We start from the raw sequence: 144179 nt of genomic DNA, 5'->3' as shown, positions 1-144179 counted from the left end.
GCCAGGACCTACATAGACACCGGCATCTGAACGGGACCCAACCCAATCCAAGACCAAAAAAAGGACGTGGCCGGAGAATGGCCGCCAGCAGTTGGAGGGCTGCTGGCGCCTTTCCTGGTGCAGACCTAGATAGACAGCGGCATCTGACCGGGACCCAACCCTATCCAAGACCAAGAACAGGAAGTGGCTGGAGAATGGCCGCCAGCAGTTGGGGGGCTGCTGTCTCCTTCCCTGGCCCTGACCTACATAGACACCAGCACCTGACTGGGCAAGACACAACGCAATCCAACACCAAGAACAGGACGTGGCCGGAGAACGGCCGCCAGCAGTTGTGGGGTTGCTGGCTCCTTCCCTTGCCCAGCCTAGATAGACACCAGGACAGGGCACGGCTGGAGAACGCCCACCAGCAGTTAGGGGGTTGCTAGCTCATTCCATGGCCCTAACCTAGATAAACACCGGCACCTGACCAGGGACCAGACCCTACCCAATCCAAGACCAAAAACAGGACATGGCTGGAGAACGGCCTCCAGCAGTTGGGGGGCTGCTGGCTCCTTCCCTGGCCTGGACCTAGATAGACACCGGCACCTGACCAGACCTGACACAACCCAATCCAAGACCAAGAACAGGACGCGGCTGGAGAACTGCAGCCTACAATTAGGGGGTTGCTTACTCATTCCCTGTCCCTGACCTAGATAGACACCGGAACCTGACCGGACCTGACCCAACACAATCCAAGACCAAGAACAGGATGCGGCTGGAGAACGGCCACCAGCAGTTGGGGGCTGCTAGCTCTTTCCCTGGCCCAGACCTAGATAGACACCAGAACTTAACCTGACCTGACCCAACCCAATCCAAGACCAAGAACAGGACGCAGCTTGAGAACGGCCACCAGCAGTTGGGGGTTTGCTGGCTCCTTCCCTGGCCCAGACCTAGATTGAAACCGGCACCTAACTCGACCCAACCCAATACAAGACCAAAAACAGGACGCGGCAGGAGAACGGACGCCAGTAGCTAAGGGGCTGCTGGCTCCTTCCCGGGCCCAGACCTAGATAGACACCAGAACCTAACCTGACCAAACCTAATCCAATACCAAGAACATGCGGCGGGATAGCGGCCGCCAGCAATTAGGGGGCTGCTGGCTCCTTCCCTGGCAAGGACCTAGATAGAGACACCAGCACATGACCTGACCCAACCCAATCCAAGACCAAGAAGAGGACGCGGCTGGAGAACGGGGCCGCCAGCAGTTGAGGGGCTGCTAGCTACTTCCCTGGCACAGACCTAGATTGCCACCGGCACCTGACCAGACCCAACCCAATCTGAGACCAAGAACAAGATACAGCTGGAGAACGGCCCCCATCAGTTTGGGGTCTGCTGGCGCCTTCCCTACCCTGGACCTAAATACACACCGGCACCTGACCGGGACCCAACCCAATCCAAGTCCAAGAAGAGGACTTGGCTGGAGAATGTCCGCCAGCAGTTGGGGGGCTGCTGGCGCCTTCCCTAGCCCGGACCTGGAGAGACACCGGCACCTGACCGGGACCCAACCCAATCCAAGACCAAGAAGAGGACGTGGCTGGAGAACGGCCACCAGCAGTTGGGGGGCTGATGGCCCCTTCCCATGCCCGGAACTAGATAGACACCGGCACCTGAATGGACCCAACCCAATCCAATACAAAGAAGAGGATGCGGCTGGAGAACGGCCGCCAGCAGTTGGGTGGCTACTGGCGCCTTCTCTGGCCTGTTCCTAGATAGGCACCGGCACCTGACAGGGACCCAACCCAATCCTAGATCAAGAAGAGGACACAGCTGGAGAACGGCCGCCAGCAGTTGGGTGGCTACTGGCGCCTTCCCTGGCCTGGACCTAGATAGACACCGGCACCTGACAGGGACCCAACCCCAATCCAAGACAAAGAAGAGGACGCAGCTGGAGAACGGCCGCCATCAGTTAAGGGGCTGCTGGCTCCTTTCCTGCCCCGGACCTAGATAGACATCGGCACCTGACCGGATGTAACCCAATCCAAGACAAACAAGAGGACGCCGCCGGAGAACGGCCGCCAGCAGTTGGGGGGCTGCTGGCGCCTTCCCTGGCCCGGACATAGATAGACACCGGCACCTGACCGGACCCGACTCAACCCAATCCAAGACCAAGCACAGGATGTGGCTGGAGAACGGCCGCCAGCAGTTGGGGGGCTGCTGGCTTCTTCCCTGGCACGGACCTAGATAGACACGGGCACCTGACCGGGAGAGAAACAACCCAATCCAAGTCCAAGAACAGGACATGGCTAGAGAACGGCCGCCAGCAGTTGGGGGGCTGCTGGCTCCTTCCATTGCCCAGCCTAGATAGACACCAGGACCCAACCCAATCCAAGACCAAGAACAGGACGTAGCTGGAGAACAGCTGCCAGCAGTTGGGAGGCTGCTGGCTCCTACCTGGCCAGGACCTAGATAGCCACCAGCACCTGACCGGACCCGACTCAACCCAATCCAAGACCAAGCACAGGATGTGGCTGGAGAACGGCCGCCAGCAGTTGGGGGGCTGCTGGCTTCTTCCCTGGCACGGACCTAGATAGACACCGGCACTGACCTTACAGACCTTACAGACCTTACAGTTTGTTCAGGTTGCCCCAGGTCCCTCAGTGTGAGGCACCTCTAATGTCTACCAGAGAGTTGCTAGTACATCTTCCGGTATATTTTGCATCTTCCAATCTTGGATGGTCTGGGATGCAGTTTAGATATTTGTCGAGCTTATTCTTAAACACATCTACGCTCACTCCTGATATATTCCTCAGATGAGCTGGCAACGCATTGAATAGACGCTGCATTATCGATGCTGGTGCGTACTGGATTAATGTCCTGTGTGCTTTCCTTATTTTTCCTGGTATAGTTTTGGGCACTATTAATCTACCTCAGCTTGCTCTTTCTGATATTTTTAGTTCCATGATGTTTTCTGCTATTCCTTCTATCTGTTTCCATGCCTGAATTATCATGTAGCGTTCTCTTCTCCTTTCTAGACTATATAATTTTAAGGATTGTAGTCTTTCCCAGTAGTCAAGGTCCTTAACTTCTTCTATTCTAGCTGAAGGACCTTTGTACACTCTCTATTTGTGCAATATCCTTTTGATAGTGTGGGTACCATATCATATTGCAATATTCAAGTGGACTACGGACATATGTTTTATAAAGCATAATCATGTGTTCAGCTTTTCTTGTTTTGAAGTGCTGTAACAACATTCCCATTTTTGCTTTACATTTTGCCAATAGAATTGCTATTTGATCATTGCATAACATGTTCCTATTTATCATCACACCAAGGTCTTTAACTGCTTCCTTATTTGTGATTGTCTCATTATTAGGTCCCCTATATGCATATAGCTTTCCTTCTCTGTCTCCATAATTTATTGATTCAAATTTATCAGAGTTAAATACCATCCTATTTACCTCTGCCCAATCATATACTTTGTTAAGGCCTCTTTGTAGAGCATTCCTATCTTCATCACAAGTAATTTCTCTACTTATTCTTGTGTCATCAGCGAAACTACTCACTACCGAATCCTTAACATTACTGTCTATGTCTTCAATCATAATAACAAACAGTATTGCAGCTAACACCATACCTTGTGGCACACCGGATAATACCTTGGCTTCATCCGATTTCTCATCGTTTGCAATAACTATCTGTTTTCTGTTGTGTAAAAATTATTTTAACCATCTTCCTACTTTATCCACGATATTGTGTTTTCTAATTTTCTTCGCTAATATATTATGGTCTACCTTGTCAAAAGCTTTTGCAAAGTCTAGATAAACCACATCTGTTTCATTTCCGCTTTTCATATTTTTGAATATGTTCTCACGGTGGACTAACAGTTGGGTTTGTGTACTTTTTTCGGGTACGAAACCATGTTGTCCTATAATAAACAAATTATTTTTTATTAAATGTTTCATAATATTTTTCTTCATTACCCTTTCATACACTTTCATAATATGTGATGTTAGACTCACAGGCCTATAATTACTTGCCTCTAGTCTTGATCCACTTTTGAAAGTAGGGGTAATATATGCTAATTTGTGCTCATCATAAATCTTGCCTGTATCTGCACTTTGTCTTAATAATATTGCAAGTGGCTTTGCGATAGAATGAACTACTTTCTTTAACAAAATAGCAGGAACTCCATCAGGCCCTGCTGCAGCTCCATTTTTAATTTCATTAATAGCCTGCACAATATCAGCTTCATTAATATCTATGTCAGCTAAATATTCACTATTTTCGTCCCTTACTTCTATATCATTATCGTCATTATCTATTCTAGGGGTGAATTCTCTCTTATATCATTCTGCCAATATGTTGCAAATTTCCTTTTTTTCATTCGTTAATCTCCCTTCAATTCTTAGAGGGCCTATTTCTATTCTTCTTTTATTCATCTTTTTCGCGTATGAGTATAATAGTTTGGGGTTTTGCTTGATACTTATTAGGGTTTTTTCTTCCAAGTCCCGTTTTTCATTTTCTTTTGATTGTATAATCTTTTGTTCTGCATTTTCTATCTTACTTTTTAGTTCTATAACTTTCCATGCATTTTTTTCTTTTGCAAGACCTTTTTTCCACTTTATGATTTTCTGGAACAAGATCCTTCTGTCTCTTGGTAAGCATGACTGAGTTTAGTTTACTTTTCTTCTTCGGTATCATTTATCCACTATTTTCTCTAATATTTTATATAATATCTCCGTATTTACCCTTATGTCATCACTTATGAAAATGTTATCTCAATCTTTGTTTAATTCTTCATTTATTTCTGACCATTTTATATTTTTACTGTAGAAGTTGTATTTTCCATATCCTTCCCACTTTTTCATTTCTTGCTTATCTCTGTTTTCACTTGCTTTGGAATGGACTGTTAATTCTATGACATTATGGTCTGAAATACTCGCATTGTAAACTATTATTTCTTTAACATATTTCATCTCATTCACAAATACTAGGTCTAAAGTATTTTCCTTTCTTGTTGGCAGGTGATTTATTTGTTGAATGTTGTATTCTAGTAGCATATCTAATAGCTTTTAGATTTGCCTCTTATCTTCTGCACTACTATTACTCTCTTTTTTATATGTATAAGTACAACCACAATCTCCTATTCGTTCTTTCCAGTCTACGAAAGGAAAGTTGAAGTCTCCAGATAGGAGAATAGTCCAGTCCTTGTGATTTCTACATATATCATCCAATTTTTCTATTATTAAGTCAAACTCTTTAGTATTAGGAGGTCTATATATTACTATGTTCATTAATTTTTCAGATTCAAATTCTACCGCTATTAGTTCACATTCTGAGTTATTATATTTCTCATATATTTTTCCTTGTTTTTTGTCTTTCCCATATATTGCGGTTCCCCCTTGATTCCTATTTTTTTGTTTCTATCTGATCTATAATTTGGAACCCTTTTATTTGATCACCATTCCCAGTCTCTTGGGACTACCAGGTTTCACTTTTTTTATTATATCTATTTTCTTTTCAATTTGGGTTAGTTCTTCTAAGTACTCTATTTTTCTTTTTGAGTTACTCGTAACTAAACCCTGCGCATTCATAACTATGATGGTTTGCGTGTTTTCTCCTTTATTTAATATAGGTAATAATAAGGATTTTCCCATGTCTCTTCCCTGTTCTGGTATGTTGTTCTTTTTTTTATTTCCAGAAATTCTGACATTAAAAAATCCAACTTTTCCATAATATTTGATCTTCCTTCTTCATAATTATTCATTTTGTGTCTGAATCTGCAATTTTCTCCGTATCTGCAATATCCTCTTGCATAATAAATACAGTTATTATCTCTTGAGTAGAATCTTGGAGCTGATGCTTTGAAATTTTTTGCTGACATCTCTGCATATCTCGTTGATGGCTTGCTTTTTTCTTTTACCTGATATTCTTTATTTCTCTCTCTATTTGTTTCTTTCTTATTTTGGATTTTATTACTTGAATGATTATTTATTTGATTATGATTCATGGCTACAGGGTGCATATATTTACATTTTTTGTCGAACTTACATCCTTTTCCTTCTTTTAGGTTTTTGCATATTTTTGGATGCAGATCTCTGCAATCATCCTCATAGCCTCTAGGTATGCACATTTACCAGATATTTCATAGTTGTGACATACCTTAGGATGTTTGTAGTAACATCTTTCTCCAAATCTGCAATTCCCTCTTTTCAAAAGGTTGCAGACTTTGTCTTTTTTGTCTATTTTTTCCTTTTCCCGTCATTGTGTAGATCTGGGTAGAGCCTCTTTGGGATTTTCTTTTGTGTTGTCATATTGTAATTTATTTCTTCGTAAGTATGCTGCTTTATTGCCTCATATGTAGTATCAATGAGTATCTCTGCATCCATACTTTTATCTTGTTCTTTGTTTTCCTTATTTTTTCTGTCATTTCAGTTTTGTTTACTTCTCTTCTGTTTTCCTCTTCTTCTTCTTCCTCTTCCTCTTCTTCTTCATCCTCAACTATTTGTACATTCAATCTTGATTTAATAACATTGTCTATCCATGATAGACATGTTGAGCAAAATATTCTTGTATCTTTTCTCATATCTTGCATTACCTCAGCACATTGTGGATGGGTTGGAATGTTGCATGCAGCACATTTTCTGATTAGGTTTTGTGGATTAACTATGCTATACCACACCTTACACAGTTTGCATGCTTTTGGCACTCTTTTTCCTAATGCATCAGTTAGGATATTCACAAGGTTCACCTTATTCATTTTCTTTGTCGGAATATGTTGGTTTATGTATATTTTCTTTATGAGTCTCTTGACCACTTGGATTTTATTTGGAACTTCTTCAATTATTTTCAAGATGTTTTCAGTTGATTTGTTCCAGTTTGAAGGATTATATCCTTCTAATATATCTATGAATGCTTTTGTATCTTTTTGGTTAGGACTGTTGCTGATCTCATAGATGAGAAATGCCAGTTCCCTTCCTGCTACCTCATTGTATTGCGAATCTGCCAAGCAAGCTAAATCTCGCCATTTCTTCCCGCAGTTGGAACTTACTGCCATCTTGTTCTGATTTACAGTATTTCACTTGATAAACTAACTTAGAAGACGCTTTATCCTACTATTTTCACAACCCAATCCAAGACCAAGAACAGGACATGGCTAGAGAACGGCCGCCAGCAGTTGGGGGGCTGCTGGCTCCTTCCATTGCCCAGCCTAGATAGACACCAGGACCCAACCCAATCCGAGACCAACAACAGGCCTGGGCTCGAGAACGGCCGCCAGCAATTGTGGGGCTGTTGGCTCCATCCCTGGCCCTGACCTAGATAGACACCGGCACCTGACCGGACCCGACTCAACACAATCCAAGACCAAGAACAGGACACAGCTGGAGAATGGCCACCAGCAGTTGCAGGACTACTAGCTCTTTCCCTTTCCCCAGACCTAGATAGACACTAGAACCTGACCTGACCTGACCTGACCTGACCCAACCCAATCCGAGACCAATAACAGGAAACGGCTTGAGAACGTCCGCCAGCAGTTTGGGGTTGCTGGCTCCTTCCCTGGCACGGACCTAGATAGACACCGATACTTGACCTGACCCAACCCAATCTAAGACAAAGAACAGGACGCGGCTGGAGAACGGCCGCCAGCAGTTGAGGGGCTGCTGGCTCCTTTCCTTTGGCCTGGCCCAGACCTAGTAGGGTACAACTAACCTGAACCTGACTGACCCATAAGTAACTCGTTGGGAATACCACAAGGTTTCACTTATATTCATTATATCTATTTTCTCTTTTCAATTTGGGTTGGGTTCTAGTTCTTCTAGTACTCTATTTTTTCTTTTTGAGTTACTCGTAACTAAACCCTGCGCATTCATCACTATGATAGGTTTGCGTGTTTTCCTCCTTCATTTAAATATAGGTAATACTAAGGAATTTTATTCCCACGTCTCTTTCCTGTCTGGTATTTTGTTGTTCCTTTTCTTCATTTCCAGAAATTCTGACATTAAAAAATCCAACTTTTCCATAATATTTGATCTTCCTTCATCATAATTATTCATTTTGTGTCTGAATCTGCAATTTTCTCCGTATCTGCAATATCCTCTTGCTTCGTAAATACATTATTTATCTCTTGAGCTGTATCTTGGAGCTGATGCTTGGAAATTCTTTGCTGACACTCCATATCATGGTGATGGCTTGCTTTTTTCATTCACCTCATATTCTTTGTTCCTCTCTTTATTTGTTTTTTTTCTTATTTTGGATTTTATTATTTGATTGATTAATTGATTTTGATTCATAGCTACAGATAGACACAGGAGCCTGACCTGACCTGACCCAACCTAATCCATGACCAAGAACAGGAGGCGGCTAGAGAACGGCTGCCAGCAGTTGGAGGCTGCTGGCTCCTTCCCTGGCCCGTACCTAGATAGACACAGGAACCTGACCTGACCTGACACAACCTAATCCATGACCAAGAACAGGATGCGGCTGGAGAACGGCTGCCAACAGTTGGGGGCTGCTGGTTCCTTCCCTGGCCTGGACCTAGATAGACACCAGATCCTAACCTGACCCAACCCAATCCAAGACCAAGAACAGGACGCGGCTGGAGAACGGCCGCCAGCAGTTGGGGGCCTGCTGGTTCCTTCCCTGGCCTGGACCTAGATAGACACCAGATCCTAACCTGACCCAACCCAATCCAAGACCAAGACCAGCACACGGCTGGAGAACGGCCGCCAGCAGTTTGGGGGCTGTTGGTTCCTTCCCTGGCCTGGACCTAGATAGACACCGGCACCTGACCTGACCCAACCCAATCCAAGACCAAGACCAGCACACGGCTGGAGAACGGCCGCCAGCAGTTGGGGGCCTGCTGGTTCCTTCCCTGGCCTGGACCTAGATAGGCACCGGCACCTGACCTGACCCAACCCAATCCAAGACCAAGAACAGGACGGGGCTGGAGAACGGCCGCCAGCAGTTTGGGGGCTGCTGGTTCCTTCACTGGCCCGGACCTAGATAGACACTGGCACCTGACCTGACCAGACCCAATCCAAGACCAAGAACAGGACGCAGCTGGAGAATGGCCGCCAGCAGTTTGGGGGCTGTTGGTTCCTTCCCTGGCCCGGACCTAGGTAGACACCAGCACCTGACCTGACCCAACCCAATCCAAGACCAAGAACAGGACGCGGCTGGAGAACGGCCACCAGCAGTTGGGGGACTGCTGGTTCCTTCCCTGGCCCGGACCTAGATAGACACCGGCACCTGACCTGACCCAACCCAATCCAAGACCAAGAACAGGAAGCGGCTGGAGAACAGCCGCCAGCAGTTGGGGGGCTGCTGGCTCCTTCCCTGGCCTGGACCTAGATAGACACCGGAACCTGACCTGACCTGACCTAACACAATCCAAGACCAAGAACAGGACGCGGCTAGAGAATGGCCGGCAGCTGTTTGGGGGGCTGCTGGTTTCTTCCCTGGCCCACACCTAGATAGACACAGGAACCTGAACTGACCTGATCCAACCCAATCCAAGACCAAGAACAGGACGCGGCTGGAGAATGGCCACCAGCAGTTTTGGGGGCTGCTGGCTCCATCCCTGGCCTGGACCTAGATCGATACCGGCACCTGAGCTGACCTGATCCAACCCAATCCAAGACCAAGAACAGGACGTGGCTAGAGAACAGCCGCCAGCAGTTGGGGGGCTGCTGGATCCTTCCCTGGCCTGGACCTAGATGGACACAGGAACCTGACCTTACCTGACCTGACCCAACCCAATCTAAGACCAAGAACAGGATGCGGCTGGATAACGGCCGCCAGCAGTTGGGGGGCTGCTGGATCCTTCCCTGGCCCAGACCTAGATAGACACCGGCACCTGACCTGACCCAACCCAATCCAAGACCAAGAACACGACGCTGCTGGAGAACGGCTGCCAGCAGTTGGGGGGCTGCTGGTTCCTTCCCTGGCCCGGACCTAGATAGACACAGTGGGCCACAACAGTCTTTTTTGGATGAAATTACTGTTCTTTGCTTTCACATCCAATCATTTTTTATCATTTTTCATTAATAAGCGTTTAGATTATTATATTCAAAAGAATACAGTACACTTTCATTTTTTGTGTGTGCATTATGTAAAGTATATTGTTAGAACTCCAAAACCATTTGATACCTTTGCTCAGTGCAGAAAAGACCTGAATAAAAATATAAATATATACGAGTAATTCTATCAAATGCTTTGTCTTTCAAGTTTTCTCCCTTTTTTTATAATATAATTAATTTTAATGAATGAAAATAAAACTTTAAGTATTTAATCTATTTCCAAAAAAATCTAGAATAACAAGGTCTGTCTTCTGCTTCTCTTGGGGAACTTCATAAGGGATTAGACGAACAAAGTCATACTCTCATTAAATTATCTTCATTTGTCTTTAATTTGATTTTTTTCTTGTGGGAGATTCACAGAATTTTGGAAAAATAGAAATTTTAAAAAATTCTTAGCAGTGGAAAGATGGAAAAAGAGACCAGTTGCAGAATGATTTTTGTGTTTTTTTCGGATATTTTCTGCCTCCTCCCAACAAACTGGATTTCTCACCGATAAAAATGAAGAGTTGGTGGGCTGCTTTACTTCCCTGGCCTGCACTCAGATGGAACCACCACCCAAACCGGACATGATGAAAAAGGACGCAGCTGGAGAACAGCCGGCAGTCAAGGGGCTGCTGGCTACCTCCCTGGCCTGCACCCCGACGGAACCATCACCCAGACCGAACATGATGAAAAAGGACGAGGCTGGAGAATGGCCGGCTTTTGGGGGGCTGTTGTCTACTTCCCTGGCCTGCAATCAGACGGAACCACCACCCAAACCGAACTTGATGAGAATGGCCAGCAGTCAGCGGCTGCTGTTTACCACCCAAACCGAACAAGATGAAAAAGGATGCAGATGGAGAACAGCAGGCAGTTGGGGGGCTGTTGGCCACTTCGGCTGCTGGCTGCTTCCCTGGCCTGCACCCAGATGTAACCACCACCCAAACCGAACAAGATGAAAAAGGACGTGGCTGGAGAACGGCCAGCAGTTGGGGGGCTGTTGGCCACTTTGGCTGCTTCCCTGGCCTACACCTAGTCAGAACGACCACCCAAACCAAACATGATAAAAAAGGAAGCGGCTGGAGAACGGCCGGCAGTTGGGCGGCTGCTGGCTACTTCCCTGGCCTGCACCCAGACGAAACCACCACTCACACCAAACATGATAAAAAAGGACGTGGCTGGAGAAGGGCCGGCAGTCCAGGGGCTGCTGGCTACTTCCCTGGAGAACCATTGGAAGTCGGGGGGCTGCTGGCTACTTCCTTGGCCTGCACCCAGACAGAACCACCACCCAAGCCAAACAAAATGAAATAGGACATAGCTGGAGAATGGTCGGCAGTCAGGGGGCTGCTGGCTACTTCCCTGGAGAACGGCTGGCAGTCTGGGGGCTGCTGGCTACTTCCCTGGAGAACGGCTGGCAGTCTGGGGGCTGCTGGCTATCCTCCTTGGGGGAGAAAGGAACTGGCAGTCTGGGGGCTGCTGGCTACTTTCCTGGCCTGCACCCAGACAGAACCACCACCTAAACCGAACAAGATGAAAAAGGACGCGGTTGGAGAATGGCCGGCAGTCGGGGGGCTGCTCACTACTTCCCTGGCCGGCACACAGACAGAAACACCACCTAAACCGAACAAGATGAAAAGGACACAGCTGGAGAACGGCCGGCAGTTGGGGGGCTGCTGGCTACTTCTCTGGCCTCAATCTAGACGGAACCACCACCTAATCCGAACAAGATGAAAAGGACGTGGCTGAAGAACAGGCAGCAGTGTGGGGGCTGCTTGCTACTTCCCTGGCCTGGACCCAGACGGAACCACCACCCAAACCAAACAAGATGAAAAGGACGCGGCTGGAGAACAGCCAGCAGTTGGGGGGCTGTTGGCTACTTCCCTGGCCTAGACCCAGACGGAACCACCACCTAAACCGAACAAGATGAAAAGGACGTGGCTGGAGAGCGGCTGGCAGTTTGGGCTGCTGGTTACTTCCCTGATCTGATCCAGGCGGAAAACAGCCAGCGGTTGGGGGATGATGGCTGCTTCCCTGTCCTGGACCTATAAGGAACCACCACCTAAACTGAACGAGATGAAAAGGACCTGACTGGAGAACAGCCAGCAGTTAGGGGTGGCTGGCTACTTCCTTGGTCTGACCCAGACAGAAAACAGCCAGCAGTTTGGGGCTGCTGGGTACTTCCCTGGCCTGGATCCGAACGTAACCACCACCTAAACAAAACAAGAGTAAAAGGATGCAACTGGAGAATGGCTGGCAGTCGGGGGGCTGCTGGCTACTTCCCTAATCTGACCCATATGGAAATAGCCAGCAGTTGGGGGGCTGCTGGATACTTCCCTGGCCTGGACCAAGACGGAACCTCCACCTAAACCGATATATATATATACACACACACACACACACACATATATAGATATATATATATACATATATATATAAGCAGACTCAGTAAAGGACAAGAAGTCGAAAATCCTCATAGTACTCCATTGTTTCACTTTTCTTAATGGAATGTCTCTTTATTTATATATTCATCATGTTCCATATTTCTTTGATTCAGTTATACATCTATACATATATAACATCATCATCATCGTCAGCCGTTGCCAGTCCATTGCAGTACAAAGGCCTCAGACATGTCCTTCCACTCCCTTCTGTCAATGGTCTTTCTATGCGTCTATACCCGCAAATTTCCTTTGCTCGTCAATCCATCGTTTTACCTTCCTTCCCCTGCTTCGTTTGCAATCTCCAGGGACCCATTCCGTTATCCTTTTCGTCCATCAATTTTCTGACAGTCTCATTATATGTCCGGTCCACGTCCATTTCTTTTTCTTACTTGTCGTTAGAATCTCCTCTACTTTTGTTTGCTCCCGTATCTATGCTGCTCTTTTTCTGTCTCTTAGTGTTATTCCCATCATTATTCTTTCCATAGCTCTTTGAGTTGTAACTAGCTTATGTTCTAATGCTTTAGTAAGGCTCCAAGTTTCTGATGCATAAGTTAATACTGGTAGGACCATCTAATTAGATACTTTTCCTCTAAGAGAAAGGATAAAGTGGCATTTTACATTATATATATTATATAGTATATATAGATATATATTTATATATATTTTATAGAATATATATGTCATTAGTGTGTCTGTATAAAGCACAGATGCACGCACCGTGCAATGCATAACTAAGCAAGCAATGTCCCCAGAAATTCAGCCAGCGTCCATTTGCGCCGGCCAGCGTTGATATGCCGGCCACTTGTTTGCAAATGCTACCCGAGTGTGATCGAGTAATAATACATGCTTGATCTTCAGTGAGTCACAGTTCCGTGGAACAAAGAAGGTACTACGTCGACCGGGTAAATATTTAAATCAATATTCGATTACCTCTCTCTCTCTCTCTCTGTGGTCAATGGGAGGTGAGAAAATATTGTAAAACGATTACCTGAAACCGGCAGGGTCCAGTTCCCACACGCATGCACGAAACCATCGAGCCCTGTAGAGGGAGACAATAAGACCCGTTTCCTGTAAAATCCGTTGGGTTTCTGTTGAGCTAAAGCAGTGAAATAAATTACCTGGTTATAAGTCTAATAAAGTTGTGGGTTGCCATGGGGCCAGACGTCTCATGGTAGGAAACATTGCTGAAAACTAGAAAATTAATAGTGTGTATGTGTTTGTGTATGTATATATTATTCACGAATATATATACTATATATATATATATATATATATATATATATATATATATATATATATATATATTTACGTGTATAGATAGAGAGATAGATACACATATACAATTCAACGTTTATCGCTACCGCGCTCTTAAAGAGAAGTAACTACGATCCCTTGTCCTGCGTTATTGATTTTATAAACTATTCATATTAAAATCCTTTACGAGATTAAAGAGAATTTATTTCTCTCTCTCTCTCTCTCTCTGGAAAATCTAGAGAACGGAAAACGATCCTGTATGGAAAGAACTTATCGGTTAGAAAATAGCGATGTTTGACCTTGCTGATGTACTCTTTAAACCCCTGTGCTCTAGTTACTTAAACTCATAACACAATCGATGCATATATATATATATATATATATATATATATATATATATATATATATATATATATATATGCACACATATATAAAGGACAGAGAGAGTGGCTAGAGGGAAAACTAGACAATGGTGATGTTGCATTCATGTATCAATATTATTTTTTTTAGAATAGCAAGTATACCAGTTCAAAAAAATGTTCCACATTTCTCTCCTCATAAGCCTACACAGAAGATTCATCAGCAGTACATCGAATCCCCCTACAAACGCCGCACCATCCAACTATTTGGCATACTCTTTACGGCTTCCTGGATATTACGGTCTCCCATTTCCTGCTCCTCGTTCACTCCATCTGTCCCGCAAACTTTACAATTTTCCTCTTCTTCCTCCTCACATGTCTGAAACATACAATCCTCTTCACCAGCCACTCGTCCCCCGCTTTTTCCCATATGACCAAGGCATCTCGAAATACTTCCAAGTTTTCATTGACAGTGTATTTACTCATTTCTCCGCCTTTTCGTTTTCCTAGGACTGTATGTTCTATTACACACACGCACACGCACAAACACACACGCACGATATATATTATATATATATATATAGTATATATATATATCTATATATATAATATATATAATATATAATATCTATATATATATATATATATATATATATCCATATATATACACACATATATATATATATATATATATATATATTGTTACGTATTAGCTGGGCCTTGAGAGAGGCTATATACGTAAACGGAAATAATTGAGGGAGGACAGGAGGAAATTGATTGAACTTACCGTAAAACTGATTATTAATGAATATTTCTTTAGAGGAAAAGGTAGGTCGCCAGAGACTCAGCTAAATACTTTACAGCTCTTTATTTACAAAGAGGCCCGTACTGGCCTGGAGAAAAGTGAATACAGCGTCCGCACGTTGGGACTTATAATCTCTCACAAATGGATAGCTGGCTAAAATGTAATTGGATGAAAGCTGGTCTCATAAACTTGGGTAATGCAACACTTGCGGGCAGAGAGACAGGACACGTGGCTCAGGGAATCTGGAAAAGAATCCCAGATTAGACAAGATAAAAGGAAAAAAATGACTTCTTGTTTTGATTAATTAATTCTCTAACACTGGGGAGAAGGAACTTTTAATGTTTCACTGAGGTATGCAATGACTTCATTGGTCTTGGACGATCACACAAGGGGAAGCATGCGGCCATGAGGCAGTGAGAGGGAACAAAAGGATGAGTTCCTTTTGGGTTGGAAATTGAATTGGGAAAACGAGGATCAAATAGATAATAGGATGGGAGAGACTGGCAATATGCTGTTTCACAAGACGGACCTGGATGTCGTGTTCAGTGTGGACCTTTGTAGAAAAGAGTGGCCTGGCTTTGTCTGAGGCCTGGGTCGATCGGCGCGCCACTCACGCCCTGGATAGGCCTAACAGGAAGGCAGGTGGTTGGACATCCGTCCGAGGTCACGTCTTGCAGTCGACTGGGGATGATGGCAGGCGTTTTGCTTGGGTGTTGGAAGTCAGCTTAACCCCCCACGAGCAAGGCAAATCCTGGAAACAAAACATACAGCCAGCAGAGGGGTCACAGGAAAGAGAGCTTAAGATATAGGTCTAAGAAGTACCAATCTGCCTACATCTTTCCCTTTTGAGATACGTCCCTAAAGCTGACAAAAGACTCTTTTCCCCCAACTGGGGAACCCCCTATCTCTGGCTGGCGGGTTTTGGGTTTCCCGCGTTTTACTAAAAATCAGCTGATATTTGGAAGAAATGGCTGCCGTTTTACAAATCAAATTAATTAATTAATATCTGGGTTGACGGAACGATCTATAAACGTTACAATATATATATATACACCAAAGTGTATCAGAATGAGGCTTACAGCATTTCATCTATTTATTTGGCAACGGTTCGAGGCGTAGCCTCACCATCAGGCTGAAAACATGCAAACATTAAGTAATATAAAATGGACCCTACTAATTGATATTATAAAAAGTAATTTGTTTAAAAAGTAACTGGAAAACTAAAAGGCAAATGCTAAGTGCCTTTCAAGGGATAGGAGGGAAGGCGAGTGACAGTCACAAGATAGTACTACGTTGGTCAAAAGTAAGCTCGTGCCAAGGAGAGAGGGGCGGCGGCTGTTTATCTATTTATAAAACTCTGGAACTACTTGTTTGATGAAATGTGATTCGTGGATCCCAAGAGGAAGAGGCCCTAGTAAAATTTTGAATTGATTATATTGAATGTTAAATTTACATTTACTAGCATGGTTCCGGATATTAGAGTATTCTACAGACGACTATCTAACTTCAGTGTGATATAACTGACACCTCTATGGCAATCAATGCGCACTTCGAGAAGCCAACGAGAGGATCCCACATACTTTCCGCGATTACATCGGGAACAAGAAAATAAATAGACCGCGTTTGATGCCAATAGAAATAAAAGGGAGTTGGGTAAAGTAAAAAATTTAGAAATATCTGTAATTTTTCGGGTTTAATTTTGTTGCAAAAAAAGGGATAATAGAGGTTAAATAAAATTAACATTTTGAAATAACATAAAGTTAAACTAAATAATGAGTAAAGTAAACCATTAGGGAATAAAGCTTTGCACCTCATAAATAGTGAGTGTGCCCGCAACTGTGTTTGTGGAGTGAGCGCTTAGGAACCAGGAACCAGGAATATGGCATCAAGTTTACCTTTATATTTGAAGAGAGACCCGCTTGTCGGGGGATTTGTAGCTGTTAGTTGCCATTTTAGGGCAGGGGTATGTTGCATTTGTTGTCTAATTTTGCTTTAAAAAAAAAATTGAAAAAAAAAGAAAAAAATAAGGAAGACGCATAAAATAGTTTCAAGCACCCAAGTGGCGTGGTCGGTATGGTCTTGGAAAGTGGCTCTCGACGTGGTTCGGAAGTCACGTAAAGCCGTTGGTCCCGTTGCTGAAAAACCACTGGTTCCATGCAACGTAAAAACACCATACAAACAATAAAATATAGTTTCCAAGGGACAGTAAGGAAGTACACATTCGGTATAAATTAACCATTGAAGAATTTATTTAAATGTATAACAACCAGTCTGTTAAGAAAATAATTGTTTATAATATTTTGTAAAAACATAACTTCGTTATGAAATTCCGACCAGCTCTACGTTAAGGTAATAGGTCCTGTGGAAGAGTGTATTAAGAGAATCTGATTCAAAGTTCAAACAACAAAAACCATAAGAATTGGGACCTAAGCCGGCAAATGTCCTTTTTCTAAAAACAGATGCAAAACAACCTTCCTTGTTACATGATACCTCAATATCTAAAAACACCAATTTATTTTTCATTTCATAGTTAATAGTAAATTCTATGTTAGGATGAGATCTATTAGGAAATTGTTGGGAAATATCTGGTTGATCTTTGTTTCTAAATAAAATGAAGGTATCGTCCATGTAACGACTGTAAAAGAGTGCGTGTTAGGCCAGAGGGCAGTTGTGCAGCATGTGCTCCACTATACTCTATTTTTTTCCATCTGTCCAGCCGCCAGTGGTGTTTGGGTATGGTAACACTGCGTCCCGGGCTTAGATAGTTACGCCATGTGTAAGTTTAGCTAAATAAAAGGATATCTGGGTGTACATTTGCAACTGCAAAGTGTTTTAATAATTTACTGTATTCGAATTACACTGTTAATATTCGAAATAGGATATTGTTATTATTGTTGAATGTAAGCTGAATGTGACTATCTAAAGCCCGGGACGCAGTGTTACCATACGCAAACACCACAGGCGGATGGACAGATGAAAAAAAAAAAAACAGAGTATAGGTCACACGTAAGAATATTACCAAAGACTGATTCCAAAGGACTGCCAATTGTCATTCCATTGAGGGGTGAGAGAAGTATATTTCTGGTGATAGAAGTTCGCTCTCGACGTGGTTCGGAAGTCACGTAAAGCCGTTGGTCCCGTTGCTGAATAACCACTGGTTCCATGCAACGTAAAAACACCATACAAAGAAAATTGCCATTTCGTTTAAGAATAAGCATTCCCACTGAAAACAAAGGCAGTGTCTTGCACTGCCAGATACAACAATGTTCTAAAGTTATCTAAACTAAAACCATGAAATAGTCATCATCAGTAAAAATCTATTCAAAATAATCTAGATCAAAACTTACCATAAAATTACCGGAATCTGGAGTCAGTATTTTTTTTAACTCTGAATTTCTTACAGTACGGTTATTAAAATAAAATTCATTCAACAGAAGTACTAGAAATACTTAGTAAAGATTGATGTATGTCACTAGAAACAATGGGTGTTCCCACTTCCCAGGTGCTAGAACACTAGTCTCATTGGCCAAGTGTCCCGAGGTTTGATCACAGAGGGAGCCAGAGAGCGTTAGACGCATGTCGTCAAATCCTATTGTACCTGTTAGTATGTTGGCAATGGTGGGTCGCAACTAGGGTGAAGGACATGGCCAATGACCGCATCCCAAAAGCGCCAACCCCTATAAGAGGAAAAGGACGTATATGGTGGATATGTTGTGCATGTGGTAACTTATATGATGAAGCAGACGAATTAAGACCATCGGCCGCATTCAGTGAACCCTTTGGCAGATGCTCACTCGTTCCCTCGAGCCGTTTGGTAGGATTCCGGAGAAAAATAAGGTTTCTACCTACCATTTTCTTTTTCACTCTACATTTTTATTTAGATTTTGCCTTTCCCCATTTATCTGCGTGTGGGCTGTCATACTTTCGGGCATCCATTCTTCCATTTCCAAAATATCTTTAGTTGCTTTTGGTGAGCTTTCGTCTCGTCATTTTTTGAAGATAAGTGTTGTGTTACGATAAATTAGTCAGTATTTTGTACAGGTGCTCTTCCGTCATTCTTTGCTAAATACTTACATTCACCATATAATCAACAAGATTAAAGCTTTCTTGTCTTAGCGCCATCTTGCATATCACTGACCTCCCTGAGGAGTCCCTTACCTCGACATTCACGCTGCCTAATAGGACTCCAACCAAGACGTGGTTGAGAGTGAATTGTACCGCTAACCCACCATGCTGCGAAGCGTATCTGAAAAGTGTGAGTCTACGTCTTCTGTGACTATCCCTTTCATTGAACTGTACTTATAGTGTAATAAATAATTATTGTTTTTTTGTTAAATCAAAGTATGTAACATAACAACAAATAAAGTAATATGCATGTTATCGTTAACATAATAAAAGAATTAACAAATAAAACTGAAGAAATATCCTTGAATTTCATTACAAACTTTCAACATTATAAGTCAAATTCTGTTAACCAAAGTCAGTACTTTGAATAACATCTAATCGGGTAGAAGGGCATAGACCGCATACCAACTTTTCTTCTTAATATAACTAAAATAACATTTTCAATGACATTTATAGAAGAAACGGTCCAGTTTTGGGGAAAAAGACCCCCTCCCCCCCCATAAATAAAACTCTAGGTACGGGCCTGAAATAGAAAGGTGGAAGGGCCATTGTAGCTATCAAAATACCCAGCACTTATTATCTCTGCTAGATGAACACTCATCTTTGCATAAACTGTACCCAAAGGCTCAAGTGAGCAGTAGTACCTCAGGTGCGGTCCTGAGCTACCGTCCACCTGCCAGCTGATTAGGAAGCTACACATGTTTATCTGCATCTAATTTCAATACACTCAGCTCAGTATTACTGTATTTCAGCTATGATGACCTTATCCCAGAGAGGAAAAGTGCTCGTTTGAGTTGTCAGTTTTATCATTTCCAAACACAACTATAAAATTATGACGTATGAAGCAGAGACCCTGCAGAACATATGGCAATTCTCTCTCTTACTCGAGTATAGCAACACCTCCATCTTTGAAACTAATTTATACATATTTCAAATAGACTTAGGATGTCGTGCAATTAAAACTTCAGAAGTTCAGTCGAAGATGCAATGCATTACTGTCCTAATATATTCTTCTTGCAATTTAATGCATTTTTATCTTTCTATTAATTTAGTTTTTTTTCTTTTTTCTAATAAGTGGGATCTCTCCTTTCTGTATTTCCCTTTACTCCCTCTTACTTCTTCCTAATGAGCACCATATTCTTTGGAAGCATGAATTTCAAATCAGTGACCCCTGTGGGCTTGTTCCATGTGAAAGGTTTCTTCCACTGAATAATAATAATAATAATAATAATAATAATAATAATAATAATAATAATAATAATAATAATAATAATAATAATAATAATAATAATAAAGAACCAGCCAGCGATGACACATGGCGATGGCTAAAGAGGGGAGAGCTCAAGAAGGAAACTGAAGGAATGATAACAGCGGCACAGGATCAGGCCCTAAGAACCAGATATGTTCAAAGACCGATGGATGGAAATAACAGCTCTCCCATATGTAGGAAGTGCAATACGAAAAATGAAACCATAAACCACATAGCAAGCGAATGCCCGGCACTTGCACAGAACCAGTACAAAAAGAGGAGGCATGATTCAGTAGCAAAAGCCCTCCACTGGAGCCTGTGCAAGAAACACCAGCTACCTTGAGTAATAAGTGGTACGACTCAAGTACCAACCCGAAGGAGTAATAGAAAACGACCAGGCAAAGATCCTCTGGGACTATGGTATCAGAACAGATAGGGTGATACGTGCAAATAGACCAGATGTAACGTTAATTGACAAAATCAAGAAGAAAGTATCACTCACTGATGCCACAATACCATGGGACACCAGAGTTGAAGAGAAAGGGAAAAAATGGATAAGTATCAAGACCTGAAAATAGAAATAAGAAGGATATGGGATATGCCAGTGGAATTGTACCCATAATCATAGGAACACCAGGTACGATCCCAAGATCCCTGAAAAAGAATTTGGAAAAACTAGAGGCTGAAGTAGCTCCAGGACTCATGCAGAAGAGTGTGATCCTAGAAACGGCGCACATAGTAAGAAGAGTGATGGACTCCTAAGGAGGCAGGATGCAACCTGGAACCCCACACTATAAATACAACCCAGACGAATTGGAGGACTGTGATAGACGAAAAAAAATGATAATAATAATAATAATAATAATAATAATAATAATAATAATAATAATAATAATAATAATAATAATAATAATAATAATAAAACAAAGATTCACGGAGATCACGACAGACACAGTCAGACACCAACTAAAGAAAATACCAAACTGGAAAACCCCAGGTCCCGATGAAGTCCATGGATACTGGCTCAAAAACTTCAAGGCCCTACACCCACGAATAGCAGAACAACTCCAGCATTGTATCTCAAATCACCAAGCACCCAAATGGATGACCACAGGAAGAACATCCTTAGTACAAAAAGACAAGAGTAAGGGAAATATAGCCAGTAACTACAGGCCTATCACCTGCCTACCAATAATGTGGAAGTTACTAACAGGTATCATCAGTGAAAGGCTATACAACTACCTAGAGGAGACAAACACCATCCCCTACCAACAGAAAGGCTGCAGAAGGAAGTGTAGGGGCACAAAAGACCAGCTCCTGATAGACAAAATGGTAATGAAGAACAGTAGGAGAAGGAAAACCAACCTAAGCATGGCATGGATAGACTATAAGAAAGCCTTCGACATGATACCACACACATGGCTAATAGAATGCCTGAAAATATATGGGGCAGAGGAAAATACCATCAGCTTCCTCAAAAATACAATGTGCAACTGGAATACAATACTTACAAGCTCTGGAATAAGACTAGCAGAGGTTAATATCAGGAGAGGGATCTTCCAGGGCGACTCACTGTCCCCACTACTCTTCGTAGTAGCCATGATTCCCATGACAAAAGTACTACAGAAGATGGATGCCGGGTACCAACTCAAGAAAAGAGGCAACAAAATCAACCATCTGATGTTCATGGACGACATCAAGCTGTATGGTAAGAGCATCAAGGAAATAGATACCCTAATCCAGACTGTAAGGATTGTATCTGGGGACATCAGAATGGAGTTTGGAATAGAAAAATGCGCCCCTTAGTCAACATACAAAAAGGCAAAGTAACGAGAACTGAAGGGATAAAGCTACCAGATGGGAGCAACATCAAACACATAGATGAGACAGGATACAAATACCTGGGAATAATGGAAGGAGGAGATATAAAACACCAAGAGACGAAGGACACGATCAGGAAAGAATATATGCAGAGACTCAAGGCGATACTCAAGTCAAAACTCAACGCCGGAAATATGATAAAAGCCATAAACACATGGGCAGTGCCAGTAATCAGATACAGCGCAGGAATAGTGGAATGGACGAAGGCAGAACTCCGCAGCATAGATCAGAAAACCAGGAAACAAATGACAATACACAAGGCACTACACCCAAGAGCAAATACGGACAGACTATACATAACACGAAAGGAAGGAGGGAGAGGACTACTAAGTATAGAGGACTGCGTCAACATTGAAAACAGAGCACTGGGGCAATATCTGAAAACCAGTGAAGACGAGTGGCTAAAGAGTGCATGGGAAGAAGGACTAATAAAAGTAGACGAAGACCCAGAAATATACAGAGACAGGAGAAAGACAGAAAGAACAGAGGACTGGCACAACAAGCCAATGCACGGACAATACATGAGACAGACTAAAGAACTAGCCAGCGATGACAATTGGCAATGGCTACAGAGGGGAGAGCTAAAGAAGGAAACTGAAGGAATGATAACAGCGGCACAAGATCAGGCCCTAAGAACCAGATATGTTCAAAGTACGATAGACGGAAATAACATCTCTCCCATATGTAGGAAGTGCAATACGAAAAATGAAACCATAAACCACATAGCAAGTGAATGCCCGGCACTTGCACAGAACCAGTACAAAAAGAGGCATGATTCAGTGGCAAAAGCCCTCCACTGGAGCCTGTGCAAGAAACATCAGCTACCTTGCAGTAATAAGTGGTACGAGCACCAACCTGAGGGAGTGATAGAAAACGATCAGGCAAAGATCCTCTGGGACTATGGTATCAGAACGGATAGGGTGATACGTGCAAATAGACCAGACGTGACGTTGATTGACAAAGTCAAGAAGAAAGTATCACTCATTGATGTCGCAATACCATGGGACACCAGAGTTGAAGAGAAAGAGAGGGAAAAAAGGATAAGTATCAAGATCTGAAAATAGAAATAAGAAGGATATGGGATATGCCAGTGGAAATCGTACCCATAATCATAGGAGCACTAGGCACGATCCCAAGATCCCTGAAAAGGAATCTAGAAAAACTAGAGGCTGAAGTAGCTCCAGGTCTCATGCAGAAGAGTGTGATCCTAGAAACGGCACACATAGTAAGAAAAGTGATGGACTCCTAAGGAGGCAGGATGCAACCCGGAACCCCACACTATAAATACCACCCAGTCGAATTGGAGGACTGTGATAGAGCAAAAAAAAAAAAAATTAAAAAAAAAAAAAATATAATAATAATAATAATAATAATATTATTATTATTTATTATTATTATTATTATTATTATTATTATTATTATTATTATTATTAAGAAATTCACAGTCTCGTGAAGAACAAATTGTTAAAAGAAAACACAATTATATATTAAAATACATTTCTTTGTAAAAAACGAAGACTTTCGAACACTTGAACGATGTTCCTCATCAGTGTAGATCTTAACATTGTTTTTTACACAAATATATTTTCATATATAATTGCGGATTTTTTTAACATTATTATTATTATTATTATTATTATTATTATTATTATTATTATTATTATTATTATTATTATTATTATTTAACTTTTCCACCAGTGAAACGAAATGTAATATGTAAAAGTTACATGGCAAGAAAAAAGTTTGGCCCATTTTCTAACACAATTACTATAAGTATCTCGCCATTTTATTATCGGAAATCTTGCGTCGCCCTCCTCCCCCCGACCCCCACCGCCGTCCCTACCTGCACTTATTTTTTATAAGCTGCGTATTCGTTAAGTGCAAAGGACTATACTCTGTTTTTTTCCATCTGTCCATCCGCCTGTGGTGTTTTTGTATGGTAACACTGCGTCCCGGGCTTTAGACAGTTACATTCAACGATTATAATAATATCCTATTTCGAATATTAACGGTGTAATTCGCATACAGTAAATTATTAAAACACTTTTCAGTTGCGAATGTACACCCAGATATCCTTTTATTTACCTAAAACTTACACATAGCGTAACTGTCTAAAGCCCGGGACGCAGTGTTACCATACAAAAAAACACACAGACGATGGACAGATGACTAGTATAGTGATTCCAAAATGAAATGAGTTTGTCTCCGCATACTGCCAAATCTATAACAACAACAGAGAGTTAAAACAGTTTCTCCCAATTCAGATATCATATATCTTTTCCGTTACGCAGAATTCTAAGTTAATTCCGTAGGTTCACGACTGATAAAGTTTTTTTTATGCAATAACAAGAAACGGAAACATTTTTTCTATAAACATATTTCATTTTGGTGTTCTTGCCAATATTTCAAACTGCTCCACGTGCATAAGTTTAAATCCACGGAAAAGCTGCTTATAGATTCTCGCCAAGGGGCGCTTTCGGTGGTCACTGTATGTGTCTGGAGGCATTACCCCTTTCTACAAATATCTTGATTTTTTAATATCACAGGCAAAGAATAAATTGGTAACCAAGGACATATGAAACAAAGCATCCTAACATAGAGTAAGTTGGACGATTGAGAAAATAAACAATCATGTACAAACATATTCTCTCTCTCTCTCTCTCTTAAATTAAAAGCCCCTATAATCTTATAATAATAGCCTCAGGGTTTGTCTCAAAGACATTCAAAGGTCTGTCACACGCGTCAGTTATTGTTTTTGTAAAATTGGCACCAAGGCAGGTCTTTAAACGCCACGCCAGAGAGAACTCTTCGTGGTGGTAAAACTTACAGCACCGAGGGGAAAATGTAAAAGGCAGTTGCTGAACACCGAAGGAAGGAATCCACGGAAACATCGCTTACCAGAGATTTGTAACAGAGGGGGAAGTGAGAAGCAGTCACTGTGTCTGCCCGTGTTTTTCGAAGAGTACCGATTTCCCCAGGGTAAACGAGGATTCGAGGAAAGATAACTGATGGGTGTTACGAACTCGTCCAGTCACTGAAGTCGTAAGTTCATTAATTTATTACCTTATTTATTCATTATTTAATTATCTATTTAGTTGTTGTTTATGCTTGTTCAAGTATCATCATAATTTGTTTTACATTTTTACATTGTCTTTTCGTTTTTCACGCAAGGACTTTATAATATCAAGTGTTTCGTTCTCATACTGACCGTGTGTTCCTGGTTGGACGAGTCGGTTACATGCTCGACTACCGATCTCAAGGTCCGGTTTCGATTCCTCGCTCCGCCAAAGCTGAATCAGAGGAATTTATTTCTGGTCATAGAAATTAATTTCTCGATGTGGTTCGGATCTCACGATAAGTTGTAGTAGGTTCCGTTGCTAAGTAGCCAATTAGTTCCTAGCCACTTAAAAATATATAATCCTTCGGGCCATCCCTAGGAGAGCTGTTAATCAGGTCAGTGGTCTGGTAAGACTAAGATATACTGAACTTATACCGACCATAAATAAAAATATTCTACCCTCATTAACTTTGTAAGAAATGACCACGTCTTTAGTCAAGAGGAACTTCTCATGGTAAGCCGAAAAGTAAGAATAAGCTCATTTCAGTGCGATATGTTCTTAAAAAAATATATATATATATATATATATATATATATATATATATATTATATATATATATATATATATATACGTATACTATGAAGTATCACTGGCCATGAATAGCCAGAACCAGAGCCGTATATATATATATATATATATATATATCTATATATATATATATATATATATATATATATATATATATATATATATATATATCTATATGTCGGAGTCTGACTGATGAACGAGGGACACTTAGTGACACGACAGGAGCAAGATGTTATAGAAACTGTAAATAAGTGTAGTGTAGTCTATGTTCTTATCCCTTTTCTCTCCATAGTAATTCAAGTTGATGTTTTTTTAGTATTCACCATAAGTTTTCCCTCCAATATTAACACGTGAACGTGAAGTAAGTTACTAATACCGCTTTCAAAGTTGCAAGATGCAGGAAAAAAAGAGGCTTCCTGGACATGGAGACCAGCATACGATAAAGAGGGTTTATGCTCCAGAAATAGTTGTTTTTCGAAGAGAATAAAATGTATTGAGAATTCCCTCTGGTGAAATACAAGAAAAGGAGTTACGAGCCTAATAAAGTTAAGCGAATCTTCATAGGATTCTTCAAGCAACACCAAAATCTTGAAATCCACACAAGAGGAGTGCATGCTGCATGTCAAGGTAAGCGGGTAGCGTATGCTTCACGTGTTATTTCAGGGATTGGGTGATGCTGAATTCAGTCGGGACAATACCGATATAATTTCAAGATTTTGTTTAATGTATGAACTAATACAGTTTCTGTGTCCTTACCTAGCTAGGTTAGGTAGTTTAGGGTTTGTCTTCTAGGCTACGTGAGGATTCGTTGTTGCCGTAATGCAGTTACAAATATTTCCGAGGTAGGTAGTATCCTAGAACCACATTTCAGTTTTTGAAGTTTTGACCATTTGTTGGCGTATTTGCTCTTCGCACGCCTGTATCGTCAGTGTCGAAAATTAGATAGTTTTGCTTATTTTCGAACTCGTTCTCACCGTAAGTAATTACCTACCTAGGCTATATAGGTATTGTCCTATTTAGTGTTACGGGAAATGTTGGTGGCCCCAGTAAGTTCACAGTGTCGCAGTCGGGTTGCGGTCGAGAAGTGTTGGTTGTAAATGCAAATCATATTTTTTTTTAGTTTTTCTTAGTAGTAGGTGTGTCGTAAGTCAGTGGTGGAGGTAACATGTGTGATCTTTTCTGCTGAACGCGATTTGTTTGTTGTGTTTTGCTTCTGAGTGTGGGTTGGGCTTGTTTTCTGATTTTGCGCTTAGGCTACAAGCCTTACTTAACCTATTTGTTTCCTTATTCTGTCAGTCATCTGCTTTGCTTTTGCAGTATGTTAAGCTGAGGGTGGTGAAATAGTTGTGCTGTGCAGTTCGTTCTAGTTATCACCCATGGTTAATGAGCTAATTGAACAGATCATTGTAGGGGGTCGTTCTGCTGTGTACTGTATAGCCTTTGCTGATTAGTTGATGATGTCTGACATTGAAGTTAAATTACCCCAGCTGGTAAAGAAGTGAGTTGGGTATAAGGCTTGTGTATCAGTAAGTCTGAAGAAATTTAAGGAATTAGATGATGTTGACCTTAAGATTCATTTCCAGGTTAGAAAGGACACAATTCTAAAGCACTTAAGTAAAGTTCGAGAGATGGATGAGAGCATATTAGAGTTGTATGCCCTCTGTGATGAGGAGAGTGAGGAAGAAAGTAAAATGTCTGAAATCACCTCCCAAGTGGATTATAATAACTCTGTTCTTGATGAGCTTACCTTATTGGAAAGGAAAGTTGAGAGTTCCACTACTGTAGCTAATAGTGCATCCTCTCAGCCTTCTATGGCTGTTAAAATTCCCAAGCTACAGTGCAAAATCTTTGATGGTACTTCCAAGGACAAGCTGGAATTCAAGAATTTTTTTACCCAGTTCTCTAATTGTATTGATGCTTGTGGATGTTTGTCTGATGCAAACAAGTTAACCTACCTACGTAGTTATTTGTCGGGCTGTGCCCTTAAGATTATAAGTCATCTTTCTATAAATGATGACAATTATGATAGTGCTATTAATCTTCTTACGGAAGAATTCCTTGAAATACCTTATATAATAGATGAATCATTTAGTTTTGTTGTCTAGTTCTTCATTTGATGTTGGCTTCGATGGGTTACGAACTTACTTTAATGAATGTCATGCCATAATTCACGATTTAAAGCAATACAATATTGACCTGTTAGAGGAAGATACTGCAGGGTGTAAGCTTCTTAGCCACATTGTTTTTTCCAAGTTACCAACTTCTGTTAAGGAGGAGTTGATTCATAAAGTTGACTGTAATTATCCTACCCATAACCATATGTTTGATAATTAAAGGGAAAATATTAAAACCTTAGTGAGAGTATCACAGCCCAAAGTGTCTAATGCTGAGGCAGAAAACAGTGCCAGCAATAAAGGCAATTTGCCCGGGTTTAATAAAAAAATTTAAAATCTACAGCCTCCCTCTAAGGGCGGTCTTTCCCCTAGTTCATCTCCTTCAACTTTGGAGAATTTTAGTACTGTGTCAAATGTTGGCTCAAAATCCAGTCCTGAGGAGTTGCCAAGACCTAAAAAAGAGTAGTCTGCCCTGTAAATTGTGTTCAGGTCCTCACAGTATGTCACGCTGTGATAATCATCAGTCCTTGGCTGAACGTCAAGTAAAGTGTATTGCCCTCAAGATGTGTAAATTGTGTACAAGCTTAAAACACAATGCATCCTCTTGTCCTGGTAAGGATAATAAATTGCCCTTTGAGTGTTTTCAATATAAGTCACATTCTCACATAACAGCTTTATGTCCAAATATTAGTAGCGGTAGTACTTTTACTAGTTTTTGTTTTAATGCTCAGCATAGTTCCTCTCTTGGGGAACGTCATTTGTTACCGGTCCTCACCTTGACCTTTTATGGTGTTGACAAACGTTCTCGAAAAGTCAGATGTCTGTTAGACACTGGAAGTCAAAGAAGTTATTTATCTAAGGATATAGTTAAATATCTCAAAAGAGACTTTGGGTTTTCCTCCACTCAGTACGAGATAAATACGTTCCTAGGTTGTGCGGAACGTGAGTTTGGTGAGTGTCTTTTGAAAGTGTACATTCGAGGACAAGGTAAGAATTATGTCCACATGCTTGCTACTTCTGATCTTAACATTAAGTTTGATATATCCCAATTACATACTGCTATTAATAACATTGTAAAAGAAGGCTATCATTTAGCCGAACCCTCTCTAGCAGAGGATGACAAACAAACGCCTATAGTGGGCCTAGCGGGGGGTTGATATTATTTAACGCTTTTCTGAATTTGCTCTAACAAGTTGTATGCAAGGTGCTACATTTTCCACAAGAGTGGGTTTATTTCCCTTTGGAAATGTTTTGAATTTTCTGTATCCTGGCCAAGCAATTCCGGTGGGTCAGTTGCCAGCTAAGGTTATAGAAACCAAGGTAAGAGGTTTCTCTGATAATTCCTGTTCAGATGGAGAAGTGTTATAGTCATCTGTTAATTTTGTTATGTCTCCAAAGAAAACATTTTTCTCCTCTAGAGTCCTTGTTTCCTGATAGCTCAGTAGAGCAGGGACTTGAAGCAATGTTTAATATTGATGCCCTAGGTCCCAATGAAGAGACAGAGTCTGATTATGATCGCCTGCAGATTGATAAGTTTAAGCAAGGCATTTCCTTATGAAATGGAAAATATTATGTTGAACTTCCATGGAAGGATGAAGTAATTAATAAAGTTCCTTCTAATCACAAGGTTGCTCTTTCTGTACTAGGTAAGGTCGTAAAAGATCTGGACAAAAGGGAGTTGTTGGGTTCTTATCAAGAAGTGTTTCTTCAGCATCTGGGGGATGATATAATCGAAGAAATTAATGTACTTCCAGATGATTATCACAAATTCATCTGGATTCCTCATCGTCCTGTAGTCAAGATAGAAGCCAGTACGACTACCAAAATTCGCCCAGTCTTCAATTGTTCCTTGAAGACGAATAAGGCTCCTTCTCTTAATGAGGCTACATATGCTGGTGTAAATCTAATGAAGGACATTGTTAAGTTGTCCATTTATTTCGGGTCCAACAAATTTACGATGTTGAGGCGACATTAAGCAAGCTTTCTTGCAAATACAACTAGCAAAGGAAGCTAATCAAAATCGCTTTTGTTTTTTCATTCGTGTTGGAGACAGATTGGTCACCTATCGTTACAAGACCATCATATTTGGTTTTAATGCAAGCCCTTTCATTCTGAATTATGTCTTGAAGCATCATGCAGAGAAATATGCTAGTGATGAATTTTCCAAAATACTAAGAGAAAATATGTATGTAGATAACATGCTAGTCACTGGCAATAATCTTGAATTCTTGAAGGAAGTGTACCAGGAAACCCAAAATAGGTTGAAAGAGGGTGGGTTCACACTAAGAAGTTGGAATTCTAATAGTAAGGAGTTGCAGTCTGTTTTGACAAAAAAGGTAATCTTGCTTCTCATGGGAACTCATATGAGAAAGTCCTAGGGATGAAGTATATGTTAGAGTTTGATACCCTACAAGTGAGTGAGGTTCACTTGGATGGGACAGCTAAAACTAAACGGGATGTCTTATCTCAAATTTCTAGTGTTCGACCCTATGGGTCTTTATTTGCCTGTGTCAAACAAGGGTAAATTCCTAATGCGGGAATTATGAGCAGCTAAACTTGAATGGGATGATGTAATTTCAGACGAGACTCAGAAGAAGTGGTCCCAGCATTGCACTGATCTAAATTCCTCGTCTACCGTATTTTTTCCAAGGTCTTGTGTTAATGAAGACTTCTAATTCACTTGTATTTACTGATGCTTCAAAATTGGGCTATGGCTTTGCCGTTTACAGTGTAGCTGATGGCTGTTCAAATCTGCTTTATGCTAAATCTAGAGTTGCCCCTATTAAGTCTAAGACCCTTCCTACCTTAGAGTTACTTGGTGCTCATCATGCCCTAAAGAGTCTTCCCACTGTTTTGGATTCTTTTTCCAACTTCAGGTTTTTGGATGTCACCATTGGAGTAGATTCTCAAGTTGTTCTTCAATGGCTCCTTGCTGATAATATTAATGTCAAGAGTGTATTCACTCGTAATAGAGTAAAGGATATTGCTGTGTTCAAACAGTCCTTGTTAAAAGATTATGGTATAACCATCCAATTCAGATATGTAAAAAGTGAAGATAATCCTTGTGATCTTCTTACCAGAGGTTTGTCCTTTAATAAGTTTGTGAAGCAATTGTCTTTTTGGCAACATGGACCAATGTGGCTACCAGAGTTTAGAAAATTGTGGCAAGATTATACCTTAGGATGTTTGTGTGATGCCAGTAAGAGGTTCGTGGCTCCAAGGAGCAGTAGTTATGCTGCCTTTCATATAAATTCAGAAATTTCTCCTGAACCAGTTATTGATGTACAAAGGTTTTCGTCTTTTTGCCGGGTTTTAAGAGTAACTACCCTGGTGTTCAAGGCAATATTCAAAATGAGGAAATGTAGCAAGAACCCTGAAAGTATTGCAAGGCTTCATCTTTTAAGTCAGATGCAAAGGGAATGCTTCCCCAATGAGTTGGGTTATCTTAACTTACCTGATAGTGATAAACCAAAGGAAGTCCTTAATTTAGTAAATAATCTAGACTTGTTCCTTGATTATACAGGACTAATCAGGTCTAGGGGACACATTGCCAAATCCCTATGTGTGCCATATGATGTTCAAAATCCCATTCTGTTGAGTAAGGGACATAAGTTAACTAAACTTATTGTACAATTTTTCCACCTTAGAAGTAAACATCTTGGTCTCCAGACCACCTTGAACAATGTTAGAACTGGTGGATTTTGGATTCCCAAGATGAGACAAGTAATTAAGAACATTTTGATTAAATGCATTACCTGTCGCAAATTCAATATTCTTAACTTCCGTTACCCTAGAATGACGAATTTGCCAAAGCACAGAGTAAATCTGATTAAGCCCTTCCAACACACAGGTGTGGACTTCACTGGTCACCTTTGGGTGAGAGACGAAGAAGGAAAAAATGTCAAAATGTATATGTTACTGTTCACATGTTTAATTGTCCGTGCTGTGCACATAGAGTTAGTTCCTAATATGTCCACCCTTCAGTTTGTTCTTGCATTCACTCGATTTACTAATGTGTATGGGATCCCTTCGCACTTGTATAGCGACAATGCCAGGTCATTTGTCGCTGGCGGAGAAATATTGCAGAGAGCTCTTTTGTCGGATGAGTATAAGGCAAGTTTTGAGGTTTTTGATATACAGCATGTCAAAATTCCTATGTACACTGTATGGGTGGGTACCACATGGGAGCGGTTGATACGCACTGTGAAGAGTTGTTTGTACAAAACTATTGGATGTTCTAAGTTGTCATATTTTGAGCTGTTGACCATCATTACTATGTTTAAAATGCAGTCAATTCTAGGCCATTAACCTATCGTTCTTCTGATAATGATTTGGAAACAATAACTCCTAATTGTTTTCTGAACGTCTACTCAAATTGTAATGTTATACTGAGACTCAATGTGGCTCCCATATGGGAGAGTGTTCCCACTTTGAGGGGTACCCTTATGGACACGTTGTCATCTAGAGATGAGATATTGTCTCATTTTAAGGAGCTTTGGTATGTCAGCTACTTGCTGAGCTTGAGGGAGTCATACAAGGATTTACACCAAGTCAGTTGGAACGACAAGATTTCTAATGACGACATTGGCCTAGTTAAATTGCTGAATAAATCTCGTCCTTACTGGGTATTAGGTCGGGTGCTAGAGGTAATAAAGGGCCACGATGGCAAGGTTAGAAATGTCAAACTGAAGAGAGGTGATGGTGTTGTTGTACACCACACTATTAATCATTTGTATCCTCTTGAGCTGTCACTCACCCATAATCCTTGTTTTCAAAATAGCGATTTAAATCAGATAGAAAACGATTCTGCTCATGCCGTTGATGTACGTACTTGGTGGACCAGAGAGCGATTCTGCTCATGACGTTGATGTACTTGGTGGGCCAAGTGATACTCGTAGTTCGAATCAGCCCGAGGACATGAATCTCCATCGTCCTCGTTGTACTGCTGCGGTTGTAGGACGTAACAGAGTTAAGTCATGGACTCATGAGCTGAAGTTGTAATGTGTTAATGAAAGTTCTGTTTTTTATTTTTTATTATTTTAAATTTGTAGTAAGTTGATTGTGTCTTAGTGTAAGTGTATATACAAAAATTAATCTGTGGGCAACTGAGTTGCACTTTTTTCTGGGGGAGGATATAGAAACTGTAAATAAGTTTGTTAAGTGTAGTCTATGTTCTTATCCCTTTTCTCCATAGTAATTCAAGTTGATGTTTTTTTTAGTATTCTAATTTTCCTCCATAAGTTTTCCCTCCAATATTAACATGTGAAGTAAGTTACTTCTTGCGAGAGGCGGGAGAACAAGAGACGCTTCCTGGACATGGAGATCAGCATACGATAAAGAAGGTTTATGCTCCAGAAATAGTTGTTTTTCGGAGAGAAAAAATGTGTTGAGAATTCCCTTTGATGCAATACAAGAAAAGGAGTTACGAGCCTAATAAAGTTAAGCAAAACTTCATAGGATTCTTCAAGCAACACCAAAATCTTGAAATCCATACAAGAGGAGTGCATGCTGCATGCTAAGGTAAGCGGGTAGCGTACGCTTCACATGTTATTTCAGGGATTGGGTGTTGCTGAATTCAATCGGGACAATCCCGATAATGGCGCCCTGTCAAAAAAAGGTTGGCCAAATTCACTCTATACGGCTCTGGCCAGAACTATAAACACATTATACACTAAAGGAGAAGGATGGCTAAATAAACAAAAGTAGCAGGACATTATCTTGCAGGTAGGCATTTTCTTCAAATGGATGGGTTAAGGAATTAGCTGTCATTCAAGCTACATGAATCATCCTAGGCTTATGTAGAGTCCCTTGTGGTCTCAACTTTATCTAATCCTTTGTCGCGTTGGAGCAGATTATCCCTCAGTTTATTCCACATTCGTTAACTCCTGTGTTTTGCTGTAAGAGACATTGAGATGGATCTTCTCTTACAGGAATCTGCTCACTTTGATTTGGAGTCTGACGCCAAGCACTAGCTAGCCATCTTCACTCATAACACTTAAGGGTTTGAAGAGGAACAGAGCTTACTTTAACAATAGCAACAGTCATTAACTTGTTTTACATTAGAGCTTTTAGTATTGATTGATTATGAAATTTAGGTCTTGAGGACCAAGCTACGGAACCCATCAGGATTATTCAACGCCCAGCTTTTAGTATTACACTGTTATCTTTAGCTGGTGGAAAGACTTCCTCTCATCACCCTCGTAACACCCCTTGGCAACCTCTTCTCGCGTTCACTCTGTGGAATCGGCAATCTTCGAGTACCCACACGGCTCAGCTGTGACTATTTCTTTCTTCCATTGACAAGCTCTGAAAGTATCTCCCTCAAATTTTAGTACTTCTGGCCTGGGCAAGTGAACCATGTCTGGAGCAATTAGACTGCTCTTACCGTAATTGCCCTTATACTTTACAGCACTCAAGGCGTTCTTTAGTCATAACCCCACCGCACACACAAATTTTATATATATATATATATATATATATATATATATATATATATATATATATATATATATACACACACACACACACACACACACATATATATATATATATATATATATATATATATATATATATATATATATATACACACACACACACACACATATATATATATATATAATAACACTAAGTCTACCAAGGTCTAAATCGTATTCTTTAGACCTTGCATTGAAGTCAACGTCATCCGCCTCTATAACACAGTAGCTATTCAACACTAACAATTCATGTCAACAAGTTGCTCATACTTGTTTTTTCCTTCATTTTAATTTACGTCGTTTTGTTTACTGTTTGTTGTTTGGTCAATTTCATCTGTTGTTCCTGTTCCCACCATCTATGATTGTGACTTTGTTGTCGATTCTTTTCTCCTGTTTGAATCTGAACAACACACACACGTGTGTGTGTGTATGCGTGTCAGATTCACATACGACAAGACAGACTGAAGCAAAGTGAGCAATATCCTGTCAGATTAGACTTCTCAAAATAATGAGTTTGAAGTTAGACCCCCCAGAATATAATTCCATGAAAACTATAGTAGCAAAATATCTAGACGCTACAACGGCAGAAAACAGAGAAAACCACCTCAAAGACAGCATTGAGAGGAAAAACGAAAGGGCCGCAGTGGATGAGGTGATAAAAATCCAAAACAATTCTCACGTCATGAAAATAAAGTTTGAAACACCGAAGATGGCAAAGAGAGCCATGGAAAGAGGATTATTTATAGCCTACCAATACATTCCAAGTCAACATATTGAAGAGGATATATTTGTAAATTTGTCATTTTGCTACAGATGTTACTCTTATGAGCATCTGTACACGGAATGCCCTAAAGATAAAAACTATAATATATGCTCTGAATGTTCATCACATGATCATACATACAGAGAATGCAAAGAAAATACAAAAAAAATGTGTTAACTGCAATCAACAACATAGAACTTTAGCAGCGAAATGCCCAGTGAGGAAGGCCCTAATAAAAAGAAAAATTCAAGAGATCAAAGCCAACAGATATTCAACATCCACTATAAATAACGGTACAAGTTACGCCAAAGTTACAGCCTCTAATACGGGGAATTGCCAGGCGAATGCAAATAACATCCAGAATAATATAAGTAGAATACAAGAAGAGACAAGAATCATGATGTATAACAAATTTAGCAATAAAACTTGGGCTGCGCCAAGAAGGATTCTACCCCTCAGTAATAAACAACATATTAGCAGATAATTTACCCACAATGTGCTTCTCTGAAGAAACAATAAACATGATAGCAAACACCATGAAAAGGAACAAAAGACAAGAAAACCGTACAAACAAAGCAGAAGATTTACAAGCAACTCAGGACACACAACAGGATATGCAAGACTGCACACAATAAGAAGAAAACACAGCAGAGAGCTCAGAAGACGACTCCTCATCAGATGAAGACTTTATACCCGGAAATGAGCCCAATACAGACGCGAACTCACCAATCCATCCCTCAGGGCGCATAAGTCATCTACAAGAAACACAGCATCAATTAACAGAAGAAATACAAGCCTCACTACTAAGCTTCTCGGATTTCTCCAGTTCTCCCATTTTACAAAATCCACAGGGATCAACTTCAGCATCAAAAAATACTACACCAGTAGCCAAGAATACTAGAAAACGGAAAACTGAAAGAAAAAGAACACAATTATTAGACCACTGTAACTCAAATGGACTCAACTCTGCGAAGAATTGAAATAATTCAACACAACGTGAAATCGTGGAAAACAAAGAAATTTGAATTATACAATATATATAAAGAAGAAGACCCCGACATAATATTAATCAATGAGCATGGTATGAAACTATGAAAATGGTTGGATATAATACATATACGCAAAACTTTGCTGATGAACCCTTTGCAGGAATAGCTATAGCAATCAAGAATAATATTAGACATAAGATAATAGACGATTTCCAAGACGACTTTTTAGCAGTCCAAATTCAAACTAACAAAGGACAGCTTACAAGCCACCAAGAAGACATTATTTCCCGCTACCAGATGTAATGAAGTTATTGAACAGGAGGGAACCTACCTATCTCATTGCAGATTTAAATGCCAGACACCAACTATTTGCAATCTAATTACACCGGTAAAGAAATTGTCAGATTAATAAATAAAAAGTATACCATACACTTAGGACCTGATTTTGATACTTTCGTAGCAAACAAAAGAAAAGGAAAGCCAGATATAATATTAGGAAATAACAAAATTCACCTCAATATTACCATTACAAGAGGGCCAGCAACCTCCTCCGATCATATACCAATGGTAATTACATTGTCAACAAATCCAATAATGATTCCATCCTTAGAAATACCAAATATAAAAATAGCAAGCTGGGAAGGCTTCAAAAATGAAATAGAAGGAAAAATTAGTAGACAACCAAAAAAAATCAAATTAGATAGAAATAACAAAAGAAATAGTTGACGAAGAACTTGAAGAATGGTATAAAAATATAGAAGCTATAAAAAATCATATACCCATAACTAAATTCACAACACTTCCACACCCTATTAGTAGTGATAAGTTAAAATTGATACAATGGCACTACAACATCATCCAAAACACAGTATTTATAACAGGTTGGAACAACACATTAATGAGAACATATATATCATTACAAGAACAGTTAATACAAGAAAACCCAAGATTATATCATCAAAATTGGGAAGACTTACTAAAAAATACACAAAACCAGTACAATAACCCAAAACATTTCTGGAATTCCGTTGCAAGACTGATGGGAAGCAAAACATACATCGCCATACATAAAGCACAGGAATGAGAAAATATATGATGACCAAGAGAAAGAAGTACTGCACAAGGCCTACTGGCAGGAAATATTCCAGATAACGCAGGAGGATAACCAAAATTTCGACAACCACCATGAGACAATAGTCAATGAATTCATTGAACAACATAGACACAGAACGAATCCGCATCATGCAGTGACATGAGTAGACTCAATGAGGACTGCCCTTTAACAAGGAAAATAGAGTTATGGGAAATCAAAATAATTAAATTTTAAACACAAGGCACCAGGAAGAAGTGGAATTAACAAGGTCATAATTCAAAGTTTACCAGATATTGCACTTGAAAAATTAAGAGAAATATACAGTTGGGCTCTCTAAATGGGATATTCTCCCATTATATTCAAGAATGCAATAATGATTTTGATTCCCAAACCAGGAAAAGATACGTGCCAGGTAGAGAATTCTAGACCAATATCATTACTAGAAATACCTGGCAAAATATTTGAAAAAATAATTAACAACAGACTAGTGTTGTTCCTAGAAGGTAATCAGCTACACAGCAAAAATCAATATGGATTTAGAAGATGAACCCAGATTTCAATAGCAACAATCTATGAGAACATTGCACTGTCACAAAGAAGAAGATACCTATGCAACCTAGTATGTAGAGATATAGCTAAGGCATTTGACAAAGTATGGATACAAGGTCTTCAATACAAAATATTGCAACTCAACCTTCCAGGCATTTTTGAGAAAATACTATGCAACTTCATCAAAGATCGAACAGCAGCAATCAAGTCACAAAATTACATAGGGAATCCATTCCCGTTACTAAGTGGAGTCCCACAAGGATCTGTACTCAGTCCAACATTATTCATATTTTATACATCAGATGTGACTCCACCACCAGAGTACTGTACTGATGTCTGCTTTGCAGATGATATAACTCAAATGGTTATACACATAGAAAAACGTACAAGGAGAAGGGACCCAAATTTGAAAAGACAAGTAGCACAAAAAACAATGAACCAAATTGAAAGAATAAATCAATTTGAAAAGAAGTGGAAGATAAAGACAAATAAATCCAAATTCCAACTCGTATCGGTATCTGCATACAAACCTGCACAAATAATGTTAGACCAACAACCAATGAATTTTACTAAAAGTACAAGAATACTAGGAATGCAATTCGGACAGAGAGGAATATCAAGACGTGAGAGAAAGGCTAAGGATAGCAAGAACACAAAATACAAAGCTGAAAAGGTTTAGGAATATGAACACAACTATCAAAATCCATTTCTACAAAAGCCTAATCAGACCAATAATGGAATATCCACCAATACCCACGTGCTTAACATCGACTTCCAATATAAGTGCATTACAAAAATTCCAAAATAAGATACTAAGGTCTGCAGTGAGAAACAATCAAGAAGATGACGATCTGAATATAGAACAAATACATAAAAAATACAAAGTAGAACCAATTAATCAGAGATTATACAGACTGGCAACCAATATATGGAGGAAACTAGTTCAATACAATAGCGAATTAGCAGAAGAATCAGAAGCAGAAGAGAGAAACCTTGACCCAAACAACACAGACCACAGAATGGTGGAGAAGAGTATCTTCATATATTCATCGCGATGAACCTCGACCATTATGCTATTAAGAAATGTCTTGTGAAAAAGTCATATGTAGAATTTACTATGTAGATATAATGAAGAATCATTATGATAATTAAAATTAAACAGAAAATTGGAACTTTATTAAATATGATTATATTATGTAATAAAATTCAAAATATGTAATCTGTACAGTTCACCATGTCAATGTAATGTATAATCATTATTGTATTATGTTAAGATTAGTTAGAAAATTGTACCCTTACCCAAATAAAATTGTGGATAAACCACACTTTACATTACTCTTACTAATACTTAACTTTCCAAATTATTCTCTACCACGGTTAGCTAGCTAACTGCCCTCACTCTTCTTTCACCCATCTTACCTATCAGCTAAAAAAAAAAAAAAAAAAATTTCTCGTGATACCCCTCAAGCAAGTGATGGGGGCCAAAGAGAGTGAGATAATCTGCTCCAGCCCGGAAAAGGACTACACAGTTGAGACCACAAGGGCCTACATAAGCGGAGGATGATCCTTGTAGTTTTTATGGCAGATAATTCTTTGATTATCCCTTTGGGTAGAGTGTCTACTGCTGTATGATGTTCTGCTATTTGCTACTATTTCCTTCAGTGAGATATACTGCTACTCACTCCTTAAGTGCATACCGTTTCTGTAGTATGGTTACCTGTGGGCAGTGACGTTTCCATAATATGAAATTCTTTGTTCCGTAAACAATTATACAGGAAGCACATAATGAGCTGGCACGCATATATGCCAACACGTGTGTGTGTGTGTATGATTTCCTTTGAAACTTAAATCTCCAGGTTTCACATTTCTTATGAAAAAAAAAAAAAAAAAACTAATCCGCAACAGTTGACTACCTGACGCATGATTCGCCTTAAGATATCGAACCTGATTCTTCTCATTTCTAAGACGTGTCCCAGCCATTAGACCAGAATAAGCTGTGAATTATTCTTAGGATAGTTTTCACATCAGACCTGATAGCTAATTTAATTCTAGGCCGAAGAAACTTGCGTGTTTGTTTTGATACATTTTATTATGGGGAATAATTCCATAACTTTATTGACTTTGAGGAGAGAGAGAGACACTGACATTATTCATTTATCAGACCTGCAGTGAGTGAGTGGTATTGATAAAATGCATCCTCTTGCAATTGCAACCCTAACAAAAGCTGCGTAACACTAACGGAAGGATCATTATAAAATGTTAATGGGAAGACGCTGTCTCTATCAACAACAGCTGTTTGCAGATAAGTTGCTTCCGATTAACTTAGAATCATTGATATTGTTGTTGCTCTTGGCTACCAAGCATCAGCTGGCATTCGGATCATCCGGCTTGTTTTAAACCAAAGCCACGGTAGTTAGTTAATTAACATTATTGGATTTATGTCTCGAAGTGTGCCCCTGATACCTAAAATGTTTTCGGCGTTAACGAAAGATACACTGAAAGTTGGTCGGGGTATACCGTTAAATATGTAAAACCTTCATATTTTGTTTCCAGTATCCACCACCGCTTGCCTAGATACAAATAATCCATGCAAGATGACAGAGTACCTTCTGGAGAGGATCACAGTCCCAAGGGCAATAAAGTTCTATGGGTAAGCAAAATTTTCATTAAATAAAAGGCCAGCGAGTACTTATTCTAGACGTTTTCTCCGTCGAGAAATCTTTACACGGCAAGCCCTGGTGTCATTTGATCTGACACTTCCTTTTCGCGCAGCCTACTGTATTATATAACGTTCGTTCACAAGATGGATTCAAACCTATATTTTGATGATTTTCGTGTACGCTTACTTTCTCTTCGTTCCGTCTCATTGTTCTTCATGTGGTTTTTGAAAAGAGTTTGCAGGCGTTCTGAAATATCGAGCGGTAGGTTTTCCACTAATGATAATATAAATAATAAAAAAAACTTGTCTTGCGTTTCAAAACGAAATACATCTGTCTAGGGATTTTATCGCATGCGGTGAGCAAAATACATCTGAATTTCCTCGGAATACCTGAAATTTCTCAGACATTTCGCATTCAACCTGAATTACACTTTTATATTGGAACTGCAAGGCATTAAATATCTCTGTATTAGTAACTGCGTTGCAACTTTCAAAATAAGAGATAACTTTACTCGTACGGGATCTATGAAATACCAGACTCTGGGGCTCCATAGTATGTGTATCCCTCCGCACGAGAAACTTCAGAAGCGATAATAATAAACCTTAAGGAACCATAACATAAGGCTAATAATTGCAAAATATAAATACCGTCCGAACTTTCGTATAAAATAAATTTAGTTTTTATTCAAATTCTACTGCATAAAAATATATACGTATTATATAATTAATATGTAAAGTAAAAATAATAACGAAATTACAAAATGTCCGACGAAAATATACGAAAGTAGTGCTCCGAGTTTTGAGGCCGTAGGGTCATTGGTTGATAATAATGGCGTTGCGTGAAAACAATTTGCCGTTTAAGTGGACTTCGCTGCGATGTTAACCGAAGTGTTACGTGTTGTTGATCCTATGCAAGGTTTCTTATGTGTAGAATCAACACTGAAAACACAGGGTACAGTCTGTGAGGTTGTAAAAGCCATTTAAAAATAGAAATGGCGGGAATGCCTTACTCTGAGATGTATCTGGGTCGACAGCCTACCCCATAACTTCAGCGACCGAAAGGGATGAACCGAATTACTCTTGGTTAATCGCCACCCGGATTTATCTTCGATGTATAGTAAGTTTTGCCATGGCCGCTTTGTTGGTGTCTGGTTTCACGCCTTTCGGGGAGTAACGGAAGCAAATATGGTTTCGGTTAGGCCTAACTTTACCTAGATCTAGTTTTCGGCGAGAGGGCAATGCACGCAATCAACTGCAATCTCTCCCTTTCGCCTCTCCACTCGAATTGGCAGTCGCTGGGTCCCTTTTGCCTTTGGTGCGGAATTTATATTGAAATTTCCAGTTTCCTATGGACGGTCACGACGTTTCCCCGTCGCTCGTAGCCCAGGGGCCTCCTGCTGCAGTTTTCGATTCATTGCTACCCTACGGGAGGGTATAGTCCAGCCTAAGTGAGGCTACCTGACAGGGGCTCTTGCTCTTCAACAGCCATTATTGATAAATCTGAAAGAATGAACAGTTTATCTGCTTACAGAAGCAGGTTTTTACGATTTTTTCATTCTTAGGTCTGTGGGTCCGTATCCCCGAAGACATGTTTTTGTTTATTTACTTCCCCCCCCCCTTTTTTTTTTTTACCAATGTGCTTCTGTAAGCAGATAAACCGCTCATTTTTTCCACTGTGTTCCATGACTCAAAAAAATATGTGATAAATCGGTGTGCTGATCTTGACTTTACTGATTAAAGTGAATTTGGACCCCTAACTAAACTGTAGGATTAATGGCTACCCTCTGCTAGGTGATACGGGTTGCTTAGTTCAGTATTTTAATTGGGAATGACCTACCTGTAGGCTAGGGGTAGTGTGTTTCGTGTGAAAGTTTAAATGGCCTAATAAACAGGCATACTACTGGTAGTAGGATAAACGACCAAGCGACGACATAGCGGCCACCTCTCTCGGAACGCGGCCACTTCCCGGAAAAGTGCTTGAATTATGCCATTGCGTATTTCGTAATTCAGGAGAAAACGCTTACTTCGAGAGGAGCATAAACGTTTCAGTGTGCTGCCTGGATGAGCCGCAACTCTTGAATGATGTTCATGGCAGCAGATTCAATTACTTTTTTGGGAAGGTGGCCGCATTCCTTGATCAGTGGCCAATATGTTGCCTTTTGGTTGTTTACCATGCTGGTTACTTAGTTTAGTATTTTAATTGGAAATGACTTATAGACTAGGGGTGATGTTGTTCATGTGAAAGTGTAAATGGCCTAATAAACAGGCATACTACTAGGTAGTAGGCTTGTACAAAAAAAAAATTGGCCCAATGGCTGCAGATGAGAACCTTTTTTTTTTACTTATTTTTTTGTTTTTCCCCATATGCTGTTCCATTTTTTAGGCAATAATTTAGGTACCTAACAATGAGTCAGTGTGCAGACCTATTAATTATAGGGTGACTACAGTAGATTTTTGGGTTCCTTTTATGTTTGGTGGGTGGATTAATAAAAAAAAATTAAACATCATTGCACTAATGGGAATGACAGTGCATAGTTAAAATCATAGAATTAAAATTTGGAAACATAGGCCAGGTCAAGAGTGAATACTGCAGAATTATTGATTGTACCCTATTGACCAGGTTTTTCACCTGAATCACCAAAACTATCCTATTGTAGTCCTTTAAATTGATGAATAAAAGTGTGAAATATCAACAAGAATGAAAAAGAAACCCCCAAAATAACTTTGTAACTTGTTTAATTCTTAGTATTTACATTTAGTGTGTAGTAAAACTAAATGTAAATACTTAGAAGTAAAGTTACAAAGTGATTTTGTGGGTTTCTTTTTCAATCTTCAGAAGAAAACTGAAAGAAGTTTTTGTTTGGTTCATCAACAAGAATCTCGGACCAAACAGTATAATGGGCATAGGAGCACACCTTTTCTCTTATACATACAGAGCTGTGAATATTACCAACTATCTTCACACAGTTTAAGATGACAGTTGCTAAACAAGTACTTTACTATATGTATTACAAATGTACCCATGTATTTAAAACAACACCAAGCACACATGCTATTATTTACTTATGATAGTCTGAAAATGAAGTTACTTTGTAAAATACTATTTTGAATGATTTATGACAATTCAGGGTACCCACAAAGTTTATCAGTTAAGTATCAACTGGAAAAAACTGATCACCAAAGCTTTCCTAAGCCCATTTTTGTGGATTGTCTCAGAAGTTGGCTTGTTAATGCTAATCCTATAAATTGATGCTTTCTGTAGTTGTATGTAGTAAATGTAAAATTTCTAACCTAAAGTCAGTGATGATTGTGAAAATGAAACTCTTATATAATCATCTTGGCTTATTGCATGAGCAGTGCTGGTTTCTAATGTACATTTGTTAAAAAGGCTTTAATTGATAAGGTGATTACCATAATGATAGATTTGTCCTTTCACGAGCTGTTCTGATTACAGTATTCGCTGAGAAAACACTTCCTCAAATTCAACAGACTGTTGATTGTAATTTTATTCAATGGTGAGGTTTTCTACATTTCTGATTTAGAAGTACACTTCCCAGCAGCCAGATAAATGTACTATTAAATAGTGTATATTAAGAGAAATACATTGCATTGAAGTCTAGAAACCTTAATTTTTATTTGAATTTGAAAGGTTTTTTTTTTACCTTTTTCCTAGATTGAATTATCATATTTCTTGTCATTTTTATTGAGGAATATATATACTTTTACCAATGTTATTAGATAAAGTTTACAGTGGAAACATCATAATACTTCTCTTGTTCTAGTGATGAAAATGCCTCTAACATAAGTCATTTCTCTTTAAGAATATTTTAGGTTTTTGAGACTGCTCTTATTTAAGATGAAATTTGAATGACCAATGAAATACATGGCTCCATCTGGCATGTAGATTACCCAAAGCTGCAGTGGTGGTGCAGACAACCTTTGAATATTTTGCAAGATATACTCAGGATTTGTTACTGATTTTAGTTCTTATGCAGTTTAATGTTGTATGAGCCGTAGTTATAATTTTACAAAAAGAAATAAATTTATGTATAGAAAAAACATAACTTGGTAAAATTTACGATTCTCTTGTAAAAGAGGTCCCACAAGGAGTTGTAAATATGTATTCATTTTCAACTTCTCTTAAGCCTCCAGAGACTTGTAGGCCTTGAGCTGGTCCAATATGTAGTGGCTTACATCATTAACCAAATAGTTCACGAGATCTGGGTACATAACTGCAGGCAGCAGATCCACATCAGAAGTGCATTGTTCAGGTGTCAACTTGTACAGTTCTTTGCTATTGACAAGTTTCAGTTTATTTGTAATATCTTTCATTTATATAGTATCTCACCCACTGTAGGCTAAAGAGACTTGGTGTAATCAATCTTCTGTTTGTGAATTGGCTTGCCATTTTTTGTGTTAATGGTGCTCATCTGCTGTAATATAATAGGAAAACTATCCATAGTTATGCGCACGACTGTGGTTCAGGTAGCACTTATTTTCAAAGCTCCCATTGAGTAATTAGTTTAAACAAAATATTTACTGTATTTTATAACAAATAATTATACAATAGACCTCCGCTATTCACAGACTCCTATTCATAGATTTTTCTATTGACTTTATATAACCATTATTCATGGAAGATTTGCCTATTCGCAGTATTTTTTGTTGAGAAATATTCACATATTACTGTATTTTCATATAATTTGTGTGACTAAATATACTTCTGATAAAACTATTCAAAAACTCGGGTATAAGCAGTTTTAGTGTGTGTGTATTTTAACTATCAAAATAGGCTGTTTTAAGCCTTTTTTGAGGGGTTTTAAGTATTCGCAGATTTCAGCTTTTGGAGGGGAGGGTCTGGAACCCGTTCCCCACGAATAAGTGGTATCTACTGTAGAATGTATATACATCAGCCTGGTTAGATGTGGCACAAAAACTCAGTCACAGGATACCAGATTTTCAAAACTACACAAATTAAACTTTCATAATAAAAAAGGTGGCTTCATCTAGTACGTATTGCATGATTTAAATCCAAATACTTTACAATTAATACAGTATAGCATTAGAACATTAACAAGATCCTATAATCAAGTCATGGAGGGCAGTTTATCCATGTTATAAAACTACTCTGGTTTTTACTGCATGATTAATACCAATAGATAGATAGCATACTCATGACTTGAAAATGCCAGCTTATTTATCATGATGTCCTATAGGTTTCTAAGGGCTTGAAAAGAAATTACAGTTTTACAGAGCATTCTGAACCACAAGAAATGTTTTGTGAAATTGAAATTTAGTTTGATTAGTGTAAGTACAGGTATATGGGATCATAGAGATAACTACTAATTGATGTGCATATTGGATATCCATGTACTACTTTACTGGCACTGTGATTGTACATACAAAGCCTTGAGAAACTCAAAACAATTCAAGTACTATTCTTCTTGAGAATGTTCTTTTTGTAAATCGTCAACTGCGAACAAGTGAGGGAGCCATTTCAGAGCAAAGCATTCATAACTGACAGTGTTCAGAATAAACAGTGTGCCCTCCTGTTCATTTGTTTTCAGTGCTTATTTATGTGCATGAATATATACAAGATTTTAAAGTTTGTGGTTTACTTATGTCAAGAAGGCAATCATTTTTCAGTTGAGTAAGACTTAGTGTTTGATAATGAGGGGATTTGTGTCATCTTCATTGTGGTATAGTATACAACTTTCTTTAATTCAAGTTTATGTAGCTCAGTTGTGTACATTATTTTGTAAATGTAAAGTTTTTTTTTTTCAGAATTCTGATTGGATTTGCTGGACTTTATATATGTTACTCTCCTAGCTTTCAGTAGTTGAAAGGTACTTTATGGGAAACAGGTTTCTGTTAAGTTTAGTGAGTAAAGAATGGTCAGTTTTTAAGCAAGTCTAGTTTCTTATAGGTACATGTTTAAAATCCAGAAAATAGGTCCCCACATCCTATACCCAGTTTATTAGGTTAGTATATGAATAGTGTTGATTTGTAAGGATTATACTATTGGCAAAGTGTAAAATTGTCAGTATTGAAAAGAATTCAAATTAATGGAGAATGCATATACAAAAGTAAAGAGGTACTGTATGCACATATGTTAAATTTACTTAGTTCATTAAACTACTGCACTTGCGTGTGATCTCATTGTTTTATGTTCATTTACTTAGCTAGTTGTTCATTATTTAGTACCAGTACAGTATAGTTGTTGGAAATAAACAGTTCATTATGCAGTATTTATGCACTGTGGAGTCTGTTACCTTAGTACAATATCTTTACCTGTGATCGTTATCTTGACTAATCTTATCACTTGCAGCGTGATACTCTGAATTGAATTGGTATTAATGTTTCACTCATTTCAAATTATGCCAGCAACTTTTAAAGCATGACAGACTTTGTGGGGTATGTATGTGCTACAGTAATTTCTTTGGTTGTTAGTATCTAAAATAGTTTATCATTTTAAATGGTTCATGTGTTGCAGCCCTTTTGGTGGGTAGTCCGTCTTTGAAGTGTGCTTGGTGCCATTTTGGTTTTCTTATTTATAAGGGTGAACACACACACACCAGTAAAACAGGTCATATATATATTCATGTTGGCTAATTAATTGCACACAACACAAACAGTTTGAAAACAAGTCAATTTCCATCATCAGAGAATTAGTGATTAGTGTAGTCACTTCTCAATGTATTTACATGGCCCTACACTTTCCATGAACCACTAGTGAAGGTTTCGATATACCCAAAATCTATGCTGTTTTTATTTTTTCACTAAAGAATGATAGCTAAAACTTCCACAAGAAGAATATTGTTTATGACCATAAGATAGAAAATATTTTTGATGTGTTCATAGGTTTCTCTAAAATTACCCATACAATGGGTTTGCCTTGCCTTACTGTTATCAGACTCCATGCAGTAGTATGTAGTTTAAAATAGTGTGGCGAAATTAAACAATCCTTTGGTACAATTGCAAGATGAATAACACAGAATACTCTAGTGATAGGCAAAACTAATGCTTTTTTATTGTTTTATATCTGGAATGAAATGTGCAGTATGTTTACTACTTAGATGGAGAATACTATAGTTGTTTTTTAGCTTATTTTCTCATGCTTTTTAGATCTAGTTGTATGGCCTTTTTTTTTTAAAGTATTTTGTTTATTGATTATTACTAGATATACAAAGGGTTGCATTCCCACTTTGGCTGTGATAATTCATTATATATGTATATATATCTATCTAATAAAAGAAGCCTATAAAAATACCAAAATATAGAGAGAAAAGTACTATATTTCAGAGACTGCTGTCTCTCTTCAGGTATATGAATGAGAAAAGTTTACAGAAAAGGTTGTATTTATACCAAGAGATCCATCCACAGGTAAGCTAATTTAGGTCATCCCCGCTGATAATCTTCCTTTAATCTTCTTATGCATTGGTTGAATGAAAACCTTGTTGATCACATCTGAAACCCATGCTCCTTTTGAGGTGTTCATTACCTGCCTCTCTTTTATTAAGGCCGATTCCATCATTTGACACTTGTACCGGCAGTTGCTGCTATAAATCCTAGGGCTGAGAACTAAAAGGGACAATGACAAAAAATGGCCGATTGTAGTTAAGACCATTAAACTAGAAATTTATCTCTGTTTCAGTGCTATAATGGCCAATGTTATAAGTTAAGCAATCAACAAAAAAAAAAAAAAAAAAAATGTTTGCTGTACTTACCTGAATTTTAATAAAGGAAGCAATATTTTAAATGCATTTTTCTGAACACATGGTTTTATGACATTGGTCCTTCTAGTTCCCAGCCCTAGAATTATATGTGACAATTATTTATCACGTATAATTTATAGCAGCAACTGCCGGTACAAGAGTCAAATGATGGAATCTGCCTTAATAAAAGAGAGGCAGGTAATGAACATCTCAAAAGGAGCATTGGTTTCAGATGTGATTGACAAGGTTTTCATTCAACCAACGCTCAAGAAGATTAAAGGAAGATTATCGGGGGGGGGGACCTAAATTGGCTTACCTGTGGATGGATCTCTTGATATAAATACCATCGTTTCTGTAAACTTTTCTCATTCATATACCTGAAGAGAGAGACAGCAGTCTATGAAATATAGTATTTTTCTCTCTATATTTTGGTGTTTTTATGGACTCCTTTAATTCTGTTGTAACAACATTTTTACCAGATTATATATATATAATGATATATATAATATATCTATATATATATATATATATTATATGTATTATATATATAATACGATCTATATATATATATAAATATAATAAGGTAAATGGTTTGGGTTCTAATAATAAAATGAAAAATGCAGCCTTTTGCCACCTACTTTTTTTAAAAAATTTACGTATATACACATGGTTTACTTATTGGTGATTACATAGTCATATACCTCATTTGTTCTGTACCGGGCTCTTATTTTATAACTTCAGTGAAATTGTATTGTAGGGTCTGATTTTTTATTTGAGTGACTGTAAGAGTTTGACACATTGAGGACTACGTATATTGAGTACAGAGAATGTAGGAATGTGGATATGAACATATAGTAAAGAGGTCTCTATTGTTCAAGGAGGAGAAATGTTTGTTCCTAGTTTCATAGCTAGAAGGGGATGACCATGTCTTTTTAATGAGAGGTCTTTATTTATTGCCATAATTCCTCTCCTAGAATTGTGAAAATTACAAAGGGAATAGCATTGCAATCATTTCTAAAATAGGACATTTCAGTGTTAATTATTCAATTTGAAACCAACCAACATAATGTCTTGTATGTTACAGAGCATCCAGCAAGATGAGTGGAAGATATAGCCGAACGTATAGCCGTAAAAAGGCTGCTCCGCCACCAATAAGCCAGTTTGATAAGTTGGTCACGACTGATTCTGGAAGCAGTACTAGACCATCTGTTAAGAAGACTGCAGGACATGTTGGCAAATGGGGCATAACATCATTTACTTCATTGCGCAACATCAATGGTGGACTAGGTTTGTATTTTGAGTTAGAAATTAGCTCCTCTTCTAGTTGTGCTGTGATTAAGAAAAATAATTCTTGTTATACTTTAAATTATATTTTTTGTTCCTCTGCTCATAAGTTCTTAGGTACCTTTTAGTAATTGATATTCCATCATGTATTAGAATAGAACAGCTTACAAATTGAGTATCAGTGGAAAATTCTTTCCAAGCAGTTGCAACTCAATGAAAAATGCAGCAGTATAGATTTATTGAGTTGTGCTCTGGTACTGTAGCCATGTCAAGTAAGTACAGCCTGTTTTTATTTTGCTGTTTGAAGGGAGTTTCTTCCATCAATATAAAAAGTTTGAATGATGTACGTACTGTAATCATATTTATGAAAATTCATTTTATTTAAAAAAAATTTTTTTTGTTGAGTTGTGCTCTGGTATTGTAGCCATGTCATGTCATTACAGCCTATTTTGGCAGAAGGAGGTTTCTTCCATGAATATAAAAATTGTGATTGATACAAATTTTGAATGATGTAGTACTGTATTAATTTTAGCTTTTCTTTTCAGTGAGTGATTAGGAAGTTCGTTAAGGTGCAGGGTTGCGATTGTATGTCTTTCATATATATATATACTCTTATGGATGCTGGTGTAAAAATTAAAAAAAGAGGCTGGAGGCATTGTAATACTTTTTTTTTTGTTTTTTTTTTTTCATTAATCTTCAACTACCATATAAATCATGTAACACGCGATCTCGCATGTCATGCAACCCCCAAATTTTCACCCTAGAACAATGATTTGATCATGTATCTCATGTAACATGCTAGTTGTAGCTAAAGCTGAGGAAAGAATGTTCATCTACTAACGACTATTATCATGTATCGGTAACACGGAAACTTTGGTTTAGCACCATTGAACTCAACCGTAAACAAAATTTGAGAGAAATGTGTTTTAATCAAAACTATTTAGCATGAAAGAACACATTTTACGGTGTTCACTCCAATAAAAGATGAATATGTTAAGCTTGTAGTATTCTGATGAAATCAAGTGAAAATATCGAACGTATGTGTTGATTTTTTACACAATAGACATGCCCTCAGAGCCATCTACTAACAAAAAAAAACACAGGCAGTCCCCGGCTTTCGACGTTTCAAGGTTACAATGCTTTTCAATTATATTTATTAGAAATTATTTCCAGGTTTACGACACATGTTCCACGGTTACGATGCCTACAATGCTGATCTGGCAGAAGAAATACGACTCCAAAAATGCAAAATAATCAATATTTGAAGGTTTTTTTTTTTTTTTTTTTTTTTTTTTTTTTTTTTATGCAATATAAATGCAGTTTACATTGGTTTTAAAGCACCCAAAGCATTAAAAGTAAGATTTTCTTAGGATTTTCTATGATGTTCTAGCGTACAACAGTTTTCGGCTTACAATGCGTCTCAAGAACAGAATCCCCGTCGTAACCCGGGGACTGTCTGTAACTAAAATTCATTCACAACCATATGAATTCAAGTGATAAAATAACCTTGTCCCATATTCATAGAGCATCTTGAGATTCATTTATGCTACTGGAAGCAAGAAAACCTGATTTGACTTCAATACAGCAAAATGAACTTACCTCGCAATCATCCTCTGTTGATTTCCAAACCAAAGCATTGATTGCTATTTTGTATTTTATAATATGAAAATACATACAATACTATTGGATGCAGTGAAGTAAAGCATAACTTTTTAAAAGATCCATGGAAAAGGTGCATATTCATGATGTTTGTATTTTATCAAACGATATTACTATGTGAATATTACGTAAGCTAATTTTATATCTCATGTATGATGTGACCCCCCTTAAAATTATCTCCGAAATTAGGTCTTCAAAAGTCGCATGATATGCGGATATATACGGTACATATATGCTGAATTTAGTTTATGACTTAAGACTAATCATTCCAAATATTTTGTTTGATATCTTTATCTTTATAGAGCTTGTAAATTTACAATCTATTCTTGTTTAAATATAAGATCAATTTTATTTTTGGCCATCTTTTCTAAAGAATGAAAAATTAAAAGTTATGTGCCATTTGAGATTCCTTGATGCCCTCCGGGTATGAAATTTAATACTGATGTTTTTAGACATCTAAATGAAAGTCACTTAAGATGATTTCTAATCACATTCACAATTATTGTAAACATTACAAGATGATAGTCAGGCAGGAGACTCATATTGAATAGAAGGTGAAAAATTACAATTTGAGAAATGTCCTACATATTCATGCAGGTTGAAACAGACTTACGTACACTAGGTTTTGTTAAAGAAAAATTGCAGGACTGTACTTATTTTTGTTAAGTCACTACAGTGTGTGTAGCTGGTATGTGAAAATGACTGTTAAGACTTGAGTCAGTGGTTTTATCAGTGAAGTTTGTCAAGTGAACATCATTATTCTTTAAGTTTTTCAGGTGTAGAACACTATTTTATCATGAGAAATACTGTTATATTATTTTGTGCACTGAATAATCCCTTGGATTTCAGTGCTTTGTTTCAAGCCTAAATCTCATATGCCATCCTGTGGAGAACTAAGTTTACTGTAGTGTTATGTACTCGATCTATGTACTCCCCATAGGGGGTTAGTGCTGTCGTTGCCATCAGTGCTCCTCATACAGTGCACTAGGCGTTACTTAAGGTCCTTCCTTTGCAGTGTGCCTTAGGCTACAACTCATTTCATTCCTTTTGTTGTACCTCCATTCATATTTCCCAACTTCTCATAACAATTGTTTCTTAGTGCAACTGTGAGAATTTCCTCCTGTTATACCTTTAAAACCTTTTCCCTTTCATTTTCCCTTTCCACGCTGAATAACGCCATAGTTTCAAGTGTTTGGCATGAGGCCTGAATTTTTTATTCCATTCCATTAAGCTATGTGGTAGTGTTGAGGCCATTGTAAGAGTAATACCTCAATATTTGGTTTGTATAATCATATAATCATGGAGAAGGATGGTGTGTATGTTAGCACACTTGAATTTTGAAGCTTTGCCGAGTGCGAGTTACTGGTACCAAGCTCTCCTAATAAACTCAAAGCTTAGGTAAACAGTGTAAAGAAAAGATTGCAAAATATTTGTGTAAAACAAGATTCAGCTACTTTTTGCAAGTACTGTACACAGCTAGGTGTTACGTATATTGGAAAAAAAAAAAATTAGATGCCATATATAGCATTTTCAGAGGATTCTTTTTTGTGATCACAGATGAATAACAGACACAAAGGATGATTAAGACCAGGAGCCTCATGGGTAGATGGTAGGGAATCACGTAGTGCTATTGAACCCCCTTTTCTGTCTACTTTGTGCTATTTAACAGTATTTTTCTCCTCCCTTAGTTATGTTGAATCATCTTTTCCCTTTCTGTGCGCTCCTTTGTAGCTTCAACCATTCATGTCAGTTTTGGGAAGTGTACAACTTGAAATTTTCCAGCAAATTTCAGTGACTAGGTGACTTTTATAGATTTTACTGCATTTATTTTTATTCCTAATCTTGTGTTTTAAATGTACTACTGGATTAGCTAAATATGAGCGTGTGCTCTGAATTTGAAAGAAGTCCATATGTAATAGTGCTTTACAGTTGTATTTGATATTAATGTTATTCTCTCTTGTCAGGGAAAGAAGAAAGCAACAAGAGACCTTACCCAGATGATTCTCCACCTTCTGGTATTGGAGATGATGCATTCAGGTATGATGGTGGAGCAGCCAATGGGGCCTCATTACAAGTCAAACCACCCATATCAACATTCAGTAAACCTCGAAAATTCTTTAAAAGTAGGACTTCTGATTGTGTATCAGAACCAGTCAGACCCAGTGTACCTGACAAGAGTCGGGGTAAAGTGAGTGATGGGCTTAGTAATATTAAACTCCCACCTCTACCTTCTCTTGACACTCCTGACTCTAGTCAGAGTTCGTTGAAAGATATGCGTGAATCATCGCCAGTGACTGTGCCGAAGGTATCCGTTCCCAAACCCAATAATTCCGAAACTGTTGTGACCAGTTCGAGATCAGGCAGTGGTATTAAATTGAAAATATTCAAAAGCCGTGACGATGCCTCTTGTTCTCAGGAAACTTATTCCAGTACAGTGGAACTGCCTAGTGACGATTCCCGTGCAAATAGTGCATCAACTAGTAATGCTAGTTCTCCATCCACGAAAGATTACAGTGAGGGAAACCCTGACTCCTCTGAGGAATATGGCGCAGGTGCCTCCCCTCAGCCAGAGTACAAAGCTCCAGAAATCAACATAGCAGCTGCGTCAGCGAGAGCAACGATGCTCTGCTCTCCAGACAGGCTAGAGAGCCCCAACCGGACGCTTAACTCGAGCTATGATTCTAGTTTTGAGTTTCCAGGGTTGGTGGACCAAAGAACGGGGTTGCCTATAGATGTATGTCAGGATGATAGTGACTATAGTTTTTCAGGGACCCAAACTAAGTGTCAGACCCCTCAGTCTGTTAATAATGATAATAGTGTAAGTAATGCTAAAAAGACGTACGGTTCTAAAGTCACCAAGTCTTGTGAGTTGAATAAGTACCTAACAAAAAATATGGTATCTTCAGTGTCTGAAATTGATACGCAGCAAAACCCTATTAATGAGTCTGTGTGTGATGGTTCGTTGAATGATGACTTTGACCTTCCGGAGTTTGGTGTGGGATCAAGTGACTTTGGGGTACCTGAGAAATTGCCTCCCTTAGAAAGAGGCATCAGTCCAGGAGTGTCATCAGTGGGTGGGGGGGAAAGTGGTGATAATATTGATTTGTTCAGTACTGACTTTGATGAGAATGAGATAGAGGATAGGACAAACATTGACCCCGCAAACCTCGATAACATAGAACCAAAGGACACAAATACTATGGCAGACACAGCAGAGGAGGAAGATATGTTCTCATCTCAGGGTTCCTTCGAGTCTTTTAGACGTACTCATTCGACCAAATCAGAGAGTGAAGTGAGTAAGACTGATCAGCCAGCTCCATCTATCAAAAAGAGGAGCATTTTTAAGAGTAGGAATGCTGACAGTGATGCCAAAAAAAGGGCTACTTACAAGCATAAGTGGCATGACCAAGAGGACAAAGAGGAGACAACCAAAGAGGTACCTGCAACCTTACCCAGTAGCCAAAGCATGGTATCCTCCACATCTCCATTTGAGGACTTTGACTTTGATCCTCCTTCAGCGCTGAAGAGGGTGCATACATGGCCCGCGACATCCTCTGGCTCGCTGGATGATTCCACTGATAAGCAGTCTGTAACAAGTGTCAAATGTCCAAAGGTTGCAAAGCAGGTATGTATTCTTTTTCCCCACCAGAGATTGATGTGATATTTCTCTCTCTCTCTCTCTCTCTCTCTCTCTCTCTCTCTCTCTCTCTCTCTCTCTCTCTCTATCTCTCCCTCTCTCTCTCTCTCCTCTCTCCGCTCTCTCTCTCTCTCTCTCTCTCTCTCGCTCTCTCTCTCTCTTCTCTCTCTTCTCTCTCTCTCTCTCTCTCTCTCTCTCATATATATATATATATTCCACAAAGAAACAAACTGTTATTCCATTGCATTGGAATATATATATATACCGTATATTTCGGCGTATAAGTTGCCCCCCAATTCTGAGTAAATTTTTATGATTTTAACTAATATCGGGTATATTAGTCGACCTATAAAATGTGAGGCCAGCCGTACGCTCAAAATAAGCAGCAGGGTAAAACGTATCATATAAAATAACCTGAATGATATTACGGTACATATGTTGCTCTACTTATCATAAGAAATACAGGTAATATACTCGGTGTATTAACAAGTCTGCGTAATATATAAAAGATGAATATACCGGCAAATATGATTAGAAATGACGAAACGAAAGATACGTTACTCGAGTGTAATGTAAACAAACAAAGCCGTAAGTAACACTGCATAACAGCCTACGTATATATGTATGTACAAACTGCCACTCAAGTTAATGTTTTGATTGGGTTGTTAAAACGACGTGCCAGTATTTTATTAGTATGTTGGAATATTCCTTGACCATTGGTTCTTCTATGGCATAAACAGGCTCATTTGAGGGAAACCGAACCTGCAGATGATTCACCAGATTCAAACTGGGATCCTGATGAAACCGTGAATGATAATTTGTTTGATGAATTGTTTAATTAAAGTGACGATGACTCAAGTAATTTTGAAGGATTTTAAATACATATTTACTATTAAATACAATTTTTTTTTTATTTTATTTAGTGATAAATAATGTTTTCATACCATAAATGCTTTTGAACAATACCCCGGTAAATACAAAACTGTCAGTGAACGCACCCTTCTCAATTACTGTACTACAAATGGCTACGCAATGTTTACACTTGCTGTGCAATTGGGGTTTCTTCAAGTTACTTTGATTATTTTCATTTTATTTAAGGTAATGGATGTTCTAATGTCTTATTATTGTCGTATTACAGTGTGAAATGTTTTTTAATACTGGTATTTACATACATAGTTACCTCAACAAGGCTGTCGTTCTTATTAGCCAACTGTAAAGCCTGTAACCGATATGCCAAAATAATAAAGATTCACTTTTTTTTACCGTTAGATAAGTCGACCCCCTAATTTTGGCATGATTTTTTGGGGCTAAAGGGTCGACTTATACGCCGAAATATACGGTATATACTATATATATATATATTTTAGCATTCTTATAGAGTAAGCCTGAAGTCCATTTAGAAAAGAAAGGCACAACTTATTTACAGAGTTGTATGTATCCTATAAACAATTAACAGAAACTAAATGTGAATGTAAATAATCAGTAACAAGTATAATTAAATTATGTCTGCCAAAGCTTGGAAATCAAATCCTGCCTTACCAATTCCTGTGGATATTTAACCAGACTAAGTTTCTGGGAGAACAGAGCAAGAGAAAAAAAAGAAAAAACTTCATTGTGGTAAAGACCCCTTTCCTGATACTTCATGTTGCTCAAATGCAGAAATAGAATTGGTAATGAGGTCCAATTATTAAGAAGCCTCGGTAAAATAAAGTATCGTGCAGTCAAGTCAAATCTTACTGTAAACTTATTTTTTATACATTCAACTTACTGTCAGATATATACATAGCTATTACTCCGTCATCCGACAGAAATTCGAATTTCGCGGCACACGCGGCAGGTAGGTCAGGTGATCTACCACCCCGCCGCTGGGTGGCGGGAATAGGAACCATACCCGTTTTCTAATTTATATTTTTTTCTGTCGCTTGGAATGTAAACAACGTTTGCAGTTCCTCCTGATGGATTTTCGTGTTTCATCGCCATCGATCGTCTGGGCTAACTTTTACAGGGAAGTAATGGATCTTTGGTTCCGCATACGCTTTTGTTAACTTTTAGAATTTTTTGATAAAATTAACTTCGAAAATTTAGAAGATTAGTGACGTGTAACTACCGAAGTTTTCGGTAGACACTCATCCACTTTCACGAAAGTGAATTACTTATTCTTTCATGAAAGGGAATTACTTATATTTATTCATTAATACAAATAAGTGTTAGTGTTTGATTGAGGAAATGTATATCTTTCTTCCTAGTTGGGGAAGTCAGAAAGTAACTATCCTTTAGAAGCTTTATTAGCTCTTGTGTTAACGAGCAATTATAGTAGTAACAGTACTAGTAGTTGTTGCATCCTCATCACCTTCTTACTCCGCAGAATCTACAATATCATATTTGCAAATTGTAGACTTTGGATATATTTCAAATGCGAACTCTTAGAACGTAAGAAGTGAATATAGTGTTCCCCCATTACAATGGAGGGTGCGTCTGATCGGCTCTGTCTCGCTCTCAGGTCTAGACCTCTTCCAAGCTCACAAGCCCAGAGGAGAAGGAATGTCGAAAACCGTAAGGAGGTTTCAGAGAATCCCCACCGGTCAGGCGTCCCCTCGGCAGGTTCTGTAGAGCGTCCCAGACTGCCAGGGATAGCCATTGGAAAGGCATCCTAAAACAGTGTTTCTCCCTTTTTATGCCTACGGTTCCTCGATGGATAGAAGAACTTCAAATGAATGAAATTGGCGAAGATCCTCGTATAATGCCTTCTGGTAGAATTATTCAAAATGAGAATGACATTAATCGATCCACCTTTCGGAATCAGGCGACGATTTAGCGCCTTCTAATATTAAGATGATTCATTCGAGTTAACTTTTTGTGATAAAGTTCATTGTTCGAAACGTACATTTTTTTTTCTGCAACTCGACGCAGAGCGCTATCCCATGGGGGTATGAAATTGTTATTTCAACATAAGATTCCCCATCGGTGCATTTTTAGATATAAATCTATTATGATGAGAACGATTTAGATTGTTTGTCAATCGAATGAATTATATGGATCTCGTTGAGTGATAAAGCATATATGTATGACTTTTAAGCTTCTAGCTCCTACCACGCTTAGGACAAATCGCCTTAGGACTACGGTATGGCAAGGCATAGACACATACCGAAATTTATGCTATAATGGTCAAGTGAAATCCTTACAAAATTTCCTAAATTAATACGGTTTACCTTAATGTAACAGTATTATAGAGGATTCTATTACGCTAGAGTATGAGTTATATGATGCTATCGTGTCTTCGAGAAGTGATCGGAGAAGCATATCTTTATTGGTGGATTGAGAGTAGGATAGAACATTTTTCTTCGTGTTAGAAGAGGTTTCCATGAATTACCAGTACCCTTCTAGGACTTTCCTAGGAAGGAATAGGTTTAAAAGAATTGTTTAGACGACACCTATTTAGTTTCTAGACTTGTCAAAGTCTCGTTAGCTTAATTATGCTTATATAAAAACTTCCTGAAGTTCGATAATAATTTATAAGATTCCTTTATTTAATGGAGTAACTGGCAACTCTGGAAAGGGAAGGCCAGACTGCTTTCGCTTTGAATGAAGACCAACCGTCACCAACGCAGTCGCAGTACCTTCTTGTTCTCAGTCGTGAGAGGTCGTTTACAGCTCTCTCCTGCGGAATGGGATAACTAACCGTATCTCTTCCCTACAATCGTGGTCTTAGCCTCGGATTGAGGGAATACTGAAGCTATCATAAATAAAATATTTTCTGCCTTTTGTTAGGAATCTTTCAATAAGAAGGATATTACAACCTTTCAATGCTGTTTACCGTAGGTAACATGATTAAAGGATTCTAATGCAGCAGAACATGATATTATTTAATGCACTCATACTTACGAAAGCATGACTTATTAGAATACATACTTAGTGAGAAGAGAGATGTAATAGAGATTCACTTCAAGACTACGGTATGGTTAAGTCTTTCGAGAAAGGACACAACCGTATTTAGAATCAGATATTGCGCAGAAGTTGTATGAGTCGGATGGGAAACATTCTTTTAGTGGGAAATGGTTTCCCTGAATGGATTATACTACGTATATAAAAGTTTTTCATAATAAGAACGGAATTAACATATGAAAGGATGTCGGGTGCCATAAAGACACAGATGTTCTGGCACATAACATAAAGATAATTAGTAGGAGGCGCCAGCCTGGCGCAGATGCGCCACCCTGGCGCAAGTTGCGCCACCCTGCGCCAGCTTGGTGCAATAAGCCTAGAGCACCATCCAAAATTTTTCTCGTTTGAGCGAGTTATTAAACAAAAGCAATGCAAGAATTTGCGAGTCCGTGAGAACCTCGATCGACGATAATAACTGTTAAAGTATGTCTAACATTTATTGCAAAGAGTTGTGAGAACCTGCGAGAAGTCTTCTTCATAGATCTCTTAGCAAGAAGAAGACGAACAGTCTTCCTGTAGACTGCTTCCTTTTCCTCAAACCATGCCATAAGGAATCATAAGCGCCAGCCAGACGCCTGGCTCTAACTAGAAAATAATTAGTTAATAGATATACCTTAGAGCAAATTATGCTTTCCTACATAGAGCTGGGAAGTTACTCAGTCCCTCACACTGGAGTGGTCCTTCTCGTTCAGGAAAAAAGGGGGGGGGGATAAGGAAGAATTAACCGAGGAAAGAATAATTCCCCTTCCTATATACTCGTATTAGAGGAAAATTGAGAAGAAACATCCAACTATGGAAGTACTGTAGAATTATAGGATTCTTACAGCACCTCTTCTTATTTTGATATCGAGATTTCCTGACCAAGGTTGCAAGTAATAGGCCATAAAGGCTCCAGCCAGGCTTTAACCAGGCGCGAGCGCCAGCTAGGCGCGAGGCGTCAGCCAGGCGCGAGCGCCAGGCTTTAACCAGGCGATAGGCGCCAGCCAGGCGCGAGGCGTCAGCCAGGCGCAAGACATCAGGATCTCCAATTTCTCAGTATTTGGAGATAGACTTTCCAAGAGTTTCCTCTTTGAGAACTGACACAAGATCAGTTTTTTCCTGACAGTGACACAAGTTGTCGCACAGGCGGCCGTGGCCCTTGTCAGGATTAACTGAAATTGCGGAAGTCTCTAACAAGAACAGACTTCTCATGTCAGGTAACATAGTGGTCGCGTGAGCGACTTCTTTCCTGGCAAGAGGAGTTGTTTTGGGAGAAACTCTTTTTGCCAGATCAACCCTCTACTGACAATTATTCTAGATATCGCACAGGCGAACGTAGTACGTGTCAGGATAAGTGGGTTCTTCTGCTTTATAGACCTTTACATGGTGAAGAGAACTGATATCTTTAGAGGTCTCTCGCTTTCCTCAACCTTATGAGACAAGTGATAAAAAATATATCGGACTCATAAGTTAATCTGGGTGCAGGTTTTAGAAAGACCTTGGCAACCCCTTTTTTATTGCACGTTTCGGCTAGTCCCTTGAACCATGCAGCTCCTCTTTCTCCTCTTTCATTGTTATTAACAGGATGGTATATTATCCTACTCCCATGTAAACATATAACAAGGGAGACCTTGTAATGTTTTGGTACTGGAAAAGACTCGTAGGAGCTCTCAGTATTGGGTGAGAGGCTCTTTCAAGTATCTGAACCGTACATTACGGCATGATGTCCTAGGATAGGAATCTTGAATGATTCTCCTCGATCCTGGATCAGTTAGTAGGAGAATAGGATAATAATAATTTGTTTTGCAGAATAACGATGATAGAATTTTTCCATTCTCTCGTTGCCCAGGCACGAGGACAGGAAGAAAGATAAGAGAGAGGTAGCAATATACGCCATCTTTATGTTATAGAAAGGGGAATAAAATTTAGTCTTTTTCCCTTAAAAAGATAAACTCTTTACAGAATGTAAGACAAAGGGCGTCAAAGAAAGAGAGGATATATGTTATGCCTCATTTTAGACTTAGTGAGGTTGGATTCTCAGAGGTCACGTTCTTCTCACAGCAGGTTTTGGAAGTCTTTTCCAAGACAGTCTGAATATTCTTTCAACATCTATTTTAAATGGACCTTAACAACCTCTCCACTCTGAGTCTGTCTGCGTGCAGACTGACCAGAAGTGGACATGAATGAGAGGATGCTTCAAGGTAAATGACAGTAGTCATGGATAAGATATATAATTACTGCAGATCGTGCTTGAGGGAATGAGGAAACTGTCCTCTTCCAATACCTCTGTGAACCACATAGCGGTTTTTTCTTCCCTTTCAGAGGGAAGAATTACCTTTGTATATATCTGCTATCAAAGAACGCAGTAAAAGGCTATACTCTGTCTCTATAAAGGGAATTGGAGATAGCAGAGCATTAAGATCTTCGGGATCTTACACAATACCTCTATACGACAAGACTTGGAGATCTTATAGTTACAATGGGATCCTATTTGGGCCTCAGATTCCGTGTTCTGACAAGATGGAACTGCTCCTCATCAATGTTTCTCTTGGTACTAATCGACCAAAAGGACGAGTGAGATTTTGGGCTTGGAATCTGGAATCAAATTCTAGAAAGACTCGGCAATGGGTTCCTGCCAGCATGGTATGTTTGGCAAAAGAACTATAACCTTTTATTCCTGGATCAACGCTTTCAGATAAAGGATTCGTTGTCCAGGCAATGTATTTACGTTGTTATCTACAAAAGAAGATAAGATTTAAACATTTGCTGACAGAGTCTTTGGAATACGATGAGGGCTCAAAACTACTTCCCAGAAGGTTCGAAGAGATATATTTAAAGAGCTAGAAATCGGGAATCCTCCCAATTTCAGCTCAGAGTCTCCTTAAACTTCCAGGCTCTTTCCCTGCCTTCGTGCAAGGATAGGGAAGATTTTGCAACGAGAGAACTCGTCAACATGTAGGAAGAGTGCTCGTTAGCAACTGAAGTATCAAGTATGATCCTCCTCGGAGGAAGACTGGTCTCTCGGACTATTAGATTTCCTATCGTCTACTGGATGTAGCCGACTAAAATTACCTCCCCTTGTTGCAGAGGCCATAAGCTCAAAGTGAAAGAATTTCTTCCACCCTTTTCCTTTCTCCTGATAAACGATTGTGGATGTTCAGACTTTCGGACAATGTAGCGCCAATCAGGCGCCAAATGCCAAACAGGTGTAAAGACGCCAGAGCAAGACAGTCCAATTAAACACTGTCATTGTCTGATGAGGAGAAGGAGTAGGCCTCCAATCTGGCGCAGATGCGCTAGAGGCGAATAAATCAGGCAAATAAAGTGTCCGAGGTGGACATCGCCAGTTTTCATCGAGACTCTTAACAAGCTCGAATCTCCAGCAAGTGGGGAGAAGTCAGCCAGGCGCGAGGCGCCAGGCAAGCGAAGCACCAGCCAGACGCGAGGCGCCAGCCAGACGCGAGGTGCCAGCCAGAGGCGCGAGACGCCAGGCAGGCGCGAGGCTCCAGCCAGGGGCGAGGCGCCAGCCAGGCGCAAGCCAGGCTCTGGGCTTCATCTAGAAGAGATCTGTTGCAAAGAAAACCCTGGTCTTCTTTGGAAGAGTGGAATCTCTAAAGCACTTCTTGAGTAACTTGACGTTTCCTTCAAACAGCTAAGAATTAAAAGCGCTTGAAGTGCGAGCTTTTAACAATTCTTGTTCTTTCCATAACAATATGTCGTGAGAGTCATATTAGCTGTATAACGGGAGATGCAACTCTGTGTTGACTTCTCTTTGCACGAAGGAGATCAAGTGGGCCTATGAGAGATCCTTCTCTCTTTGTTATACGTGTCCACGGATGCGTTGCTGGGATAGGGAGCCGACACTGATCCTTAACTAGTGAATTAAAAATTTTTTTTTATTTTTAACATAAGTGTATTATTTTCAGGGGTTATTTGAAATGAGTTTGGGGATAGCTCTTTTCAAATTAAGCACAAACCCTCGTGTTAGGATCAGGTGATCGGGATCGGTGTTGTGCTCCTTAAATTATGCCAATAGGCATTGGTGTATTGTCATGTAAGTGGATAAGACCCCATTGACAAATGACCACTAGATTCTGTCAAGTAAGTGGATAAGACCCCATTGACAGATCTACAAGAACTCTTAGCCATAGGTCACATCCTCGCTGAGGCTCTTGAGACGAAGCAGACTACTAGCAATAGCTAGGAAGTCGACCCTTCGTCTAAACACATAGGAACCAAGGTTTTATTTATTTATTACCTACAACGTATGTTGTTTACCTGTCTATTCAGTAATAGCTGTCTTTTACCCTCCACCAATGGTGTGAATCAGCTATGTATATATCTGACAGGTAAGTTGAATGTATAAAAATGATATTGTTATGATACAATAAAGTTTTATACATACTTACCTGCCAGATATATACAATTAAATGGCCCACCCAGCCTCCCCTCAGGAGACAGCTGGAAGAAAAAATATGAATTAGAAAACGGGTATGGTTCCTATTCCCGCCACCCAGCGGCGGGGTGGTAGATCACCTGACCTACCTGCCGCGTGTGCCGCGAAATTCGAATTTCTGTCGGACGACGGAGTAATAGCTATGTATATATCTGCCAGGTAAGTATGTATAAAACTTTATTGTATCATAACAATATCATGTTTTTGCATTTACCCTAATTCTAACATTTAGCAAATCGTCTATTCTAAAGTGCTTGATTTTCAAGGTCTAGAGGAAATATCAGGAAGCATATAAAATACATGAAAGATGTTAGAATTTTTAACATTTATAAAAGTACAATATAGATTAAGTACCATTTACAAGATAGGAAGAAATTAAGGAAATGGTAAATTTCTGTAACAAATAAGATTTAAAACATCCATCATCAGATTTTCTGCCAAAACTGGATCTTTTATTATGGTGCGCAGTGACCTTCAGGGTCCCAGTGATTGGGTTTTGACCGTCAAAACCACACCTTGTTCCATCCTACATTTATTGCTCTTTTTCATAGAAATTAATACAGCTGGTTTTCCTGTCACCACTTTATCCGCGATCGCCTCATACCTACTTCTGTCCCATATTTGTGTTTTGTTTATATCATGCGCCCTGTGGCTTGTATGTATTTTCTGCTAATGCATACATTCACTAGGTTCTTCAATTCTAAGTTGGGTCATGATCTTGAAATGACACTTGGGTAGATCTCCTTTATCACTGCATTGTTTGTCCTGCTTTTGTTCCAGGAAGGAGTGAGAGGTCCATAGACATGGAGACTGGGAACTTGCATGTCGAAGTTATGACAAGTGCTCCAACTGTAGTTAAGGAAAACATTCAGATCAAAATTATGATCAAGGGTTTAAGAGAAAGGCTCTCTTGAGTACCAAAACAATTACTGACTTGGTAAGGTTATGACATCTGTGCGGTAAGGTTATGACTTGCACAGATGTGAAAAACTACAAAAACAGTGAAAAGCGCTGAATAGAGAGGCTGTATGCAGCGCTGTTTCTGAAAAATTACTCAACTTTGCTCAAATAGCAGGTGAAAATTAAAACATTTTACAAGTGAGGATATGAAACCATTTCATGGGTTACAGCATAGGAGCCAGGTCATTGGGTTGTTGCAGACTTCCCTGTAGCTTCGGTCTTGATTTGTCAAGATTGTGTGAACAGTTTCATTAGACTTGCCTTGGGATGTTAGAGGCAATATTTAAATTACCTCTTAAGTCAAAATTTGTGAGTAGACTGGCCTCCAGATGTCTCGAGATGCCACACACACATTCACAACTGCTGCTGCATTAAATGCTTAGGCCCTTGTTACTCCAATTTCTATTTAGAAAGCACCAGTTGAACAGGCTAGGTTGTCTGTTACTCCAGATACCCTAAGGTTTTTAAGTAATGAGATTAATGTAGCTCAGTGCCGTCAGTGCACCGTAGACGTTACTTAAGGTTCTTTGCAGCATGCCTTTGGCCCCTAGCTGCAACCCCTTTTGTTCCTTTTACTCTACCTCCTTTCATATTCTCTTTCTTGTCTTGCTTTCCACCCTCTCCTAACAATTGATTCATACTGCAACTGTTAGGCTTTCGTCCTATTGCACCTTTCAAACCTTTTACTGACAATTTCCATTTCAGTGCTGAATAACCTCATACTCATAGGTCCCAGTGCTTGGTCTTTTTCCTAAATTTTATATTCAATACCTAAGTTTTATATTCAATTCAATAATGTAGCTCAATCCCGTAATTCCCCTTGCCTTCATTTTGAGTAATCCAGGATAGTGTGGGCTATTTAAATAGGCATGCTCCTATTGACTGCTGTAGTACTCAAATCCTTTGTTACCCGTTCAGAGTGGGAAAAGTATCCCCTTCTAATCAAATGCAACCTGATGTTTCAGGAGTTAAATTTTGGCCAATTTTCAAACTTACCAATATTAGTTATTGGACAGTTCTGCTTGTTTGATTAGGTGATAGGAAGTTAGTTGTCCGTCCAAGTCACTGTATCATAGACAGAGTTGAGTTTTCACTCTTTTGCACAATTTTCTTTGATACTTTTGTCATTCATGTGTTTTGGTTAATTATCTCTGGGTCTAATTCCATCCCACAGCAGCACATAGTTCATGTTATTACTATGATGACTGTAGTTTGAGACCACTGAGTTGTATCTTGGGACATTCTAAGTTTGGCTTTAGGACTTGTTGTTGAATTAAGGATAGTTGCTAACTGAATCTTTCATACACTAGGAGATGATGCAGAAGTGTGGATAGTCCCGGATTCATTTAACAGGGTTATTGGTCCTTATATGCCTCACTGCTGGTCATGAATAAGGTACCAGTCAACTTCTGCCTGAATAATTTTGCCAAAAAAAAAAATACTGGGGATCGGTGCTTATCGGTGCCGAAAATTCATTGATATCTCATCGCTAGACAAGTGCCATAAAACCGGATCACCAATAACTGAGGTCATTGATAACTGGGGACTGCCTATTAGAGTAGAGGTATCTTCCCATCTTTTCTCTTAAATCTACCTGAACTAGATTGTTAGGAACATTTTTTGGACAAGTCTTTATTGTAGAAAATCATGAATTGGATACAGCTTTTCCTCCCTCATCACAGTTTTATCAGTAGGTGGTTGATTCTACAAACAGTTGACACTTGTAGTAGAGTGAGCCAACCCATAACTGGTGCGTGCACCCGTTGCTGAATAACCACTGGTTCCATGCAATGTAAAAACACCAAACAAACAAACCAACAAACATAACTGGTGCAGGTTATAGAGTAGGGAAACCCAATTTCATTCTCATCTGACTGTACCAGTAGCACCAAGTCTAGTTGTCTTTTCAGTTACACTGTTCAAGTCTGGTAAAATACCCCATCCAGGATGAAGTGATATAAAGTAGTTTAAGTAGACCAAAGAGTTTAATTTATAGACTTGTAAGGATAGCTGAAATAGTTAGTGTAAAAGTGAGGAAGGTGAACAATTATAACATGAAAATATGAGACAAATAGCAATGCAGATGATAGCCAGAAGGATATTTAAAAAGATAAAAAGATCAGTGCTGCGTATGATGTTCTGTGTGCAGTACCCTACCAATTGGGGATAGTGAAGTTGCCAGCATGCTGGATGATTAGTTAATGGAGGAAATCTTGTGAAATTTGAAGGGTTTTTAAAGTACTCCTAGTAGTCAAAGTAGTCAGAGCTTGTAATATTTATGATGATATACCAGGACCAATGTAAATATTCAGGGTTTTATTTTATCTTTTGAGAAAAATTAAGGATTTTAGAATTTTCTCCCTCAATTTAAAATGAAATTTGGAATGTCAAGCATTAGAGCATTGGGGTAACGTTTATGACCAGTGAGTTTTAAAACATCCAGTAATAAATTTTGTTTATAAATGTAACTGATTTGTTGAAAAATGAAACTCCTTGTTGGTCACATTATAGCCTTGCTATTGTACGATATGATGGATTTTGAATTATCAAAATTGCCAGTCAATACTAGGAGACAATCATTTAGAAGATAAATAAAGTTGTGTAGGGGAACAGGAGTTGAATTTATTGTCATTTCTCTCTCTTACACCCATGCCCACTGAGAGCTAAAACTATTATACACTGTTAAAGGCTAATCTGTAAGCAAAATCATATATTTATTTTATAAAAATATCTGCCAAGTCAAGTGGTGTGAATGAGGGCAAAACTGTGCAGGTGTGGCAACAGTATATTCATGGTGAATTACTTTTTTAAATGTACTGTACATAAAAGATTATTATCATCTTCAGTGTTCACCTAAGAACAGTATGACGCACTTTAATCTGAGAAGCGCCTCAGTGGCGTGATCGGTATGTTCTTGGCCTGCCACCGTGGTGGCCACGAGTTTGATTCTTTGGCATGCCATTGAGGTGTGAGAGATGTGTACATCTGGTGATAGAAGTTCACTCTCAACGTGGTTTGGAAGACACATAAAGCCGCTGGTCCTGTTATTAAATAACCACTGGTTCCATGCAATGTAAAGCCAGTGTCCTGTTATTAAATAACCACTGGTTCCATGCAATATAAAGCCATTGTCCTGTTATTAAATAACCACTGGTTCCATGCAATGTAAAAACACCATACAAACAAATACAAACTTTAATCTGAGAGAAGAAAATAAAAAAACCATGTTTGGTCCAATTTCAACTAAATTTTTGGGGTGCCAATCCCCAAAGTTGATCAAATGCTAGCTATTGGTTGTGTACCTACTTCATATCATTTAATCACTTGTAAAAGAAGTATGAGCATTGATGTAATGTATTGCCGAAGGCATTTTAGATGGCATATGTGACTATAGTTACAAGTAAAGTGAAGTCTTACTGGAAACGGGCTTGATTCTGGCTGCCCGGCCAATGCTATTTAAATGCTAATATCTCCAAAAGTATTGAAGATAAAAGAAAATTTTTTTATCAGATAAAACCTTACATCTTTAAATTTCATCTCATATAAGATTTATTTCAAAATATCAGACATTCACATTTAAATGATGTTCAATTATTGCATTATAATTTTCACCATGGCCTGCCCCTAAAAATAATATGAATTCACATTTAAATGATATTTTAATTACTGCATTGTAATTTTTGCCACACCCAAGCCCTAATGCTGTTCAAATGCTAATATCTCCAAAAGTATTGAAGATAAAAGAAAAGTTCTTTTGGCAGGTAAAACTTTACATCTTTAAGTTTCATCCCGTATAGTATAAGTCTTACTGGAAACAGGCTCATTCCTGACAGCTGGGCATGGCCTGGTCCTAACACCATTCAAATGCTATTATGTCCAAAAGTATTAAACGTAAAAGAAAGATTCTTTCGGCAGATAAAACCTTACAGCTTTTAATTTCATCCCATATAATAATTATTTAACACTATTGGAAATGCTATTAATGGTGATAATTATGTAGCAAAGAGTTCAGAGATACCTAGTTAGCCCTTTGATGGTTTAAATAGTAGCGTCTTGAGTTATTGAGTTATCGAGTTATCGCCCTTAGGATGTCCTACTGGTATTGTTAAATATTCAGGTTGTGTTAAGAGGTTTTTGGGAGGGTGGAACCGTAGGGTAGGTTAGTTTTTGTGCTAGCTGCATCGCTAGTTGGAAAAGCAGGATACTATGAGCTCTTGAGGTCCACTAATGAAAGCAGCTGAATAAAAAAAAAATTAAAGAATAAACCATATACAAAATTAGATAAATGAATTAAAACAAGCAAGATGTGTGAAAGCCACCTAGATAAAAATACATTGACACCTATTTTGAATTTACAAAGTTCAGACTGTTGTATTACATCATTAGGAAAGTCATTCTGTAGTTGGTCAAAGTTGGAACAAACCTGAAAATCTGTGTGGTATTGAACTTCAAAAAAAAAAAAAACAGGGGGGGGGGGAGTGTGTGTATGGTGCTATATTTTGGAATTACAGTGGTCCCCCCGTATTCGCGGGGGATGCATACCAGACACACACACACACACACACCCCGCGAATGTTTGTAACCCCTATAAAAACGCTAAAAACAGCCTATTTTGTTCGTTAAAACTTGAGAAAAACCACTAAAAATTTTCATACTTGGTTTTTTTAATAGTTTTATCACAAAAAGTGCATTTTATGATGAAATTGATAACAAAAACCAGGAATTTGTGGATATTTCTCATAGAAAAATACCTCGAATGCGCGAATTTTCCGCGAATAATGCAGGGTAACGTTCCTGAGAGAAATCCGCGAATCCGGAGAACGCGAATACGGGGGGTCCACTGTACCATAAGAATATGGCACCCTTACCCGTGGTTTTGACTCCCAAATAGAGGAGTTTTGCATCTATCAGCTCTCATCTAGTTGAGACTACCAAACTTTATTGCATACCTCACATCATTGGCATTGGGTAAAGGAATAGAATTTACACTGCTGGAGGCTGTAATTAAATTCTTAGATGTAGGTACAGTGGGCTTCCCATGATTCCAAAGTATATGCTGTAGCGTATTTAGTTCCATTCTTTTTATTGCATCTCCTAACTTGGATATAATGTTGCGATGGTAAACCAATATAAGCTGCTCGCTGTAAATATGTTTAATATTAATTTGACAATCCACTTTTATGGTTTAAGGGTGAAATGTGTATGTAGATTATTTTCTAACTAGAAAATTAATTTGGTATATTTTGTTACATACATATTACTGGTATTTTTGGTCACATGGATTCTATGGAGTATTTAATTGGTTTATGTTCATCGCTAATTTTAAGGATTTATATTTGTAGCTTAAGTTTTATACAGATAATTACTGTTATTAAATTAATGTTACAATTAAATTTTATTGCTCTTACAGTTTTATACAGTTGTGAAAAATGTCAAAAAAACACATCAACTACAAGAGTCAGGAGAGTTCCAGGAGTTCAATGATGATGTTGAGTACTTCTTAGATGCTTTAAGGTTAGTTAGCCTTTTTTTATATATATATATACATCTAGAATGATGAATGTATTAGTTGAATACCATGTACTTATATATTTTAATATATTTTAAGTAATTTTTCAGTGGTTCTAAACAGAATAGGATATTTGAATTCTCTGGTATTTAACATAAATACTTGAAAGTATTCGAATGACAGTATCAAGACAGACTGTACTTAGTTTTATTCAGTATTTTGATTAACAACTTTTATTTTCCATTTTTTTGTCAGAGTATTGGCAAATGATAGTTAAAGATTGTCAGCAATATAAAATTGAATTATCCACAAAATTACAAAATTTTTGAAATGATTTTAGGTGTATTTAGTGATTTATTTATGGTGAGCACTATACATGTAACCAATATAAACTGCATTGGTAGATTGGAAACTGAAGTACTATTTTTTAAAATTGTTGTTTTAAGTATTAAATGTTGTGCAGTGGTGATTATAGTCAGTGTTTTGTGTTCCTTACTTTTGTAAGTCCATATGGGATTTTGATAAATTCTCCAATTGATTGATGTTCCATTTCTTTAGGGCTGCCATGCCAGTATCAACAAGATGTTTGGCTGCATTAAACTTGGCTCAGAAGTGTATGGTACCAGCGTTTAGGATGCACTTGCGGGCACATGGCACAGTTATCAAGTTTTTCAATTCATTGTCTGATGCTCATACTGACCATGTAAGTGAAGTCGAGTTTCTTTGTTTCACCTCACCGTGGAGAGAGTCCATTATGACTTACTGTATTTATTTGATATAGTATTCATGTACAATAGAATTTTCTGCTTTCTTACAGGGTGCAAACCATTCTTGATTTATGGATGCGGGCATTTTAATTGCAAGATTAATTCATGATTACCTTCATTTTTACCCCCTCATCATTAAGCAGATCACTATAAAATCTAGATTTGTAGATGTCATATTATGATGTACATGACTCTGGTGCTAGTAGACCCACATTCTTTATACATTATTCTCTGCAAATTGCCTTTTCACTAGAATTACCAACAAACTGAGTGTGATTCATGGTTGGAATGACAAGTTTGATAGGTATGAGAAAAAGGATCTCATCAACATGAGAAAGGTAGGTAGCAGATGGATTGATAGTGGAGAACATGTGTCTTCAGCATGCAAGTTCAAGTAGTAGTTGTCGCCTTCAGCTCTTTCAGGTTTCTTGTATATTATTATAATGTATTTGGCAAGCATATTTCTGCATTTCCTTGGTGTTACATATGGTTCAAACTACGTCCAATATGTTACAACTTAAAACCAAATGGACATGTTTGTGTTTTCCTTTTTGAGGGATGAACAAAATTGTAATTTATTTTTTACTTATGGAAGTCACCATTGAAAATCAGTTCAATAGTTACTGTAAATGACGTCAGCAATCAACTGCTTCTATAATCACTTCATCCAGAATTCTAAAAACCAGAATTTAAACATGAATTATTTCCAGTTTGCGTATTTAGCTTTTATTTTATTTCAAAGAAGAATATATTTCTTTTTATGCTTCCTGAACTATAAGCAAAGTTATCCAATGGTTATTATCTTTCGAAAGCAGTTTTTTTTATACTGGTCTTTTTCAGATTTATTGCTATTTCAGTATTTACATTTTGTCTGGTATGTGACTTTATATTTATTATTACTGTTAATCTTCCTTGTTTGTACGAGCTGTCTGGAGTTTTTTTTTCCTGCAAGTCACCTTGTATTCCAGTTACTTTCTTATGCATATTTAAGTTTTGACGTTTTTATTACTTGGACTTTGTGGATTGAAGTTTTTTTTTTTTTCCCTCATGGTTATGATTGAGTTTTTATGGATATCATTGAACTTTGCTCACTGCTTGTACTGACTGACTTTTGAGGATGATTCGTCATTCTCGTATATACTAAACTACAAGCTGGGATTTCCTTAGAATGTTCTATATTCTTAATATATATTCACATTGAATAATTTGTACTTATCAAGAGTAATTGTGATATGCTGTGTTCAGAGTTATGGGTAATTTTTGTTTGCCATTTCTGTCTGTATATATTAATTGATTTCTGTGGTTTATTTGGTGTTACTGTTGCACATCCCTGTGTTAAGAACATTGTCATACTTTGCAATCTCCTTTAGAGGATGGCCTTCAATGGCAGTGTACAAGCTGGTGATTGTGTGTGTATGCATTGTTTGCTGGTCATGGCATTTTGTCTCTTCCTTTTATGAAGCGCAGCAGCCTTGTCTGTGTCGTAAGTCCTTCCCTGGGTGCATCGCCAACCTTTACCATCTTTCCACCTCTGAAGGTGTTGTGTGGGAGCTTTTGCTCAGATCCTTGCTCTTCACTTACTGTTGTTTCCTTCCTGTACAGAGCTCTTGGCACTATTGGTAGTACTTTCTTCTCTCTCCTAATTGAACCAGTGTTTCATCTCTGAATGGGAGCTGTATGGATGTGGTTTTAGGGAATGTTTTTTGGGGGGGCCATGTAAGGTTAAAATTGGTTTTGGGCAGCAGTACTGTAACTTTTGAATTCATTTGTCTTCTATCAGGTACATAACTATTAAAAATTATGGTATATGCTAACTGTTTAGAAGTGATGCATTTTGTGGCTAAATATCTGGAAGTGAATAATAATTGTACAGTTACTACCAGAGGGAAATTTTTTATTGTTCAAGTGTACCCCCAAACTTTACAGATTTTGTTAGTCATCAGAAGGTCCGATACTAAAGTATCTGGGAAGTTGAGTGACTATGATAATTATATCATGAAAAAATTTCCTATAAAAGCTACAACTCTCAGATTTTTGCTTCTTACCAAGTAGCATACTCTTCGTAATTCTTTACGTATTAACCCAATACTGCCTGAATTTTATTTTAGAATTTCTTTTATTATTTTAGTTTAATATGTATATTCACATGATATAGTTGTAAATTTTATGCATTTCTCATGGTATTTGCCCATATTTAAGACCTACTATATATAGTAGGTCAGGCAGATATGGGGTACACATTTTTTTAGGAGATATTTTTCTTATAAGTCCATTGGTATTTTGTCATTATTAAGGGGGCCGGCCGGAACCTCTATATATGGAGGTATAGGGCGAAAAATGCAAAGTCATGAAAAAATTCATGGAGCTTCATATGGCAATTGAGAATACGTATACGAAATATTTCGTCAAAATTCCTCTTACTTTCGTAGTTACAGGGTAATTAGTTAACGTAACTCAGTAAGCCTAAAACATTGATCCGTACAAGAAAATGCAATATTTCTTCTATTATCGTAAATTTTGATAATTATTGTCAAAGAAATTGGGAGAAATGGCATCTGTAGACATTCCCCGAGTCGAGAAGGAGACTTCAGGCTCAAGCTACCAAGTCCAGTCCTGATTTAGTGCGATCACAGACGTCAAGTAGTCTACACGTTCCATTTCACGTCTGACATTCGCCTGCTTTCAAGTATGTTTATGTATGTTTCGGCAAGAATTTCATCATGCCAATGAGGAAAAGACAAGGGAAACATCTCGCTAACATACAGACGAAGAAAAATCGCTCAAGTATTATTACAGAATATCATAATATATGCGTAGTTAGTGAAGAGAGAGGGGAGGGTTGCTTAGTAACGCCCCCGTCTTGCTTGACAGCACACATCACACTGTGCCATAGGCTACGATCTTTGAGCAAAGAGATCTTCATTTATGATAAATAACAAAGTTTTGGTTTTTTAATACCCAAAATGGAATATGAAATTCATAATAATCATGATTTATTAAATTGTCTTTATAAAAAAAGTGTACGCCTTCGAGTTTCACCTCTTGACATTCTCTTGCAATTACGTTTGTTTATCTTTGTTTCGGGCAAGAATTTCATCATGCCAAAGAGGAAAATACAAGGAAAACATCTCGCTAACACACAGAAGAAGAAAATTCGCTGTAATAAACAGAGTTAGTGAAGGGGAGAGAGAGAATTGCGTAGGAAGGAGTGCCCCATTTTGCCTCAAGCAGTGCCCCAGGCTGCGATATATGAGCAAAGGGATCATCATTTATGATTAAATTATGATAAATAAAATAGTTTTGGTTTATTAATACACAAAAAACAAATATACATTCATAATAATCATTATTTATTAATATTGTTTTTATAGAAATACGAAGGAAAACTTTGAACGCCCGTATCTCAAAACTATACTTATTGACCTTCAAAATCTATCTTCTCACTTAGTTTTAAAGCTATAACATTGGAATTTGGTATATAACTCAGAAAGACATTATAGAACAATCAAATAGAGCCCTTTTTTCCAATTTTTGTTTCGTATTTTTTTTATAAATTTTTTTTCTCCTGATTTATAGGGTTTATTTTTTTACCATATTGAAAAATTCATATCTAGCAAAAAAATGACTTTTAGAAAAGAAACTCTCCATTCGATTGGAGGTCTACATCAGGTCTATAATATGGTAGTAATCCCAGGTCTTAATATTAAATATCAAGGGAGGAGATAGAATTTGAAAAATGGTTATTTTCGGGATAAATCGCCCTGGCGTCACAAAACCGAAGGTCAGAGGCGAAAATCATATGCGGTTTGGAGATGTCCCAAGTCACCTTATTAAGTAGTATGAATATCAAAGTCCTGTCCTTAAAAAAGGGCATTAGCCGGCCGGCCCCCTTAAGAGGATGTATTAGACACAAGACACTAAATAATAATATGTTACAGAATATCATAAAGATAATATTACAGTTTACTCTGAAATTTCTCGCATTTATAAGCTCTACTACTGTTGCATGCGCTGACAGTATTTGAATACGTAGGTACGTAAGTGAAATGCTTAACAGAAAATTTTGATACATGCTATAGAATAAAATAGAAATAGAGCTGATTTATGCTTTATATAGGAAATTAATTCATACTTGAATTTTGTGATAAATTCCGTGATATCACACAATAAGAAGCCAGATACTATAATTAGCTGTGTTGTAAAGAGCACAATGATACTCAAAGCATTTTACATATGATGGAACACCACATTTCATACTCCCTTACGAAGGATGAGATTTGCATGAAGATAGAGCACATTTCCATGCCTGTTTTCCAAAAGTATGACAAGATGACCAACACTGTCATAACATACATCTTGAATAAACCGGAAAGACTGTCTTGGTTCTGCCTGCTGAAGATATTTTCATGCACTTGTTCTTGCAGTGAAGTGCCTGAATGACAACAGTTGAACTTTGCTTTCATCAATCATCCGAGAAAATATCGGCTACCACCAATACTTAATTCTAATTGATATATGATAACAGCCACCCATGTGTGTTGTAATCACCAATGAGATTAAGTTGACTTACGCTAATTTTTGTTGTTGTGCTTTGCTGACTGACTTAATTTTCTTTTTGTCCTTTGCTCACCATTGAGATAAACTTTCCAGGGGATAAATAGGAGAATATTGGATACCACTGAAACCAACAAGATCTTGTGAATATCCACAACAATATCCATATTTCCTCGAGGAACCTTCATTTCGTTTGTGGAGTTTATAGGAAAGGTCTTCAGAATTCTAATGTTCCTTATTCTTTCTGTTGCTCCATAGTTTATCCCTAATATGTGATTTACTAATGTGGTAAACTTGTGAAGTGGTTGTCAAAGTAAAGCATCTTTGGTATATCTTTGATGTGTCTTGGTAGTTTTTCAAATAAAATCATCAAAGTGCCTCCACATTTTCCAAACATTTCTTCATAGTGACGATTCAATCCGAAGGCTGTCCCTTGGTATACATAGAAAATAGCTAGGTATCCAAGTGGAGAATTTAGGCATCAAGCTTTGTATCCAAATATATCTCTCTCTCTCTCTCTCTCTCTCTCTCTCTCTCTCTCTCTCTCTCTCTTCTCTCTCTCTCTCTCTCTCTCTCATGCACTTTTTGCACCATGCCAACCATGTTGATCTGTGTAGTAGGCTATGGCAAATTTTGTGTTTAAATGGTTGTTAGAGGTTGGATTTTTGACAGTTTGTCATCCTCTTTTAGTGCCTGATTATTATCAGCGAAATGCAGAAAACGTAGTGTTTATTCAAATCTATCGTGATATTGCCTTAACAACAGGTTGGACTCCAACATCAGCATCCAAATACACCTGTATAATTGGCAACTAACTTGTTACGCTGGGCCAATCTAGTAATAGGGATCTAAAACAACTAAGATGTTATCTGCTAAGTAATTCATCAGCTACTAGGTATTTTTACGTATATAGCGGCCTTGAGAGAGGCTAGATACGTAAACGGAAGTAATTTAGGGATTTCAAGAGGGAATTGCTTTAACTTACCGTAAGCTGAAAGTTATTATTAATTTCTTTAGAGGGAAGGTCGCCAGAAAACTCAGCTCGTTACTTAACAACTATTTATTTACAAAAAGGCCCGTGCTGGCCTGGAGAAAATGAATGCTATTGGCCCCCACGTTGGGGCTTAGAATCACTCACAAGTGGGTAGCTGGCTAAAGTGTGACTAATTAGAGCTGGTTTCATAAAACTTGGGTAATGCACACTTGCGGGCAGAGACGGCACGTGACTCATGGAATCTGGAAAAAGAATCCCAGATTAAACGAGATAAAAGGAAAAATGACTTCTTGCTTTGATTAAGGCTGATTAATTCTCTAACATTGGGGAAGGTAAACTCGAATGGTTCACTGAGGTATGCACGAAAGCTCGGTCTTTAACAAGTCACAAAGGGGAGCACGTGGCCCGATGAGGACAAAGGGCTTTTGATGTAGAAGGGGTAAAAATGAGAATTGAAAATGAATTTAGCAAGAGTCGTATGGTAGTAAAAGGTGCTGGGTTGAAGTTTACACTTTCAGACGTACCTTTATGCAATATTCAGTGTATCCTTGTAGAAGAATGCGGCCTGACCTCGGTTCAGGTCTGGGGTTCGTGTCCACCAGTACGTCGTGGGTAGGCCTAAGTTTGGGAGGCTGGCCGGGTGGACATCCGTTTTGGACTACCGACTGCAGTTGACTGAGGCAGAATTCAGGTGGTTTGCTTGGGGGTTGGAGGTCAGCTTAACCCCCCACGATCAAAGGCAAATCCTGGAAAACAAGCATACAGCCAGCCAGAGGGGTCACAGGAAAGAGAGCTTAAGGTATAGGTCTAAGAAGTACCAATCTGCCTACACCCTTCCCTTTTGAGATACGTCCCTATAGCTGATAAAAGACTTTTCCCCCAACTGGGGAACTCTCTATCTCTAGCTGGCGGGTTTTGGGTTTCCCGCGTTTACTAAAAATCAGCTGATATTTAAAGAAATGGCTGCCGTTTTCCAAATCAAATTATTTAGTTAATTGCGGGGTAGACGAACGATCTATAAACGTCACAGTATTCATCCAAGGACCACAAAGTAGCAAATAGAAACTTTATTCTAACGAAGAAGTGACAAAGTTGTATCAGGAGATACATTCTCTTAAGATTTTTCCCATTTGTTACATATTTTGCCTCCATCTGCCTGACCTACTATATATATATAGTAGGTAATGAAATAAAGCCTGTAATATTTATGCTTGAACTTCTACTTCAGTTTTGAACATATGAATTGGTTAATGCTTTCAATGACATGTTACGTATCAACATAAAGATGTTTCATGAAATTGTGTAACCATGATCTCAAATAAAAAATATGAAAACATTCTATATACCTTGGGTATTTTGTCAAAAAGTAGAAAAATGCGGCTATGACAAAGAAAATCTGTTTATATTAGTGATTAGATAACCAAGAACTAATGAATATGCAAAACAATAAGAAAAACAAAAAGAGATCACGGTGTAATATGTCCTAACAATTGCACTACAGTAGGGCCTCGTTAATCGCGGGGGTACAGGGCCCAGAACCCTTCGTGATAAGTAAATACCTGTGTTATCCTGGTACCCCCCTCAAAAATTGCTAAAAACTGCCTACTTTAATAGTTAACCCACCCAAGACCACTATTCCAATGTTTATAACTGCCTACTTTAGTTCAAACCAAATATGTCTTCAACTATCACCTTAAACTAAATTAAAGATAGTTTCAAAGTTATTTTACAACATTAGCCTTAAAAACATACCGTATATTTCGGCGTATAAGTCGACCCTTTAGCCCCAAAAAATCATGCCAAAATTAGGGGGTCGACTTATCTAACGGTAACAAGAAGTGAGTCTTTATTAGTGGTACAAGAATCCAGGCTTTACAGTTGGCTAATAACAATGACAGCCTTGTTGAGGTAACTATGTATGTAAATACCAGCATTAAAAACATTTCACACTGTAATACGACAATTATAATACATTAGAACATCCATTACCTTAAATAAAATGAAAAAAATCAAAGTAACTTGAAGAAACCCCAATCGCAGAATAAGTGTAAACATTGCGTAATCATTTGTAGTACCGAAGTTGAGAAAGATGCGTTCACTCTGACAGTTTTCTATTTACCGTGGTATTGTTCAAAAACATTTATGGTATGACATCTTTATTTATCACATAAAATAAAATAAAAAAGCTTTTATTTAATGGTAAATATGTATTTAAAATCCTTCAAAATTACTTGAGTCATCGTCACTTGAATTAAGCAATTCATCAAACATTAACTTGAGTGGCAGTTTGTACATACATATATATATATATACGTAGGCTGTTATGCAGCGTTAGTTAGCGCTTTGTTTACATTACACTCGAGTAACGTATCTTTCGTTTCGTCATTTCTAATCATATTTGTAGGTATTCATGTTTTATATGTTACACAGATTTGTTAATATACCTGTATTTCATATGGTAAGTAGAGCAACATTTGTACCGTAATAACATTCAGGTTATCTTATATGATACGTTTTACCCTGTTGCTTATATTGAGCGTCTGGTTGGCCTCATATTTTATAGGTCGACTAATATACCCGATATTAGTTAAAATCATAAAAATTTACTCAGAATAGGGGGGTCGACTTATACGCCGAAATATACGGTATGTACTAGTATACATGCTACTGTACATAAGTAGCCTACTAGCCTATGGATTACAGCTAGAAGCCTACATATGCATGGTCATGTGGGCTTCTTTTCTTCACAACACATGTTAATATATTATACAATAACCTTCATCTGACGTTTAGGCTTCTTTCCCATAAGAGTAAAAGAATCGGGGCTTTTGGATGCCACATAATTAACTCGTTTATATGGTACAGTTTAAAGAACGCGGCGAACACGACTTCAATAACAACATACGTGGGCAGGCCAGTGTTGCCAAATGGGAATGGCAATTTCTTGCTAGATGTTGCTCCATAAAGTGCTAAAAAAATTCACATCATACACAACAATGCCACCCTGCCAATTTCAACCGATTGCTCTCTTTTTCGATTCAAACATGTTTCCAACATACACAGTGTACTTGTACATTACGCTACATGATTCCTAATAATTTCAAAACCTATTCTGTTCAATTGCTGAAAATGTTTTTGCAAGATTTTGTTCTATTTCTTATATGATATATCAAACACAGTAGAATAAAAGAAATATTCGACTTAACATTACAAAGTTTTGATGTCAAAATGAAAATATGTATGCTAGATGTATTTAAAAACAAATGCAGGTTTTCCTGCCAAATGCTAGATTGAACATTTTCTTGCTAATTACCTCAAGAAAATGAAAGCTAGCATTAAAAATGCAAAATTGGTAACACTGAACTTAACAGATCCGTGTTAGTAGTACAAATGATAGTTATTGTATCATTAAAAATATCAGAATAAACAAAGTTGCAAAGCCAATTCTATTCATGTTTTTCTAAACATGTAGCCTAAAAGAAAAACTTTATTTTGTTTGTTTCATCGTGTCACAAACCCCTCACAATGCAGAGTGCATTATGATCATTCTAAACTATTATTTACTACCAGAATAACAATGATATTGTGTATTGAAAATGAATGTTACTTATATTCCCAAACATTATTACTACCATGACTAGTATTATTACAATTTCGAAAGATAATCTTGCTGTGAACGCTACCGTAATTTGTATTATAGTATTATGATATGAACATGCGATCTACCATTTGAATTCTGGTTTTGTTTACATTCTTAAAATAATCAACTTATGTCGTTTTACCAATATCATCACTGTTTTTAGTTGCTGAATGGAACTTAATTCAGATATATGTCTATAATATGTAAGGTGAGAATGGTTTTATGTATTACCTTTATTGTCAGTTAATATCATAATGTGAATCTGTTCATGTATGTTGGTTATCGCACTGCAACTAGGTTTAGCCTACCAATGAATGTCATACATATAACGTGAGTTGTTTCATGTATGTTGGTAATTATCGGTCCGCGGCTGAGACTTAGCCTACCAATAAACATCGCATACGCAACATGTTTGTCCCATGATGCTGCGATTCATACCAGCGATATAGCATGAGAAGCAGTCCAAGAAAAAAACCTGTGAATAACTGATTCCGTGATTACTGATCCGCAATTAAGCGATGCCGACCTCTGGTTTTTGTTGATGTATGAAGGCAAAAATATTTCACACATTTATAGCCATCTGTGATGTGGAAAATCTTTATTAACAAAAAATTTCTCCCAAAGTATGGAATTTATAGCACTGATGTCAGTACACCTGCTGCTCTCATTCAACCTGTTCAGAAAGAGATCAGCAGGTTTATAGAATAATACTTCTGATTCTTTGAACAATAAACCTTTCTGGCTTGCAAATGGCCATCAGCCCTAGGACAAATTTTTATTTAATGCTGGCTAGGCTTAGTTAAAAATGATATTGAAATGCAAAGTTATGAAGATAGCTAAATTGCTTAGGAATCATATGCACTGCAGTTGTTTAACACCTCTAATAAGATGATTTAATTTCAATAAAGCATGAAAGCATGCTTACATGAGTGGGGCAGAAATGAAGATGTGATGGTTTCAGATTTATAAAAAAGAAGACTTGTTCCAAAATTTTGGTATTTGGCACCTGACTGCACATTATTTTGTTTGGAAGGTGTTAGCACTTTTCCAAAGAACATTTTAAAAAGGTTTATCTTTATACGAGAACTATATATTTACAAAGTAGTTTGGTATGGTTTTAGTTACTTGAGAATTTTAAAGTCTGTGACACATTTATGGTTTTAGTTACTTGAGAATTTAGTCTGTGACACATTTTTCATTTAAATGTAACAGACTAAAGCCTCTGTAATAAGGTCTTAAACCTGTAAGAGATTTTCTAATCTTTGACTTCTCTGAAATTTCCATTAACAGAAATTGGCCATCTGTGCAGCAACTGTGATGTTCACACTATCACAGGATCGTCTAAATATGGATTTGGATAGGGACTCTTTAGAACTGATGCTCAATTTACTGGAGTCTGATGCTGAAAGCTCATCAACTCTTTCTCCTGCTGACAAAACTATGGTAGAACAAAACAAGAAGAAGATTCGTGAACTCTGCCGTGACATGCAGAAGAAGGGTCATGCCAAACATCTCAATTTGGACAACATTAATGTGAGTCTTGATTTAATAGATGTAGAATTCCTGTAGTGTGGCATATATGCTTATAGGTTGTAAGCTCAATATTCCGCATCTTTATTTCGTTGATTAAAAATGTTTAGTCAAATCATTCTAGAGTAGAAGCATTGATTGTTGTAATCAGTAATACTTGCTCATAATGAAGGGGGAGGTTATAAATTTCAGGAAGGCCTTTAGTATGTGAAGAATCTGTAAGATTAACGTGACCCATTTATTTGAAACATGAACTTACTTAGCCACGAAGAAGACTGTATTTGTAATACTTGAATGGTGGATGTTATTGTAGAAACTTTTTTTTTTTTTAATTTAAAGCTGACAGTTATGATTAATACATTAATCCTGTATTTTTAGGCGGGTCATTTAGCGATGGAGACTTTGCTCAGTTTGACCTCAAAGCGTGCTGGAGAATGGTTCAAAGAGGAGTTGAGAGAGCTTGGAGGTATAGAGCACCTAATACGAACTATAACACAATGCACCCAGGTCTTCTCGCCAGAACTGGAGACGTGGACGCATCCATTGTTAGAAAAGCTTACTAAGGTGGACCGTTGCCTTAAAGTTCTGGAAAATGTAAGTTTTATATAAGTAACCTACCCAGTAATTCCTTAACTAATAATTTTTTGCCTCGGTAAAGAATTATTAGTTAGTGATGTAAACATTACATTCGTTGTCAAACTAATACTTACGTTGGAGACGTTACGAGGAAAGTAACGTAATAATGTAAACACTGCACATTGCATTCGTTGCCTTTTCTGAATAGAGTACTAATAACTAATAACTTTAATTTTTCTTTCTTGAAGTGCATATCTGCAAATCTCAATAATGGGTGAAACTAATTGTGTATGTGCAATGGTACTTGATGTACTTTTGTTCATACGCGGAACAAACCTTTGGTTTTAACAATAGGATAATCTTCTAACGCTAGCTGGAAACCGGTAAAAACAATCAAAGATCGTAATACAAGGAATTTGTGGTATCTGGCAACTCATGCATATACAGGGTGGATGTTTTGTCAACAACCAAGTTCATACCGCACAAGATGACAGTCTTTCTTTTACTGCCATGGAATGCGGATTAATTGAATATCATCTTACACTTTCCCTTGCAGAGAGCTAGAAGTGTAAGGGCAGTATGTGGTGGGAAGACAATTGTGCTTGTTTTGACTTGCTTTTTTGAGGAGAGTAGCCATTCTTGGCACCCACGAACTGTCCCATGAGTTTTGTACTAGGTCAGGAAACAGTTTGTGATAAAAGCACACAAACAGTGGTCTTGTAAATTTTGTAGTATATATCCTCCTGTTTGAAGATATGTCGCTTATAGAAAAAATGTGCTTATTGTGGAAATTTCAATCATTATGTTCCTAGCTCTCCTGGCGACCAGCTAGCTTCGCACCAACTCTTTTTGACCTATTCAACCTTTGCCTAGTTCCAGACAGCTGAATTCCCCCCTTTTGTGTCACCGTTTAGTGTCTCAAAGCACTGGCCTTTGCAGACGTAACTTTGGTGGAAGAATTTATGAGCTTGTTGAAGAAAGCTGTCACTTCAACAGGGAGTTGGGAGCCCGACTTTTTTTTTTTGTTAATGGCCAGGCTTTTGTTTCTCGTATGGACTTTGAAATGTTCTCAAAAGTTCCTTTAAGGCAGCCATACATGTACGCGACTGGCACGCTGATTTCATAGCGACTGGCACGAACCGGTCAGTCTTTATCGTGTATGGGGGCTATTGATGCCAGGCCTGTCCCGTCGTCCTTTCAGCATGTTAAACTGTCTGGTGTGCCGCGACTCGCGCTGCGGGTGTTGGGAAGGCCTGAGGCAAAGTTTAAACATGTACAATACCTGTATGAGTGAGTACTGGACTCAATCACCCTATTTCCTAGTGGGAGTCTGGGCAGTACTGCTTTTGTGATAAGATGTCGCAGTCAGTCTTGTATTTATTTCACGATTTCATTTGAGAATTGTTGGACCTGTACAGAGCACTTCCGTGGTTGTGGAAAATACAAAGTCTGGATTATTCCAATAAAGTAAAAAGACAAGCAGCTTATGAGCAATTACTGGAATTATGTAAAAAAAAAAATAGATAAAGATGCAAACTGATTTTTTGAAAGCCAAAATTGCCAGCCTTTCATGGTATATTTTGAGTAATATAAATTAATTTTATAATTAATTTGTAAAACATTTTAAATGATAAACGTGGTGTTAAAAGCATTAACATTCTTAAAAGATCTGAATTTCACTAGTAAAACATTTGAGAGGAAATATGTCCATAGTGATCCATTTCACACCTTTTATTGATATTCAAATTCATTCATCTCCAGAGTCAACATAGATTTCTGTCATACGAAGTAAAGTACATTTAAGAATGATAAATTCCAAATCACCTTGAGAGAGAGAGAGTGAGAGAAACATTCTGAAATGCAGGTAAACCTTTGGGTAGGTTAAATAAAATGAAAAAGCTGAAAAGCATTTGTGTATTCAGAGGTCCTCCTCAACTATGTAAGTGGATTCCATTACCTGATTACTGTACCTGAAGCAGCAATCAAAATTAGGAACACCCCAGTCATCATCAGTCATTCTTAAATCATTTCTATAATCTTCCGGGTTATTTTCCTTTAATTCTTTCATTTAAGTCATATGGTAAAAACCCCTCTTTATTAGCCATGGTTTTACCCATACTTTACAATTTTTCTTGCATATTTCATGCTTGTATTTGTCTTGCAGGAGTGCTATAATCATTATTGCACTTATCTTCCTTTTACTTGGTGCCATGATTTAAAAACACTCACTATATCAGGACACTACAGAATTGAAAGGAACACTGCCACTGCATAATAACTCTGCCCTCTCGAAATATGCATAGAGCAAGTCATCTGCATGTATGGGCAATACCCTAGTGGACTGGAGTGCTTGCTAATCCCGGCAGGACAAACCCGATGCCAGTCGCGTACATGTATGGCCAGCTTTAAGCATGTCAGATATTTATTTTAGCTAAGTACAGTGCTGCAAATATTTTCAGTCTGTATGAGGTGTGTTGTAGCTACGCTGGGCATTATCGCATAAGAAGTCAATGCCGCCCTGATGGCCATGTGTCTGTGGCTGTCAAGTATCAACAGGGTCAGCAACTATTTCACTTAGTTATCTACGAGTTTGCAAAAGACGTTCTACAAATTTGTTTGGTTTTCAGAATGAACTGTACATCCATTCCCTTGGGCGCTTGAATGGAGTTCCTGGTTAGATAAGATACTTTGTTTTAATGTCGACATACAGACTAGAAAATATCTCGGACTCGTCTCATAAGTCAGAGTCTGCCAGTTTGGGAGGTTAGGCTTTGTTAGCTATGACACAAACCTTCTCTCAAGTTTATTCTCTACTTCCCTTTGTATTCTTTTCTGGCCATGAACTTCAGCCTGTCCCACAAGACCAGCAGGGACAAGGTATAGTTGGGCTCCACTGTCTTCCCCAAGACCTAAATTTTCAGTCAGACCTACAGTGGTAGCTGTCCAAATTTTAGTAGTCTGGAAGAGGTCCTTCATCACGAGACTCGTCTAAGACTACTTCTGTCGCCTCGTTCTAGTCGAGGGAGCCCGCTCAGGGAACTGGAACCAGTTTTCAGAGATATATACCTGGGAGAACGGAACTTTCTTACATATGCCAGAAGAGCCTAGACAGGTATTCCTTTAGACATCACCACAGTTCTTGGGCTTTTACTTTTAAACACTTAGCCCACAAGCAAGGAGAGCTTTTTTCTGTGAACGATTGATCAAATTTTCCCTAGTTTAGCTAGAATTTCCGGTGGAGAAACAGAACTGTCGGAAACTACATGTCTTAACTAGCATATACTTAGGAATTTGGTTAAAAGGTAGAACTTGAAGTTTTGTACATGAGCAATGACAGGTAGGGCAGAAGGCATGTATACATAACCAATGATGAAATTGTGAGATCGACCCATAACTATTCTGTTAACAGGGTACTTCATTGTTAATATGTAGTAAATGTAGTCAGTTGTAGGCTTTCGTGCCCTATCCCTAATTGGCTGTCAATGGACATATACCAAATCATTTGCTTGTGTCCATCCACCAGATGAGTATTTTTTAAAGCCTTTAAATTATATACATATTTTTGGAAACAAATTCAGCGGTCTATAATAGATTGAAGGGATAACATCATGTTAAGAGATTCAAACAGTATGAGATAGACTAAACAAACATTTAGCATCTATACTAATGTAGCTAATATGCTGGGTAAGATCAAGGTCATACATTCAGGTTATAGGTTAAATAGGAATTTTGTCTAGGTTTACTTTCAAAGGTCATAGTTTATTGAAGATTTAAGGTCAGGTGAGTGTTTGCCACCCCAATGTCATGTTTCAAAAGCACATAGTATTTGATGGAAATTTACTACAGAATTATTATTTGGAATATCCACAGCTGTATTTTCAGGTACCAAAGTACTAATTTTAACAACTGTAGTAATGCAGTGTTTTGTCATTTGTGGCATTTTCATAATTTAGCATTTAGGACATATGGAAACCTCTGTAAATTCCAATTGATATGTAAGTGATTTTGTTAATTTCTTTAAACAGGTTACCCACCAAAATGTTGCCAATCAAGAGTACCTGCTAAAATTTCAAAATGGGATATTCCCAGAGAAGTTGATGAGTTTGTATCGGCTTTGTCATGTGGAAGTCCCATTGTATCCTATGTCAGAAGCACATCAACACAATACAACCATTGGTGGAGTATCTACAGGACAGCTGTTGGTACAGGCTCTGCTCACCACAGTTAAAGTTCTCATCAATCTCACACACAACCCAGGAAAGGAAGGTAAGATCTGTACATTTTTAGTATTCATTTGTGTTGGTAGAATGACCAACATTTACAAAAAAAAAAAAAAAAAATGATTTTGGGGTACACATTTTTGTTGCAAGAAAATTTCTGACATATGCACGAATTTTGTGTAACATTTTAGAAGAAACGAAGCCCTTGAATGAGTAAAGTTTCTTATAGTTCAAATTCCCTGCATAGAGTGAGAAGTGGAAATGAACAGGTAGAATCTTTAATCCAAAATGAGGGAAATTGTAGTATTATCATTGCACAGTCCTTCGCTGCATTTTGTGGATTTTAATGTATGACACTTACCTGGCAGGTATATATATAGCTATATTCTCTGTTCCACCTGGCAGAAATTTTCAAAACTCGCGGCAAACACTAGTAACCTATTAGTAGTTCAGGCAACCACCACCCCGTTACCGTGGCGCTAGCGCTAAGAACCGTTCCCAATTGGGCCAGATTTTCTCTGCCAGCCGAACCGGCAACATTGTTGGTGGTTCCCTGCTAGGATTTTCATTCTCGTTGCTGACTTTTCATGGATCTTTGGTATTGTACTCGGAAACGTTAGCTTGGCATTCGCTTTGGATTGTTCTTTAAAGATGTCTGATACTGGGAGTATGTTTAGAGTGTGTGTAAAAGAGGGGTGTAAGATAAGGTTGCCGAAAGCTTCGGTCGACCCTCATACCATTTGTAAGAAGTGTAGAGAGAATGTGTGTACTTGGGAGAATAGGTGCTTTGAATGTGAGAATTTATCAGAGAAGGAATGGAAGATATTTATGAAATATGTTGAGAGGCTTGAGAAAGATCGTATAAGGAGATCTGTTTCTCGTAGTGAGAAGTCGAATTCTTCTAGTAAAAGGAGTGAATGTATTTCCTCTCCAGCTCCTTCTAACGTAGAATTGGTAGTTCCTTCTCCCCAGGTATCTCCTGCGCCCGCTGCTGTATCGGAGGAGGCGAACGATACACATATTGTGAAGGTGTTTGCTGCCCTTGCGTCCATGGGCGACCAGATACAGCGACTTACAGATAAAGTTAGTGCTTTTGATGTCAGTGAAAGTGTAGTGGAGGGGGCGTCTGATCGTCTCTCTCGTGCTCCTAGACCTAGACCTCTGTCAAGCTCCCAGACCCAAGGGAGAAGGCATGTCGACAGTCGAAGGGAGGCGAGAGAGGTTTTGTCGCGGTCAGGCGTCCCTTCGAACAGTCCTGTTGCAAGTTCCCAGGCTGTTGCAGTTCGCCGCAGAAAAGGCGTAACTGGGAAGTGTGCGTCCTCGGATGGTTCGACTTCCGAGCGGGAACGTCGGTATGCAGTTGTGTCTCGACCCCTCAAGAGGACTTTCAGGACATCAACTGCTCTCGAGAGACATGCTCAAGATCGGTGGACTTGGAGTAGTCCTGATGGTGTTTGTCCTCCTCGGAAGACGGGGACGCAGTTCCGATCAAGAGGAAAAGGATTTTTCGTGCTAAAGAGGACTCAGGGCGCACTGGCGCTATACGTCCTTCTCGGCCTTGGATTTCGATGAGAGACTCTCCTCCATCTTCTTGTGTATCTTCCCCTCGTCTTTCTCCGTCGGGTAGAGTACAAGATCGCTCTCCGTTAGGTCGCAGTCCCGCTCGTAATCCTCCTCCTTCGTCCTCTACCATTCAGGAAGATAGTACGAAGGGTTTCTTAAGGGAAATGCAGTCCAAGCTGGCAGTTCTTGTGAAGTCTTGGGATGCGCCTGGGCAAGCATCTTCGAGGCGGAAGGACGATTTCCTTCCCGTTAAGTCTTCTAAAAGGGAAGACAAGGACGCGTTCGCCGAGGACTCAGGGCGCACTGGCGCTACGAGGACAGGCAATCGCTTGGTTATGCAGGACGCAGAACACAGGAAGAAGAAAATGGTTTCGGAAGAAGCAGGACGCAAACGTCAGGACTCGGGACCAATTGTGGACGCAAGACGCAGGCGTGTCTACGATGGACGCAGGACGCAGGCGGCAGGACATCGAGAGGCGGCAGGACGCCGATTCCTCGTTAGCCGCAGGACGCAGGCGGCAGGACGCTATTCCGTCAACGAAGCGTCAACACGACAATGATTTACAAGACATTTCTTCAGCAGAAGAGGAATTGGAATTAATTGAGGAAAAGAATACGGAACCTTCTTCAGATTATAAGGTTCTGACTTCACGTCTTATTTCTATTTTTGAAGGGGAATTTAAACCGACAGCTCCGTTATCTCCCTTATCACAGTTTTCCAAGACTAGGACTCCAAAGAAGTCCTCTTTCCTTAAGATGACTCTGTCAATTTCGGCGAAGAAGGCCCTTCAACGTGTGAATGACTGGATGAAGGATAAGAAAGAAGCGGGAAAATACTCTTTTGTTTTTCCACCAGCTAAGTTAGCATCGAAGTCAGGAGTATGGTACGCTACTGGAGAAAGTCTAGGCCTGGGAGTACCTGCCTCCTCCCAGGGGGACTTCTCCAGTATAGTAGACAGCTCACGCAGACAGGCGTTACAGTCTGCTAAGGTCTGGTGGATGTCTTCAGTGTTTGACCATCTTTTTAAAGGGATTTTTAGGACTTTCGAAGTCTTCAATTTCCTGGATTGGTCTTTGGGAGCACTGGCGAACTCCCTAGAAGAAGAGGATTCGCAGGATTTAGAAACAGCTAAGAGCATTATGTCCTGCATGAACAAGGCTCTGAGAGACGGAACGAATGAACTGGCTTCGTTGTTCACAGCAGGAGTACTAAAGAAGAGATCGCTGTTGTGTTCTTTCGCTTCAAAAGGAGTTTCTAACTCTCAGAAATCAGAGTTGCTGTTCTCTCCCCTTTCGAAACAGCTGTTTCCTTCAGAGGTGATTAGGGATATAGCTCTCTCTTTCTCAGAGGCCACTCAAGATCTTCTCTCGTCTTCAGTTAAGAAGTTCTTACCATCCAGTTGGTTAAGAAAAACCTCCAAAGGAAACTAGGCCTTCGCAACAGCCCTTTCGAGGAAGAACATTCGCTCGACCCGCCTTTAGGGGTAAGAGAGTACCCACTAAAAGAGGAGCCAAGACCACCTCTAAGGAATGAGAATTCAGTCCTCCAGACGACAGTGGGAGCCAGACTTCAAGGTTTTTGGGAAGTTTGGCAGAACATGAAGGCAGATCCCTGGGCTGTCAACGTAGCTCGGGAAGGGTACAAGATTCCTTTCTTGAAGAGACCTCCTCTCGCAACATCTCCGAGAGCCCTCGGGGCAAATTACAACGATTTAGTGAAGAAAGCGGCTCTGTGGGAGCAAGTAGCTTCCATGCTAGAGAAAGGAGCCATAGAGCCTGTTCTGGATCACGAATCTCCGGGATTTTACAACCGTTTGTTCCTGGTTGCAAAGTCCTCGGGAGGTTGGAGGCCAGTTCTGGACGTAAGTCAACTGAATCTTTTCGTAGAAAAGACCAAGTTCACTATGGAGACGAACGATTCAGTACTGGCAGCGGTACGTCCAGGGGACTGGATGGTGACCCTGGACTTACAAGACGCATACTTTCATATTCCGATTCATCCAGGAAGCAGGAAGTATTTAAGGTTTGTGATTCAGGACAGGGTCTTTCAGTTCAAGGCCCTGTGCTTCGGCCTTTGCACAGCCTCTCAAGTGTTCACGAGGATGATGTCCAATGTGGCGAGATGGTTACATTTAAGAGGGATCAGAGTGTCTTTTTATCTGGACGACTGGTTGATAAGATCCCAATCAAGAAGTCAATGTCTGGAGGACTTGAATCAAACATTGAACTTAGCAAAAGACCTAGGTCTGGTAGTAAACATGGGAAAGTCTCAATGGATCCCCAACAACAAATAGTTTATTTGGGGATTCAGATATCGTCAGTGACTTTTCGGGCTTTTCCGTCCCCCGAAAGGCAAGCCCAATGCATTCGGAAGGTGCAGGACTTTCTAAAGAAGGACCGATGCTCAGCAAGAGAGTGGATGAGTCTACTGGGCACACTCTCTTCGCTAGAGAGGTTCATTTCTTTAGGAAGACTGCACATGAGACCTCTACAGTTTTTCCTGAAGGATTCATGGCCAAGAAAATTGCAACCGGATTCCTTCCAGTTTCTAATTCCTGCCAGTTTCAAGAAGTAAAGGAGGAATTAAAGTGGTGGCTAACTCCAGGCAGGTTAGCAAGAGGGATGTCGCTTCAGCAGAAGAGCCCAGACCTCGTCTTGTTTTCCGACGCGTCGGACGCGGGTTGGGGAGCGACATTAGGCCCTCAAGAGGTGTCGGGACTTTGGAGCAAGAAAGAAACAAAGTGGCACATAAACAGGAAGGAACTGATGGCAATTTTCTTGGCCTTGAAGCACTTCAGAGAGTTGATTCGAGACAAGACAGTGCAGATCAACTCGGACAACACCACGGCTCTGGCATACATCCGCAAACAAGGAGGAACTCATTCTTTTCCCCTTTACAATCTGGCAAAGGAAGTTCTGCTTTGGGCGGAAGAGGAAAGGGTCGTGCTACTCACCAGGTTTATACAAGGAGAGAAAAATGTGAGTGCGGACCTGTTGAGCAGAAGAGAACAACTTCTCTCGACGGAGTGGACGTTGCACATGGAGGTTTGCCAGAGCCTGTGGAAGTTGTGGGGCCGTCCGGTAGTAGATCTGTTTGCGACAGCCAGAACAAAAAGGTTACCAACCTATTGCTCTCCGGTTCCAGACCAGGAAGCAGTGGCGGTCGACGCATTCCTGATGGATTGGTCAAACTTAGATCTGTACGCTTTTCCCCTCCGTTCAAGGTACTGGGGAAGGGAGTGATGAAGAAGTTCAGGGAGAGCCAAGGAACGAGGATGACCTTAATAGCCCCGTTTTGGCCGGCCCAAAGTTGGTTCACAGAGGTACTGGAATGGACAGTAGATACGCCAAGGACTCTTCCTCTAAGAGTAGATTTACTCAGACAACCCCACTTCGACAGGTTTCACAAGAATACCCTCGCTCTGGGTCTGACTGCGTTCAGACTATCGAACGTCTTGTCAGAGCGAGGGGATATTCTAGAGAGGTGGCCAGTGCAGTGGCTAGAGCCAGAAGAACCTCCACAATCACAGTATATCAGTCGAAGTGGGAGAATTTCCGGAAGTGGTGTAAGAACAGGAAAGTGTCTTCATCCAGTACCTCTGTGACCCAAATCGCAGATTTCCTTCTATACTTGAGGAAGGAATTGGGCTTGTCAGTTTCGACAATCAAAGGTTATAAGAGTATGCTAACCTCAGTGTTTAGACAGAGATCTAGACATCTCGAATAACTTAGACCTTAGAGATCTGATTAGGTCATTTGGTACGAAGAAACAACCACAATGCAGGCCACCTGCTTGGAACCTCGATGTGGTCTTGAAGTATTTAACTTCTAGCAAATTCGAGCCTTTAGAGAAATCCTCTCTGAGAGATGTTGCTAAGAAAACTATCTTTTTAGTAGCTTTGGCAACTGCTAAAAGAGCTAGTGAGCTTCAGGCCATATCGAAGAAGGTGGGATGGAGACATGGCAACGCAGTGTGTTCATTCCAAGAAGGTTTCTTGGCCAAGAATGAGAATCCAGCTAATCCTTGGCCAAGATCCTTTGAAGTTTTGGGTCTGTCTGAGTTAGTGGGTCACGAGCAAGAAAGAGTTCTCTGCCCAGTGAGAGCGTTGCGGTTTTATATGGAAAGAACAAGAGATATCAGAGGGAATTCTGATGCTCTGTGGTGTTCAGTTAAAGACCCCAGTAGACCCATGACGAAGAACGCTCTAGCCTTCTTCATGAGAGAGTTAATTAGAGAAGCTCATATGTTGTGTCAAGAGCAGAGCTTTGGTATTTTGAAAGTGAAGGCTCATGAAGTCAGGGCAGTTGCGACTTCATTAGCTTTTAAAAAGAATTTAGCCCTCAAGGAAATTATTGAATCCACATATTGGAGAACTAATTCAATATTTGCGTCTCATTATCTTAGAGATGTTCAGACAACCTTTGATAATTGTCAGACGCTAGGTCCATACGTGTCCTCTGGTACAGTATTGGGCAAAGGAGTTACTACCCCATAACCTTCTTTTAAGCTAGTTGATTTTATTAGGTGATGGTGTTTGTGTTTTTGGTCGTCTGAGAAAAGTGTGCGGTACTTTTATCAGTCTTGTTAGTATTATCCGGTGATGGTGTGTGTGTAGTTCAGGTAAATGATCTATTACTAGCTTGAATGCCGTGGCATAAGAGGGCTGTACGGTTCTGTCAACACATTGGTCACGTCCAGTTGTCAGTTCCAGTCTTAGCTTCTTCAACATACAGGACACTTCCTTGTTGAGAGCTACTAAGGTTTAAGCAGGCTTAGAGGCAGGACCTATGAAGTCAGCTACCTTAGCAGGTAAGGAACCTAGAGTTTTAATAATATTTTAATAATATTTTTATACTCTAATAATGTTGCTGTCTTTGACCCACCTCCAAATGTGTCAATCAGCTATATATATACCTGCCAGGTAAGTGTCATACATTAAAATGAAGTTTGTTCCGACACGGCATACAAACCTGAGGTCCTTTTACAATAGGAAGGTACTAGCGGCAGCTGGATAGGTCGTAAGCTTTCGAACAAGGGGTTCAGTAGTTAACTGCTTGTCCGACAGGCGCGCGCGCGCGACTGGGAGGTAAATAAACCACTTTTGCTTTCGGCCTCACAGCGAGTAGACGTGTGTGTTCGACGCTCTCTGCCCGCTTCTCGTCGTTTGCTTTCCTTGAGTATATGGTTGTGTTTGTGTATGAAAGAATCATTGTAAGTACAATCATTTCTCTTTATCTAATTAATTGTGAATTATTGGTCAATGATGGAATCTCCTCGCCTCGCTACCCCACGGAGACTATGCCCGGGTACCGAAGGGCGTAAATGCGGAAAGTTCCGCTCATTCCCGGAGATTGACCCTCATATTTTGTGCGCTCGGTGTCGGGGGCGCGAATGCACCCGAGCCGAGCCCTGTGAAGTTTGTAATAATTGGTCGGAGGCGCAGTGGACTTTGTATGAGGGCAGGAAGAAGCGAAGGCCTGCAAAGGAGTCGTCGGAAAGCTCTCCCGCGACTCCTTTGGTTACGGACACTTCGTCTTCTTTCCTGCCGCCCGCTCAGCTTCCACGTTTGGCGCCTTCCCCTTCGGGGGGGGTTTCTAGGTCCTTCTCCTCACCTGACTTGTCGAGTGTGGAGGAGGGCGCTAGATACCCTGACGTCGAGTTGTACTCTGGGTCCTCTATCCGTTCGTTTCGCTTTCGCTTTTGCGAGCGGGTAGAGGATCCTGCTAATCACCCGACTTTTGCTTCCTCAGGTGCGGTTGCCGCGAAGGACGACCTCGGACAGGTGTGGGCATCGTTGGGGCTGCAGGGCGTACCGAGTGTCCAGGGGCTGCTCTACCATCTCGCTGGCTCCGTGGCGGTCACCCATGCGATGGTTACGACCACCACCACGACCCTTACAACACCTGGCTACGCTTCACCTCCTCACCTGGTGTACACCCCGCACGCGGTCTCTGTAACACCTACTACATCGGTGCAGGGGCCAGTCGCCGTACCTCGGGGGAGTGTGATGCCGCCACCTGGGTTTGCCGTGTTGCCGCGACCGGACTTCGTGTGCCCGAAGAGCTCGCCCCTGGACCTCCCACCAGTACCAAGGATGTCTGTGCCGCTGGTCCGTCCATCTGGACCGCCTGCACAGCCTGCCGTACCTGCCGTACCTGCCCAGCCGCCGTTCACGGACGTGATGTTGACCACTGCTGCCGTTCCTGTACCTGCTCCTGCCGTCTCTACTGCTGTTCCTGTGATGCCTGCACCTGCTGACGTTGTTCCTGTTCCTGGCGCCGCTGCTCCCGATGCTGATCTGTTCGGACAGGTGCGTCCGGGCCCTGTTGCTTCGGCAACAGCAGCCCCGGCTCCGCTCTGGATGACAGATTTGACGTCGGTCCTGAGGAGGTTGACGAGGAAGAAGAAGAAGAGGAGGAAGGTGTCGTCGTCGTCTTCATCGTCTTCTTCGTCTTCTTCGTCGTCGTCGTCGTCTGCCGCCTCTTCCCCTTCTTCTTCTAAGGCTCCCCCACCGAAGAAGAAGAAGGTCGCCTCCCCCCCCCCCCAAGAAGTCTCCTTCGGGAACTTCTAAGGGCCCGTCTCGCTCTGGTGAGACGGGGGGTTCTTCCGCTGGTCACCCTGCTCCTTCGGGGGCAGGACCCGTCTCTTCTTCCGCAAGGAAGAAGACTACGGGGACCAGAGGAGTGCCGGCTAACACCGGCACTTCCTCACCTGCTGTTAGTGGTTCGGCCACGGCAACAGGGTCCGTCTCGGCCTCTCGTTCGCGAGAGGTACCGAGTGTACGGTCGCCTAACAGCGACCGTGCAGCCAAGAACCAGACCTCTGAGTCCGCTCAGCGTCAGGTTCACGGCACGGAGCGGAAGACTGGTGACAGCCGCTCACGCGACTCTCACCAGACCAGCTCTCGCTCTCGCGGCGAGCAGCTGGCTACCCGGGCGGACGTGACGGTCCATGACCGGCCACGGGCTGAGGCTGGGAAGAGGTCCCCCCGTTCGCCGGCACCAGCCACGGCTGGTACCAGCGAACTGACGCACCGTGAGGATACGCACCGGTCTCACCGTGACAGTGGAGCTCGCCGGTCGCCTGACCGTCACTCTCACAGAGAGCGATCGGGTACGGCGACCAGCACCAGCTCCTCTGACACACGAGACCGGGGCCGCTGTTCTCGGTCCAGCCGTTCTCCACAGCGAGACGGCTCGACTAGGTCTGCAGCTCGATCGCCACCGCGGGTTGGCGATCGCCTGCAGTCTTCCAAGCCCACTGGTTCTGCCAGCGAGCGAGGAGGGAGCGTCAGGTCTGCCTCTCCCATACCTTCAACCTCCTCGGGTTACACCGGGAGGGGCGAGGTATTGAGAGTGATCGTGAGGGGTGCGCCCCTCAGGATCCCACCACGTCGTCGTACGTGCCAGGCACGGTTCTCGGACCAGCCAGGTCGTACGCACAAGTGGTTGGAGGAGACCGAGAGGGGTCTGTCGCTGTTCCTCCCCTCGAGGGAGGAGGGTCTCGGGAGATGCTCCTGTTTGAGGGACTGGATGGTCCGACTCCGCAGGACGCAGTCACTCCTGAGATCCAGAGGAACTTTGCCGAGGTTATTGCGCTGATTCGTCAGCACAACGACCTCGCGGAAGGATCGCCGCTCCCACCATCCGAGCCCACGTCCCGGCTCGAGTCGTTCTGGGGCCCGAAGAGGGAACCCAGACCGACGGTGGGTTTGCCGCGTTCCGAGCTTGCCGACTCAGTGCTGGACCAGGTTGAATCGCTTGTCTCCGGACAAGACGGTTCGCTCAAGTCTGGCAGGTCGAGCAAGCTGCTTCCACCTCCTCTGCTGCGACAGCGGCGTTTTTACGTGCCATCTGAAGACCCGATGCCGCCCAAACAGGTGAACCCGGAGTTAGCAAGGCTGACTCCGGGTGTGTCTCTGCAGCAGCTCCTGTCCGAGAACCTATGGTTCTCGCAGCAAGAGGCACTCGGCCTGGAATCTACCGCCATGGCAGCTTTCCAGGCCGTCTCCTGGCTAGATCTGTGGTCCCTCACAGTATCTAAGGTCGCAGCCAACTCCGGGGGAATTTCTCCCGAAGATGACTCGGCCTTTAGGAGAATTTGCCAGTCTGGAGGAAGAGCCATCTCCTTCCTTGCCCACCAGACGGTGAACCTGTGGGCCAATCTGGTTCTCCGACGAAGGGACGCTGTCCTTACTCGGGTTTCCAGGGCGGCCGGGCGTGAAGCGGCGTAGGGACTTCGCAACGGACCTTTACGGAGTTCCACGTCTCTCTTTCCAGGAGAGATGGTGGACGCTGCGGTGGACAGATGGCGCACTGACGACAGTGACCGTCTGGTTCACCAGGCAGTCTCGAAGGCTTCTGGGCAGCCTCGGACTGCGGCCAAGTCTAAGAGCTCGGCTAGCGCTTCCTCGGTGGCCAAGACGGTAGCTGCGTCGAAGCCCCGGGGAAAGACTCTGTCTTCTTCGACTTCTACCAAGGGGAGCCGTAACCAGCCCTCCTCCCAGCCCTCCTCCTCCCGTGGAGGCTCTGGGAAGAAGTCGAAGAAAGGGGGGAAACGCTAGGGACGGCGTTCCCCCTCACCTGCTGCCGGAAGTGGGGGGGTGCCTGGCCAGCCATTGGGCAACTTGGCAGCGCTACGGCGCCGAGACCTGGATTGTAGATGTCCTTCGGGAGGGATATCTATTACCCTTCGAATCTCGGCCACCCCTCACCTCCATCCCGGTCCAACAGCAGTCGTACGTTCCAGGGTCATCGAAGGACGTAGCATTGAGACAGGAGATCAAGACCATGCTGAGCAAGAGAGCTGTAGAAATCGTCACGGATCAGTCACCGGGCTTTTACAGTCGACTCTTCCTGGTGGAAAAGTCTACGGGAGGCTGGCGCCCGGTGATAGATCTCTCTCCTCTGAACCGGTTTGTTCGCCAGACCCGGTTCACGATGGAGACGGCACGCTCAGTGCTCGACTCCATCAGGGAGAACGATTTCATGCTTTCAGTGGACTTGAAGGATGCGTATTTCCAAATACCCATTCATTCAGTCCTCCAGAAAGTACCTCCGCTTCATCCTCGACGGGACGGTGTACCAGTTCAGGGCACTTTGCTTCGGTCTCTCAACCGCCCCACAGGTGTTCACGCGAGTGTTCACTCTGGTGTCTGCTTGGGCCCATTCGCACGGGATACGTCTGATGAGGTATCTCGACGATTGGTTAGTCCTGGCGAGCTCCCGCTCGCAGTTGCTACAGGACAGGGATCGACTGCTCGAGTTCTGTCGCGATCTGGGACGTTCGTGAACTTCGAAAAGTCCGATCTCGAGCCCCCAAGCAGAGGATGAAGACCCCTGGGTATGCTGATCGACACGGTAGCAGGGCGAGTCTCCCCGCAGACTCGCGGATCAGCAGATTCAGGGAGGCAGCCAACCAGTTCCTGTCTCGGCAGGAACAGGTAGCTCAGCGATGGCAAGTCGTGATCGGACACCTGTCGTCACTCGAGAAGTTAGTCCCTCACGGGCGTCTTCACCTGCGGTCTCTCCAGTGGAGACTAAAGGAGAGTGGGTCACAGGCGACGGATCCCCCAAGCTTTCCAGTGTCACTGACACCGGAGGTGAGGCAGGACCTAGCCTGGTGGCTGGACGACAGGGAAACCCTCTAAGAGGAGTGCCTCTGCGCACTCCCCCCCCGGACATGCAGCTGTTCTCAGACGCATCGACCGAGGGATGGGGCGCACACCTGGAGGAGTTGCTGGCTTCAGGAGTGTGGGACGAGAACGACAAACACCTTCACATCAATGTACTGGAACTCAAGGCAGCGTTCCTCGCTCTCCAAGAGTTCCAGGACCGCTTGATGGGACACTCAGTGGTGTTGATGTGCGACAACACCACGGTGGTGGCCTACGTCAACAAACAGGGGGCCTAGTGTCTCTCCCGTTGTACCAGTTGACTCGGCAGGTGCACGAGTGGGCCGAGCACACTCAATAGAGCTGTCGGCACGCTACATTCCAGGGAAGAGGAATGTAGTAGCAGACACGCTCAGCCGTCGGGATCAGGTGATAGGGACCGAATGGTCTCTACACCAGGACGTGGCGGAAAGGCTCTTCGACCTGTGGGGGCGACCAGTTGTGGATCTGTTCGCCACCCGGCACAACAGGAAGCTCCAGGTGTTCTTCTCGGCCATGCCGGACCCATGGGCAGCTGCAGAGGACGCTCTTCAACACCCGTGGGACAACCTCTTCGTCTATGCCTTTCCCCCGTTCAGCCTGATTCGCAAGGTGATCAGTCGAGCACTGGTCACCCCGAATCTCAGGATGATCCTGGTGGCTCCCAAATGGCCACAGGCCATTTGGTATCCGGACCTGCTGGCTCTTCTCGCAGGAGAACCGAGAGAGATTCCCCCTTGGCACAACCTTCTCGCCCAGCCACACGTCGAGCGGTACCACCGAGCAGTCCAGTCCCTACGTCTTCACGGCTGGCTGTTATCCACCATCTCTTGCGAACGAGAGGCTTTTCTTGTAGCGCAGCAACAGAGATGGCTGGAAACGTCCGTCAGTCCTCTGCAGCTGTGTACCAGGGAAGTGGGCCGTCTTCTGTGGTTGGTGTCGTAGACGGGGTCTATCTCCTCTCAGAGCCACTCTTCAGCAGGTAGCGGATTTCCTCGTTTTTTTCTTCGCCGAGAGAGAAGTCCTCTCAGTCCCCACAGTCAAAGGATACAGAGCCGCCTTGGCGCTCGTCCTGAAACTGAGGGGATTGGACATCTCGAACTCGTTCGAGATCTCCTTGCTTATGAGGAGCTTCGAAAGGTCTTGCCCACCCAGGGAACTCAGGCCTCCTGCGTGGGATGTGACTCTCGTCCTTAGGAGTTTGACTCGAACGCCGTTCGAGCCACTCCGAGAGTCGTCAGACAGGGATCTGACCCTCAAGACCCTCTTCTTGCTGGCCCTGGCATCGGCGAAGAGAGTAGGGGAACTTCATGGTCTTTCCTATGATGTACGACACTCCAGGGGATGGGGATCTGTGACGCTCGATTTCGTCCCGAACTTCGTTGCGAAGACTCAGAAACCGTCGATCCCTGACGACAGGTTCGAGTCATTCACGATTCCCTCTCTATTGGACTTCACCGATAATGATGCGGATGAGATGCTGCTTTGTCCTGTGAGGGCGCTACGGCGCTATCTGAAGAAAACTCGACACCTCAGGCCTGAGTGTCGACGCCTCTTCGTTAGCACCGGGGTAACCAAGAAAGAAGTATCCAAGAACACTCTTTCATTCTGGCTGCGTGAGGTCATCAGGAGGGCGTATGAGGCTGATGGTAGTGACGACATCCGTACGTCCCGTCCGAGAGCTCACGAAGTCAGAAGTATTGGCCCCTCGTTGGCGTTTCGTAAGAACTTCTCCGTGGCGCAGGTCCTGAAGGCAGGGGTTCTGGTCTAACCAGACTACCTTTACGTCCTTCTACCGTTCGGGATATTGCCCACAGGTCCTTGGATACCTTTTCCTTGGGACCCGTGGTGGCTGCTCAACAAGTTGTGTAGCTAACCCAGACCCTCGCAGGCTGAAACAGCATCGAGTCCTGGTGTGACTGTGTGGATGGATGTGTGAATGAGTGAGTGACTGGCTCCCTCTTCCCGTCTTTTCCTACTCCTCTACCTGTGGGAAGAGGGCCACGGTCGTCACTACGCTGGATGAGGACGAGATGCAGGTGAGCTATATGACAGAGCCCCATCCTATCCCTTTCACTAGGGATAGGAGCAGAATATCCACCACTTCCTTCTACAAGGGGGGGAAGTGGATGCCTACAAGAGTCAAACCCATGTACTTTATATTTGCTCCTGTACAGGAACAAGTTCTTACATTGCTGGTACGAAGAGATACGCTTGCCTCTCTCTTAGTACTCGGTCCAGAGGTCTGACCATTGATCCTGCGGTGCACACCCCGATCAATCGGACAGAGGCTTGGATCCCTCCCTCGCTCTTACGACCAGGGAGGCTTCCAAGGTTGGGCGAACACCAGTCTGTTCACAAAAGACTCAGATTCCTCCCACCAAGAAGTGAGTCTTCCTATTGTAAAAGGACCGAAGGTTTGTATGCCGTGTCGGAACAAATGACAATTTGTCCAAAATTGCATTTTTCCTAACTATAAAAACAAACCTGAGGTCCTTTTACACATAGCCCCACCTCATGCCACCCCTCACTCTGCAGTTTTTGCTTGGGCCAAAAGCAAAAGTGATTTATTTACCTCCCAGTCGCGCGAGCGCGCCTGTCGGGCAAGCAGTTAACTACCGAACCCCTTGTTCGAAAGCTTACGACCTATCCAGCTGCCGCTAGTACCTTCCTATTGTAAAAGGACCTCAGGTTTGTATAGTTAGGAAAAATGCAATTTTGGACAAATTGTCATTTTTATGTTAAAACAAAGTTTAATGTATACTTACCTGGCAGGTATATATAATTTAATTCCCACCCGCCTCCCCTCAGGAGACAGGGTTCAGAGAAAATCTGGCCCAATTGGGAACGGTTCCTAGCGCTAGCGCCACGGTAACGGGGTGGTGGTTGCCTGAACTACTAATAGGTTACTAGCGTTTGCCGCGAGTTTTGAACATTTCTGCCAGGTGGAACAGAGAATATAGCTATATATATACCTGCCAGGTAAGTATACATTAAACTTTGTTTGTTCCGATACGTAATACAAACCCTCGGTCCTTTAACAATAGGAAGTAGCTAGCGGCAGCTGGAACGGTCGTAAGCTCGAACAAGGGGAGAACGGTAGTTAACTGCTTGTCCAGGTGGAAACAGAGAATATAGCTATATATATACCTGCCAGGTAAGTATACATTAAACTTTGTTTGTTCCGATACGTAATACAAACCTCGGTCCTTTAACAATAGGAAGTAGCTAGCGGCAGCTGGAACGGTCGTAAGCTTCGAACAAGGGGAGAACGTAGTTAACTGCTTGTCCGATCGTCGCGCGCCGCGCGACTGGGAGGTAAACAAATCACTTTTGCTTTCGGCCGTGTGTGGGAAGGACGTGTTCGCCATCGCTCTGCCCGCTTTGTCGTTTGCTTTGAGTTTGAGTATTTGTTTCTCTTTCTGTATAAATCAGGAGTGATTGTAAGTACTTTTTCACAATTCAATTTATCTTGCAATGAGTGAATTGGAAGAAATGGAAATATCTCCGCGCCCTCCAGTCGCCCGTAGAGTGTGTCCCGGGCTGGAGGGGCGTAGATGTGGAGGGGTTTCAGGTCAGTTCGTTGGATGGTGGGAACCCCCAACGAGGTTTCTGTACTCGTTGCCGGGGGCGAGAGTGCTCCCGCAACGAACCTTGTGTAACTTGTATGAATTGGTCCGAGCGCATGGGTGCTGTACGAGGGCAGGAAGAGACTTAGGCCGGCCAAGAAGTCATCGGAAAGTCCAGTGACTCCTTTGGTGACGGACACTTCGTCCTCTTTCCTGCCTCCCGGCCAGCCCCCACGTTTCGCGCCTTCCCCTGCGGGGGGGGTAGCGGAGTCCTTTTCCTCTCTCGATCCGTCGATGTGGAGGGGAGGGCGCCGCTACCCGACGTACAGCTGTACTCGGGGTCTTCCGTCCGCTCTGGGGGGGGTGTGTCGCCCCCCAGTGCGAGGGAGCCCCTCCAATTAACCCGACTGTTGCTTCGCAGGTGTGCCATCAGCGAAGGACGACTTGGGACAGGTGTGGGAGTCGCTGGGACTGCAGGGAGTGCCCAGCATCCAGGGGTTGTTGCTTCAGCGGTTGGCGGGGTCGGCGGTTGGGTCCACTCATGGTGCGGTGACCACAACCACTACCTCAATAACGACACCAGCGTATGAGATGCCACCACATCTGGTATATACGCCCCATATAATGTCGGTGACACCCACGGTGGCTGTACAAAAACCCATTGCTGCCGTGCCAAAGAGGACGGTGCCACCACCACCTGGATTTTTTCCTTTGCCGACCCCGGACTTCCGCTGCCCCAAGAGTACCCCATGGACCTGCCGCCAGTGCCACGGATGACGGTGACTGTCGACAGGACGCCTGGCTCTCCCGTGGTACCTGCCGTGCCTGCCGTACCTGTTGCCGTTCCAGCTACGCTTTCCCTTTCAGATCGGCCTGCACTTTCCCTTTCAGATGTTCCTGCCGTTCCTGCTGTTCCCGGACCTGTTCCTGTTGTTCCTGCTGCTGGTGTTGCTGTCACAGGCTCAGGTCTTTCCGGACAGGTGCAGTCGGGCCCTGTTGCTTCGGCAACTGCCCCGGCTCCCTCCTGGATGGAAGACCTGACGTCTGTTCTGCGGAGCCTGGCGAAGAAGAAGAGGAAGAGGAAGAAGGTGTCGTCGTCGTCTTCATCGTCTTCTTCGTCGTCTGCTGCCTCTCCTTCCCCTTCGACTTCTAAGGCTAAACAGCCGAAGAAGAAGAAGGCTGCCTCCTCCCCCCCTAAGAAGACTCCTTCGGGATCTTCTAAGGGCCCGGCTCGCTCAGGCGAGCTGGGGAGCTCTTCTGCTGGTCCTCCTGTTCCTTCGGGAACGGGGCCCGTCGCTTCTTCTGCAAAGAAGAAGTCGTCGGGGACCAGAGGTGCATCAGCCTCGGCTGGTGCGTCCTCACCTGGTGTTAGCGGTTCTGCCGCTAAACCAGGTTCCGTCTCGGCCGCTTCTCGTTCGCGAGAAGCACCGAGTGGACGCTCTTCCAAAGAGGACCGTCCAGCCAAAGTTTTGACGTCCGAGCTTGCTCGCTGTCAAGACAGCGGCGCGGAGCAGAAGACTGGCGAGAGTCGTGCACACGACTCTCGCCAGGCCAGTGGACGCTCTCGCAGCGATCAACTGGCTGCTCGGGCTGACGTGACGGCGCTGACCGGCCATAACGGGTTGAGGCGAGGAAGGAGTCCCCACGGCCGCCCCGGTACCAGCCACGGCTGGTACCAGCGGTTTGACGCGCCGAGAGGACGCTGGCCGGTCTCGACGCGAAAGGGAGCCTAGCAGGTCACCCGTCCGCCGCTCCCGATGGGACCGGGCGGAGACGGTGACCAGCGGCAGCTCGCCTGACGCTAGAGATCGGTCTCGACGTTCTCAGCCGAGCCAATCGCCCCAGGCGAGCGGCGACGCTAGGCCTACTGCTCGACCGTCACCGCGGGTTGACGATCAGCAGCAGCCCTCCACGCACGCTGGTCCTGCCAGCGAGCGAGGGGGGAGCGTCAGGTCTGCCTCTCCCGTACCTTCAACCTCCTCGGGCTATACCGGGAGGAGCGAGGTACCGAGGAGCGATCACGAGAGGTGCGCCGCTCGTGACCCAGCTATGACGCCGTACGGCTCAGGCACGGTCTTAGGACCGACCAGGACGTACGCGCAAGTAGTTGGAGGCGACCGTCAGGGGTCTGTCGCTGTTCCTCCTTCTGAAGGAGGAGTATCGAGGGATATGCTCTTGCTGGAGGGACTGGACGGTCCTACTCCACAAGACGCTGTGACGCCCGAGATACAGAGGAACTTCGCGGAAGTCATTAAGCTGATGCGTCTGCATAATGACCTCGCGGAAGGATCGCCGCTACCACCAGCAGAGCCCACGTCCCGGCTCGAGTCATTTTGGGGTCCCAAGAGGGAGCCCAAAATGATGATGGGGTTGCCACGATCAGAGCTTGCGGACTCAGTCCTGGATCAGGTGGAGAATCTCGTCTCAGGACGGGAGGACTCGCTAAAATCCGGACGGTCCTCTAAGCTGCTTCCTCCTCCTCTACAGCGGCAGAGGCGATTCTACGTCGCCATCGGAAGACCCGATACTGCCGAAACAGGTTAACCCGGAGTTAGCGAGGCTGACTCCAGGTGTGTCCCTGCCAGCAGCTCCTGTCGGAGAACCTATGGTTCTCGCAGCAGGAGGCACTTGCCCTGGAATCTACCGCTATGGCAGCATTCCAGGGGCAGTTTCCTGGTTGGATTTGTGGTCCCTCACAATATCCAAAGTAGCGGCCGGCTCTGGGAGTTCTGCTCTCGAAGACGACGCTTCTTTCAGGAGACTGTGCCAGTCTGGAGGAAGAGCAATCTCTTACCTCGCCCATCAGACTGCTAACCTGTGGGCCAACTTGGTTCTTCGACGTAGGGACGCAGTCCTTACCCGAGTGACCAAGGGGGCCGGGCGTGAAGCGGCACTCGGGCTACGAAATGGACCTCTTAGGAGTTCCCCAGCTCTCTTTCCTGGAGAGATGGTGGACGCTGCGGTGGAACGGCGGCGCACTGACGAGAGTGACCGCTTAGTCCACCAGGCAGTCTCGAAGGTTTCTGGGCAACCTCGAGTAACTGCGGCCAAACCAAAGAGCTTGGCTAGCGCTTCCACGGCGGCGAAGCCGGTTTTGCAACCGTCCAAACCCCGTGTGAAGACTCCAGCTGTTTCAACTTCTGCTAGAGGAGGCCGCAACCAGCCCTCCTCCCAGCCCTCCTTTCCCCGAGGAGGTGCTGGAAAGAAGTCGAAACGAGGAGGGAAACGCTAGGGACGGCGTTCCCCCTCACCTGCTGCCGGAAGTGGGGGGGTGCCTGGCGAGCCATTGGGCGACTTGGCAGCGCTACGGCGCCGAGAACTGGATAGTAGACGTCCTTCGGGAGGGATATCTACTACCCTTCGAGTCTCGGCCCCCCCTCATCTCCAAACCGGTCCATCTACAGACCTATGTCAAGGGATCAACAAAGGACAACGCTCTTCGACAGGAGATCAAGACCATGCTGGCGAAACGAGCTGTAGAAATCGTGGAGGACCAGTCACCGGGCTTTTACAGCCGCCTCTTCCTAGTGGAGAAGGCATCGGGGGGCTGGCGTCCGGTGATAGACCTCTCTCCCCTGAACCGCTTCGTTCGCACGACGCGGTTCACGATGGAGTCGGCACGCTCAGTGCTCGACTCGATCAGGGAACGATTTCATGCTTTCAGTGGATCTGAAGGACGCGTATTTTCAAATACCCATCCATCAGTCCTCCAGAAAGTACCTCCGCTTCATCTTCGACGGGACGGTGTACCAATTCAGGGCACTTTGTTTTCGGTTTCTCTCAACCGCCCCACAGGTGTTCACACGAGTGTTCACTCTGGTGTCGGCTTGGGCCCATTCGAACTGGGATACGTCTTCTGAGGTATCTCGACGATTGGCTAGTCCTGGCGAGCTCCCGCTCGCAGTTGCTACAGGACAGAGATCGGCTCCTCAAGTTTTGTCGCGATCTGGGGATCGTGATAAACTACGAGAAGTCCGACCTCGAACCCAAGCAGAAGATGAAGTACCTGGGTATGCTGATAGACACGGTAGCAGGGCAAGTCTTTCCCGCAGACTTGCGTATCAGCAAATTCAGGGAGGCAGCCGGCCGGTTCCTGTCTCGGCAGGAACAGGCAGCACAGCAATGGCAAGTCGTGATCGGCCATCTGTCGTCACTCGAGAAGTTAGTCCCTCAGGCGTCTTCACCTGCGGTCTCTCCAGTGGAGACTAAGGGAGAGTTGGTCTCAGGCCAAGGATCCTCCTTACTTTCCCGTGGCTATCACGGACAAGGTGAGGCAGGACCTAGCCTGGTGGCTCGACGACAAGAACCTCTTAAGAGGAGTGCCCATACGCACTCCCCCCCCGGAGATGCTTCTGTTCTCAGACGCATCGACCGAGGGATGGGGCGCACACCTGGAGGAGTTGCTGGCTGCAGGTGTGGGACCATCACGAGAAGCACCTTCACATCAATGTCCTGGAACTCAAGGCGGCGTTCAACGCTCTCCAAGAGTTTCAGGACCGCTTGGTGGGACACTCAGTGGTGTTGATGTGCGACAACACCACAGTAGTGGCATATGTCAACAAGCAGGGGGGGCTAGTGTCTCTTCCGCTCCATCAGTTGACGGTGCAGGTGCACGAGTGGGCCACGGCTCACTCGATAGAGCTGTCAGCACGCTACATTCAGGCAAGAGGAATGTAGTAGCAGACAAGCTTCAGCCGTCGGATGTTCAGGTGATAGGGACCGAATGGTCTCTACACCAAGACGTGGCGGAAAAGGCTCTTCAAACCTGTGGGGACGACCGGTCGTAGACCTGTTCGCCACCCGGCACAACAGAAAACTTCAGGTTTTCTTTTCAGCTGTGCCGGACCCATGGGCAGCTGCAGAGGACGCCTCTCCAACACCCCTGGGACAACCTCTTCGCGTACGCCTTTCCTCCCTTCTGTCTGATTCGGAAAGTGATCAGTCGAGCGCTGGTCACTCCCAATCTCAGAATGATCCTGGTGGCTCCCAAACGGCCACAAGCCGTTTGGTATCCGGACCTGCTGGCTCTTCTTGCGGATGCACCGAGAGAGCTACCCACTTGACACAACCTTCTAGCCCAGCCACACGTAGAACGGTACCACCAGGCAGTCCAGTCCCTTCAACTTCACGGCTGGCTGTTATCCACCATCTCTTGCGAACGAGAGGCTTTTCTCGTAGCGCAGCAACAGAGATGGCTGGACACGTCAGACAGTCCTCTGCAGCTGGTGTACCAGGGGAAGTGGGCCGTCTCTGTGGTTGGTGTCGTAGGACAGGGTCTGTCTCCTCAGAGCCACTCTTCAGCAGGTAGCGGATTTCCTCGTGTTTCTTCGTAGAGAGAAGCTCCTCTCAGTACCCACAGTTAAGGGATATAGAGCCGCCCTGGCTCTCGTCCTAAAACTGAGGGGACTGGACATCTCGAATTCGTTCGAGATATCCTTGCTAATGAGGAGCTTCGAAAGGTCTTGCCCACCCAGGGAACTCAGGCCCCCTGCGTGGGATGTGACTCTTGTACTTAGGAGTTTGACTCGAAGACCCTTCGAGCCACTCCGAGAGTCGTCAGACAGGGATCTGACTCTCAAGACCCTCTTCTTGCTGGCCCTGGCATCGGCGAAGAGAGTAGGGGAACTACATGGCCTTTCTTATGATGTTAAACATACCAGAGGCTGGGGATCTGTGACGCTCGATTTCGTCCCGAACTTCGTAGCTAAGACTCAGAATCCGTCGATCCATGACGACAGGTTCGAGTCTTTCACGATCCCCTCCCTCCTGGACTTCACCGATAACGATGCGGATGAGATGCTGCTTTGTCCTGTGAGGGCACTACGGCGCTATCTGAAGAGAACTCGACATCTCAGGCCTGAGTGTCGACGCCTCTTCGTTAGCACTGGGGTTACCAAGAAAGAAGTCTCCAAGGAACACGCTTTCTTTCTGGCTGCGTGAGGTGATCAGGAGAGCGTACGAAGCTGATGGTAGCGACGACATCCGTACGCTCCGACCGAGAGCCCACGAAGTCAGAGGTATCGGACCCTCCTTAGCGTTCCGTAAGAACTTCTCCGTGGCGCAGGTCCTGAAGGCAGGTGTCTGGGCCAACCAGACCACCTTCACGTCCTTCTACCTTCGGGATATTGCCCACAAGTCCTTGGATACCTTTTCCTTGGGACCTGTGGTGGCTGCTCAACACGTTGTGTAAGCTTACCCAGCACCCGAGCAGGCAGAACAGCATCGATTCCTGGTATGACTGGGAGAATGAATGCGTGAATGAGAGAGTGACTGGCTTCTCTTCACCATCTTTTTCTACCTCTACCTGTGGGCAGAGGGATACGGTCGTTACCTTGCTGGAAGGGAGTCAGATGCAGGTAAGCTATTCAAAAGAGCTCCATCCTACCTCTTTAACTAGAGATAGGAGTGTATATCCACCACTTTCTCCAACAAGGGGGAGAAAGTGGATGCCGACATGAGACAAACCCATTACTTTACATTTGCTCATGTAAGGAAAAAGTTCTTATAATGCTGGTACAAAGAGATACGCTTGCCTCTCTCTTAGTACTCGGCCCAGAGGTCTGACCATTGATCCTGCGGTGCACACCCCGATCAATCGGACAGAGGCTTGGATCCCTCCCTCGCTCTTACGACCAGGGAGGCATTCCAGGGATGGACGAACACCAGTCTGTTCATCAAAAGACTCAGATTCCTCCCACCAAGAAGTGAGTCTTCCTATTGTTAAAGGACCGAGGGTTTGTATTACGTATCGGAACAAATGACAATTTGTCGAAAATTGCATTTTTCCTAACTATACAAACCTGAGGTCCTTTACATATAGTCCCTCCTCATGCCACCCCTCACTCTGCGTATTTTGCATGGGCCAAAAGCAAAAGTGATTTGTTTACCTCCCAGTCGCGCGGCGCGCGACGATCGGACAAGCAGTTAACTACCGTTCTCCCCTTGTTCGAAGCTTACGACCGTTCCAGCTGCCGCTAGCTACTTCCTATTGTTAAAGGACCTCAGGTTTGTATAGTTAGGAAAAATGCAATTTTCGACAAATTGTCATTTTAACATAAAAACTTCATATTTATGTGGAAGTTGCCTGGCTATGGGAAAATTATGGTACATATTCAGGTTGTATATCTTGATATCATCAAAGAAAATTAGACGAGATTTTGAAATACAAATAATTTTAGAATAGTTAACTGAATTCTTGAAAAGAATTGATACCAATGTTCTGTGCATTGATATATGGTCAACCAAATGGTAGAGGAATGTGGGTTGAATGAGTCCTCAACCCTTACCACAGATTGCACCCATGCCAATTAAGAAGTTTTCTTGGGAATCCTACAAATGTAAGTCTTAGTTTTGTTAGGTCACCATGCATGGAAAAAAAATTGGAGACTTCAGGGCTGGCAGTTTCATAGCATGGAATTGCTCAGTAGTATAAGTCTCATACAAATTTGCCAATTCAGATAGGGAAAATGTACATTTATGTTGTCCATCAATAACTACTTTTCTTTTGACAAAATACTAAGGGATACATGGTTTCATTGTTTTTTATATAAGTAACTTAACAAGTAATTACATATAGTTTCCTCATGCACAGCAGTTCATAGTAAAGAAATTCAAGGTAACGCTTCAAAATTTAGTGCAGGTGGCTAGTCCCGCCCACTAACGGGACTGGCAACAGCTGAGAGCTCCCAGTGCCGACTTCTGTTCATCTGGCGCTAACGCTCTCTTTTCATCAATTTTCTCTCCTACTAATGGCCCTTGTTATTTTTCTCTACTTGCTCCCTTGCTTCCTTCCCATGCCCTTGGCAGTCGTGTGTATGGGTTAAAAGAAATTTACCCCGTGAATGTGAAGTGTTGTGCAGTGAAGGAGGTGATTATCCAGCCCACCAGTTCTCTTAGACCATGAACCCCTCTCACTAACGATACATGTTCCCAATCGCTTGCATCAACTGCAGAGCTCCTGGTACCAGCTTTCTGGTGTCTAGCACTGAATCCCAAGTGCCCAACCCCTGTTCCAGAGCTCTCAGGACTATCTAGCTGTACTAGGCTCCCATTGCTGAACGCCTAGAGCAGTGTGTTTGACTGCAGCAGAAGTCATCACTCATGGTTTTCTTCAAGACCATTGTTATCCAATGGGCTGGCTTTTGTGTATCTTATGGATTTTCCAAGTTCCTATAAGCATGTCAGATCCTGTCCTGATGGCCATGTGTCTGTGACTGCCAAGTATTGGCAGGGTCAGCAACTAGTCCACTACTTGTTTGTGACGGCACAAGGCAAGGCTCTATAAGTTTTTTGCTTGCAGAGACCAACTGAACAGTCCTGTCATCCATTCTCCAGGATGTTTGGCCCGTAGGGGGTTAGTGCCGGTAGTGGTCCACATGCAGTGCACTGTAGGCATTACTTAAGGTTCTTTGCAGCGTGCCTTCGGCCCCTATCTGCAACACCTTTTGTTCCTTTTACGGTAACTCTATTCATATTATCTTCCATCTTGCATTCCACCCTCTCTTAACAATTATTTCATAGTGCAACTGCGAGGTTTTTCTCCTGTTACACCTTTCAAACCTTTTACTGTCAATTTCCATTTCAGTGCTGAATGACCTCATAGGTCCCTATATTCAACCTATTGCAAGATTCTTCATTTCATGTTCACATACCAACCATGAGAAAGATATATCAGACCTGTCTTAAAAACCAGGATCTTTCAGCATGGAAATTTAGGCTTCGACATCCACGGCATAAGACCTTTCTCAAGTCCTTGCTCTGCTTACTCGTCTTCTTTTCTGACCATGAACTTCAGCCTGTCCCACAAGACCAATAAGGACAAGGACGCTGTTTTTTCCCAAAGACCCAGTTTCCAGTCAGACCTATGGTGGGATCTCTCCAAATTTAGACTTTCCAAAGAATTCCCTCATTATGAGACTAGTCTTAGACTGCTTCTCTCTCCATGTTCTAATAGAGGGAGCCCACTTCGGGAACCAGGAAATTCCAGGATATGTCCCCAGGGGAATGAACCTTCTCATATATGTCAAATAGCTGAAAGCCATTCATTGAAGGCTTCAGTTCAGTTCTTCTCAACCCTACAATCCTACAATCAACCTACTGGAAGTGTAATAAATTCTTGCTTCTCAAATCTTCAGAAAAGTTTAAACAGTGTTAAAGTTTTTTTGAAGTGCCTTGTGATTAGGTAGAGATGCTTTACCCATTTCTACTACAGGTTAAGTTGAGCACCAACCAGAGGCAATTTTCAACTGCAGGCTCTCTTAACTGATAAGGAACTGCAAACTGTATTAAATACTAGCAACTTTTTCTATTTCAAATTCATTGCATGACTTAATGTTTTGTAGTAGAATATGTCCATGTATCCCACCCCCTGTAAATGTGGGGGGAGTCTGTAATTATACTTGGTAAGTTACTTGCATAAAAATTAAATTTTTTTTTAAATAAATTTATATTGTATATAATTACCAAGTAATTACTTAATTGAAGCCCCTCCCTCCTCCTCTCTGACGGACATATGGCATAAACAAAATGAGATTTTCTGCTAAGTAGTTCCTGGTTCCTGGTATTCCCTTACTGGGAGGGACCATTCACCTACACTTAATTTTGAAGAATTACCCATGAATTTTTTTATTTTAGCTGTTTGGCAAGAGGAAAACTAGCTATGTAATTACTTTTGTATAATTAATTGGTAAGTATGTATAAAACTTTATTTTATTATAAATTTGTAATTTTGGTGTTTCAAGAGGAAAGTGCTAGAAGAGCTAATTATGCTGGTGGTGGTGATGTAAAAAAGGACAAGGATAGCAGTGATAATATCCAATGGTAAAACAGAAGCTTGATGTTAAGAGTTGGTTGACCTCAATGATTGGTACTTGGCCCAATTCGGTTTGTACTGATTATGAATGTATTGAGTGAAGGGATTAGGAATTAAAAATCTTATTAAATTGGTATATTTAGATGATCCAGTGATTATCGTAGAGACTAAAGAATTGCAAAGAAGAGTAAGAGCGTGGAAGGAATATTTGGAAAGGAGCCGGGTGAAAGTGGCATGAATTGAATGGTGAAAGTGGCCTAAATTGGAAAAGGGGAGAGCTGTCGTCTTTGGTGTACCAAAGCAACCTCCCTTGGGGAACATTTTTACATTGAAGTCCTGGTATTTCCCATTTCTAACAGATTATGGGTCATTCTGTCACTCTTTGGAGCCAAGTAGCTAATCGATACATATTTGGTGGCCTTGGGTCTCCAGATGAGTGAATATGTGGATGAACAGGAAAGGAAAAATTTATCAGGGGGGAAAATGTTAGAGACCATGAAAAGATGGAACTACAAGTACTATCCTACTTACAACCAAGTTTGGTTCCGACCCACTGGTTGTAAGTCAGAATGGATGTAAGTCGAACCTTAGAAAGTGGCCAACATACTGGGTAGGGTATACTATCAAACCTTTGCTATATAAGTGCCTACTTAGTACTGTAATGTAATGTACAATCATTATTTCAATCTTTTTACCATAATGTACTTCTACTAATACATTTTAATCATTTATGTAATAGTATATATTACGTACAATCAGGCATTGAGTTACAATGGGGTTAGGTTCTTGCATGCATGTCAGAAGTCGATTCTTGCGTAAATTGGTTTGAAATTCAGTCTACAGTACAGTTAATACCAAATGATGCTGTAGATAGGGCAGGGTAACTCAAACTGATGCTGCCTGAGTGATGAGAGTTCTCATGAGATGGGGCAGTGCCAAGTAACTCGATGGTCAACTGTCTGAAGTAAGGTAGTAAGTACGAGTGGTCGTATGTCGAGCAGGTTGTAAGTCGGATAGTAGTTGTACAGTGAAGTAGAATGAAATACATAGTCCCTTGATGAGTGTAAAGCCTGTATAACAATATAATGTATATAAAGATGATAATTCTTTGAAGTAGAGGATTGCCTTTTTTATACCCTGTGGGAAATAAAAGTAAACTTAATGAAGTTTACTACAATACGATATTGTACCTTTTGTACGATTATGTTGTTCATCATTGACTTACTGTTCTTTACTTCTACTATTTGCTCTTTTTTATTTCTTAACTAACCTTAAAAAACAACAATAACAACTTGGAAGCTATATATGATATATGTAGTAGTTATATTTATTTGCTTACATAAATTAACCTTATACTATTGCCTGGTCTAAAATCCAGGTCTATATCTATTATTTATGACTGTGAAATTTTGTGTTTCGTTACTTATGTTGACCCTTAAGAGGCAGGTTAAAAGAAAATATGCAGCACATAGGCTGGGGAAATTTTGAGGTCGACCAATTTAAGAAAAAACATCCATGGAAAGGGAAAGCTATGCATGTACACATGGTGTAAGAAAAAAACTTCTAAAAAAATTTTCATTCCTTCTATGATAGTTGAAAAAGACTTTATAACCTCTTGTGGCACCCCTTTTACAAGACAATCTTAAATTTTACCAACCAAGCTATGTATACGTAATGTAGTTTTTTAAAATAAATAATTACTGTATATACTCTCGTATCATGCGACTTTTGAAGCCCTAATTTTGGAGCAAATTTTAATGGGGTCGCATCTTACGTGAGATACAAAATTCGAGTTTGTAATAATCATATATGAGTATCATATGACAAAATACAAACATAATAGATATGCATCTTTTCCATGGATATTTTAAAAAGTTTTGTTTTACTTCACTGCATCCAATAATATATGTATTTTTATATTACTATTTGTTTGTATAATAACATACAAACATAGCAATCAATGTTTTGTTTTGGAAATCGGCTGAGGGCGATTGCGAAGCAAGTTTGTTTTGCTGTGTTGAACTCAAATCAGAGCGACTTTCTTGCCTCTAGTTAGCGCAAATGAATGTCAAGATACTCTATTTATGTAAGACAAGGTTATTTTACGTTATACAAATACCACTTGAAAACGTATTGTTTGTGAACGAAATTTAGTTAATTTTTTTGTTAGTAGATGGCGCTGAGGGCATGTTTATTGAATAAACAAAAATCAACATTCCGTTCAATATTTTCACTTTATCTCATCAGAATACTACGAGCTTTACGTATTTATCTTTTATTGGAGTGAAAACGGTAAAATGTGTTAAAATTTGCGAAAGTTTCATCCATGTTGCCAATGCACGATAATAGTCGTTAGTGTATCAACATTCTTTCCTAATTTTCAGCTAGAACTTACAGATAAAGTTTAGCAGGATATGCCCTTGCCGATCTTTTATCCATAACGAGTAAGGCTATAATACTATTATCGCGCATCGGCAACAAGGATATAACTCCAGTAAACTTATGCCATCAAACACAACCATAGATAAAATTTGAGGAAATTATTTTAATCAAAACTTCAGGTCTTGAAAGAACACATTTTACTGTTTTCACGCCGATGAAGATAAGTAACGTAACGGTAAAGTTCGTACTACAATGAAATTAAGTGGAAATAGCAAACGGAATCACGTAATATTTTTACACAAACATGCCCACAACGCAATCTGTTAACGAAAAAAATACTTTCGTTCACGAGACTTAATTCATATTTAGACTTGAAAGCGCGTTGTATAATGACAAATTACTTTGTCTCATGTAAGTAGAGTATCTAGATATTTTACGCTAACTAGAAGACAGGCAATTCGCTCCAAAATTAGTTAAATACAGAGAAATAAACTTGTATTCACCATTAGCGGATTTCCAAACAAAACACTGACCGCTTTGTTAGTATTTTATGATACAATAATATATAAGAATACATAGAGTATTATTGGAACTGTAATGTATAACTTTTTAAAACAAAAGAAAAGATGCATATTCATTGTGCATTTATCTCGTAAAATACTTAGCCGTCAGCAGCCTGACATCGCTAAATTAGGTATGCCGAAGTCACTCAGAATATGGTTCCTGTTTCATGTCAATTTTTTTTTTTGCTAATATGTCATAGTCAGAATGCATTGAAACTCCAAAATTGGCTTTTATATAAATTACTAAATTATGTCGTATATGTAGTATACAGTATACTGACGGCTAGGCTACTATATTCGTATATATACAATACATGTACCACGATATCATCATCATCGTATAGGCGAGGCTAACTTGTTAAATGTTATTCAGTTTTTCTTTGTACTGAATCATCATAAGCTATTGTGCATTGAACCTAGAGAATTAGCTGAAATTAATAATTACTATGCCATATATGTATAAAGTATGCTGTGTAGTGTAGGCTAGGCTGCCTATATGTAAAGATGGTAGATTACCATAGTGTAGGTTATGCTAGTATAAATATTCTTACGGTAAATTAACATGGGCCGACTTACGTTCAAATCGATTTATGACTGGTTGTTCGTAACTAATTGCGGTAGTAAGTCGACTACTACCTGTCCAAACAAGTATATCGTTACTACCGATACTTTTTGCATTCTCTTTTACTTTTTTAAACTTAACTAGAAGATGGGATACATTAAGAGATGGAGGAAAAGGGGTTAGCCTAACTAAAAAATGGATTAGATGAAGACTAGGAAAAGAGGTTAGCCTATTGTTAAATTTTGGTCTCTTAAAATTTAACTCGCATGATACGTGAGATACGTGACAAAATCATTTTTTGAGGCAGAAAATTTGGGGGTTGTATGATATGCGAGTATATATGGTATATTTTATGTTGTAAAATTATAATTACAGCTCACACAGTATCAAAACAAATAAGAACTAAAATCAGTAACAAATTCTGAGGAAATTTGGTGTAAATATTTACGTAAATTTACTTAAATCGAAGATGCAGTAACTTTTTTGGATTATACATGTCTTTTCTAATATTTCTTTGCCTTTTTCTTGTGAAATTACAAGTATAACTGACATACTATCATAAAAGATAAGAACTAAAACCAACAGCAACCTCTGGGTATATTTATGAGCAAATGTATAAAAAGACATCATGCTCCCTTGAAGTGAAGATCACATCCAACTCGTGAATCACCTAATCATTGTTCTGAGCCAGTCTAAAAGTTGCCATTAGTGAATATGTGGGCAGTAGAAGTATTGGAACCTCTCTCCCGCCCTATTCCTCCAAGTTGATGGCGCATAATATGGATACTCCCGTGAGTGAATCCATCCACCACCCAAAACCTGTCATTGCTACTCATGTGAGGGTATCTGTCCATTAAGGATTAATGTTCTTGATATGTTTTATTAAAATTAATGAATTTGTTTCTTATATTTTCACTTTTTTAACTCTTATAAATCTATCATTTTAAACATGCATACTTCATACTATACAGTATGTATACACATATACAATTAGTAACTGATTAGATATTTGGAATTAAAAAGTAAGGTTTTTTTCTGTTTTTTATTCATTGTTCAGACAAGTGTTTAAAATAAGTCTAACCTTCTTGATTTATTTCTTTGGCAGCTCTTGGTAGCCAGCTTTTGGGCCATGAAAAGGAGATCTACGACATCACCTTATATTGCTTGCTCATCATGCCAAGATACCTGTCACATGATATCAGATTTGAACTAATTATCCTAGTAAGTATTTTGTTCTCATGGTCTCTCAACCATCTCCTACAATGATATTTTAAAAATCCTTTCCAAAAAATCAAGTTATTCATATACGTAACAAACCTTCGGTCTTAACTTTAGGATAATACTAGCGCCAAGCTGGAAACCGGTAGAATTAAAAATAAACTTGTGAGATCCAATGACTTTTGTCATCTATATCAGGTCACGGGGTATGTAGTACCCAGAATGCCCTTGGCGTCCCATGACCCAACAGTTACTTTCGTACCACTTTCAAGATAGGACATGATTACTTTCTATCTGTATTAAAGCCGGTTTTAGTTTGCCCGTTTTTATTCAAATTTTTCCCTTTTTACTTCTTCTTTCCCTGGGTGTGATCTGATAGGTGTATGTACGTTGTGAGATGGGGAATTTTGCTACACCAACGGAAACTTCTTCAGGTTCTCGGAAGAGACAAAGGAAATGCCCTGGAGTGAGTGGGTTTCCTTGTTCAAGATTTTTAACTTTGGTGTCTACAGATCCACATCCAACGTGTAGTAGGTGCAGAGAAAACGTATGGACTATTACTAATCCTTGTTCAGTTTGTCGTGGTTGGTTGGTGGAACAGTGAATGAAGTTTTATGGGAAAGGCCAGTACAAAAGAAAGGAGACGATGCCATCTTGGGATGACGAAGCGACGTCGGCTTCTTTATCGGCAATACACCAGACTGCTCCATGTTTCATCGCCTGCTTTTGATATTTCCCATACTCCTTCAGTTTCTTCTAGCGATTCGTTATTGAAAACGCCAGGAGGGGTTTTGGGTAATTTTATGCATAATTACACTCCATCATTCCCGGCAGGGAGAGGGGGAGCATCGCCATCTTTGTTTCAGGTGTCGGCTCCCGATGTGCAGAGAATGGAAGGAACGTGGTCAGCGTTAGGCCTACCAGGCGTACCAACCTTGGAGGGGTTGCTGTCTCATTATATGGCGTCGCGATGTCACCAGGGCCCGACAACGGTGAATGTTCCTCATCACCCTGGCCTGCACTTTATGGGAGCTAATGCCACTGCAACGACAACGTCAATTTTCCGGCGATGCAGAATGTTGGAGGTAGTTTTGCAGCACACGCAGGGCTGACAGCAGCAGCCGTTCAGTCTCTCCCTACAAGATTGGTGACGTCACAATCTGCGTCACACACTGACATGGCAGATGCGATGACATCACAGCCTACTGCTTCTCTATCTACTTCGTTGCCTCCTGAGCCAAATACACTTTCTGACTTATTGGTACACACAGTCATGAAGAAATTACAAGCTCTAGAGGAGAAGATAGTTAAGAAAGACTAAAAGAAAAGACGTGAATCGTCGTCGTCTTCCTCTAGCTCAACATCATCGCAAAGTTCGATGACGTCACTGCGTGTACCAGTCAAGCGTTGGAGGATACGGGACTTCATGACTGATCCTTGGGCCAAGAGGAGAACAGTGAATTCTTCTTCATCTTCGAGCCAGGACGGTCACATCCCAGTCAGCAACAAAGTAAAGAAGACTGGCTGGTAAGCTTAATGGTAACGGATGAAGTCATTTACAGGCGTCCGAACAAGCAAAAGCATCATTGGTCGCTGGAGATGCCAGCAGAGACGACAAAGAGTCAAAGAGAGACTACATTGCTGTTGGTAAAATCAACGATGAGTAGGAAGAGTTCAACAAGGAATAAAGAACAGATACCAGTTTCGCCTGTAAGACCTTTTAAGATATGGAGAAAGGATGAGAGAGCTCCCATTAAAAGGTCGAATAATAAAGAGTTGGTAACCTCTTCTGATACGTTGGTGGAAGGCGTTGTTCGACTCGATGAGAGATCAAGAGCGAATTCCCCGACGGTCATTGGAGACAATATTAATAGAGATAGAGAAGAAATGAGCTCGGTTTCAAGAGAGCCTTCATCTTGGAGATATAGGTGGGGTTCTCGCTTTAGATCTGCGAACAGAGAAGGAGTTGGGCTGTATCGCTCTCCAGCTGACTATTCAAGATCAAGCCATCAGAGACCAAAGATGCTGCGGTCGTAGGGTTGGATGGCCATGATGAGATAGCGTCTCCTGTGGCTGAAAACAGTACATTGGAACCGGAGGAAAGAGAAAACCAGGAGTTTTTGGCTTCGTATGCGGAGGTGATTGATTTGATTCGCCAATTCAATAACCTTTCGGGAAACACGGAGACACCTGCCATTATGCTTCTTCCAGGGATTGACATGGTGTTCAGATTGAAAAAGGATACGAAGGTGTTGTATGAATTACCTTGTTCAAGTCGTGCGGAGTCCGTTTTACAACATGTAAATGCACGGGTTGCTGGAAGGGATAATTCCTTTAAGTTTATTTCCCCCCAATGATGAAACATAGGAAATATTATGCGACACCAATGGTTCCTTTGCTATCTAGACAAATTAACCCAAATGTGGTAAGGTTAAGACCTGGATTAACCTTGGATCAAGTTAGGATGGAATGCCTTTCGATGACTTGTCAGGAGGCTGCTACTTTGGAAGCAGCAGCTTCTGTCTTTCAGACTGCTTCTTGGTTAGACCTTTGGTCAACAGCAGTGGCAAAAATTGCATCCTCAGAAGTAACTAGAAAAGTAGTGGATGAGTCAGTGTTTATCAGATTGCTACAATCAGATTCCAAAGCAATTGCATACTTGATAAATTTAAGTGCCAGTGTTTGGGCAAATATCCTGTTGATGAGAAGAGATGCAGCTGTGGCTAGATTAAGCTGTAATGTTGATTTGGATTCCCTGCTAGCAATGCGGAATGGGGATTCCTAGAGTTGCCATTGCTGTTGTCAGAGGCATACTGGAAGAGGCTATAGATAGAAGAAGGATGGACACTAACGACAGATTAGTACAGCAGGCAGTTAGGAAAACACCTAGAAGTCAAGCTAATCCTATTGAGGTAAGGTAGCAGCAAATACCTCGTAAGGAGCCAGTGAGACATTACATCTCTTAATAGATCAACAAGACCCTCTTCCCCAAAGAAGTTAGCTCATTGGCCCTTTCACAATAGAAACAACAGAGGAAGGGTTATTAGGGGAAGAGGGAGAGGTTTAAGACGATAGGATGGGCACCTCTCATCACTCAGCCACACCAGTGGAGGGTTGCCTGGCGAATCACTGGAAGGTGTGGCAGGAATTTAAAGCAGAGCAGTGGGTGGTGGATGTTCTCAGAGTCATTTATTTGATTCTGTTCGAAGTAACCCCACCCCTGACAGAACAGCCATTACCACACCTCGTTTATGCTCAGGAACCTCAGAAGGCTTTTATTCTGCAAGAGGAAGTGATTAAGATGATGGAAAAAGGGGCTGTAGAACAAGTATCAATAAAATCAAAGGTGCTTTACAGCCGCATTTTCCTTGTCCCCAAAGCCAACAGGGATTGGAGTACAGTAATAGATCTGTCAACATTGAATCTGTGTATAAGAAAAACTAGATTCAGGATGGAGACCCCAAAGATAATTCTACAAGCAGTCAGGATCAAGGACTTTATGATGACAATAGACTTGAAGGACGCATACTTTCAGATCCCAGTCCATCTGTCTTCCAGGAAATTTCTCCGCTTCAGTCTTGCAGAGATAAGATAGTTTTCCAATTCAGTCCTGTGCTTCGGGTTGACAACGTCTCCTCAAGTTTTTACAAGAGTATTCACTCTTGTCGACATGGGCGCATGCTCAGGGGATCAGGCTAATAAGATACCTAGACGACTGGCTAGTGATAGCAAAGTCCAGAGAAAAATGACTTCGGGACAGGGTGACCCTTCTGCAGTTTTGTCACAGCCTAGGCATTGTGATAAATCAGAAGTCGAAGTTGGATTGAAGTCAACGGCTGGTGTATCTGGGTATGATTATAGACACAGTAAAAGCCAGTGTTCCCAGCAGACCAGGGGGTAGAGAAATGCAAACAAGTGGTGAATGCCTTTCTGGAAAAACAAACACAGCCAGCAAGACAGTGGCAAGTAGTACTGGGAATTCTAGGTTCCTTGGAGAAGCTGGTACCACACAGGAGGCTACACCTTCGATCTCTGCAGTGGACGATGAAGGAGTTTTGGTCACCAACGGTAGATCACCCATACGAGCAAATTCCCTTGTCGACAGAGGTGAGGAAAGACCTACTGTGATGGGTGCAGGACAGCAATCTGACAGTGGGAGTTCCCCTTCAGCAACCCTCCCCGGACCTCTTGCTGTTCTCAGATGCGTCACTCGAAGGTTGGGGAGCCCACATGGAGGAGCTGATGATTTCAGCAAAATGGAGTTGTGAGGACAGAGAACTCCTTATTAAAGTGTTGGAGTTAAAAGCAGTGTTTCTGGCACTTGAGGAATTCCGGGAGAGGGTGAAGGGCCAATGAGTGGTATTGATGTCAGACAACACCACAGTAGTAGCTTACGTAAACAAGCAAGGAGGCCTTGTATCTCGGTAGTTGCACATGATGACAGTTCAACTTCATCAGTGGGCTGTAGAGAACTTAGTAGACATCAGGGCCAGATATATTCCAGGAAAAAGAAACATAGTGGCCGACAAGTTGAGCCGGTGGGATCAGATCTTGGGAACGAAGTGGTCCTTGTATCAAGAAGTAGTGGACAGAATGCTCATATTGTGGGAAAGGCCGGTCATAGACCTATTCTAACCAGGTAGAACAAAAAGTTGGAAGTGTATTGTTCAGTAGTCCCAGACATAGAGGCAGTAGCAGAAGATGCACTACAACACCTATGAGACAATCTGGACGTTTACGCATTCCCTCCATTTTTTCTAATCCATCAGGTTCTGAACAAGGTAATGCAGTCTCAGAACCTCAAAATGATTTTGGTAGCACCTTTATGGCCGAAGGCAGAATGGTTTCTGGATCTGTTGGAACTCCTAATAGACGTGCCGAGAGAGTTACCTCCATGGAACAACCTACTATGTCAGCCGCACATGGAGAGAGGTACCACCAGTCGGTGAAGTCCCTATCACTTCACGGGTGGAGACTGTCGAGTATCTCCTGCGAGCTAGAGCCTTTTCTCAGAAATCAGCAACACAGATGGCAGGAAATATCAGAAGGTCATCTGCAGCGGTCTACCAAGGAAAATGGTCAGCATACTGTGATTGGTGTCGTAGAGGGAACTTGTCTCCACTCGGAACCACTATTCAACAATTAGCAGATTTTCTGATATATCTCAGGACAGAAAGGCATATGTCTGTATCTACTGTAAAGGGGTACAGGGCTGCTCTAGCCTCGGTCTTACGCATGGAAGGTTGACATTTCGTCTTCATGAGAATTGGCTATGTTAATGAAGAGTTTTGAGCAGTCCTGTTTGCCAAAGGAACTAAAAGCCCCAGTTTGGGATTTGACCATGGTACTGAGTAGTCTTGCAAAACCTTCCTATGAGCCATTAAGACAGTCCACAGATAGGAGCCTGACCCTGAAGACAGTCTTCTTATTGGCCCTAGCCTCAACCAAAAGGATGGGGGAACTGCATGGTCTGTCATATGTGGTAAAGCATTCGAGAGGTTGGAAGTCAATGGTATTCGAGTTTGTCCCAGAATTCGTAGCCAACACTCAAAACCCATCAGTAATGGATGGCAGATTCAACTCCTTTTCCATACCTTCTCTGGCAGAATTTGTAGACAATGACAAGGAAGAAATGCTTCTGTGTCCTGTCAGAGTACTTAAGAAGGACGAGGCATCTCAGGCCGGGGTGCTAGAGGCTGTTCGTAAGCCAGGACGGAACAAAAGGGAAGTGTCCAGGAGCACAATATCGTTTTGGCTGAAAGAAATTATAAGGAATGCATACATGTCAGAAGACAGAGGGTCAAATAGCTGAGAGAGGGCTAGAGCTCATGACATCAGGGGCTTGAGCGCTTCTTTGGCATTCAAGAAGAATATGTCTGTAGAGAGAATTTTGAAAGCTGGTATTTGGCAACGCCAAACAACTTTCACTTCCTTTATTTAAAAGATGTTGTCCATTGATCCTTGGACACTTTTTCCTTGGGTCCAGTGGTGGCGGCCCAGCAAGTGGTATAGCTCATTCGGTACCCCTGGCGGGTCAGTTTGTGTCTAGTCTAAGATGAAGGTATGAAAGTAGAATGAATGAGATGACTGTTCTTTCTTTTTTACTACTTTCTTTCTAATCCTTTACCTACGGGCAGTATGAAGGAGAGTACCATCATGAGCTGGAACGGTGAGGTGGTCAGCCATACTGTAAAGATAATCTAGAGTATAATATACTTTTCAGTAGCAACACACTCCTCTCGGTAATAGGGAGAGAGGGGTGACAATAGATCCAGGTACAAGGGACAGGAGTGGTTTAGGAGAATGGAGAGTTCTCCATCTTCCGTAATGTAATAAACCATGGCATCGTAGGACCACCCAGAGAGGGAAACCAATAGATTCTCATATATCGTTGGTTCAAGGGTTAATAGTCCATTGTCTTGGAATACACATACTATTCGGAAATGGATAAAGGTGGCAAACTCCTAGTCAGTTGTAGAGACTGACCTCCCACCAATAAGTAAGTCTATCTTAATGTTAAAGACAGAAGGTTTGTTCCGTATATGAACAAATGACAAATTTTTAACCAATTTGTATTTTTCATAACTAACAAATCTGAGGTCTTAACAGATAAAGGCCCACCTTTAACCACCCCTCTAGCAGTCTAAACTGGGTTGGAAGAGTAACTGATAGGTCAAGGGATGCCAAGGGCATTCTGGTGACTACAAAACCCCATGACCTGGTACAGATGCCAATAGTCCCTGGATCTCACAAGTTTATTTTTAATTCTACCGGTTTCCAGCTTGGCGCTAGTATTATCCTAATGTTAAGATCTCAGGTATGTTAGTTATGAAAAATACAAATTGGTTAAAAGTTTGTCATATTTATTATAATTGTTAACCTCGTAGGACTAATTTTTCATTTGTTTCATACTTAAAAAAGTGGTAAGGCAATGCTGCCTGCATCTTATTTGAATTAAACTGAAATTTTGCATTTGCAAAGTTAATAAGTGAACAAATTGTTCTTCATATTTTTAAAACTCACTACTTAGTTTTCAGTAGTGAAAGCAACTGGTAACAATGGTTTTACATGATGTACTCTGATCCATAAAGGATATGGAAGAATCTTAATTGAGAATTGGTGTGAAAAGTTTTTATTTTTTACCAGTAGTTGCAGTTGAATTTTTTTTTTTCATTCCAGGCATGCAGTCTTCTTTTGAATTTGGTGGAGCACAGTAAAAACAACAGAGTAATCTTGATGAAAACTAAAGCTCCAGACTTTCTTGACACAGATACGAACGATATATTTAAATGTGAGTATTTTGTAATGCTACCCAGTGATAATAAAGTATTTCTTTTCCATAGACTTCATAGTCCATTCTTTGTTACTTCGTTAAAGATTTTTTTTTATTATAATTGTATATAATTACTATCTATAATTATAGAAACCCCTGTTATATCTAATTGCTTCAAGCAGGTCGCAAAGAAAGTTGTAACATTCATTTCTAAATTAGCACTTTTATCTTCCTTGGCTGTTCCATGAGTTATAAGTATATACTTATATTTTCCATTTCACAACTATGTAAGGGGTACTAGTACTTGCATTTTGCCTTGCAAAGCATACTGCAACTCTATGGTGTAAAGAAACTAAAAAGTTACATTGCTACTGAATTGTAATATCAATTTTACTTTTTTGCAAATAATGTAAATTGAAATAATGTAAAGGTCTACACTATGTCCTGATAAATTTGTCTCCCCACTTTTATAGGAAGTGCTGTTAAATTATCCTATAAAATGGAATAAGTCAGTTGTTTCTATTAAATAATAGAGACAGTCCCACCATTATAGTCAATAGTATTACATGTATTTCAGCCAGCATCAAAATTTGCCAAACATTATTCTTCTGACACTTATCACTATGGAAGCAATTAAAGCAAGTGACCTGTAAATTTTCTTAGAGATAAATGAGAATTTCATAATTATTCCAAGATTGAGATGCTTGTTATGATTAAATATGCAGGGCCCGTGTTCTCATACATGGCTTATATCTTTATATTTATATTAACCCTTAAACGCCTATTGGACGTATTTTACGTTGACGAAAATTGTCTGTCGGGTGCTTAATTGACGTAGAATATGCCGACGCTAAAAAGTATTTTTAAATATTGCTGAAAAATAGTTATTGGCCTACTTGGCGAAAAATTTTGAATCGCGCCTTGAGGGATACCGGGAGTTCATGGATCAAGCTGTTGTTTTGTTTACAAACGTTACCCAGGCGCACATGCGCAAATTTCTTTCTTCTCGCACTAAAAAGCATCAGCGACACATCTCAGAAATTATTTTGTCACTTTGTCATAATTTTTGCAGTTTTATCATGTTTTATATATGAAAATGTGTGCATTTTCATGTAGAATACAACTAAAAACAACCCATGGCTGTCGCTTCTATCAGTTTTGAAATATTTTCATATAAATCACGATAAGTGCCAAAATTTCAACCTTCGGTCAACTTTGACTCTACTGAAATGGTCGAAAAACGCAATTGTAAGCTGAAACTCTTACATTTTAGTAATATTCAATCATTTACCTTCATTTTACAACAAATTGGAAGTCTCTAGCACAATATTTCAATTTATGGTGAATTTTGAAAAAAAAAAAAAAAAATTTTCCTTACGTCCGCGCGGTAACTCTGCCGAAAAAATCTGAAATTCTTTCGTCCGATTGTCGTAATGTTTGCACTGTTTTATATTAGCTGTTACATAAAGTTTTATATATGAAAATGTGTGCATTTTCATGTAGAATACAACCAAAAACAACCTATGGTTGTAGCTTTTATCAGTTTTGAAATATTTGCATAAATAGCGATGTGTCAAAATTTCAACCTTCAGTCACCTTTGACTCAACTGAAATGGTCGAAAAATGCAATTGTAAGCTAAAACTCTTATATTTTGGTAATATTCAATCATTTACCTTCATTTTGCAAGAAATTGGAAGTTTCTAGCACAATATTTCGATTTATGGTGAATTTTTGAAAAAACTTCAGCCTTTGGTCAACTTTGACTCTACCGAAATAATCGAAAAACGCAATTGTAAGCTAAAAATCTTACATTTTAGTAATATTCAATAATTTAATTTGATTTTGCAACAAATTGGAAGTCTCTAGCACAGTATTTTGATTTATGGTGAATTTATGAAAAAAAACTTTTTCCTTACGCCGACGTGGTAACTCTGTCGAAAAAATCTGAAATTCGTTTGTCAGATTGTCGTAATGTTTGCATCGTTTTATATTAGCCGTTACATAAAATTTAATTTATGAAAATTTGTGCATTTTCATGTAGAATACAACAAAATACAACCCATGGTTGTAGCTTTTATCAGTTTTGAAATATTTTCATAAATAGCAATGAAGTGCTAAAATTTCAACCTTCAGTCAACTTTGACTCAACAGAAATGGTCCAAAAACGCAATTGTAAGCTAAAACTTTTACATTCTAGTAATATTCAATCATTTTCCTTCATTTTGCAACAAATTGGAAGTCTCTAGCACAATATTTTGATTTATGGTGAATTTTTTTAAAATCTTTATCCTTACGTCCGTGCGGTAACTGCCAAAAAAATCTGAAATTCTTTTGTCAGTTTGTCGTAATGTTAGCACCATTTTAAATTAGCCGTTACATAAAGTTTTATATATGAAAATGTGCGCAATTTAATATAGAATACAACAAAAAAACAACCCATGCTTGTAGCTTTCATCAGTTTTGAAATATTTTCATATAAATCACGATAAGTGCCAAAATTTCAACCTTCAGTCAACTTTGACTCGACTGAAATGGTCGAAAAACGCAATTGTAAGCTAAAACACTTTATTTTGGTAATATTCAATCATTTACCTTCATTTTGCAACAAATTGGAAGTCTCTAGCACAATATTTCGATTTATGGTGAATTTTTTTAAAACAAATTTCCTTACATCCCCGCAGTAGCTCCCGAAAAAATCTGAAATTCTTCCGTCAGTTTGTCGTGTTTGTCATAATGTTTGCACCGTTTTATATTAGCCGTTACCGTTACATAATGTTTTAGATATGAAAATGTGCGCAATTTCATGTAGAAAACAATGAAAAATAACTCATGGTCGTAGCTTTTATCATTTTTGAAATATTAATGCATAAATCACAATAAATAGAAAAAATTTGACATTCGGTCAAATTTGACTCCACCAAAATGGTCGAAAAATGCAATTGTAAGCTAAAACACTTACAGTCTAGTAATATTCAATCATTTACCTTCATTTTGAAATAAATTGGAAGTCTAGCACAATATTTTGATTTATGGTGAATTTTAGTAAAAAAAACTTTTTCCTTCCCTCCGCTAGTAATATTCAATCATTTACCTTCATTTTGAAATAAATTGGAAGTCTAGCACAATATTTTGATTTATGGTGAATTTTAGTAAAAAAAACTTTTTCCTTCCCTCCGCATGCAGTATCTCTGCCACAATTCTCCGAAATGTTTGAGTCACATTGTCGTAATATATGCCCCGTTTTATATTATCTGTTATATAGAGTTTTATATATGAAAATATGTGCAATTTCATGTAGAATACAACCAAAAATAACTCATGGTCGTAGCTTTTATCATTTTTGAAATATTTGCATATAAATGACGATAAATAGAAAAAATTCGACATACAGTCAACTTTAACTTGACCGAAGTGGTCGAAAAACGCAATTGTAAGATAAAACTCTTACAGTCTAGTAATATTCAATCACGTACCTTCATTTTGCAACAAACGGGAAGTCTCTAGCACAATATTTCAATTTATGGTGAATTTTAGAAAAAAAAAAAAACTTTCCTTCCTCCGCGCGCGGAATCTCGGCCGCAAATGTCCGAAGTGCTTGAGTCACATTGTCGTAATATTTACACCGTTTTATATTAGCCGTTACTTAGAGTTTTATATATGAAAATGTGCGCAATTTCATGTAGAATACAACAAAAAATAACTCGTGGTTGTAGCTTTCATCAGTTTTGAAATATTTGCATATAAATCACTATAAATAGAAAAAAATTGACATTCAGTCAACTTTAACTCAACCGAAATGGCCGAAAAATGCAATTGTAAGCTTAAACTCTTACAGGCTAGTAATATTCAATCAATTTCCTTCATTTTGCAAGAAACGGGAAGTCTAGCACAATATTTCGATTTCGATTTATGGTGAATTAAAAGAAAAAAGAAAAATTTACTGTACGAGTTACGAATTCATGCATCATTTTGTGGTAATATTTTCTCTGTGTTGCTTTGATCATTTTACAATTTGTTATATACCAAAATGATCGCAATTTAGTGTACAATGTAACATAAAAAAATTAACTCGTTAGCTTTAACCGTTTTGCTCAAAGCACTATTTTTATACAATTATATATGAAATTTTTTTCACATTGTCATATATTCTAATATTTATATATGATAATGATATTTTTTTTCATTTCTGGTGGTTGCATACTAAACTTCAGGCGACAAAAAAAAGGAGCCAAAAATGAAATCTTAATCTTGAAAACTAGGTGTGCTGTGATTTAAAAAAAAAAAAAAAAAAAAAACTTTTTTCCGCTTCGGCGCTCACTTCTGAACCCCGCCAGCATACGGGAGACGATTTCTGAAATACCGCTGAGTCGTTTAAGGGTTAAAAGAGGAGTGATGATGTTGCAGTAGCCAAAAGTGTTTCTTCTGAAGTTTGTCAGATAAAACTGCCATTCTCAGAAATTATCACTACTAACACTTAGTAGCCAGCTTAAGAACAGAGAAATATGGTACTGTAGTTATAAAGCATATTAAATACAGTGGCTAATCAATAAAAAGGTATATTTTCCTGGTATAGGACTTGGACTCTTATCTTGGGATATTTGATAGCTACCCTACATGAATTACTTTATGTATTGAATGTAATTTATTGGTTCAATTGAATATCTGAATTGCAGTCAATCTGTAACAGTTATGATCGCATCCCTGAGAAGTTTTTTATTCAACTTATACCTGTTTAACATTGTATAGGACCAATTTATAAGAGTGCAAATTTTTATTGGTTTTGTCCCCTTTCAAGTGGGTACCAATCAACAGCCTTTATGACAGTTTCTGGATATTGCTTGGGGAACTTGGTGAACAATAAATGGAAAAAATAGTAGAGCTGTCATAAGTTTGGTATCTTCTTCAAGTAGTTGTATTATCTTTGCTTGAGTATGTATGGTGATTTTCTCTAGAGCTGTGTTATTTTGAGCAGATCTTAAATTCTCACCTTTCTTATTTCCAGAATGATAAATATTTAGGTAGTAAACCTGAGTAGGCATATCAAAACTTTGTCTGAAGCTGTCAACAATTATTTTTCAGCTGTGGGAGAAAGGAAGGGAGCTATGCAAGCTTTGGTGGAATTGTTTTATCGTAGTGAGGCAAGTGCACGCCAGCAAGAAGCACACACAGATGAAATTATTGATCATGATCTAGCAAAGAAGCAACAGGAAGATGAGAAAAAAGATGATGAGATCGAGGAGACTGTAGCCAGATGTAATTAATTTTTTTTATCATTGAAGTGTTTTTGAAAGATAAAGGAAGATTTTTGACATTGTTGCTGCACATTTATTAAATTCAGTGTTTGTACTGATTGTACCCAAAAGATTATATACTGGCCAATAATTTGGAATATTAGGGTAATTTTTTGATAATTTTTGATGTGCAGAATTTTGAGTTTTAATTGCTTGAAGAATAACTTATGTTTGGGCTCAAATCCAGCATCAATAATTTTTCTTCTTCCAGTGCTACAAAAAGCTGGTCACCACATGGAGGATACACTAATAGCAGCTTACACAGCTTTGCTTACTGGTTATTGTATCATGGATGATGAGGTAATTTTTTGTATTGAGTAGATTTTAGTGGTATAAATATACAGTATAGTACTCATATTTTCTTTACTAGTGCGTTCATCTCTTTTAAGGTGTATGGTTTTCTATGTAATTGTTGTCATTAGTCTTTTTTTTATTATTATTATTATTATTATTGTCCTTTCCTAATAATGCTGAAGATTTTGTATTGGGATTTTTCATCAGACTACCCTGTAGGTGATACTGTCATTTCTGTATCCTTTAATACTTATTCATTGTTCGAAATTAATTCTCATTGTGTCATTGATTAGTACTAAGGCTGTAAAACCTCTCACAGGACCGGGAAGCAGAGATAAGAGCCATGCTTCCAGATTCCAAGTTTACCTTGATGGTAACAGTTCTTAGAAAATTCTTGAGGTTTATGGATCTGACAGCAACGGTATGTATTCCTGTGTTTTTCGTTTAGTTTATTCCTGTGTCATCTTTAATCATTTTATCATCGTAAGTATTTGATGCGTTGATTGCATAGAGCTGTAGCCTAGCTTATTCACCATTAAGTAGTTGAGTTGAAGTATCATTTAGAAATGTTAAGACCTTTAGAGATTAAAATGGTTTGAATATGCCACTTAAAATGTTGCTTGTATGATGATGATGATAATAAAAGAAAACTGCTAAAGAGATCTTGCAGTCTTTTGTACCATAATGACAATAGCAGTAATTAATGTTGCCAAAGAATCTTTGCCGACTCATTTTAGCATTGCTGTTACCTTTCTCGTCCATTCCCTGTAGTCTCTTCCCACCAACCTGCTATTTTCAGTGATCTGATTAAATTGTTTGTTGTTTATATATGAAACAAACCTTCGGTCTTAACATTTGGATAATACTAGCACCAAGCTGGAAACCGGTAGAATAAATTAAAAAAAAAAAACTTGTGAGATCCAGGGTCTATTGGCATCTATACCAGGTCACAGGGTATTGTAGTTCCCAGAATGCCCTTGGTATCACGTGACCTATCTATTAGGTGTGCGTACATTGCAAGATGGAGAATTTTGCTTCACCAAGGGAAATTTCTTTGGGTTCTTGTAAGAGAGAAAGGAAATGCCCTGGAGTGAGTGGGTTTCCTTGTTCAAGATTTTTAACATCAGTTAATACAGATCCACATGCAACGTGTAGTAGGTGCAGAGAAAATGTAGGCACTATTACTAATCCTTGTTCAGTTTGTTGTGGTTGGTCAGTGGAACAGGGGATGAAGTTTTATGGGAAGGGCCAGTACCAAAGAAAGGCGTCGATGCCATCTTGGGATGACCAAGCGTTGTCAGCTTTTGTATCAGCAATATATCAGACTGCTCCATATGTTTCGTCACCTGTTTTTGATGTTTCTCATACCCCTTCAGTTTCTTCTAGCGATTCGTTATTGGAAACCCCAGGAGGAGCTTGGGTAACTTTATGCATAATTACACTCCGTCATTCCCGGCAGGGAGAGGGGGAGCATCGCCATCTTTGTCCCAGGTTTCAGCCCCCGATGTGCAGAGAATGAAAGGAATGTGGTCAGCGTTAAGCCTACCAGGCCTGACAACGATGAATGTTCCTCATCCCCCTGGCCTGCAATATATGGGAGCAAATGCTACGGCAACGACAACATCGATGTTTCCGGCGATGCAGAACATTGGAAATAGTTTTGCAGCACACGCAGGGATTCCAGCAGCATCCTCTCAATCTCTCCCTATAAGCATGGTGACATCACAATGAACGTCACACACAGTTATGGCTGACGCGATGACGTCACAGCTTGCTGCTTCTCTCACTACTTCGTTGCCTCCGGAGATGAATACGCTTTCTGACTTTGGTACATAGTCATGAAGAAATACAAGCTGTAGAGGACAAAATAGATAAGAAAGAATCGTTGTCTTCTTCGTCTCCTTCCTCTAGTTCGGCATCATCGCAAAATACAATGACATCACTGCGTGTACCAGTCAAGTGTTGGAGGATACGGGACTTTGTGACTGATCCTCAAGTCAAGAGAAGAAGAGTAAATTCTTCTTCATCTTCGAGCCAGGACTGTCACATCCCTGTCAGCAACAAAGTGAAGAAGACAGTGGCTGGTAAACTTAACGTTAACGGACGAAGTCATTTACAGGCGTCCAAACAGGCGAAAGCATCAACGGTTGCTGGAATGGTGGCCGCTGCAGAGATGCCAGTGGTGAGGACAAAACGTTTAGTGAGTGGGCAGCATTTCTCCTGTAAGACCTTTTAAAATAAGAAGAAAGGATGAGAAAGCTCCCGTTAAAAGGTCAAATAATAAAGAGTTGGTAACCTCTCCTGATACACTGATGGAAGGTGTTCGCCTTGACGAGAGATCAAGGTCAACTTCCCTGCCGGCTGTCAGAGATGATAGTCAAATGACCTTGAATAATATTAATAGAGATAGAGAGGAAATTAGCTCAGTTTCAGGAGAACCTTCATCTTGGAGGTATAGACGGAGTTCTCGCTCTAGATCTGCAAGTAGAGAAGAAGTTAGGTGGTCACATTCCCTTACTGACTATTCGAGATCGAGCGGACGTCGGCCATCAGAGATCAAAGATGCTGCAGTCGTAGGGTCGGACGGCCATGATGCACCCAAACGTTTGTCAGAGGAAAGAAGTGAACTGGCTTCTCCTGCGGCCAAACACAATGCCTTGGAACTGGAGGAAGGGGAAAACCAGGAGTTTCTGGCTTTGTATGCGGAGGTGGTTGATTTGATTCGATTCGTCAATTCAATAACCTTTCGAAGATCCCGGAGGTACCTGGCAGTATACTTCCTCCAAGAATCGATATGGTATGTGGACTGAAAAAGGATACGAAGGTGTCATATGAATTACCTTGATCAAGCCATGCGGAGTCAGTGTTACAGCATGTCAATGCAAGGATTGCTGGAAGGGATAATTCGGTAAGATCTAATAGATTTTTAAGTTTATTCTCCTGCCATTGATGAAACATAGGAAAGATTAAGCGACACCTATGGTTCCTTAGCTGTCAAGACCAATTAACCCAGATGTGGTAAGGTTAAAGCCTGGATTAACCTTGGATCAAGTTACGATGGAATGCCCGTCAAAGACTTGTCAGGAGGCTCCTACATTGGAAGCAATGGCCTCTTCTGTCTTTCAGACTGCTTCTTGGTTAGACCTTTGGTCAACAGCAGTAGCAAAAATTGCATCCTCAGAAGCTACAAGAAAAGTAGTAGATGAGACAATGTTTTTCAGAATGCTCCAATCAGGTTCCAAAGCGATTGCGTACTTGACGAATTTGAGTGACAATGTATGGGCTAATATCCTGTTGATGAGGAGAGATGCAGCATTGGCTAGATTAAGCCACACTATTGACTTTGATTCCCTGTTAGCAATGCAGAATGGGGATATCCTAGAGTCGCAATTGCTGTTACCAAAGGGGGGTTATACTGGAAGCTGCTATAGATAGAAGAAGGATGGATACTAACGACAGGTTAGTCCAGCAGGCAGTTAGGAAAACATCTGGAAGCCAGGCTAATTCTAATGAGGTAAGACATCAGCAATTACCACAAAAGAAAACAGTGAGACATAACATCTGTAGATCAACAAGACCCTCTTCCCCAAAGAAGTTAGCACATCGGCCCTTTCACAATAGACCCAAGAGAGGAAGGGATATTAGGGGCAGGAGGAGAAGTTCGAGATGATAGGATGGGCGCCTCTCATCACTCACCCACACCAGTGGGGGGTTGCCTGGCAAATCATTGGAGGGTGTGGCAGGAATTTGGAGCGGAGCAGTGCATGGTGGATATTTGATTCCGTTCGAAGTGACCCCACCCCTGACAGAACAACCATTACCACACCTGCCCTATGCTCAGGAATCTCAAAGCTCTTATTCTGCAAGAGGAAGTGAAGAGGATGATGGAGAAGGGAACTGTAGAACAAGTATAGCTTCCGTCAAAGGTGTTTTACAGCCATATTATCCTTTTCCCCAAAGCCAACGGAGATTGGAGGACAGTGATAGATTTGTCAACATTGAATCTGTTTATGAGGAAAACCAGATTCAGAATGGAGACCCCAAAGACAGTTCTAGCAGCAGTCAGGGACAAGGACTTTATGCTGACAATAGACTTGAAGGACGCATACTTTCAGATCCCAGTCCATCTGTCTTCCAGGAAATTTCTCCGCTTCAGTCTTGCAGAGATAGTTTTCCAATTCAGTCCTGTGCTTCGGATTGACCACATCTCCTCAAGTTTTTACAAGAGTAATCACTAGTGTCAACATGGGCACATGCTCGGGATCAGGCTAATAAGATACCTAGACGACTGGCTGGTGTTAGCAAAGTCCAAAGAAAAATTACTTCGAGACAGGGATACCCTTCTGCACTTTTGTCACAGCCTAGGCATTGTAATAAATCAGGAGAAATCAAAGTTGGATCGAAGTCAATGGCTGGTGTATCTGGGTATGATTATAGACACAGTAAAAGCCAGTGTTCCCAGCAGACCAGAGGGTTGAGAAAATGCCTTTCTGGAAAAGCAAAACAGTGGCAAGTAGTCCTGGGAATTCTAAGTTCCTTGGAGAAGCTGGTACCACACGGGAGACTACACCTTCGATCATTGCAATGGAGGATGAAGGAGTTTTGGTCACCAACGGTAGATCACCCATACGAGAAAATTCCCTTTTCGACAGAGGTGAGGAAAGACCTCCTGTGGTGGGTGCAGGACAACAATCTGACAGTTGGAGTTCCCCTTCAGCCACCCTCTCCGGACCTCTTACCTTTCTTGGATGCATCACTCGAAGGTTGGGGCGCCTACATGGAGAAGCTGATTATTTCAGAGACGTGGAATTGCAAGGACAGAGAACTCCATATAGACGTGTTGGAGTTAAAAGCAGTGTTTTTGGCACTACAGGAATTCCAGGAGAGGGTAAAGGGGCAATCAGTGGTATTGATGTCAGACAACACCACAGTAGTAGGTTACGTAAACAAGCAAGGAGGCCTAGTATCATGGCAGATACACCTGATGACAGTTCAACTTCATCAGTGGGCTGTAGAGAACTTAGTAGACATCAGAGCCAGATATATTCCAGGAAAAAGAAACATAGTGGTCGACAATTTGAGTTGCAGGGACCAGATCCTAGGAACGGAGTGGTCCTTGGTCAAATTGAGCCGCAGGGACCAGATCCTAGGAACGGAGTGGTCCTTGCATCAAGAAGTGGTGGACAGAATGTTCATCTTGTGGGGAAGGCCGATCATAGACCTATTCTCAACCAGGTACAACAAAAAGTTGGAAGTGTATTGTTCAGTAGTCCTGGACACAGAGGAAGTAGCAGAAGATACGCTACAACACCCATGGGACAATCTGGACGCGTACGCATTTCCTCCATTTTGCCTAATCCATCAGGTTCTGAAGAAGGTAATGCAGTCTCAGAACCTCAAATGACCGGTAGCCCCATTGTGGCCAAAGGCAGAATGGTTTCTAGACCTGTTGGAACTCCTAATAGATGTGCTGAGAGTTACCTCCATGGAACAACCTACTAAGTCAACCACACGAGGAAAGGTACCATCAGTTGGTGCAGTCCTTATCACTTCACGGGTGGAGACTGTCAAGTATCTCCTGCGAGCGAGAGGCTTTTCTCAGAAAGCAGCAGCACAGATGGCAGGAAATATCAGAAGGTCATCGGCAGCAGTCTACCAAGGAAAATGGTCTGCCTACTGTGATTGGTGTCATTGAGGGAACTTGTCTCCACTCAGAACCACTATTCAACAGTTGTCAGATTTTCTTATATATCTCAGGACAGAAAGGCATATGCCTGTATCTGCTGTGAAGCGATACAGGGCTGCTCTAGCTTCGCTTCTGCAGATGGAAGGCGTGGACATTTCTTCTTCATGGGAGATGTCTATGTTAATGAAGAGTTTTGAGCAGTCCTGTTCCCCAAAGGAACTAATAGCCCCAGATTGGGATTTGACCATGGTACTGAGTAGTCTTACAAAACCCCCATATGAGCCATTGAGACAGGCCACAGATAGAAGCTTGACCCTGAAGGCAGTCTTCCTATTGGCTCTAGCCTCAACCAAAAGGGTGGGAAAGCTGCATGGTCTGTCATATGTGGTGAAGCATTCGAGAAGTTGGAAGTCAATGGTTTTCGAGTTTGTCCCAGAATTTGTTGCCAAAACTCAAAACCCATCAGTAGTGGATGACAGATTCGACTCCTTTTCCCTACTTTCTCTGGCAGAATTTGTGGACAATGACCCTGAAGAAATGCTGCTATGCCCTGTCAGAGTACTAAGAGCATACTTAAGAAGAATGCGGCATCTCAGGCCAGGATGCCAAAGGCTTTTTGTAAGTACAGGACGGAACAAGAAGGAAGTGTCCAGGAACACAATATCGTTTTGGCTGAGAGAAACGATCAGGAATGCATACATGACAGGAGACGGGGTCAAATAGCCTGGAGAGAGCTAGAGCTCATGACATCAGGGGCTTGAGCACTTCTTTGTTATTCAAGAAAAATATGTCTGCGGAGAGGATTTTGAAAGCTGGTATTTGGCAACGCCAAACAACTTTCACTTCCTTTATTTAAAAGATGTTGCCCATAGATCCTTGGACACTTTTTCCTTGGGTCCAGTGGTGGCTTCCCAGCAAGTGATATAGATCATCCAGTACTCCTGGTGGGTTAGTTTGTGTCTAGTCTAAGATGAAGATATGGAAGTAGAATGAATGAGATGATTGGTCTTCCTTCTTTACTACTTTTTTAACTACTCCTTTACCTATGGGCAGTATGAAGGAGAGTACCATCATGAGCTGGACAGGACTAGATGTAAGTGAGGGGGACAGCCATACTGTAAAGAAAAACCAGAGTAGTATAGGATACTTTTCAGTAGCAACACACTCCTCTCAATAATAGGAAGAGAGAGGGGTGATAATAGATCCAGATACAAGGGACAGGAGTGGTTTATGAGAATGGATAGCTCTCCACCTTCCGTAATGCAATAAACCATGGCATCGTAGGAACACCCAGAGAGGGAAACCAATAGATTCTCAGATATCTCTGGTTCAAAGGTTAATAGTCCATTGTCCTAGAATACATCTATTCGGAAATGGATAAATGTGGCAAACTCCCAGTCGGTTATAGAGACTTACCTCCCACTAATAAATAAGTCTATCCTAATGTTAAGAACAAAGGTTTGTTTTGTATATGAACAAATGACAAATTTTTAACCAATTTGTATTTTTCATAACTAACAAACCTGATGTCTTAACAGATAAGGCCCACCTCTGATAGGTCACGGGACGCCAAGGGCATTCTGGTGACTACAATACCCCGTGACCTGGTACAGATGCCAATAATCCCTGGATCTCACATTTTTTTTTTTTTTTTTTTTTTTTTTTATTATTATTAATTCTACCAGTTTCCAGCTTGGCGCTAGTATTATCCTAATGTTAAGATCTCAGGTTTGTTAGTTATGAAAAATACAAATTGGTTAAAAATTTGTCATTTTATAACAATAGTATACCTTTCCAATTCCTACTCCAAATGTACCTGCACTCATTTTCTTTTCATACATGCACTAATCCTATTAGGGTATGTTACTATGACTTGGTTGTCACATTGAACTGTTTTGTTATGATAGTCAGCAGAGTCAGTCGCACACTTCTCTGCATTATAGTGACAGAGAACACAAATCAAATGAGACCATTATTGATGACACTAATGCTAAACATTAAGTAACATTAAGTTTTAGTAATGTTTTGTTGGGCCTGTTATAACCCAGCACAATCTTGACTATTCTCAGAATCTGTTGTATCGTTCTTCACCTTAACCCTTAAACGCCGACTGGACGTATTTTACGTCGACATTTTTTTGTCTCTCGGGTGCCGACTGGACGTATTTTACGTCGACATACAAAAGTTTTTTTTAAAATTCGCGGAAAAATACTTTTAGGCCTACCAGCCGAAAACTCTTGAATCACGCGCCTTGGGGGATGCTGGGAGTTCACGGATCAAGGTGTTGTTTTGTTTACCATCGTTACGCAGGCGCGCAAGCTCGAATTTCTTTCTTGCCGCACTAAAAAGTATCTGTGACACATCTCGGAAATTATTTCGTCACTTTGACATAATTTTTGTACCATTTTAAATTAGCCGTTACATGAAGTATTATATATGAAAATGTGCGCATTTTTATGAAAAATACAACAAAAAATTACTCATGATTGTAGCTTTTATCAGTTTTGAGATATTTTCATATAAATAACGATAAGTGCCAAAATTTCAACCTTCGGTCAACTTTGACTATCGAAATGGTTCGTAAAAAGCGCAATTGTAAAGCTAAAAACTCTAATATTTTATGTAATATTCAATCATTTAACTTAATTTTGCAACTAATTGGAAGTCTCTAGCACAATATTTCGATTTATGGTGAATTTATGAAAAAACTTTTTCCTTACGTCCGCGCGGTAACTCTTCCGAAAAAATCATACATGCGATTGTGGTAATGTTTGCACCATTTTAAATTAGCCGTTACATAAAGTTTTATATATGAAAATGTGCGCAATTTCATGCACAATACAACTAAAAACAACGCATGGTTGTAGCTTTTATCAATTTTGAAATATTTTCATATTAAAAATGATGTGACAAATTTTCAACCTTCGGTCAACTTTGACTCTACCGAAATGGTCGAAAAACGCAATTGTAAGCTAAACCGCTTATATTCTAGTAATATTCAAGCATTTACCTTCAGTTTGCAACAAATTGGAAGTCTCTAGCACACTATTTCGATTTATGGTGAATTTATGAAAAAATAACATTTTCTTTACGTCCGCGCGGTAACTCTTCCGAAAAAATCATACGTGCGATTGTGGTAATTGTTTGCACCATTTTAAATTAGCCGTTACATAAAGTTTTATATATGAAAATGTGCGCAATTTAATGTAAAATTCAATAAAAAATAATTGAAGGTTGTAGCTTTTCTCATTTTTGAAATATTTGCATATAAATCACGATAATAGAAAAAAAAACCACGTTCAGTCAACTTTGACTCTACCGAAATGGTCGAAAAACGCAATTGTAAGCTAAAACTCTTACAGTCTAGTAATATTCAGTCATTTATCTTCATCTTGAAACAAATTCGAAGTCTCTAGCACAATATTTAGATTTATGGTGAATTTTAAAAAAAATCTTTCCTTCTCTCAGCACGCGGATTCTCAGCCACAAATCTCCGAAATGCGTACGTTCCATTCTCGGAATATTTGCTCCGTTTTATATTAGGCATTTCATAGAGTTTTATATATGAAAATGTGCGCAATTTCATGTAGAATAAAACGAAAAATATTTGAAGGTTGTAGCTTTTCTTATTTCCGAAATAATTGCATATAAAAAATATATATATAAAAAATTCGACATTCGGTCAACTTTACCTAGTCAGATATGGTCGAAAACTGCATTTGTAAGCTAATATTCTTACAGTATAGTAATATTCAATCATTTGTCTTCATTTTGAAAGAAATTGGAACTCTCTAGGACAATATTTAGATTTATGGTGAATTTTTGAAAAATATATATGTTTACGTCCGTGCGTTACGAATTCATGCATTATTTTGTGATAATATTTTCTCTGTGTTGCTTTTATCGTTTTACGATGTGTTATATACCAAAATGATCACAATTTAGTGTACATTACAACGAAAAAAGAAGTAACTCGTTACCTTTAACCGTTTTGCGCACAGCGCGATTTGAATACAATTATATATGAAATTTCGTTTTTGCGCTATCATATATCGCATTATTTATATATGATAATGATAATTTTTTTCATTTTTGATGGTTGCATACTAAACTTCAGCCAATGACAAAAAAAAAGGAGCCAAAAATGAACTCTTAATCTTGAAAACTAAGCGCGCTGTGAATTTTTGAAAAAAATATTTTTTCCGCTTCGGCGCTCACTCTGAAACACCTCCGGCACACGGGAGACATTTTTTTTTTTTTACCGCTTCGGCGTTTAAGGGTTAATAGTATTACAATATATTTGAAAAGTTTGTTGATATCGTTCATTTGGAGATCTTTTGTCGTTGACATACTTTCACAAGGTTAATTTTCACATATATTGATGCTTTCATTTATATTCATTATGGGGAAGTGATTGAAATATTCTTGAGTTAGGAAATTTTTTTTTTATCAGTCGGTATTATGAACCTAGTTAGCAAAATATATGTCAAGATTGGAGAAAAGGAGGCGGAAAGAAAATAACTAACAGGGTCACGAGTTAAAGAGGGTTATGTGGGTGGCTCCACATGACTCATGACCAAGCACAGGTGCCAATAGTCCCATGCGTACACAATTTTTTTATTTTACCAGTTTCCAGCTGGTGCCAAGTTATTTATTCTAATGTGAAGACCTCAGGTTTGTTAGTTATGAAAAGTACACATTGATTAAAAATTTGTCATGTTGTAGGACTCTTCACCTTTACCACCTTTACCATCACATAATCATTGTAGTTCTGTGTTTTATTTTTGTGCAGACAAGATAAATAGAGGACAGTAAGAAGAAGGCTATGATTAATTAAATACTGTAGTGGAGGATCTAAGGAGATGAATTTGTGAGAAGAGAAAGTTTTATTTTAGCCATATTATGGGACATGTTCATGACTGATACTACCCCCCAAAAAAATATTTTACCTGCTTGAGGTTGAATTATAGTTTCATCACTATTGTGTTCATGATAAAGGTAGTAGGTAATAGTGAAATTTTGAAAATCTTTGAGTGATCATTATTATTTTTTTTTCTTCATCAAAAGGTAGTTTAACTGGGCCACAAAGTCAGATTATAATTTAGAGGCTGCCTGGAAGCAACATGTTTTTATGAAAAACCTGTATTCATTCAAACCAATCAGTGAAATGTCTATTGTTTGTGTTTATGAAGTCCAAAATTTCCCTAGGTTTCCAAGTATTTTATCTTGTCAGATAGGAGGAAATGTCTTGATATGCATTTTTCACATTGATTCTTGGTTTGTCTTGAGTGCAAGCGTAAGCTGTAGGTGAGGCCATGACAGTCATTGGCTTGGAAGTAGGATAAGTAAAATGTTACTCAAGGATATTTTCACTTTATGAAGTTGATGATCCAAGAAGACTATATTGCTGACTGATCAGTACCTGCTAAATGAAGAATGTTTTTATTACTGCTGAGTACTCAAGGAAGGAAAAGTCCTAATAATAGGATGAGGAAAAGAAGAATGAAGTAATAAGTGCAAGAATAAGGAGCTTCCTGTGAATTAACACCAAGGAACAGTGAAGAGAGCTGTTGACAGTACTGCATGTTTATGAAAAGGAAGGAAAGGTGAATGGGATATAACTGAGTATCCAGATGGTGAATGTGTAATGAGGCTTATATAAAACCTTCCATCTGACAAACAAAACTAGTGGGTTAGTGCCATCAGTACGCCTCATGCTGTGCTCTGTAGGCATTACGTAAAGTTTGTAGCGTCTCTTCGACCCCTAGCTACAAACCCTTTCATTCCTTTGCTTTCTTCCATCTTACTTTCCACCCTCTCCTCACAACTACAAGTTTTTCCTCCTGTTACACCTTTCAAATTTTTATGGTTGGTTTCCAATTCAGCGCAGAATGACTTCAAAGGTCCCAGCTTTTGGCCTAAATTCTGTAATCTCTATTCTCTAATAAAACTGGTGAACCTGGAAGTATTTGGGACATAAAGGTATTTATGGTAGTATATGGTTGATAATGTGATGAAACTAAATTTGTTCTTAATTATGGCAGAAATTAGAGTGAGGACAGATATGAACAGTGGAGAAGAAGCAGTGCAGTCAGGAAGTTATGTGATTAGCTTCTAGTAATACCCAGAGTGTACTGCCAAGCAAACTTTTTAAAAAGTGCTTCCTTATGGGGTGTTGTTAAGTAAAAAGGCTCTTGATACAGTTAATTTTATATGTTAATTGTAGAATGACTTTCTATTTATTGTTTTTCCTCTCCCAAAGACGAGTCTCCTGCGGAGTTTGAAACCAACGGAGAAAGTCGTTAAATATATGGAGAAGTTAGATGTAACCCCAGAAGAAGAGGCAGAAGTTGAGAAAAAGAAGCAGCAGCAGCAGCAAGAGGAGGAGGAATCTGAAGGCTATGCCTTTGGTTTCTAGTTTACACGTTAAAAATGGAAAAAAAGAGTGTATTTAATTTTCAGTACATAAAGAGTACATTATGTATAAATATTTGTTGAGTTAGAAAGATATTAGTGATTGTATCCATAAATAAATTTTGTATAATTGATTTTTTGCTAGTATGTACCAAATGGAATGTGAAAATTGAACATTTTTGAGAGTTGTCCAAAGAAATGTACATACCACAGAGTTGTTTTGAACTTTGGGAGAGAAAACCCCTCTTTCTCATTGGAATATTTTCCTTCTCTTCTTTCTCCTGCACGATGTGCGGCGCCAAGAGTACAATTCGCATTTTCTGACACAGTAGTGCAATAGATGCCGCAGTTCTTGATTTTTCCTTGTTCTTTTTTGACCCCTCCTTTTCTAGCCACGTTGTAACTGGCAAACCCAAACCAAAGAGGCAGCACTAGGTTAATCCCCTCAGCACTTGATAGTTCCCCCGTCTTTTGTGTTGTCGTAGGGGGAGCTGGTGCAGCAGCAAACAGCAAGAACCCCCAAATTGGAGAGGCTTTTAACTGGTGAAGGGGGAGTGTATAGTTTAGAAGAGGAAAAAATAAAATACTTTTACAGTTTTGGAAACTACAGAGATGAGGACCCTATTTTCATTGTATTATAGATGTGTCTTTTATGCTACAGTGGATGAAGATGTATGAGAGTCTAGTTTTCCTTTTAGGGTTCAACAAATCTTAGCATACACAAGTAGCAGTTGTGCTGTGGTGTTAAGAAGTGTTTGCTCTCCACTACCAGTGACCTGATTCTATTATTTTTTTGTTTTTCTTTTATGACGGTTATGATTGTACAGTATATTTGCATAATGATAGTTCTTTTATTTCTCTTACACGTCTGATAGGAGTGTGTGATAAAAATTTAAAGTTCCACAAGTGGTAGTTTTTTCTATTTAATGATGAGGTTCCATAGCATCACTAATTCCTTTTTATATATATATATAATGAACCTCAACAGATCTCATAATTTCACATTAGATTAAATTTTCCCGAAGAAGAGGATGCATCTGAGAGCGCAAGAGAGAGAAAGGTGAAATGTTGAGCACGTTTGTACAATCTATTACAGTATATGCTTGTTGGGGAAGTTCATTCACAATTAAAATTCATTTTGTTTTTTCAGTTCTCATGTCATTGATCACATAATTCAGTTAATTTATTTTTAATTTTTAAGTTAGCATATACATTCATAAGATTATTTTTTTCGTATGAGCAAGAACACATATTCCATTAAAGTACTGAGAGAAATGGGTTTTTTTATTAACCTTCATCTTTATAAAGTGATTAGTGAAAATTTTTGTCATAAGAGAGAGAGTATTTCATACAGTGATGTCAAGGAAATAAGTATTACCTTGTCAGTTTTGAAAGTTTTTAACTAATTTTGCATTCATTGATAAATTCAGCAAATATAGTAATGAAAAATGCATACACAATGTTGCAAGCTTGTTTTACATGCAAACTGACAATTACAGGAAATAAGGTTGCCATAGGACAGTTGTAGATTGTACTTGTTTGCCGTTTGAACTCAACTAATCCCAAAGGCCACAAAAAGTAGTCATTGCAATCATTTTGTTTATAGCTCTTAATGCAGACTATAGAGTTGATCATCAATTGTATGTACTTCAACATGAATTGACTAGCTTGTAAGAGCAGTTCCAAAATGTAAGTGCCTCCAGTAAAAGGTAAATTGAGGAGGTATGCTATTGAAGTTAAAAAAACAGAAGGGGATTTGGGAGGAACTAATTAGTCATCCCAGTTGAGAACGGGTGTAATTTTAAAGGTACCAGGTCAAGTCTGTACACTATGGACATGAAAAATAAAGTTACAGTTAAAATCTTCAAAGTTAAATTTGATGAAATTAGTATCAATTGTTCACTTATGATATGTCTGTTCCTTCAACTTTGACAAAAGTTTGTCCCATGTGTACTTGTCTATTGTTCTCTATTCACAAATTTCTTTAGTACAGTATAAGTTTACAGTGGTTAGGTTGACACAATGTAAACTAATCAGTTTTGGGTTATCAAGACATTCTTTGATTTAACTTTTGCATTTACTATTTTTTTTAACTGGTGAAACTTGGTACTATATTGCTTATGTATGTCCAGGTTATCTTTTAACATTCTTGAAATGTGGGTAAGCTTATAGGAAGTCGGATTTGGCTGTGTTCAAAAGAGTATTATTAAACATTTTATGTAAATAGAACAGGCCTATCCAGAGGCAGATTAATGGGGGAGCCAAGCAGGCCATGGCCTAGACCCCCACACCTCTGCAAAGAAATAATTATAAATATATGAAATTTAATTAAGGGATAATTAATGAAATATATATATATATACACTAACAAAATGTTGAGAGATTTTCATTCTCCATTGGAATGGATAAAAAATAAAAGGCCCGTTTTCCTTGCCCATGAATAGGAGAGTGCTTTAAGGTTTACCAGCCAGGTACCCCACACGCCCTATATCCGCCCCTGGGTTTATCATTGCCGCAAAGGTAATTTTAAAGAAAGAGTCCTTCAGAATGAACTGTTAACTTATGGATCTAGAATTAGACTACAAAACAAGAGTGATTGCATAAAAGCAAACTAGCATACTCTTGAAAACTTGGCAATTGAATGCCCGAGTTCCTCGTATACTGAAAAGGAACATCCATACAAACGCCAAAAAAACTGCTTCTCCAGCGCCTCAGCGGCGTGGTTGGTATGGTGTTAGCGTCCCGCCTCCGTGGTCGCAGGTCCAATTCTCGGCCGTTCCATTAAGGAGTGAGAGATGTGTATTTCTGGTGATAGAAGTTCACTCTCGTCGTGGTTCGGAAGTCACAAAGCCTTTGGTCCCGTTGCTGAATAACCACTGGTTCCATGCAACGTAAAAGCACCATACAAACAATCGTATTGTGCTACCAATACGCCACACGTTTATGTATGGTGGGTGTTTGTAGTGTACCAGGGGGCCCTAGCTGCACCCACGTAGTAGCTAACCTTTTACTTACATCCTTTACTACTTCCTTACTTCCACGATATGTCCAAGCTCTCGAAATACAGTAGTTTTTTTTATCGTAATATTGAGGTTTTATCCCAGTTTCACCTTTAGATTCTTGTAATTCATCATGTTTTTAGGATATTTTTATCTTCCTGTCAAACCACCCTTAACTACCTCTTTAAACTTCTGTAATTGCTTAGCTGAATGGCTCAGAGCGAGCCCCATAGCTTGGCTTTGTAGCCTAAATTCCATGATGCATCTTATATATACTGAAATCAGATGGGTAGATCAGAAAGGATAGATCGTAAATGAATAGCAAAACACCTCAGTGGTGTGATTGGTATGGTTTGGCCTGCCACCATGGTGGCTGCGAGTTCGATTCTCAGACATTCCATTGAGGTGTGAGGGATGTGTATTTCTTCGGAAGTCACGTAAAGCCGTTGGTCCCGTTGCTGAATAACCACTGGTTCCATGCAACATAAAAACACCATACAAATAAACAAAACATAAATGAATAGCTTCGTGTCAATTTTACGGTTAGTGAGATAAGTATGACACTGAAAATGATCATATGTTCCAAATTAATAGTACTAGTACATGTGCATTAGCTTCCGTTCCCGCCGGGGGATAGTGCCGTCAGCTGACCTCGTGGTGGTGCACTGTAGGCATTACTTAACCTTCGTTTTTTTGCAGCGTGCCTTCGGCCCATAGCTGCAACCACTTTTGTTCCTAGTACTGTATCTCCTTTCATATTCTTTTTGTTCATCTTACTTTCCACCCTCTCCTAATACTTAATTCATAGTGCAGCTGCAAGGTTTTCTTTCTGTTAAGCCTTTCAAACCTTTCAGCGCTGAATGAACTCATAAAGGCCTGTCCACTCCACACGACCGGGCCTGATCGGCGGACCTCCCCACTAACAGGCACACTTGACGGGCAAACCATCAAATTGCCCGATGGGTCTTGTAGCAAAATCACCATGGTGGTACCCGTTGGCTTGAGCTTCGACCCTGGCAGACATACATTAACAATA

At 40.6% G+C, this 144179-nt stretch overlaps 1 protein-coding gene across 4 annotated transcripts; it reads left to right on the top strand.

The window, feature by feature from the left end:
- Positions 1 to 26273: 26273 nt before the first annotated feature.
- Positions 26274 to 141419, top strand: LOC135205633 (wings apart-like protein homolog). Of its 4 annotated transcripts, none has more exons than XM_064236438.1 (14): positions 26274 to 26426; positions 49242 to 49444; positions 53065 to 54725; positions 69485 to 69588; positions 70142 to 70286; positions 80829 to 81071; positions 81447 to 81662; positions 85670 to 85910; positions 115073 to 115188; positions 122365 to 122476; positions 127539 to 127712; positions 127962 to 128050; positions 128364 to 128465; positions 139993 to 141419. In XM_064236438.1, exons 1-14 carry the CDS (start codon positions 26419 to 26421, stop codon positions 140146 to 140148), a joined length of 3570 nt encoding a protein of 1189 aa, XP_064092508.1. In that variant the 5' UTR covers positions 26274 to 26418; the 3' UTR covers positions 140149 to 141419. The 4 variants fall into 4 exon arrangements, with proteins under 4 accessions (XP_064092508.1, XP_064092507.1, XP_064092509.1 ...); XM_064236437.1 differs by lacking the exon at positions 26274 to 26426 and adding an exon at positions 33289 to 33433; XM_064236439.1 differs by lacking the exon at positions 26274 to 26426 and adding an exon at positions 41233 to 41559.
- The last annotated feature ends 2760 nt before the right edge of the window (positions 141420 to 144179 follow it).

The sequence above is a fragment of the Macrobrachium nipponense genome, chromosome 24 (assembly GCF_015104395.2).
Source record: "Macrobrachium nipponense isolate FS-2020 chromosome 24, ASM1510439v2, whole genome shotgun sequence".
In the NCBI taxonomy this organism is placed as follows: domain Eukaryota; kingdom Metazoa; phylum Arthropoda; class Malacostraca; order Decapoda; family Palaemonidae; genus Macrobrachium; species Macrobrachium nipponense.
Note: the sequence above shows the minus strand (reverse complement) of the source record. Positions and strands in the feature narration are given on the sequence as shown.

Excerpts from the sequence above, each read along its gene's own strand:
- LOC135205633 (XM_064236436.1), top strand. Across the intron at positions 49,445-53,064 it reads CAACATCAATGGTGGACTAG|GGAAAGAAGAAAGCAACAAG; the intron begins GTTTGTATTTTG and ends CTCTCTTGTCAG. Across the intron at positions 128,466-139,992 it reads TTATGGATCTGACAGCAACG|ACGAGTCTCCTGCGGAGTTT; the intron begins GTATGTATTCCT and ends CCTCTCCCAAAG.